This window comes from Heloderma suspectum, chromosome 3, assembly GCF_057233095.1.
Source record: "Heloderma suspectum isolate Gila_16-S chromosome 3, 16-S_ref, whole genome shotgun sequence".
Taxonomy (NCBI): Eukaryota; Metazoa; Chordata; class Lepidosauria; order Squamata; family Helodermatidae; genus Heloderma; species Heloderma suspectum.
The window spans coordinates 186,663,941-186,785,836 of record NC_139460.1 but is presented as its reverse complement, the minus strand read 5'-3'; the positions used below and the strand labels follow the sequence as shown (position 1 = coordinate 186,785,836).

At 45.7% G+C, this 121,896-nt stretch overlaps 1 protein-coding gene across 1 annotated transcript; it reads left to right on the top strand.

Annotated features, from left to right (window-relative positions):
- Positions 1–7,343: 7,343 nt before the first annotated feature.
- On the top strand, positions 7,344–85,627 carry SYNPO2L (synaptopodin 2 like). Its single transcript, XM_084841405.1, has 4 exons — positions 7,344–7,451; positions 50,616–50,767; positions 62,303–62,970; positions 83,310–85,627. The coding sequence occupies exons 1-4, from the start codon at positions 7,344–7,346 to the stop codon at positions 85,625–85,627; spliced, it is 3,246 nt and encodes a 1,081-aa protein (XP_084697531.1).
- Positions 85,628–121,896: the final 36,269 nt, after the last annotated feature.

Below are 121,896 nucleotides of genomic sequence, written 5' to 3'. Positions count from 1 at the left end.
CCAAGGTTGCTGAGTGCATGTACTGGAGGTTGGGCCTGAAGGGCAGTCTGGGGGATTCTGCTCGTGTACCGTCTACCCCGCTGCACGACCGACTCCCTGGCCGAGGTGCTTGAGGTGGTCTCTGGTGTGCATGTGCAATCCCCTAACTTATTGGTGTTGGGGGACTTCAACGTACATTCGGAGGCCATCCTCACAGGAGCACCTCCGGACTTCATGGAGACCATGGCCTCCTGAGAGCTGCACCATATTCTAACTGGGCCCACCCATGTAGTCGGTCATGCACTAGACTTTGTGTTTGTTTCTGGAGAAGCGGGGAGTGATCTGGAAGTCGGGGGTATATCCACCACCCCCTTGTCATTGGCAGATCACTATCTGGTGACGTTGGACTTCTCGGTTCCACAACCCCTCCTCAGGGGTGGAGGACTCATTAAAATGGTCCGCCCCAGGCGTCTTATGGATCCAAATGGATTCCTGAACGCTCTTGGGGATTCTCTGGGGCAAGCCAACGGCCACTCGGTCGAGACCCTGGTGGGTGGGTGGAATGCCGCAATCACTGGGGCATTAGATCGGGTGGCTCCGAAACGCCCTCTCCCACTGAACAGGGCTCGGACTGCACCATGGTTCAATCCACAGTTACGAGCTCTGAAACAGGAGGTGAGACGGCTAGAGCACTGGTGGTGGACGTCTCTCTCCAAAGATGATCAGACACGGGCTAGAGCTGTATCTTCAGCCTATCACGTGGTGGTGAAGGCAGCAAAAAAGGAATATTATGCTGCCTGTATCGCATCTGCAGAGTGCTGTCCAAGGAGGCTGTTCCAAGTAGTCCGGAGCCTGGTCGGTCCTGTGGCTCCTGAACCACTGGAGCATTCTAAGGCCTCCTGTGAGGCCTTGGCAAGGCACTTTGCAGATAAAATTGATCAGATTAGGTGTGTTACTCTGCACACTGTGGATACAGTTAGTGAGCAATAGGTGGCCTGTGGCAAACCGGTTTTGTGGGATCGGTTCCAGCTTCTTTCTCCTGATGAAGTGGACAAGGTGCTTTCATCTGTAAGACCGACCACCTGCTCACTTGATCCTTGCCCATCTTGGCTCATTGTGGGCTGCAGAGAGAGACTGGGTGAGAGGATCAGGGTGGTGGTGAATGCCTCCCTTGAGGAGGGAGTGATGCCATCAGACCTCAAGGAGGCAGTGATAAGACCGCTCTTAAAGAAGCCCTCCTTGGATCCCCAAGTTCTGAACAACTTTCGCCCAGTCTCAAATCTGCCATTTTTGGGCAAGGTGATTGAGCGGGTGGTGGCGATGCAGTTGAAGGCACACTTGGAAGAAACTGATTATCTAGACCCATTTCAGTAAGGCTTCAGGCTTGGGCATGGGACAGAAATGGCCTTGGTCACCTTGGTAGATGATATGAGGAGGGCTCTGGATAGGGGTGAATACTCCTTCTTTGTTCTCCTCGACCTCTCAGCGGCTTTTGATACCGTTGACCATGGTATCCTCCTGGACTGCCTGGAGGGGTTGGGCATTGGAGACACCGTATTGCGGTGGTCCTTCCTCTCTAGCAGGTACCAGAGGGTAGCACTAGGAAAGGAGGTTTCAGACTCGTGGCCACTCACTTGTGGGGTGCCATAGGGTTCCATCCTCTCCCCGATGCTATTTAATATCTATGTGAAGCTGCTGGGGGCTATCATCAGGAGGTTTGGGGTGCGGTGTCATCAGTATGCGGATGACACGCAGCTCTACCTCTAGTTCAAATCTTCACCAAGGTTGGCCGTAGAATCCCTGTCCAAATGTCTGGAGACGGTGAGTGGCTGGATGGGGAGGAATAAGCTGAAGCTGAACCCTGACAAGACCGAGGTACTTTTGGTGGAAGACAAGAGGAGGCTGGGGGATGTTGACCTGGTGTTGAATGGGGTACGGCTACCCTTGAAAGACCAGGTCCGCAGGAGTCATTTTGGACTCCCAGCTGTCCATGGAGGCTCAGGTGTCAGCTGTGAGCCAGACAGCGCTGTATCAACTCCATCTGATACGGCAGCTGCGCCCCTTCCTTCCCGACCATCTGCTCCCATCGGTAGTACACGCCCTGGTCTCCTCTCGTTTAGACTACTGTAATGCGCTCTACGTGGGGTTACCCTTGAAGACGGTTCGGAAACTGCAGCTGGTACAGAACACGGCGGCTCATCTGATTAAAGGCAGCCGCCGGCGAGATCACATCACTCCAGTGCTGAAGAAGTTGCACTGGTTACCAGTTGTTTTCCAGGCCAAATACAAGGTGTTGGTTTTGACCTTTAAAACCCTATATGGTTCCGGCCCAGCCTATCTTAAGGAGCGCCTCCAGCAGCACCAGACAGGCCACTTAACAAGATCAGCCTCGGATGGCCTTCTCTCTGTCCCATCAGCCAGGACAGCTAGACTGGTGGGGACGAGGGAGAGGGCCTTTTCTGTGGTGGCCCCTACTCTGTGGAACTCCCTCCCTAGGGAACTCCGCCATGCCCCCTTTTTAATGAGGTTCTGTTGTGCATTAAAAATGTGGTTGTTCAGGCAGGCATTTGGGGTATTTTAGAAAATGTTTTTATTGTTTTAAACTGTTTTATTGTACGCTGTACATCACCCAGAGTGGCTGGGTGACCAGCCAGATGGGCGATTAATAAATTTAATAATAAATAATAAATAAAAAGTATATTTACTCCTTTCCTCTCTCTATTCACACAGGATCCCTGTACTGTGAGGGTCAGGCCTTTCAGAGTGTGGAAGTGGGCTGTTGTCAGGGTGTATCAGTTGTGGAGGAAAGGGATGAGGAGGGTGAGGGGCAATGACGCCTATTGGGATGCTACTGAGCCAAAATCCCAAGTAGTTTACCTGGAGGAAGGCTGTTACTGAAAGAGCTGGTTGGCCCATGCAGGATCCAGGCTATTGGTCCATACAGCACTCCTTCCAATTGGCTCAGGTATTCTTGCATGTGGAGTTGTAACTGGATTCAACCCAGGGACCTCCAGCATGTAAAACATAAGCTTTTCCACCAGGGCAGGGCTACCCCTGTATCTGGCGTGGTCCTGGCATCTATGAGCTTTTCTACACAATCCTGTTAATCTACTTTCAGTTTCATTGGTTAATTGAGATCCAAGCTCTACGCAAACAGGCTTTCCTTTCCTGCTTTTCTGCTACATGGCCCTGCGCTATAGCAGAATAGCACAAATATACAAAAAAGTTTTTTGTTTTCAGAAATAATACCCCATTTTCCCTGCTCTAAACCCCCCCCAGGAAAATGATCTTAAAAACAGAGGAGAAACTGTAGGATCACATAATCGTCTAAAGAACCTATAAACAGCTGTAAGGAATCACAAGCACACAGTAAATGCCTTGCGTAGAAAAGCTCACTAACTGGCTGTTGGAGCTGTGGGAGTGGGCAGCAGGGGGTTGTTGTTTATTCGGTAAGTCGCTTCCGACTCTTCGTAATTTCACGGACCAGCCCATGCCAGAGCTTCCTGTCGGCTGTAGCAGGGGGTAGGGAAAGACAAGTATCTGATGATGCCTGTCTGCTGCTAGGGCTGTATGGCTAGGGAACTACTTTGAGGTTTTTGCAGTGTGGGTCAAGTCCTGGAAGCTCCGCCTCTTTTGCTAAGCATGCAAAGAGTTAGTAGGAACTTCCCCCCAAGTGGGGCTCAGACTCCCATCTCCTGCTTCCCAGATCCATGCCCTATGCAGTGAGCTGTGTGTGTGCACACGTGTGTCTTTCCTTGTTGTATCCTGGCCCCTCCCCTTCACTACTTGGCAAAAGAGTATTTTTTCCTTCCCTGGGGTGTGTTTCCAGGCTATCGGCTTCACTTTGTTTGCAACTTTGTTGTGATGTTTCCCCAATTGCATCTTCTCCTTTTCCTGTTTCCACAGCCCTTAAAGACCCAGCTTATCACTGTAGCCTGGGGCTCTGTGCTGTTTCCACTGAGCTCTAATTGAATTATTTTCTTGATGGCTGGGTGGAGTCTGAGTGGAGTCTGGGCTGGGTAGGATTACCTCATCAGTGTTCCCGCCTCCTCGGCCATGTTTCCAGGACCATGGAAGGAGAAGCTAATGGAGGAGTACCAGATTTTTAAAAAGAAATCAGCTTTGCTGTGAAGAGAGGCTTTCCCCCTCTCCCTGCCCTTTTCTCCTTTCCCCTGAAGGTCCAGATGCACCTGCATTTCAGGAGCAAGTCTCATGGAGTACAATGGGAGTTAACTTCCAGGTAGGCACGCATATGCTTGTGCTAGGAAAGGTGGGGGTGGGACACAAAGAGGGAAACCAGCCCCCATTTTAACCCAGAGGACCCCATTGACCACAACTGGAGTTACTTCTGATGAGAGAGTAATGGGTTTGTTGCGGGAAAGAGAGCAGTAAACACAAAGACAGAAACCCGCCCCCATTGTTACCCGCAGGATATCTATAAGGAAGTTGTGATGTTCTTTCTTCCTAAGGCAATTCATCAGAGCCTCATAAATAGCTTGGTTGCTTAATCGCACATAAGGAATTGGACTTTAACATGTACCATTTCAATTGAGGGGGAATCTCTGTAAGTTCTGATGTGGACATTCAAAGGCAAGCCTCATTCAGCACAATGGGAGTTACTTCTGAGGAGACACTAATGGGTTTCTTGTGGGAAAGAGACAGAAACCAGCCCCCATTTTAATGCACAGGATCTCTATATGGAAGCTATGAAGGAGTTATATCCTAAGGCAATGGACCAGAGCCTCAAGATCATGCTTAATCACATTTAAGGAATTGAGCTTTGATATATGCCAGTGTGGTGTAGTGGCAAGAGTGTTGGGCTGGGAGATCCGGGTTCTAGTCCCCACTCGGCCATGGAAGCTCACTGGGTGACTTTGGGCCAGTCACACACTCTCAGCCCAACCTACCTCACAGGGTTGTTGTTGTGAGGATAAAATGGAGAGGAGGAGGATAATGTAAGCTGCCTTGGGTTCCTTTCAAGAGGAAAAAAGGTGGGATATAAATGCAATAAATAAATAAATAAATAAGCAAGCTAGCTAGCTGTGTCCATTGAGGGGCTTCTGTGTTATTTCTGTGGTCACTGAGAGGGCAAGCCTCATTCAGCACAATGGGAGAAAACACCCCTTGACTGGGGGGCATGGGCTGTGTTCTGGTGCTTATTTTCAGTGATGTTTTAAAAGTTGGTCCCTCGGCATCCTGCTCCAAAACGGTGATGAAACTTCCAGAAAACAGGGAGGGAAAGGGTTAGGTCACTGAGGTCACTGAGTGACACACCCACAAAGGCCAGGCTACACGCCCCATGGGCAGGACTACAATACCAAACCCAGTGTGGTTCTGGAAACAGGGCTGTAATGGAGCTGAAGTAAGCTGGAAAAGTCAGACTATAGCTAGTCCAAGAAGAAGCGGTTTTTACGCGTTAAAATGCGGGGCTGGTGATGAATGGCCACGACATCATGGAAACACAGAGACCTCACTGTGCAGCCAGGTTGGAGTAAATCGCTGGTGGAAACCAGTCCTGGATGGAACTTTTCCTAGGAGGACCCTGTGTTTTTTCTGCATGCATCCTGCCCCAGGAGCTACATGGGTACTGTGTTGTGCGCCTTCTCTTCCCACCCTTTTGTGTACTGTGATAAAAACAAGATGCGTTTAAGAGTGTAAAGGGATTTGAAGGTACTGCATGAAGACATGCAGTACCGGGGTTGTTGCTGGCTGTTGTACTGAGACAGGTGGATTGGGGGCTCTGCGGCATTATCTTGTGATTCCAGGGAGTGCATTGGGGGCATGCCCCTGTGGTTTTGAGTTCATTGGGTCCCTCTGTATGTGCGTGGGGGCAGCACAATTCTTAGTTGGTAAGTGTTGGTGGAGTTTCCAAGGTCACTGGAGGCTCGTCTATCATTTCTACACTATCTCTGTATTTTCAGGTTCTGTGTTTTCCCCTTTTGGGCTGAGCATACATTGAATACAGTGGCTGTTCCATCCATGTAACAGCTGCTTATCTCCATCCTGTTGTCATTCGAGTATGAGCATCTCTGCACCAGCCTAACATCCCATATTTAAAATGGGGCTTTCTGCTTCCATTTTAAATGCAGAATCACAGCAGACTCCCTTTACACGCGCTTCCTTTCCCCCCTTATCTGACTCTTCCATATGTTTCATTATAAAGCTGCTAGATAGCGCTGTGGTCTAGCTTCTCTTATTGCTGCTTTTCTTTTTTCAGGAGGGAACTCAAGCAGAACTCAAAGGCTGTAATTTGATAGCTCGTTACCGCCAATCTTTTAAAAATGGAATCAAGGTCATTTAGTGCAGGAGATGCCCTGGAGGTTAATAAGGTCATTTAAAGGACCAGCAAACTTCTGTGAGTAACCAATCTCAATAGCAGGATAAAAGCTCTGTGTGAAGAAGCCCTGTAGGATTGTTCTGCCCACGGGGGGATTGTCTTCCAGCTTCTCCATGTTCGACATTTTACTGTTGTCATTTTCTCTAATCATTGTTCAGTAATCTGTCAAAAATCAACTTGATGCTAACTCTTATTTCTTCTATGTAAATTTATATATTGTTTTGATTTTGATCCAGACTTAGCAAGCTATGGTTATACCATGGTTGTTGTTGTTACTACTTTTACTGGTCATGGGGGCATTTAATACAGGTAATGATACACCTGGATTTCATCAGCAGTTTTTTAAAAACACTTGGAGCATAGTCCAACAGGGTATTCTCCTGCAAGGGGCCCCATTGAACTTACTGGCAATTTCCATTCATTCCAAGGCCCTACACAGGAGAATGTCCCATCCGTTTGTGCCCATGATACAAATGAGGATTGTGTTGACTGAGATGACATACAATTTTGAGGGTTCTTATGCGTATGTTGAAGAACGGAAAGGAAAGCCTGTAGGAGCTTTTGGAATTCCAAGTGTTATGGCAATGCTTAAATTAAATCCTCTCCAGCTGGAAAAGTGTGAGACAAAGCTCTGGAAAGAAACAGGAGGTGAACTATTTTCAGCCATGCTTTAGTGAGACATCCACGGTCTATTGCTGGCCAGGAGGTGGGGGAGCAGAGAGGGTGAGATTGACAAGATGCATGTGCAAACCGACTCTGGCCTCTCGCCAAAAGTGGAATCAAAATGACTGGTGATAGTCTGCTCAGCAGCTGGAGGTCCAGAAGAGTATGGCGTGTTGGTCTCGCTGGACTGAACTCTCTTATCCATGAGCACAAGGGCGGGGGAAAGAAAGGAGAGGACTTTAGGACAGACGTGAGAAGGTAGATGCTACTTGCATCAATGGAAACAGAAACTACCATCCCTTAAGAGCTGGAAGCTTATTTTAAAAAGGCACATCACCAAAAGAAGAGAGAATTTTCTGAAGTTATGGGAGCTGAAGAAGAAGAGGTGGTTGTCACTCTCTCTGGAGGGGCCCCTTGGGGCTTCCGACTGCAGGGGGGATCTGAACAGAAACGATCCCTTCAAGTGTCAAAGGTAGGAAAAGTAGAATGTCCTTACTCTCTAAGGGTGAACATAGGCAGGTGTTGTAACATGTGCTGAAAATGGTTTGAATATATTTGCCGCATTCCAAGACATTTATTTTTAGGGCAGACAACTTGTGTTCAAACCACGTTCACCTGAATTAGAATATCTGTCTGTCTTTATCGCTAATGCTGCAGTCCTATGCACACCTACCTGTTTTAACATAGTGGGGCATATTTCCAAGTAAACATACTTAGGATTGAGTTTCGTAGCAGGGGTAGGCGACATGTAGCTTATGGACCTATAGTATTCTAGATTGGGCTATGCAGCCAATATTCATGTTAGCATGTGTTTTTTTTAAGTTTTATTTTTACGTTAAGTTGCAGTGGTAGATTTCAAAATTTAATGCTCAAAGATTGAAAACATGGTGGTGAGAAGAAACTCAAATTCAATATGGGTTCACATACAGATGCAACGTTTTAAAACTGATTAATCAATGTTAAAATGTTTTAGTTGACAAGTTTTCCCAATTAATCAAATACAGGCAGCAGTATATTTAAATTATACACACACACACACACACACACACTTGTAAAAAATGCAGATGGCAAGCACCATCTTAAAAGAAGCATTCTCTCCTTCCTCTCATAGCAAGGAATGTTTCTTCTAAGGTAATACTGGCTATGACACATGTGTGTACCATCCAGAATCAAAGGAAGTATGTTTCTCCCTTGAGAACTACTGTTTTACTCATATGCAAATTTATTCAATCAGCTAGTAAACTAAAACTCATCTTATTAATCAATTATGATTTCTTTAATTGGGTGACATCCCAAGTTGTGAAATTCCACAATCCATATATGACAATTTTTCATATCTGATGGGCGTTTAAAAATAAGAATGCCCTAGAACATGACATGTGCAAGGTTCCTGTCAATTCTTTGCCCCTAATACGTTAAGGGAAATTTATACAAATTGATGATGGCCCTTCTTCCCATGAAAATTGTTATGGAATTTGTTAACCCTTGCACTGGGGCAAGAGTATTCAGCTATTTTAAGAAATGCTGTATTAATATGTTGCTTATGAAAGAATGGCTTGGGTGGGATGGTCTAGTTGTGTCCAAGAAGAGAGGAGCGTTCTTAAACAGAGGCTGCTGAAGTAAAGGCTAACTTTCTTTCATGTGTGCAAATTATATCTGCTGTAGATCCTAATTAAGCTGAATATATATTCTCTAATCCTGCTAATGTTAGCCATGACTCATGTCCCATTGAAACCAGTGAATATGTCACTCATGTCCTATATAAGTCTCATTAGTTTCAATAGAAACTACTCATAACTAGCATTAGCTGAATTGGAACCACACTGCCTGCTTCAGGAATCGCCAACCTTTTTTGGCTGGTAGGCACATTCGGAATTTTGAGAAAGTGTAATGGGTGGCATCACAAAATGGCTGCCATGAGGGGGGTTGCCCATTCACAAAATGGCTGCCATAATGGGCACAGCCAGTCAAAAACCACCCATTTCACATAAAGGCAGACTGGTGAGTCTCAAAGACAAGTAACTTGCCCAAGAACCTGAATACATGGCAAAAGTGAGCTCTGAGGGTCAAACCGCACATAACATTAATCATGTGTAGCTGACTTCCTATTGCTTTCTTACTCGAGAGTAAATGCATGTGGCCCCGATTTGGACTGGGACCAGTGCACATTGGGAGGAGAGTCTTAAACATCCCCACCCCCGTTTGTTTCCCCACATTCCTACCCACACCCTCCACGCGGGGATTAAAAGAAAAAAAAGCCTCAACTGAAGCCAATGGAGTTTTCTTTTTCCATTTTTTTTAAATGGGTGGCAGGGCTGGAGGAGGGATTTTGGGACGCAAACAGTGCATAGGGAGAGTTAATCCTCCCCTCCTGGCTTGTGCTGCTCGCTCCTAGTCCAAATCAGGGCTGCACACTTACTCTTGAGAAAGAAAGCAAGAAAGGGCAGTGTAGTTTGACCCTGAGCCCCAAAACAAAACCACTCATTCAAACCCACAGTTTTCTGCTTCAACAGAAGCCTTTTTCACAGAAAGGCAAACTGGTGAGGGTAGCAGAGGTGGGGGCTGAGCACCACAATACAAATCCACTGCTTTGAAACAGGACTAGGGTAAAAGTCAGATCCCTGAAATAAAAAACGGATCCTCAAGATTTCATATGATTTTTTAAGGGTACACTTCCCAAATCGCAGTCATATCACAGAGTATATCTCCCTCCACAGACTGAACCATAAAAATAATGGATCCACCATTTGTGGGCGCCTCAACAGCAAAAAACTTGGATCCAAGGCACGGATCCTCATGATTTTTACAAGCAAAATACCCCAAACAACCAACAAATCACAGAGCACATCTGTCTCCAGGCACTGAACCATGAAAATCATAGATTCACCACTTCTGGGTGCCGCCATGGTGCAAAAACATGGATCTGAGGCATGAATCCTCATGGATCTTCATGATATTTACAGGAAAAATCCTCTAATCCACTATCCGATCACAAAGCACATCTACCTCCATGACTGAACCATGAAAATCACAGATCTGCCACTTGTTGGCTCCACCACAGCTCAAAAACATGAATCCAAGGCATGGATCCTCATGGAGCCTCTGCATTTTGCCAGGCAAGATCCCCCAAACCACCATCCAATCACAGAGCATATCTCCTTCCACAGATTGAACCATGAAAATCAGAGATTTTGGTGCGGACATGGGGCAAACATGGATCCAATGGACGGATCCTTGTGAATATTCATTATTTTTACAGGAAGAATCCCCCAAACCACAATCATATCACACAGGACATCTGCCTCCATGGACTAACCACAAAAATCACAGGTCCAGCACTTTTCCTCACTGCCATGGCACAAAAATATGGATCCAAGGCAGGGATCCTCATGAATTTTAGATGGAATCCACCTGAAACTATGGTCAAATCATAGATCATAGAATAGTCATAGAATAGTAGGGTTGGAAGGGGCCTACAAGGCCATCCAGATCACGTGGATGTCCATGTACTGAGCCACCACAGTACAAAAGCATGGATTTGAGGCACATATCCTCAGAACTGAACCTTAAAAATCATGGGTCCTGTAGTCACTGGCCACCTTCACACACTGTTTCTTTTAGCAGGATCATTCTTCTTTAATCACTGGTTTTCGCAGGAGCTTTAGCTGCTGCTGCTGCTGCTGCTCTCCTGTTGCTATCTCACAACTTCCCCTCTCTCTTCCTGTGTTATCTGAGAACAGGGAAAACCCGGCATTTCTGTGCTTGCGATTGAAATGACCACTCCCCCCCTGTGTATTTTTCCCCTTTAGCTCTTTGTCTCGCTTTGTGTGGGTGTGTGCTAGGTGTGTTGCTGGGTGGTGTTGAATAACATTGTCATGACAACAAATGGGGGGGCAGGTCACTGACCACTCTTCCAGTGACTGTTTCTGCCTCTCTCCCATTCCACTACGGGTGCTTGAACTGTAAAGTGGTTAACCATCCCAAATGCTTCTCTGAGATCCTCCTGAACACAGCAATGCTTACTTCTGAGTAAACTTATTGGCTATAAGGCTTTCCTTTCCTGGTAGTAAGTGCCATTGAAATCTGCATGGCTTGCTTCTGAGTAGGCATGCATAGGAGTGCATTGTAAGTCTACTTAAGAGTAGCAGTCTTAAGGTCTCCCATCCCCTTCAATGCATTTACTTGGAACTTCCCCTTCCCACTGACATCACTGACTGCTTCTTCTCCCTTTTGCTCACCAGTTTGATGGGCTTTTTTCATACAACCATTGAATGGACTTGCACTCATGCCTGTGAAAACATCCATATGATTGGGAAGCAAGCTAGCCACTATCTCTTCTCCTAGCCCACCTTACATGGTTGTTGGGAAGCCAGAATAAGGGGAAGAGCAACAACAGTGTGGGGACGGGGAAGCAAGCCGGGTCTAATGACGAAGGTGTTCCCCATGAAGCTGTCGCCAGGCGCGGGGGCTGCTAGGGATGGCTTGGTGCATTGGCTGTATACTAGTCCATTGGTGGATTTCTTTCTGTAATTGGGAACCCAGAAATCAGTATACCCTTCGAACTCGGTAGTGCAAGCAATGTACTGCATTTAATTCCATCACACACACGCATATTTAGCAGAGAAGGACTAGCAGCGCCAGCAACCTTGGGATAAGCCACCAACAAACTATCTCTCCCTTGCCACAAAGTTGGAGGAAGGAGGGGAGCAGCTCCCATAGCCCACTAACCTGGTCACTAGAAGGGCTTCTGACTTCCCTCCTGTTGTGGGGCGGAGCCATCAATCATGTTACAGGAACCAATGATTGGGGAGGGGAGGGGGCATGGGGCCAGCAGCCCCCTTCTGTCCTGATTTTTCTGTGCAGCTTCGTTCAGCCGTGAAAAGGTACAGAGCGGAGGGAAGCACTATGAGAGATGCCTGTATACAGGGCCAGTATAAGGGCTCCTTCACACTGAGCTTTTTTCCTGCGATTCAGATTGCTCCTTCATGGAAGTTTGCGGGCCCTTTACACGATCATTCAAGGCATCTCTTGCACTAAATGCCCTTTGTTCTGTTTTTAAATAGATCGCAGATAAGGAGCTATCAAATTACCCCGTTGTGTTCCGCTTCAGTTTCCTCTGTGAAAAGAGGAAAAGTGGCAAGAAGAGGAGCAAGATCAATGAAAGATAATGGAAGACTCAGATACTGGGAGAAGGGGTGGGGGGAAAGGAAGCACTTGAAAAAGGGAATCGTAGTGATCCTGCATTTAAAAGGGAAGCAGAAAGCCCCATTTTAAATGCAGGATTTTAGGCTGGTGTAGAGATGCCCTAAATCCCATTAAGGATCCAAAATCAAAAGGAACGGTTTGCAGTGGGATAAAATGCGCGGGGTGAAGAGTTTTTAAATCCTGGGTTTTTAGGAATGAGTGAGCTTGCTAGTGCATGCTGCTTGATCAGTCCCGCTGTGAGTGAGAGCAGCTAAACAATCAGGAATGTTTTGTCCTTGGATTGTTTGTCATGATGTGCAAACAAGAAACTCTAGCTTGTCTCCTCCTGTACAAGCACAAGGAATAACCCCATACCAAACCATGGCTTATATTTCTCTGGCTTGTTGGGGAAGAGACAAACCAGAGTTCCGCGTTTGCATGTCATAACAAACTAGCAAGGGGATTTGTGACCCTGTAATAATCATGTGAGTCCATGCTTCTGTGCTATGGAGGAGCCATGAAACAAAAGTTCCAAGATTTCTATATGTGATCTGTGATTTGATGGTAGTTGAAGAGGGATCCCATGTAAAAATCTGGAGCATCCATGAGGATCTGTAACTCAGACCCAAACATTTCACCATAGTTGCACCATGAAGTTCTGGATCAGTGCTTTCTATGGTTCAGTCCCTGGACACGGACATGATCTGTGATTTGATGGTGGTTTTGGAGGCATCCCCATAAAACTCCAGGGGAATCATGAGTATCCATGCCTCAGATCCATGTTTTGGGCCATGGCAGTACCACAAAAAATTTGATTGTTATAATGCAATCCATGGACACAGACATGATTTGCTGGTTATTTTGTGGGCATGGTCTTTAAAAATAACAGCCATAGGATCCATGTCCCAAATCATTCATTCATTCATTCATTTATTTATTACATTTCTATACTGCCTGATAGCTGAAGCTCTCTGGGCGATTCAGAAGAATTAAAATCACAGAATGCATCATAAAATACAATATAAAATGTTTTTATGCCACAGTGGTTCTGTGAAGCATGGGAGCATGATTGTTATGGATTCAGGTTTTTGCATCATGCTTGCTCCATGAAGTCTAGGATCCATAACTTTAATACTTGCTGTGTGGCCATGGATGTGATCTGTAATTTAATGGTGCATTTTGGGGGACACTCTGTTAAAATCCAAAGGAGACATAAGGATCTCTGTCTTCAATCCATGGGGGGGAGGGGAGGTTTGGCCATCCTAGCTCTGAGAAGTGTAGGATCCATGCCACTGACATGGCTGTGCTTTGTGATTCAGCTGTGATTTTGGATGCACTACCTGTAAAATCTAGATGATCCATCAGGCTCGATGCCTTGCATAAATGGTTCACACCATGATGTGAAGCAGCAGATCTGGGATTCTTAGAGTGCATACTTGGTCACAGATGAATTCTGTGCTTTGATTGGGGGGGGGGGAAATCCAGTGTAAAAATTCACAGAATTCATATTGAATTATGCCTCATATTCATGTTTTTATACCATGACGCCCCAAATCTATGATTTTTATGGTTCAATCCCTGGGCATGGATGTGTTCTATGATTTGAATATAGTTTTGGAATATCCCCTTTAAAAATCCAGAAGATTCGTGAGGATCCATGTTCCAGATGCATGTTTTTGTACCATACAAGCTCCATGAAGTACTGGTTCTGTATTTTTTATGGTTCAGTCTGTTGACACGGATGTAATCTGTGATTTAATGGTGGTTATCATGGGATCCCCTACAAAAGCCAGAGGATCCAAGATAATTTATGCCTCAAATCCATACTTGTGTTCCATAGTGGCACCATGAACATGAGATCTCTGATTTTATTTTATTTATTTTGATCTATGGCCATGAATGTGATATGAGAGATGACAGTGGTTTTTGACACATCCCATGTAAAAATCATGAGGATCCATGAAGATTTGTACAACACATGCATGATTTTGCACCATGAATTTTTTTGTGCCGTGATGGTGCTGTGAAGTGGTGGATCCATTAATTTTATTTATTTGTTTGCTACATTACTATACCTTCTATGATTCTATAACCCAATAGCCAAAGCTGTCTGGGTGGTTTTATTTGCAATCCAAGGAGAAAGATGTGTTCTGTGATTTGATGGTGGTTTGGGGCAGATCCTGTGTGCAAACTAAGAGGATCCATGTTGAATCATGCTATGGATCCATGTTTTTGCACCATGGCGGCACCAACAAGTGGCATATCTGTGATTTTCATGGTTCAGTCTCTGGAGGGAGATGTGCTCTGTGATTTGATGGTGGTTTGGGGTATTTTGCTTGTAAAAATCATGAAAATCCATGAGGATCTGTGCCTCGGATCCATATTTTTATGCTGTGGAGGCATCCATGAGTGGCAGATCCATGATTTTTATAGTTTAGTCCATGGAGACAGATGTGCTCTGTGATATGATTGCAGTTTAGGGGGTGTCCCCTTTAATAATCATATGAAATCACAAGGATCCATTTTTTATTTCATGGATCCGACTTTTACCCAGGGCTTCTTCACACGGAGCTTTTATCCTGCTATTGAGTTTGCTCACTCATGGAAGTTTGCCGGTCCTTTTCTTGACCTTGTCAACCTCCAGGGCACATCCGGACATATTTCCCAGTTTTTCCATGTTAAAAAGATCCAGGGAAAATGAGGTATCAAAATATATTGGATTGTTGTGCTACTAAAACAGCCACTAGATGGAGCTGTTTCATTGAGTTCTATGGAACCTAAAAAATTAAAAACTTCCCCTATCAGCAGTCGCGTGCTCACCAAACGCAGAAAGGCTCCACAATGGTAGGACTACAGATCTTTTCTTTACTGTAAAGGCCACCCCAGCCCCTTTCGAAACCATAGTTCTCACTCTCATTAAGACTTGTCTTGCCACATGTACTCCCCCTTTCACTCCACACCTCCAGCACACAAGATCCCCTCGCCCCAATCACTAATTTCTCTCTCTTTTTAAGGATTACCCCCACACACACACTCTCTCATACACATAAACAAAACCCCACCTACACCAAAAACAACCTCCCCCCGACACATACACAGAGCCCTTCCTTGCTCACTACCCCCATTGAGTTATCCTGCAGGCCACCCCGACCCTTCCTTTTGCTCTCCTCAACCCTCCCCAGCCCTGGTCTCCCTGCTCCTTCCTCCTACGCCATTGATTCACCCCAGCTGTCCCTTGGTTTTCCTGCTGCCATCCATTATTTTTAGTGGAAAGGCAGGATATAATGAAATAAAGAAATTCCTGTGCTTTCCCCCTTACTAGGCAATGGCAGTGAAGTCTATGCCTTCCTGCCTTCCTTTTTTTCTGGGCAGTGTGCAGCATTTTAAAGCAAAGTACTGGCCTCCAGCTGCTAGCCATCTTTACTTCCTAAGAATGTCTCTAGGTCCACATGGAGCCCAGAGTCAGGGGAGTAAAGATGGCGGGTGGCAAGAGCCCAGCACTTCACTTTGAAGCACATCCCAACCATCTGGGTTTCAATTTGTTTTAATCACAGTATCAGCAAGGCACTTCGTGGGTGCAGTGGGAGGTATCTGTGGGCACCTCCGGTCTGTTTTATTGGCTCCCATTGAGCAGCAAAAGATGTAACAGCCAGTGATTGATTGGTTGATTTGTGTCCTGTTCTTCTAAAGGTACCTAGAGAAACCAGTACGACATAACCATAAAACTATACAAAAATATGACAATTTCTAAAAGCAATAATAAACAGCATATAATACAATCAACAATAAAAAAACCTAAGAGCAGCAAGACTGAAACATGTTTCAACTTAAAACAGGCAGCAAATAATAGTAGTAGTTGTAAAAGTAATAGCAATAATAATAATAATAATAGGAGTTACACCTTAAAATATTAAAATAAAATTGTCTTCAAAACAGGGCAAATGAGAAAAGAAAATCAAAGAGTGTGCCTGACAAAGGAGAGCACTGCAGAGGAAGAGAGTACTCCAGAGTTGTGGAACTACCTCAAGAAAGGCCCTGTCTCTCATGCTCACTTGACAACTGTCCCAAGATAGCGTTGAGAGCCCAGGGGTAGGCAACTTGTGGCTCTCCAGATGTTTTGGCCTACAACTCCTATCAGCCCTAGCCAGCATAGCTAATGGTAAGGAATGATGTGAATTGTAGGCACAAGTTGCCCTCTCCTGGTATAACATAAAGATTAAAAATACTGTCAAAATGGCTAGATGAAACAGATACATCTTTTCCCTGCATTTTGGAGGAGACCTCCTCTAAGGCCATTTCTACATGAGGCATTTATCGTGCACTTGTGATTGGCCACTCACAGAAGTTTGTGGGTCTTTTACACGATGTTGTTAACCTCCAGGACTTCTTCAGTGCTTTTTCCTAGTAATCCTGCCTTAAAAAAAGTGGAGATAAACTGGAATATAAAAATAACCCCACCATTTCTGCAGTGTGTAGTGCTGGCATAACACCATAATTCTGCGACTAGATGGCAGTGTTTCATTGAAAAATATAGAAAGCCCTGGTAAGGCTACTGAGAAAGCTGTTGTCAATTCCACATCATGTTCATCGTCTAAAGGAGCCAGTCCTAATTGCACCACAGAAATGGAAGCAAAATTTTCCAATAGGGCTGTGGGATTTTCCGTTAATGTAGAGACACCCTAAAATACCACTACAAGACTTACCGTTGGCATATCAACAGACCTTTGTAGAAATGAATGCTGTTTCAAAGCAAAATCCTATGATAATACCTGTTCTTTATGTTTCGGATACATTTAAGAACAGGTTATCTGGTAAAATCCCATGACTGGAATATCTTTTCTATAATAAATTTAATCTAAAAGGAATTATAATGGTGTGAATTAGAAACAAAATTAGAACCTTTGCTGATGCATTAACTGATGATAAACTAATCTCCATGGCTGAACTAGCAACCAAAATGGGAAATAAGGAATGGTTCATGGTTCCAATGCTTTCAGTTAGAGTTTCTTATAAATAAAAAAAAATAAGGGAGAGAAATGTAATTAAAGATTTATTGCTATTTGAAAAAAAAGTTAGTCAATAATATAACGCTAAAAATACAGTCTCTGATTTATCTGATACTAATAACACTGGGTGAGGATAAAGGAAATTAATCTTAAAGTAATTTCCTTTATCCTCATAAGAAAAATTTTAGGAACAGAAATCTCTGAAGTTCAATGGAAGCATTTTTTTTAATGGACCCAAACTCTCCACAAGTATTAATTTAAAAGGGCATTTTTACAAAAACTTGAAGTGTTGGTATATGATAATGCAAAAATGTTAGTAACATCCATTGCAAATGTGGGTGAAGCAGACTTTATTAATATATAATGGATGTTTAAAAAGGAAAACATATTTCTGAGGAAAACATATAAAACAAATAAACTGAATGATTGGGTATTCCATACCCACAAACCCCATGAACAACGTGCTTAGATATTTTAAGGGTTTCATAAGAAGTGAGCATCTGGCATTTGTTGATAGCCTATTAATGGCAGAAAAAATAGTGATAGCTACCAAACAGAGGCTAGATAGTACTTCTTTAAAGGGATGCGTCAGCAAATTATGGCATATACAGCGCTAACAGCCAAGCTAAGAGAATATGTTCACTTACATGGAGATGGGCAAAAAAGATACAAATTTTGGATGCCTTTTATTGATTACATGAAACAACAATATAAATTGGATATTGATTACAGAGCATTTTCAATGTTGGAACATTAGTTGGTGGTTATAGACTAGTTGATTAGCATAAGACAAAGGCTGTTTCCAGATGGAGGACTCCTAATGCTACCAGTCAAAAGCCATTGTGCAGCTGCTCTGTCATTTCCTCCTAAATGGATTTTTTCTGCTAAAAATAAAGATGGAAGCAGCGGTCCGCCCTCCCTCCCCCACCCCCTTGCAGCCGATGCGGAAAGAACCATGCTGGCTGCCCCCCAAGGTCGGAAAAGCAACCTCAGAGACTGTGAAAAGGGGGCATTCCAGTGGGTGGGGAGGGGAGGAGAGTGTAGAGGCCAGGATTCAAGTTATCCTGAGTCTCTGTCAGACCCTTCCATCCCCCCTCTGAAGTGCCCTCACTAGATGGGTGAAAAAGCCCATCTAACGACATATGCAGGTTAGGAGAATGGGGGTGGGGCAAGATTTCCTCTGCTGCTTCTCCCGCCCTGCACTGCGTGATTGGAAGCCTCCGAGTTCAGGGGCTTCTGATAGTCAAGGGCTCAGTCAATAGGATTGCGCCCTAGATTGCTCATTTTGTATCAGAAAAAACACTTAACGATTACTGCAACTACAACATGCTTCACTGTTTCCTTAAACTAATGGAACCTCCAGTCAGTAGTGAGGCATAGGAACCTGCTGTGATTTCAAACTCTGCTTATTGTGGCAGCTGCTGGTTCTGCTGAATTAGCCCTTTGGAGGAGTCAGGCTATGACACTTGTCATATCATTTCCATTCCAGTGGAGCAGCTGTTGTTTCATACTTTTTCCTCCCAATCAGTTATTACAGGAATATGTATTTGTCCTTCCCTGTTTAATGATGTTGCTGTTCTCTTTCTATACAGAGTATGACGTTTCTACGTGATATGAGGTTTGGGGCAATGAATAGTATTTATTTGTAATTTGCAATGCACACTCCATACATTGGTTGTTGAGATGTGGCGTTCCTCCCCAGACCTGCCCCTCAATCTGCAATTTGCATTTTTCCTTGGAAAATGAAATTCTGCTCCCACATAGTATATTCGTAGCTATTAGGACAGCTATGTGTATTTTGATACCCTGTTGTCTATATATTGCTTATGATGTGAATGGAGCTGTGAGAGAGAGGTCTGGCCTCCTCTTCTCGAGGATGTGTTGGAGTATGTTGTAGTGGTCTCATATGAAGTCAACCACAACTTTGTTCCAGTACCGTCTGAAAAGTACCTGTCGCTGTTGGCATTTGCACTGCTACTCGGCTGAATGGGTTCCTTGCTGGTTGTATCATGGTTTATATCTAGCACATTTGGGGGGATCTTCTGCATTACTGAGAACTTCAGTGTCTTAGACCAATGTTAAATGGGGATGAGGTAATGACTAGTGACAACAGAAGTCAGTGGTTCGGTGCTTTCCCCCTATAATCTTTTTCTCTCTTGCCACCACAACAGTGTTTTTGCCTTTCCTGGTGGTGGGGAATCTCCTGGGGGAAGCACAGTTGCCATCTGGCCCTTCTGGCACATGGTTTGATGATGGTGGGGTACATGGGTGGGACAGGTGGGGAACAAAGGGTTCTCGGCTATCCAGACTGTATAGTAATTTATAAAAATTTTTATTATTTTAGTTGTTCACTTTGGAAATCACTTTGGAAGGATGAATGACTATCATACTAAAAAAGAAATTTAGAATATGTTTTAAATGCATGGGAAGTGAGAGGAAGTGCGTTTGGTCATCCCCAGTTTTATCACTGGCACTGTCCAGTAACTATCTGAAACCGTTGGCTAGTCACCTTGCTGCAAATTAGTTTGGGCTTTTTCTAGCCACTGCTTCTAGTGCTACTGCAATGTGAAAAAAACAGATTTACCAGAGACCATGATGGGAGAGAAACAGTGAACATGTATATGGTGGCCAATTATAGCTCTGAAATCCTATCAGCCTCAGAAGACTTGAGAGTACTGTGGGGGGAGTCACACACACAACATTCAGCAGGTTTCTGCCTATCTCCACACATTTCTCAACCCTTTTACAACAAATGTGGAATAATTCCCCTCTGTACAGTCTGTATCTAGCTTTCCTTCTGACTTGCCAGAACAACATTTGCATAGATACAAACCCCAGGCAATATTCAGAAAGCAGTAAGATAACTTTTCTACTTAGCAGGACATTCTGAAAATGTAACTGATCTAAAGTTCATCCTTGAACTTTAAAGGTGGGATGGGAAACCCTTTTTTTTGCCTGAGGGCCACTTTCCCTTTTGGAGAACGTTCCAGGGGCACATGCCAGATGGTCACCCCCGCAAAAAGTGGGCAGGGTCACCCCATTGTTACTATTTTCCTTTTATGTAATTGTCACTGTGTTGTTTCTGCATTTCATTCCCCTCTAAACTCACTCCTCTCCATTTCCCCTCCTCCTCCCATAGATGTATATGCCTGCCAATTTAGGATTCATGCATCTGATGAAGTGGACTTTGGCCAATGAAATTTAATTTTACACCATAATAAGTCAGTTAGTCTTTAAAGTGCCACAAGTAGAGATGTGAAAGACCAGAAAAAACTCAGAAAAATTAGGAAAGAACCCATTTTTCCTGTTTTTTCCCAAGGAACTTTTTTGTTTCTTGATTATGAAACACTTTATTTTAGAATGATGAATAAGATGTTTGACAAGGTGTTCAAATATTGCTACCCAGCCTTTATTCCGCAAAATGATTTCTAAAAACTATGTAATAGGATGACTTTTATAGGAATACTATAGACGTAAAATCTCTGGAAATTTTGAAGCTGTGGGGAAAATGTTTTTTAATCCTCTCTATGAGATTCTCAGCATAGTTATTTCTTCCGTTCCTTATCAAAATTATTGTTCAAATACACCTTTTACTGATGACTCCAAGTCATTTAGGGATGCTCCAAGTTACGCTCAGTTCCCAACATGTGACTAAAGTTACTACTGGCTTCTCTACATTAAGCAAAAATCCCGCATCCTTACCAGGGCTTTCTTCTTCAGGAGTCTTTCCGAGTTTACAATGGGCTCCTTTAGACAGTGAACAAGTGATTTAGAATTGAAAATTTCCCTTCTCGACAATTGTTTATATGTTCAATGAAATGGTACCATCTGGTGGTTGAATTATAACACTACACTGGCATTACACCCTGCCAATATCGCACCATTACCTTTTATTACAGCTTATCTCCAATCTTTTTGAAAGTGGGATAAAAGGGGGATAACGGGGGGAAAGTGTGAGAGACATCCTGGAGGTTGACAACATCATGTAAAGAACCCACAAACTTTCACGAGTGACCAATCACGAGCATGCAATAAATAGCTTGTGTAGAGAAGCTATCTGTCCTGTTCTGGACTGAGCAGAAGCCAATGGGGGATCAATGCCAGGCAGCAAGGAGTCAAGGCAGGAAGTTGCAGCACCCAGGAGAGCTCCTAGTGAGCAACTTGCTCAGACAAAGTCTAAGGCCAGAAGCCTTTTATGCTCAGTCTCAGACTCCACCCTTTCCTTCAGAATGGAAGCCTTAAAGAGACAGACCCCTGGCTTGTAGCTCAGCACTCTTCTGAGAGTTCGTGCCTGGCACAATGCCAGCGTTGGCGCATTGGGTCCCTGGAATGTAGATGAGGGTGCTGGTCTGATGCTGGGGCTAGGCTCAGGGGTCTCTGGCAGTTCTGCTGTGGTGCTCAAACCTGCAGTTTCCTCTGTTGGCACCACTAGATCTTTGGCCTCAGAGCCCATGACACTGTTAGGTCATGACAATATCTCAACATGTGAAGAAAATATGCATTCTTGACAGTTTGAGTTTTGTTTTATGAAGTCCAGCATTTTTGGACTTGTTCTGGTTAGATGCTGTAGCAGTCAGTGAATGTAGATCTAAAACCCGCATGTGAGAGAAATACTGTACATTATCCTGCTACTGCCACCATATGTGATGGAACAATGTGTGGGTTATCCCATCTCAAAACCTTTGAGGTTTGGGTCTATGGAACTCACTGCCATAGTTTTCAATAAAGTTTCCAATTAGACCTCACCATTAGGCAGTGTTGCCTTAGCAATTAAAAAAATCTTCAACTGCTGCCACCAAAATAAATCCTCTGCATTTAAAAGAAACTCAGCACCCTGGTTCCTGTGGCATAGGCATAGGATTGACACTACCACTACAGACAACGTTTCAAAATGAAGAAAAAATAAGATGTTTATTAAGGGGAATTATTTACAAAAGGGAATAAAATGTCTCTCTTTAAATAATAGGTTGAGATTGCTTAAATGTTCTTAAATTAAATATTTGTTGTTGTTGTTCAGTCGTGTCCGACTCTTCGTGACCCCATGGACTATAGCACGCCAGGCCTTCCTGTCCTGTGCTCTCTCCCGGAGCGTGCTCAAGTTCATATTCATTGCATCCGTGATGCTATCTAGCCATCTCATCCTCTGCCGTCCCCTTCTCCTTTTGCCTTCAGTCTTTCCCAGCATCAGGGTCTTTTCCAGGGAGTTTTCTCTTCGCATTTGGTGGCCAAAATATTGGAGCTTCAGCTTCATTATCTGTCCTTCCAATGAGCAGTCAGGGTTGATTTCCTTTAGGATGGACTGATTTGACCTCCTTGCAGTCCAGGGCACTCGTAAGAGTCTTCTCCAGCACCACAGTTCGAAAGCATCAATTCTTCGGCGCTCAGCCTTCCTTATAGTCCAGCTCTCACAGCCATACATTAAATTAAATTAAATATGCTTGGTTACAATTCCTAATAGTTAAGAGAGTCTTCCCTTGTTAAATAACCTCTCAATAGCTTTTCCTTCAGACCAGATTTCCCAGAATTCTACTCCAACGAGTTCCTCACAAAGAGGAACAAATGCTCTACACCAGTCTTCCTCTGCCTCCAGTTCTTCCTTCTTCTTCTTCTGGCTTCTAGGATGATTCAGAAGTTTCAGGGACTACTTCCTCAAGTTCCCTCTGGTCAGACATAAAATAGGAACCTAAGATATATTATGTTTAACTTGCTTTGCTCATAAAATCAAGTTTAGTATATTCCATTTAAAATATAGTTTATTCAGACAATAATTACAAATTCCCTGAGTTTGCTTTTAAATGTTTTTAGTTTTAGTGGGTTTTTTTTAACAAATGAAGTTATGCATAATATATTTTATGCACCTGGAGTTGCACTGTGACTTTATATCTGTAAAGAGAGCTTTAAAACATAAGCACTACATATTTTTCCATTCGTCCCCAAAATGTCTATTTTTTACACACACACACACACACACACACAGTTTCTATAGCTTCAAAATTTCTGGAAATTTTAAATCTCTAGCCACAAGACTCATTTTCAGGAACTAGACAGTCAGGGTTCTTCCAAATAAGGCTTTTATTTTGTAATTGCTCTGCTTCATTCCAGCATGTTTTCCATTGCTTCTTCTGTCTTTTTTCTTACCATAGAAAGTCTGTTGCGGAGAGAAAGATGGAATAGCTGCACAATGTCTTTTGATTGGTAGTGCCAGGAGCGTCCATCTGGAAGCTCACTCAAGTTGTGTTGGCAATGTTCTGCTCCAAGAGGGATTTATGAGCTTCTGAAGAGCTGCCTCTGGGAACAAGAAAAGTTGGGAAGCCTTTCTATTTTTAGAATTTCTCGCTGTGTGAGAGCTGGCTGTGAAAATTGAGACAGGGTTCTAGATTTCATAGCCATGGAGCCTGAGTGTCCCCAGAAATACAGGAGTACAAATTTTGTGAGGGACAATTAGTCGTGCTGGCAGTAGACTCTTGTGCAGAACTGGGCTTGCCACTGAATTCCTATCAAATGAAGTGTGTCCCTCTGCCCCACTATAGGGAGGACAGGGAAGGGCGTACTGGAGGTGTTGTTCTGTATGTCAAAGAGGGTATTGTATGAAACAAACTAAAAACCTTAGAGGGGCAGACCCCTCCACAGAATCACTCTGAATGACAATACAGCCCCCCCCCCCAATTTAGTACTGGGAATTATCTTGAGATGGAGAATGAAATCTGGGAGGCATCCAAATGACGAAGTGTTGTGGTGATATGTGACTTCAATTAAGCTCACTCTGGATAAATGCTTGTTCCATTTACAACAAAGAGGTTACATTTCTCGATATATCCCAAAGAACTATGTCCTAGAACAGTTGGTCATGGAACTGATCAGAGGGGAGATGTCCCTGGACTTAATTCCAAATGGAGCTGCACAGGACCTAATGTGAGATATGAGTGTTGTTGGAAACAGTGACCACAGTGGTATCAAATTTAATGTATATTTCATTTCATTAATTTCATATATTACATTTCTATACCATCTAATACCCCTTCATGGATCACTGCCTTGTTGTGGCGAAGGGGCTTGCGTAACTCAGTGAAGCCATAAGCTATGCCGTGCAGGGCCACCCAAGACGGACAGGTCATGGCAGAGAGTTCTGACAAAATGTGGTCCACTGGAGAAGGAAATGGCAACCCACTCCAGTATTCTTGCCAAGAAAACCCCATGGAACGTATCACAAGGCTAAAAGATATGACGCCGGAAGATGAGCCCCTCAGGTCGGAAGGTGTCCAATATGCTACTGGGGAAGAGCAGAGGGTATTTCCAAGTAGCGCCAGAAAGAGTGAAGCAGCTGGGCCAAACCCGAAAGGACACTCAGCTGTGGATGTGTCTGGTGGTGAAAAGAAAATCCGATGCTGTAAAGAACAATATTGTTTAGGAACCTGGAATGTCAGATCAATGAATCAAGGTAAGCTGGAGGTGGTCAAACATGAGATGGCAAGATTGAACATCGACATCTTGGGAATCAGCGAACTCAAATGGACAGGCATGGGCGAATTTAATTCAGGTGACCATCATATCTACTATTGTGGGCAAGAATCCCTTAGAAGAAATGGAGTAGCACTCATAGTCAACAAAAGGGTGAGAAAAGCAGTACTGGGGTACAATCTTAAAAATGATAGAATGATCTCAGTACGAATCCAAGGCAAACCATTCAACATCACAGTAATTCAAGTCTATGCCCCAACCACTGAGGCCGAAGAAGCTGAGGTTGATCGGTTCTATGAAGACCTACAACACCTTCTAGAACTAACACCAAAAAAAGATGTCCTCTTCATCATAGGGAATTGGAATGCTAAAGTAGGAAGTCAAGAAATCACCGGGATAACAGGCAGCCATGGCCTTGGTGTACAAAATGAAGCAGGACAAAAGCTAATAGAGTTTTGCCAAGAGAACATGCTGATCATAGCAAACACTCTTTTCCAACAGCAAACACTCTTTTCCAACAGCACAAGAGACGACTCTACACATGGACATCACCAGATGGTCAATATCGAAATCAGATTGATTATGTCCTTTACAGCCAAAGATGGAGAAGCTCTATATAGACAGTAAAAACAAGACCTGGAGCTGACTGTGGCTCAGATCATGAGCTTCTTGTTGCAAAATTTCGGCTTAAATTGAAGAATGTAGGGAAAACCACTAAACTATGGACGGAGGTCCGTAACATTGTTCAGGAGGCAGCAACGAAATCCATCCCAAAGAAAAAGAAATGCAAGAAAGCCAAGTGGCTGTCTGATGAGGCTTTACAAGTAGCTGAGGAAAGAATGGAAGCGAAAAGCAAGGGAGAAAGGGGAAGATATATCCAACTGAATGCAGAGTTCCAGAGAATAGCAAGGAGAGACAAGAAGGCCTTCTTAAATGGACAATGCAAAGAAATCGAGGAAAACAACAGAATGGGAAAGACTAGAGATCTCTTCAAGAAAATCGGAGATCTCAAGGGAACGTTTTGTGCAAAGACGGGCATGATAAAGGACAAAGAAGGCAGGGACCTAACAGAAGCAGATGAGATTAAGAAGAGGTGGCAAGAATACACAGAAGAACTATACAGGAAAGATCTGAATGTCCCTGATAGCCATGATAATGCGGTCACTGAACTTGAGCCGGACATCCTAGAGAGTGAAGTCAAGTGGGCCTTAGGAAGCATTAGTAACAACAAAGCTAGCGGAGATGACAGTATTCCAGCCGAGCTATTTAAAATCCTAAAAGATGATGCTGTTAAAGTGCTGCATTCAATATGCCAACAAATCTGGAACACTCAACAGTGGCCACAAGACTGGAAAAGGTCAGTTTACATTCCAATTCCAAAGAAGGGCAATGCCAAAGAGTGTTCAAACTACCGCACCATTCCGCTCATTTCACATGCCAGCAAGGTGATGCTCAAAATCCTACAAGCTAGGCTTCAGCAGTATGCGAACCGAGAACTGCCGGAAGTACAAGCTGGGTTTAGAAGAGGCAGAGGAACTAGAGATCAAATCGCCAACATTCGCTGCATCATGGAGAAAGCAAGAGAATTCCAGAAAAACGTCTATTTCTGCTTCATTGACTACGCTAAAGCCTTTGATTGTGTGGATCACAACAAACTGTGGCAAATTCTTAAAGTGATGGGAGTACCAGACCACCTTACCTGTCTCCTGAGAAACCTGTACGAGGGTCAAGAAGCAACAGTAAGAACTAGAGATGGAACAACCGATTGGTTCCAAATTGGGAAAGGACTACGACAAGGCTGTATATTGTCGCCCTGCTTATTTAACTTATATGCAGAGTACATCATGAGAAATGCTGGGTTGGATGAATCAGAGGTCGGAATTAAGATTGCCAGGAGAATTATCAACAACCTCCGATATGCAGACGATACCACCCTAATGGCAGAAAGCGAAGAGGATCTCAAGAGCCTCTTGTTGAGGGTGAAAGAGGAGAGTGCAAAAGCTGGTTTGAAACTCAACATTAAAAAAACGTAGATCATGGCATCTGGCCCCATCACTTCCTGGCATATAGAAGGGGAAGAAATGGAAGCAGTGACAGATTTTACTTTCTTGGGCTCCAAGATCACCGCAGACGGTGACTGTAGCCATGAAATTAAAAGACGCTTGCTCCTTGGGAGGAAAGCTATGGCAAACCTAGACAGCATAGTAAGAAGCAGAGACATCACCTTGCCGACAAAGGTCCGTCTAATCAAAGCCATGGTTTTCCCAGTAGTAATGTATGGATGTGAGAGCTGGACTATAAGGAAGGCTGAGCGCCGAAGAATTGATGCTTTCGAACTGTGGTGCTGGAGAAGACTCTTACGAGTCCCCTGGACTGCAAGGAGGTCAAATCAGTCCATCCTAAAGGAAATCAACCCTGAGTGCTCATTGGAAGGACAGATAATGAAGGTGAAGCTCCAATATTTTGGCCACCTAATGCGAAGAGAAAACTCCCTGGAAAAGACCCTGATGCTGGGAAAGACTGAAGGCAAAAGGAGAAGGGGACGGCAGAGGATGAGATGGCTAGATAGCATCACGGATGCAATGAATATGAACTTGAGCACGCTCCAGGAGAGAGCGTAGGACAGGAAGGCCTGGCGTGCTATGGTCCATGGGGTCACGAAGAGTCGGACACAACTGAACGACTGAACAACAACAACAACAACCATCTAATAGCCAAAGCTCTGTAGGCGGTTTACAAAGATTAAAACCCTAAAAATACATAACACCAACATACAAAAATATAACAATTTTTAAACAATCAACAATAAATCCCAGGATCCATTAAAACAACCTTATCATATGCTATCAAATGCCTGGGTATAGAGGAAAGTCTTAACCTGGCACCAAAAAGATAAGTGGGAATTTGCCAAGGAAGTCTAATAGAGTCATATTTGACTTCAAATGTCCCATCTCACTGACCTGTTAGAGTTCTTTGAGAGTATCAATAGGTGGACAGAGGTGATCCGGTAGACACTGACTGGGTTCGCACTATCGCGGGGGAAAGAACCCATCATGGCTTCTCCCCCTGCCCCTGTGCTGGTTGCTTACATAATTACCTATGCTACAGTGCTGGTTGGAATGCCATCCTACAATGCCTACCGCATGTTGTGGGTTGTAGGGTGGATACAAAGCTACCCGTGCCATTCGCCGGGTTCAGATGACATGCCAACCTACACTGCAGCATGGGTAATTGTGTAAGCAACCGGCATGTGCAGCAGGGGCAGGGGGAGAAGCCACGATGGCTTCTTTTCCCCACACAATTGTGCAAACCCAGCCATTGTTTACTTGGACAAAGGGTTTCAACAGAATCTCTCACCAAAGATTCCTGAACAAATTTAGCAGTCATGTGATAAGAGGAGAGGTATACTTCTGGACTGATACCTGGTTAAAGAAAAGAAAGCAGAGAGTAGGAGTAATGGTCAGTTCTCGCAGTGAAGGGGGATGTAAACGGTAGAGTCCTGGAATTAGGAGTGAGCAGTGAAGTAGCCAAGTTATTGATGACATCACATTATTGATGGTGGTTACAACAAAAAGGGATTGTGAACAGCTTGAAAAGCATATCTCCAAACAGAGAGAATGGGCGTTAAAATGGCAAATACAGTTCAATATAAGCAAGTGTAAAGTGATGCGTGTTGGGGGAAAATATCCAAACTCACCTAGATCCAGATGGCATTCAAGTGGCATTAACTGACCAAGGGCTCCATCACATGGAGCTTTTATCCTGCTATTGGGATGGCTCTCTCTCAGAAGTTTGCAGGCTCTTTACATGAGGCTGTTAACGTCCAAGGCACCTCCTGCAATTTCCCCCAGCCTATCTCGTGTCATCCCCAAACGCAAAAAAATGTTTCCCAGCACATGGAACAGGAGCACCATAACCTCCCTGGGAAATTCTCCAATAGCGGAAGAAACTGCTGTGTCTGTCTGCTGTGGGCATTTGTTTTCAGTTGTTGGGGGTGCTGTCAGGATGACGAAGGCATCGAGGATGGGAGCGGGGTTGCATGGAAGGAGAGCCGAGCAGAGTTGATGGGTGCGAGGGCAAAAATCGTCTGCTGATTGCGACTCCTGCCTCCACATTTCTCAGTTGGAGGGAGAAGAGGGTAAAATGCCTCCCTGCAATGAAGGGAGACACATCTGATCCCCCACCCCACCAAGCTCAGAAGCAATGTCCTCTGTTGATTCAGAGCACCCCATTAAGTTCATTGGGGCTTACTCCCAAGTAAGTGTGCCAAGGGTTGCAGACTTACAGGGTGATCTTATGTCTACTCAAAAGTAAGGCCCAGTGAGTTCAATGCAGCTTACTCCCACATAAGTGTGCCAAGGGTTGCAGACTTACAGCACAATCTTACATTTTATGTCTACTCAGAAGTACGTCAGAGGTTTCCTGGGGGCTATGAGAAAACAGTACAGCAGAAGTTAAGCTACAAAAACAAGACTCCCCCCCACACACACACCTGCCAGGGAGGGAGGGAGGCACTCCCTCAGTTCAAACCACATGGCTGCTGTGTAAAGAAACCCTTCCTAATCCCGCAAAGAAACCAAACGCAGGAAGCTCCGGAAAGGATGTAGGGTTTTGCGGGGGGGGGGGATGCTTAATGTAGAGACACCCCAAGAAAGAGATCTTGGGGTTGTGGTAGATAGCTCAGTGAAAATGTCAACCCAGTGTGTGGCTGCTGTGAAAAAGGCAAATTCCATCTTAGGCATAATTAGAATAGGAATTGAAAATGAAACTGTCAATAACTTACTGCCCTTATACAAATCTGTGATGCAACCACACTTGGAATACTGTGTACAGTTCTGGCCACTCCACCACAAAAAGGATATTGTAGAGTTGGAAAAGGTGAAGAAAAACAACTAAGGGCTCAGTCCTATGGGGATAGGCAGCTGCCTCCAAACTCAGAGGTGACCGCCTATCCAATGCAGGGCAGGAGAAGCATGGAGGGGATCATCCACGGGAAGTTGGACCAGGGGAAGCAGCTGCCGGATTACACATAGGATGTGTCATACCGGCATTTCTGCCTTCCCTGCCCTGGAATGCCCCCCGGAACACCCCATTTTCACCACTCTGTGCTCCTCTTCCAAGGGCAGAGCATGGGGCCATTCCAAGCTGCCTGCGAGGCAGCGTGGGAGGGGAGGAAGGTCAGTTCTCAGGGAACCGACCTATCCCATGGCCATCTAGCCACTGACTAGCGGCCATAGGATTGCTCCCTTAAATTATCAAGGGGCTGGAGCAACCCCCCTATAAGGAAAGGTTACAATGCCTGGGACTGTTTGGCTTAGAAAACAGTGAGTAAGGTGAGACATGATAGAGGTGTAGAAAATTATGCATGGTGTGGAGAAAGTGGATAGGGAGAAAAACCTCCTCTCATAATACTTGAACCCCAGATCATTCAGTGAAGCTGAGTGGTGGGAGATACAGGACAGATAATAGGAAATGCTTTTTCACATGGCGGATAGTCAAACTATGGAATTCACTACCACAAGATGTAGTGATGGCTACCAACTTGGATAGCTTTAAAAGGGGATTAGACAAATCCATGCAGGAGAAAGTTATTAATGGCTAGTAGTGTTGATGACTGTAAATTACCTCCAGATTCAGAGGCAGTATGCCTCTGAATATCAGTTGCTGGGGAACACGAGCAGGAGTCCACGTCTCACTTGTGGGTTTCCCGTGGGCAACTATGAACAGAATGTTGGTCTAGATAGGACTTTGGTCTGATCCAGCACCACTCTTCTTTTGTTCTTATGTGTAGGGAGGAACTAAAAGCACAGAATAGGTGGGGAGTAAAAAGAGGGCGCTGGATTTCTATGTCCCTGCCGCCCCATACTTTTCCTCCCCTCCAAAACAGCTTTGTCATTTTTCTCCTGATGAGATTCCATGACTAGAAGTAGCCCTATTAGAAAAACATCTTAAAAAGTGATTTATAGGGGGAACTGTTGGCAAGGAGAAGGTTCTCCTTCTCCCTCCCACTTACCTATGCAACATTTTAAATTGTTTAGCTGCATTTTCACAAAATTTCTCAATTTGCATTGCATTTTCTTCTAATTGTAAAAAATAGAGGAAGTCCTCACTGTAGATATTGTTAGTAGTCTCTTGCTGCACAATGCTGTGCATATGTACTCAGAATTAAGCCCCATTTAATTCAATGAGACTTATTCCCAGGTAAATGTGTATAGAATTCCAGCTTTGGTCCATTTAAATTTATATTGGTCTGGAATAGGGGAGAATGAACTGGTGGTGAGGGAGTCAGTAATAACTCTATTATCATGGAAAGGTTAAACCTTCAGGCTGCCCATAACTTTGGCTTCTTCAAGGAAGTCTGTACACACGGGGAAAAATTAGTTGCTCTCCATTCATAATAATGTTGTAGCAGGTGGGAACAGGGACAGGAGCCAGGAAACAAGCCTCTCTCATTGGTTGAGCAGCTTCTGCTTGGTTGATACCTTCAGTTCTACTTCCCCCACCCCTTTCAACTGCTGTATGACCCCTGAAAACCAGATTTTAAAGGTACGGTACACTCAGCTTTTCTTGCTTCATGTGTCCCTGACAGACCAAAGCCAATCCCATGAGAATCCGGATAATAATACTCCAACGTGCTTCTGTTATTGTGAAGATCCCCCCCCACCACCCAGTCTCTGCTTGAAATGAGGGGTCAGCTGAGGCCATTGATCCAATCACTCCAAATGTCCTCATCCCATCCATTGAGCCATATCAGCTCCTTGGTGTTCAGGGGAGCTGAGGGCAGTGAAACGACTGGGTCGATGATTAGAGTGCAAATGGTGGAAGACTTGTACCTAATATGACCAAACACAAGTAAGAATCCATGTTTGGAGTCTCTGCTGCCATTGTATTCACACAATGTCATCCAGCAGAGTTCCTTTTGAGTGATAAAGGGCCTTTTACATCTAGGTCCAGGAGTACATGAGGTGGGACCATCAAAGACTCACTGTGACAAATTTGCTTTACATCTTGTGGATAAAGTCGCACACATCTGTGCTGATTTAGATGCCATAATTTTGTCAGATTCAGAGATGGATTTGGCTAGGGCACTGTCTTGACATGTTGTTATGGATATGTTTCAGATTGTGGAACCTGAGGATGTGAGCAAGCTACTTGAAGAACTGAGGCATATCACATGTGCTCAGCATCCTTGGCCAACCTGGCTATTGAAATCTGCCAGGACTGGGCTTGGAATTTGGGTGCCAGAGGTGGTGAATATCTCCTTGAGAGAAGGAGGGGTTCTCACCTTCTTAAAGAAGGCAATGCTGAAGCCTCTGATTAAAAAGCCAAGTTTAAACACAAGAATTTGGAATAAGCATCATCCAGTTTCAAATTGTCCTTATTTGGGCAGCGTATTGGAGTATATGGTGGCCTCTCAACTCCAGGTGGTCTTGGTTGATGATGATGGTGATAATTTGGATCCATTTCAATCTCATTTCAGGGTTTGGGATAGAAACCAGTTTGGTCATCCCGGTAGATTACTTACACCAGGGAATGGATCAGGGTAGCACAAACTTGTTGGTTCTCCTGGGCATCTCTATGGCTTTCAATAGCATACATGATGGTACCCTTCTGGGCTGCCTGGCTAGGTTGGGCTTGAGTGGCTCTGTGTTACAGGGGCGGTTTAGTGGAGCCAGGACTTGCAGAGACACAGCAGTGGCACTAGGGACCTTGATGTCATCTGGCATGCACATGTGTGCACACACACACACACACATGCACCATAATTTCCTGATCCTTCTAAGCTAAGCTGCAGACCTCACAGTAGCTGGTATAAAATTAATTTTCCCAGCAACAATAGATTGTGCTCTGTTGTAATGCAAAGTATTTTGGGGTGGCTTGGACTTGAATGGGCAATTAGCTTTACAAAAGTCTTGTTCCTAGCCCATGAAGACTCCCAGAACTGTTTGTTGATATGGATCAAGACAACTGCCTGCAATTTTGGACTCTCCTTGGGGGCGTCGCTATGGGGACTGTCATGATGAGCATCTGCACTTCAACATTTACACCATTACACCACTGTCCAAAAAGTGGCATTTCACTGCTCTGAAATTAAGGCTTTGCACTCTGCAAGACCAACTGTATGTGAGATTTCTTCTTGCGCTCTCTTTTATGCCTATGCATCCTTTTCTTCAGCTGGCTCACAACCCATGCCTCTTTTAGCACTCTCTTTCTCACTCTGATCCACTCCAGAATAGCAGAATCCAAAAGGTGGACCAGGCAAAATAGGGGGAAATGAAGACACCCAGACAAATAGTGTACTCATATTAACAACTTGTTTGGCGAGGGCAATTCATGGGGAATACCTGATGGAACCATCTGGCTGGATACCTCAGGAATCCCCAAAGTGGTAGACTCAACTATTGGATCCCACTCTTCTGAGCATCTCTACACCAGCCTAAAATCCTGCATTTAAAACGGGTCTTTCTGCTTCCGTTTTAAATGCAGGATCACATTTTACATGTGCTTCCTTTCCCTCTCCTTTCCTCCCTTATCCGAGTCTTCGATATGTTTCATTATACAACCACTAGATGGTCCTGTGATCCTTTTATTGTGGGCTTTCCTCTTTTCAAGAGGGAACTCGAGCGGAACCCAAGCATGGTAATTTGATAGCTCATTATCTCTGCTCTTTTAAGAATCGGAATAAAGATCATTTAGTGCAGGAGACACCCTGAAGGTTAATGACAACATCTAAAAGACCCACAAACTTCCATGAGTAACCAATCTCAAAAACAGGATAAAAGCTCCATGTAAAGAAACCCTCTGTCTTAGACACCATAGTTCCTAGGCATGGACTGTCTCCTTACTTCTGAAATATGGGGAAGGGGAGTCAGTCGGAAGAGCACTAGGTGTAAGGATGGACGAAAGTCCCTTACCTGGTCCCGCAGCTGTGTTCGGTGAGGGGGGAGGCGCTCCATTTCTCCCCCCGAAATTCAGGCCGGGGGGGAGGCGCCCCGCCCCTCCCGGCCAAAATTCAGGTTGGGGGGGAGGCGCCCCATCCTTCGCCGCCGAAATTCAGGCCAGGGGGGAGCGCCCCGTCTCCCCGGCTGCGAAATCAAAAAGTAAATAAATAAAAAAAAAAACACGTGATAGGCTTCGTAACGATTTACCTAGCCTATCACGGCTAGATTTTCAAAGTCAGCTGTGATAGGCTACGTAAATCGTTACGTAGCCTATCACAGCTGACTTTGGGGGGAAAAAAGCGCATACGCAAATGGCGGCGCCCATGGGCGCCGCCATTTGCGTTCCTTGTTTGGGAAGGGGTAGTCTACGTAAAGATTTACATAGACTACGGCGAAAATAAGGGCAATGCAAATAGCGTTGCCCTTATTTTCGCCGTAGTATGTAAATCTTTACGTAGACTACCCCTGCCCAAAGAAGGAATGCAAATGGCAGCACCCATGGGCGCCGCCATTTGCATACGCGCTTTTTTTTTTCCAAAGTCAGCCATGATAGGCTACGTAACGATTTACGTAGCCTATCACGGCTGACTTTGAAAATCTAGCCGTGATAGGCTACGTAAATCGTTACGTAGCCTATCACGTGTTTTTTTTTTTAACTTTACTTTGTAATGGCGGCGGTGGCAGCTGGTCGGAAGACCGGCTGCTGCCACCGCCGAAATGCCGCCGAAACGCCGCCGGGACCCACCACCGAGAGGGACATTCGAAGGAGGTAAGTCCCATCCCGGGGGGGGCGGGGGGGCGGAGAATTTCACCACCAATTTCAGGGGGCCGAATGCGTTGGCATTCGGCCTCCCGGAGAGTTGTGGAGAAATTCTCCGCCATCCCTAACTAGGTGCTAAAACACTCCCTGCCAGCCTTGAGGGCCCGAAAAACAGCTTTCTTTCTGCCTGCAGAGTACCTTGAGAAGCAACTATCAGGCAAGAATAAAAGAAAATAACACCAAGGCTTATAGTTACAGCCTGAAGAGGTAATCCTCCCAGCCCATTATCTAAGGCCATTGGGAGGAATAGGGATGTACGAAATGACTTACCTGGTTAGTTTCATACATCCATGGGGGGGGAGGCGCTCCGTCCCTCCCCCCGAAATCCTCGACGGCTGGCTCCGCTCCTCAGCGACTCTGTGGAGTTGCCGGCCAGGGCAGCCTGCAGTGACATCCGGCCGCTGCTGGGCTGCGCAGGGGTGCAAATGGCGGCCTCCGTAGCCACTGCCATTTGCGTTCCCTTTTTTTTTGCCATGACAGGCTACGTAAATATTTACACAGCCTATCACAGCCTCCACAGGGATGCAAATGGCATCCCTGCATTAGCCATGATAGGCTAAGTAAGTATTTACGTAGCCTACCACGGCTAAAATGGTGAAGCGAATGGTGGCCGCAGAATGGTGGGAATCTTCAGAGAAATTGGGTTTGGGCGAATAGTAGTTTGGACAGGGTGTCGAATATTGTTTCTTAGAACTATTGTTTCTTAGCATTGCCACAACCCCACTCCATTCAAATACTGCTGTTCCCAGGCATTCTCTAGAAATGCAAAGCCTATTAACCAATTTAAATCTGCAAGGTAGGTAGCCCTCTTTGTCCCTGTGCTTGTAAAACTGTTTTTGTGATTGAAAAAGGTCTTCAAGAAAGGGCAACTTCTCTGCAGCTTTTGTGCTTGTGGCACCTTGCTCCCAATCAGTCACATTCTTGAAATGCAAGCAGAACGCCCTTGCTCCTCTTTCTCCAAATGTGGCATCTCATAGAAGTGCATGCACTGTTTATTTTATTTTATTTTATTTTATTTTATTTTATTCTTTCATTGTCTAAAAGCTGTACTCCAAAAACCTAGGTGGAATGAGGGGAGGAGGGAAATGGATGGTGCTGAGTTTGATAGGAACAGGAGAGCCTGTTGCTTTTTTGCTTTATGATTAGGTTTCATGTTCTCATTCCAGATTTTTTTTATGTTAAAGGCAGAGGAAGGGCAAAGACTCTGAAAGGCCAGGATGGTGGCACTTGTGCTGATGAATGTGGCAGATGCAATGAGCAATTTCTATTTTAAGATCATAGGAAAAGCTAGGAGGTGGTCCCCAGAGGCAGATAAAGGGCCAACAAATGTCTAGACAAGTCATACCCCCCCCCCCCAAATGATATGTTTTCTCTCCTTTCTCCATTCCTCCACTTTCCAGGATAAACACTGAGGGCCAAACCAAATGTGTCATTATGAAGTGTGTCAATTTTTCTTTTAATTAATAGAATGAGGGGGGATTTTAATTGTAGCTGAAGTATCCAGGTGTCAAAGAAAACTTCACAGCTTATTCTGAGCATTTACATCTTTATTCAAAGAAAACAAAAGACAGAAAAGAAAGCATACATATGTGAAGATTCCTAAAAAATTCTTGTAAGGAGTTTCTCTTCGTTTACATTTCAAACAAAGCTTTTATACACTGTATGACAAGGCACAACTTTGGCTAAAACTGATTGGATACAGAACATTACAGAGATGGGATGAGTTGTATAATACTTCTGATTGGTCTGTAACTGTCATATAGCTAAACAATAATCTTCAGTTGTCAGTTTGACAAGCAGTTCTTACTGTTCTGGTTTTATCTGGGTTTTCAGGTGGCATTGAAACTTGGGGCTTGGAATTTTCCCCTTTTACCCCAACACTTCCTTTCACCCAGACACTTAGTCTGCTTGCTTTTCTTTACTGTACTTTGGTACATGCAAGGTTAGTGAAGTGCGGGTGTCACATTTCCCTCTTTCCTTATGCACTCTCACACACAAATAGAGAGGCTTCAGTGTCACGCCTTTAATTCATTATCAACAGGTTCATTACAGATGCAAATCCTCGAAGACTCTCAGGCTAGAAAGGAATGCCTCCAGGGGATTCAAATGGGAACACCGAAGTTGCCTGCAGTTTGAAGTGAGGCTTGCTGGCTAGACTAACTTAGGGATGTCCCGCCCTTCCAGTGATGCTTCCCTATGTCGCCTCTCACGCATCGCTGCCGTCTGAGCTCCGCTCCGGATGTTCCCCTCTTAGCTCTGCGCCGCAGTCTTAGGTCACAGCCCCCACTCTCCTCCTCCTCCTCCCAGCTTCTCACAGAGGCAGGGCATGGGGGGGGGGGGCTTCAGGCCTGGCCATGTGGGAGTTAGTAACCTGAGAAGCACGCCTACCCATATCTGAACTGGCTTGGGAAAATACATCCCCTGGTTCTGGCTGTTCCTCTTCAGAATCTGAGCTGCTAACTATCTCCCTGTGCTCAGAATCAATCCTAACAGAAGGGTCAGAGCAAATGTTGGCCTGATTAATGGCTCATGGAATTTTCTTCCACAATTCCTTCCTTTCTCAGGAGAGTATGTTCTGGCCACTTGTTTCAAATTCTGATACTCATAAGCTTTTGCACTTCAGCTTCTCTTTCTTGGCTGTTTTCTAACTCTTTTATTGCCATTAGCTTTATTTGCGCAGATTACACAGATTTACCAGTCTTTCTAAGACAGAGCTTTAAAGAACATAAGTACATCTGCACATGGTCAGAGATTAAAACTACACAACAACAGCATAAACAAAAGAAGCAATTCAGTATACACTTCTTGAAGACAAGCTTTGTTGTTGTTCAGTCGTTCAGTCGTGTCCGACTCTTTGTGACCCCATGGACCATAGCATGCCAGGCCTTCCTGTCCTGTGCTCTCTCCTGGAGTGTGCTCAAGTCCATATTCATTGCATCAGTGATGCTATCTAGCCATCTCATCCTCTGCCATCCCCTTCTCCGTTTGCCTTCAGTCTTTCCCAGCATCAGGGTCTTTTCCAAAGAGTTTTCTCTTCGCATTAGGTGGCCAAAATATTTGAGCTTCAGCTTCAGTATCTGTCCTTCCAATGAGCACTCAGGGTTGATTTCCTTTAGGATTGACGGATTTGACCTCCTTGCAGTCCAGGGGACTCGTAAGAGTCTTCTCCAGCACCACAGTTCGAAAGCATCCATTCTTCGGCGCTCAGCCTTCCTTATAGTCCAGCTCTCACAGCCATACATTACTACTGGGAAAACCATAGCTTTGATTAGACGGACCTTTGTCGGCAAGGTGATGTCTCTGCTTCTTACTATGCTATCTAGGTTTGCCATAGCTTTCCTCCCAAGGAGCAAGTGTCTTTTAATTTCATGGCTACAGTCACCGTCTGCGATGATCTTGGAGCCCAAGAAAATAAAATCTGTCACTGCTTCCATTTCTTCCCCTTCCATATGCCAGGAAGTGATGGGGCCAGATGCCATGATCTTCGTTTTTTTAATGTTGAGTTTCAAACCAGCTTTTGCACTCTCCTCTTTCACCCTCAACAAGAGGCTCTTTAGATCCTCTTCACTTTCTGCCATTAGGGTGGTATCGTCTGCGTATCTGAGGTTGTTGATCATTCTCCCGGCAATCTTAATTCCGACCTGTGATTCATCCAACCCGACATTTCTCATGATGTACTCTGCATATAAGTTAAATAAGCAGGGCGACAATATACAGCCTTGTCGTACTCCTTTCCCAATTTGGAACCAATCGGTTGTTCCATGTCTGTTTCTCACTGTTGCTTCTTGACCCTCGTACAGGTTTCTCAGGAGACAGGGAAAGTGGTCTGCTACCCCCATCTCTTTCAGAATTTGCCTCAGTTTGTTGTGATCCACACAATCAAAGGCTTTAGCGTAGCCAATGAAGCAGAAATAGACATTTTTCTGGAATTCTCTTGCTTTCTCCATGATGCAGCGAATGTTGGCGATTTGATCTCTAGTTCCTCTGCCTCTTCGGAACCCAGCTTGTACTTCCGGTAGTTCTCGGTTCGCATACTGCTGAAGCCTAGCTTGTAGGATTTTGAGCATAACCTTGCTGGCATGTGAAATGAGCGCAATTGTACTGTAGTTTGAACACTCTTTGGCGTTGCCCTTCTTTGGAATTGGAATGTAAACTGACCTTTTCCAGTCTTGTGGCCACTGTTGAGTGTTCCAATTTTGTTGGCATATTGAGTGCAGCTCTTTAACAGCATCATCTTTTAGGATCTTAAATAGCTCAACTGGAATACTGTCATCTCCGCTAGCTTTGTTGTTAGTAATGCTTCCTAAGGCCCACTTGATTTCACTCTCTAGGACGTCCGGCTCAAGTTCAGTGACCACACTATCATGGCTATCAGGGACATTAAGATCTTTCCTGTATAGTTCTTCTGTGTATTCTTTTCACCTTTTCTTAATCTCATCTGCTTCTGTTAGGTCCCTGCCTTCTTTGTCCTTTGTCATGCCCATCTTTGCACAAAATGTTCCCTTGATATCTCCAATTTTCTTGAAAGAGATCTCTAGTCTTTCCTATTCTGTTGTTTTCCTCGATTTCTTTGCATTGTTCATTTAAGAAGGCCTTCTTGTCTCTCCTTGCTGTTCTCTGGAACTCTGCATTCAGTTGGATATATCTTCCCCTTTCTCCCTTGCTTTTCACTTCCATTCTTTCCTCAGCTACTTGTAAAGCCTCATCAGACAAGCTTACCAGTGGAACAAAAGCACATATTCTTAAGATACTCACTAAACTGAAATTTTCCAGTTCCAATTGTTGACCCATCAACAATTTGTGGTTCTCAGTTCTACACACAAAGCAGCTCCTCTTACACTCTGTGCAGTTCTCCCTCGGCCTTCATTAGTTCACCATGTTTTGCAGTATTTTTATCACACTCTAGTTTTGAGAGAGACTTTAGTTCTTGCTTCCTATTTCTATACACTTTCTGGTACTTTTCCACACTCCTCCACAAGCCTCTACTCCAGCTTTCCCCTCACACTTCCCCCGTTTGAGTCTTTCTACCTGCAACTCCACATGCATCTGTCTGCCTGCTTCTCACCGGGGACTTTCAGCCAAAGTTTACACTTGCTTTAACCATTTTAAAATCCCATTTTCATCACATACACCATCTCTCAATAAATATTCTATCTTTCTTGCATTCTCTTGTTCAAAGACATCTTTCTTTCTGGTAAACGCACGAAGTTGAGCCTAAGCTACAATTTTGCCTTTTTCAAGCTGGTTGTATCTATCTAAGCTCATAGTGTATGGTATATGCAAATCTTTGTTATTTTCACAAAGGTGACATTGCATTTGCATGTTTGCATGAGGGCAGGGGTTTTCACACATCAAAACTTGCCAGCAGACCTTCTGTGTAATGGTTACATACAGGTAATGACACCTACTTTTAATTACCTGTGGAGTTTGGCCTTTCAACACTTTCTAGGTATAGAAAGGTATACATCCCTTCTCCTTCAGCATTATTAAGCAGACAAGGTTCAAAACTGGTCAGAAGATGATCACGTACCCTCTGAGCCTTTCTCTCATCGGTTATAAAAGGCTTCAAAATAATTTTACACTACTTAATCCTTATAAAAATTAGGAATCTTCAAAGCATTTGCCGTAGCGTGAGTCTTTTATACATAGGTATTTGATTTTTATGCTACTAGGGAGGTTGTCATGTGACCCAAAACAATCAACCATGTCCACTTGGTCCACATATTTGGCTTTTCTTTGTCTTCTGCCAACTGGCGCTAGTGTCAAGGATGGATTGGAGCCCATAGAGCCCCAAAGCAGTTCTGATTCTGAGGAAGAGATAGAAACCGTGGGAGAGGAACCCACGAGCTGTTCAGAGGTGCCGCCGGAGAGAGAGCCCCTCCCTGCTCACATTCCTGAGAGTGGTAGTGACCCTGGCAGGCAGGGGAAGGGACAACTGGAACTTCGGGACGCTAGGCACCGGCACAGGGACAAGCGGGAGACGGAGGGCGCCGAGAGGAGGCGCTCATCCTGCTTGGTGCGCCGTCAACAGCTGCACCCCAATGCCCCACGGGAAAGGGGTGGACTTTCACCTCCTAGACCTTAAGTTCAGAGGCTTCCCGCCTTTTCCCTCCAAAACGGAGACCAACTGATTCCCTAAGGCTAGAAACCCCGGATAGGCAGCTCTCTTAAGTTTCCCTTAAGAGGCTCAGGCAATTAGCATCTGTAAGCGTCATTAGGTTGAATGGAAATAAAGCCTTGGAAAAGAGCCCTATCGTGTTGATTCTGGCTACTTGCAGATTTCAGAAGGTAGCAAGGGTGCTCCCGACAGCTAGGCTCGCTGCTGGACTTTGCGAACTCTGCCGGCAGGATGGAACCTTACTGGTCTCTTCGGAGTGGCAGAGCATTATTATGGTTCACAAGCAAAACTATCTCCCGCCTTTTGGAAGTACATCATGAGAAGTCTCGTGGTATTGCGGAATGAGGGAACACATTATCTGGATTGATTTTTGGCCTGTTCAATTAGTGCATTATTGCAAATTTCTTCAGTTGTGTAACCTTCAGCCATCAATTCACTTAAAAGAATAAAATCTTCTAAGTCTTTTGAGTCTCCACTTGATCTGACGGTCTTGGGTTTAGCTGTCTGCATCTTGCTTTTGTCTGCTTCAAGGGTAGGATTGCCGGTATCTGCCCTGTGTATCTGGATCCTGAAATCTTCAGTTGTGTCAGCAATTTCATCTGCTTCTGGGCTGGACAGCCTTGTGTCGCTCCATTTGAGAGCGTTGTCTCTTTGAGATCATCTGCTGGGGGGCTGGGTTAGCTGGCACCAGCCTTGGTGCAGGCGTGCATTTACACTGGGAAACATGTATCCAGGAATCATTTCCTGCTAGCTTGACTGCAGTATGGGAGACCAGCAGCATCTGGTATGGTCTTTCTCACCATGGTTCTAACACGGATTTTCTTTGGTGCTTCTTTATGTAGACGCAGTCTCTGGCCTGAAGCGAGTAACACTGTTCACTTACTGGTTCAGACAGGTGTGCATTCTTAACCTGTGAATGAAAATTACTGACAGCATGCATCGATACCTGACAATATTTAACTATTTCACTTTGGGCTAGCTTTAAATCAGGTACAGTGGGTGGTGCAGTGAGTGTTCTTATTGGTTTTCTAGTAACATTCTCATAAAGGCTCAGTCTTTATTTTTTGCTTGGAGTGGCTCTCATGGCCATTAAAGCTACTGGAAGAATTTTGATCTTAGTCTTAGATCTGAACTTAGTTTTGTAATTTTAATTTTTCAACACTCCATTTACTCTTTCAACATTTCTTGAACTTCTATTTAACCAGAAAACAAACAAACAATTCCTAAAATGTATTTATAGCCAGCCTGCTTTGGCAGCTGAACAAAGTCAATTTGCAAATGCAGGAAGGATTCTTCTGGGAGGCCTCTGTACCCTTGTTCAACCTTTACAACTTTCCCCATGTTATAGGTTAGACAGGTTGAGCAACATGTACGGATGTGGGCTGCTGTGGCTAAAATTTTGGAGTATACCAATGTTTTCAAATTGCCATATTTACTAGGGATGTACGAATCCCTTACCTGGCTCCGCGCAGGGGCATCCTCCCTGGCTGGCTCCGCTCCGCGGCGGCTCTGCAGAGTCACTGGCCAGGGCCGGCCACAGCTGGAGTTCCGGCTGCGGCCGGGCTGCTGCGGCCGCAAATGGCGGCCATCGTAGCGGCCACCATTTGCATCCTTGCTAGCAGCTGTGATAGGCTATGTAAGTATTTACGTAGCCTATCACGGCAAAGAACAGGGATGCAAATGGCGGCTGCTACGCCATTTGCGCCCCTGCTCTTTGCCGTGATAGGCTATGTAAATACTTACGTAGCCTATCATGGCTGCAAGGATGCAAATGGCGGCTGCAGCAGCCTGGCCGCGGCTGGCTGGGAGACCAGCCGCTGCTGCTGGAGCCACCGCCTTAGCCACCACTGGAGCCGCCGCGGAAGCCGCCGCATCCACCCCAGGTAAGTTCCGTCCTGGGGGGATTCCGCGGGGGGGCAGGAAGCTGTTCTGCCACAGATTCCGGGGGGCCGGATTCTAAAGAATCCGGCCTCACTGGAATCCGTGGCGGAATTCTCTGCCATCCCTAATATTTACCCTCTCCTTATTAACGCTCTGGGAGCTACCAAGTGGCCATCTAGGGAATGCCAGAGGGAGTCAAAATGCAAAAGACAACCCAATTTCTTCTTTTCATGTTTTGGAGCCAAATCTTGAAGGACAGCTAACTGAGAAAAATCAAAAGACAGGTCATCCATTAAGCATGCAAAAATGCTGTGGAAGCAGATAGGGCAGCCAGTTTAGCATGGCGATCAGCCATAGAGTTACCTTTAGCTTCCAGAGTGGAGGGTTTGGAATGACCTTCACATTTTTTTGATACCAAGGCAAGCAGGCAACGAGCTACAACATAAGGAACAGTTTTTTATAACTGAACTAGAAAAAGTCAAACTCATGTTGTTCCCACAGTTAAACAAAATCATGAGCAATGATAAAAGCATAACAGGAGTCAGTATAGACATTGGCTTTCTTCACACGGAGCTTTTATCCCACTGTTGAGATGGCGCTCTCAGGAAGTTTGTGGGCGTGACCCTCCAGGCCGTCTCCTGCACTAAATGCCCTTTGTTCCATTTTTAAATAGATCTCAGATAATGAGCTATCAAATTACCCTGTTGTGTTCCGCTTGAGTTCCCTCCATGAAAAAAGGAAAAGCAGCAAGAGGAGGAGCGAGATCAATGAAAGATAATGGAAGACTCAGATACGGGGAGAATGGAGGGGAAGGGGAGGGGGGAAAGGAAGCGGGTGAAAAAGGAAGTCGTTGTGATCCTGCATTTGAAACGGAAGCAGAATGCCCCATTTTAAATGCAATATTTTAGGCTGGTGTAGAGATGCCCGTTGACAGTTTTGGTTTCAGCTATGTAGCAAGCATGAGCAAGAACAATGAGTTCAGCTACTTGAGCAAAGCGGACATGAGGGAAAGGAGCTGATTCAAGTCATAGCGAGTCAGAAATCAAAGTCTCATCAGTGGCTTGCTCACATGAGCCATCAGATTAGGACTTAAAACTAAGAGTGTCAAAGATCAAGTCTAGATCTCATAAACAAAGACATTAAGGCAACACAATCATGAGGTTTACCTTCATCTTGAAGAGGGAGAAGAGTAGTGGGGTCTAGAAAACTACAACGACGGAAATACGAGGCACAGAAAGCAATAAGATTTCATAACACATCAACCTGGCACTAGAAGGATACTGAGTTTTAGACTGTAAAAGGAGGGATTCCACAGCATGAGGGACCATAAGCTTTAAGGGTGAATAAAGAACAATATTTTCAGACTGCTCAAACCACTTGAGCTGCAGCTTCAATTACACAAAAACAGGGAGAAACATACACAGCCTGAGGAGTGGCATGACAGCATCGCCCCCCCCCCTCAGGAGTGCCCCTTATGGGGGAGGTAGACCTTCCCCTGTCATCCCCTCCCGGGCCACAAAGCTTCTGGGTGAGTGAGGTGAACGGTCTCACAGGCAACCCTTATCCCCCCGCCGAGCCGCAAAATCCGTTCAGGAGGCCTCAGGCGTCACCTGGTCCTAGCCGCCATTGGAAATGCGACCTGAACTTAACAAAAATTAGACCAAATTTACCTAAAGGACTCACCCAACCCCATTAACAGTATGAAGTAGCTAAAAAGATGCATAGCCCAGGCCAATCGGACTGTGAGCCAAAAATTCTTACATGGCCCCCCAAAGGGCAACCAGATAGACCCACACTGCTTAAGGGAGGGCGGGAGGGAGCCATGCGAGCGAGAGGCAGTTGGGAGGGGTGCGGAGAGTAAAAAGGCTTCTCCGACCCCTCCCCCCCCAGTGGTGCCATGGGGTTTCGCCAATGGCGGCCTGGCACATCCGCTCACACACCCCCGCCTGCGACACCTCCCCCCCAGGGCCAGGCAAGCTGGTAGGGCATTCGCGAGCGGAGAAGGGTAATAAAGAGACGAATGCAAGTGCTTGGATTGAAATTGGGCCACATTTATTGAAATATCTGCAAAGGGGAAACCTAGGACAGGCACTGGACTGTGCCAGCTGCTAGCTGACCCTATAATGGGTGAAGACATACACAGCCTGAGGAGTGGCATGACAGCATCGCCGCCCCTCAGGACTGCCCCTTATGGGGGAGGTAGACCTTCCCCTGTCACCCCCTCCCGGGCCGCAGAGCTCCTGGGTGCATGCGGTGAGTCAGTCTCACAGGCAACCCTTATCCCCCCGCTGAGCCGCAGAACCTGTCAGTGCCTCTGAATGTTCACCATCCCTAAGCTCATTCCCCCTTGCCTGTTGTAGCCGCCACCGGGAGTGACAAGCCTATTGCTTGTCAAACTCCCCCCACCTGTGCTGAAGAACTTCCTGCAGGCCCCTTTGCAGATCCAACAAAAATATATCAATCCCAGCATCAGACAGGTGCACACCATCCTGTCTCCCTCCTTGTCCAGATGATGTCCTGGTGAGTGATGATCCCATCACCATGCTTGTAAAGCCCCAAGGCTATTTCCCAGTCCACTTTCTGACAGGCCCTTTCCATGGCCTTCTGGGTCAGAACATTCCGCACTTCATTCTTGTGAACACACAAGACCAAATTATAGTTATCCCCGGCTCACTGTGCCAGATAACTCGGAATTGGCCAAGGCCTGCAGAATGAGGTCCTTGCCTTCACACAACCAGGTCATTCCCCCCTAGATGCAGCACCAAAACCTGCGGGGCGACATGTACCTCATGTTGATGGAATGGAGTGGGGAGGGCACTCTCACTGCATACCACGTCTCCCAAGCCCCCAATCATGGGCACACTGGGACAGTCTGAGCTGGGATCCACAGCTTGACCTAAGACCTCCGACCATCCCCGAACACCATGCCGTGACCACATGAGCACACGCATGGATTCACATCCATTCCATCGATCTAAAGGAGATAAAGGAGAACAGTAAGTAGCAGAAAAGGAGAGGCTATTCCCTGGCATCAAGGAAAAGCCCACATGTAAGTCCTGAAGGCCTTGGAGTGCCACCTGCCCCTAGCCGATCCAACAAAGTTTGTCATTGCCAAATCAGACAGGTCCTGTCTATAAGGCTCCCCCCGTGTCCTAATAATTTCCAGATAAGAGATGATCCAGTCGCTATTCTGATATAGCCCAATGCCATCTCCTGGTTCACTTTCCAATGGGCCCTTTCCATGGCCCTCAAATTCCAAACATTCCTCTGATTAATTCGAGGAAGCAAGCAGCACCAGTGATCATAATCCCTGGCCAGCTGTGCTGTATGACCTGGGAATTGGCCAAGGCACACAGGATGAGGTCCTGGCCTTTCACACCAACAGGTCGTTCCCTCCTAGATGCAGCGCCAGAACCTGTGGGGGGAACACGCACCAAACCATGATGGAATGGAGTGGGAAGGAGGCACTCTCATTGCATGCTGCGTCTGTCAAACCACTAACACATGCACACTGGAACAGTCTGCTCTGGGATCTGCAGCCTGACCTATAAGCCCTCTGACCAGCCCAACACCATGCTGTGTCCAGACAGGAGCATGCGCACACATGCAAGTTCACGTCCATTCCATTGATCTAAAGGAAAAATAACAGTGAGGACAAGATAGAGATGCTGATGAGTGAAGTCCAACACCCTAGGAATGGAGCCAAGACCATAACTGTAAACTACTGAGAAGGCTACAGCTGCAGCTGAATGTGAAAGCAAAAAACCCAGGGCTCCCTAACAACCCAGGTACAGGAGGCCCTTGTCCTGTGAGCCATGAACTGCACCATGGCTTACCATATCTAAATACACGACACTCAATGAGAACCGCTTAGCATGATCTCTGGAAGTGCTAGCATCCAGGTATTAGACAAAACGTTGGCACTGGTGATCTACCTGTCATTTATATGCCTTATGAGAAAACAGATATTATGCAGGAGGTGGTGCAAATTCAATACTACTACCTGATCCATAACGTTCGGATTGCAGGAGGACTGTGTTTTAATGACATGAACAGAGGCCTGCCCTTCACACTAGGGATGTACAAAAGTCACTTACCGTTCCGCGGATCTGCTTCGTGGGGGGGGGGAGGCGCTCCTTCCGTCCTCCCGGAATCCTCGATGTGGGGGAGGCGCTCCTTCCCCGCCCCGGAGTCCTGCCCAGCAGGCTCGGCTCCGCGGGGATTCCACGGAGCTGCTGGCTGGCTCCGCCAGCAGCCGGACATCCAGCTGCTGGGTAGCAGGGACGCAAATGGCGGCGGCTGTAGCCGCCGCTGTTTGCGTCCCTGTATTCAACTGTGATAGGCTACGTAAATATTTACATAGCCTATCACATCTGGGTTAAAAAAAAAAAAAAGCGTACGCAAATGGCGGCGGCTACGGCGGCCACCATTTGCGTTCCTTATTTTTCGCTGTTTTAGTCTACGTAAATATTTACGTAGACTGTTACGGCGAAAATAAAGGGGAACGCAAATAGCGTAGTGGGCGCGATTTTCGTTCCTTTTTGATTCGCCATTTTAGCCTACGTAAATATTTACGTAGGCTAAAACGGCGAATCAAAAAGGAAGGCAAATAGCGCCCACTACGCTATTTGCGTTCCCCTTTATTTTTGCTGCAACAGTCTACATAAATATTCACGTAGACTAAAACGGTGAAAAATAAGGAACGCAAATGGGGGCTGCCGTAGCCGCCGCCATTTGCGTACGCTTTTTTTTTTTTTTACCCAGACGTGATAGGTTACCTAAGTCTTTACGTAGCCTATCACGTCTGGGTAAAAAAACAAAAAAAACAAAAGACCAGACTGCAAATGGCAGCGGCGGCAGCAGCCGGTCGGAAGACCAGCCACCGCCACCACCAAAGCCGCCGCTGGAGCCGCCGCCGTCCGGAACATCCACCCCCGGTAAATCTTGTCCCAGGGGAGATCCGTGGGGGGGGTGGCAGGTCGTTCCGCCATGGATTTCGGGGGGCCGAATGCCAGTGCATTCGGCCTCACTGAAATCCGTGGCGGAATTCTCCACCATCCCTACTTCACACTAGGGATGGCGGAGAATTTCTCCCCGAAACTTTGGGGGGCCGAGCGCCAACGTGTTCGGCCCCCCGAACAAGTTTCGGGGAGAAATTCTCCGCACCCCCCCCGCCCCCGCACCCCCCCCCGGGACGGGACTTACCTTTGCCGAATGTCCCTCTTGGCGGCAGGTCCGGCTGGCGTTTCTTCGGGTCTTTGTCAGGGGCGGGGGCAGCAGCCGATCTTTCGACCGGCTGCCGCCGCCGCCATTGCAATAAAAGGAAAAAAAAAAAAACGCCCCCGTGATAGGCTACGTGACGATTAACGTAGCCTATCACGGCTAGATTTGCAAAGTCAGCTGTGATAGGCTACGTAAATCGCCATGTAGCCTATCACGGGTGACTTTAAAAAAAAAAAGCGCGTACGGATAATGGCGGCCCCCATAGGGAGCCGCCATTCGCGTTCCTTATTTGGTCGCTGTAGTCTATGTAAATGTTTACGTAGACTACGGCGAAAATAAGGGCAACGCTATTTGCGTTGCCCTTATTTTCGCCGTAGTCTACGTAAACATTTACGTAGACTACAGCGACCAAATAAGGAACGCGAATGGCGGCTCCCTATGGGGGCCGCCATTTGCGTACGCACTTTTTTTTTTTAAAGTCACCCGTGATAGGCTACGTGGCGATTCACGTAGCTTATCACGGCTGACTTTGCAGATCTAGCCGTGATAGGCTACATTAATCGTCACGTAGCCTATCACGGGGGCGTTTATTTTTTTTTTTAACTGTTTAGTTCGCGGCCGGGCGAGGCGGGAAGCCTCCCCCCCGGCCTGAATTTCGGCCGGGCGAGGCGGGAAGCCTCCCCCCCCGGCCTGAACTTCGCGGGGGGAGCAACGAAGTGCCTCCCCCCCACCACGGGAAATCTTCGAGGACAGGTAAGTGACTTTCGTCCACCCCTACTTCACACACAAGGAATTTAAGAATGGACATTAAGCCTTGAATCAGCCTGCATAGGCAATGCTACGTATAAAAGAAGTTCAAATAATGGGATCTTGAGAGATCAGAGAGCCAACCCTGGGGCGTGGCACTACACCCCCAGTGATCCTAAAAATTAACCCTAAAACCCAGCCCACTAGAGGTGTCATAGTATGTCTGTAGCTCTACCTTGAAGATGAACTTGTGTTCCTGAAAAGGAAACACTGGTAATCACCAGAAAATTAAAACCCAACCGAAATCCTCTTCGGTGGGGGGGGCTAATTCAGTGGTGCGGGAGCGTAACCCCATTTGTGGTACAACACAGCCTCCACCAAAGGTCGGCACGGGACAGAAGCTATGCCGGTGAAATAAGGACTCCGCCACTCCCTAAAGGGCATGAAGTGTGACATCACGAGAGCACCTGTATAGGTCAACCTGCATCGCCCCCCAGGCATCCTATAGGCACCATTGCTCTGAAGGTGCTCACAGAGTAAGAACAAACAAGGCCACATACAGCAGACTTAACAACTTGCATGCTGTATCCTTGATTATAAATTTAACCAAATATACCTACTGTACATAAATCTCTGATTCAGAGAAAAGTGGGCCTGACACTAGCCCTGGAATGAAACCCAGAACCTTTCTAAAATGCAAGTTATAAAGCACACTGTATCCTCCTGCCATGGAACCACTACGAAGCCATATGAGGGGCTTGGTTCCAACTGGGGAGGGCCCTTTTGGATAGGGCTATTGCTCCGTGCCATGCTTCCTGTCCCCATTTATAGGGCCTTGTTCCATTACTTTCCATTCCCCAGATTGGGGAAGAAAACATCTACCCATTCCCCCCTCCAAAACTTATTCGGTAGCTGGCAGTAGACAGCATCAGATAGGTGGTTGTATCAGCAGTTGGAATTCTATCTTTACAGACCCTGACAATCAGGACATCCCTCCTTGAGGGTGAATGGGATTGTACAATTGGGCAAGGGCACATACACCCCAACTATAACCTATGTAATGTGAGCAGGTAAGCACAGGTCATGCAAGCACAAGACCCTTCGCACCCAAGTCCTGATTTACTGTGGCAAAGGTATAAATAGCCTGGCATGGTTCCGCCACTGCAGACACCAGGAGAGGGCAGGTGCAGGGGAGGGGGTTAATCCTGTGACACTAACACTAAACTTAGCCCGGCACTAGGTGGAATAAAACTATAGAAGGTTTACTAATAACAAGGTGCCCTGAGTCCGTAATTATTGGCATAGAGGGCTGCAAGCTGGCTCAGATGTCACTAGACCACATACTATACCAAATGACACGGGGTGGCTTGGTCCTGTGAGAGCTGTGGATCTTGAACTTGGAATAGGAGCTGAGCTGGAGGATCCTGTAGTCCACCAGATGTTGCTAGACTTCAACTTCCATAATCTCTGGCCACTGGCTGTGGTGGCTGAGGCTCTTGGGAATTGGAGCCCAACAACATCTGGTGGGTCCTCATTCCTGCTGCAGACAATGGGTTTTATGGTGTGTTCTGGGTGGAAGCTGGAAGCAGGTAACTATGTGTAGCTATCAGTAGTCTTCCAGTATAAGGTGATGCTTATATGTTCATTATGTAGTTGCACAGTAGTATCAAGAAAGTGAATCTGTTGTGTGGACTGGTCTAGGCTTGGGTTGATGGTGAGGTGAAAGTTTTAAAAATCCTGATAGAATCCTGGTCAGGCCTTCCTGACTACGAGTCCAGATAATAACGGTGTAATCAGTCTCAGGTAAAGAAGAGGCTTTTGGGGGTTGGAGCTGAGAAAGCATTGTTCTAAGTCAGCCTGATAGATGTTGGCATACTATGGGGCCATGCAAGTACCTAAGGCAGTGCCATTAATCCAATAAGATATGCTATTTCCAAAGCTAAAGTAACTGTGGGTAAGTATAGTTCCATATAAGTCTCTATTGCCACTCTTAGAATCCTGCTCTGATTGTGTAAATTTGGAAAGGAATAGCAAACCTAAGCCCCACTGAATTCAATGGGACTTATTTCTGAGTAGACCTGTATAGAATTGCTGTATTAGCTGCAAAAAAAATGTTTGGGGAAGACTTGAGGTTCTAGAATTAAAGTCCAGATCACCTGCCCTTATTTGGAAAGACCTAAGACAGTAATCCATTGAATGTGATGCCCTTCTTTCCCTGCTCCTTTTCACAACTCTGCTCTCTCTTTTCCCTTCTTAGATTCGCAAGAGAAGTAAAGCATGTCGTGGGGGCCTGTGGGAAAATGATGAACTAATATCTATCAATGGAAAATCCTGTGCTGGCCTCTCCCATGCCACTGCCATGCAGCTGATAGACTCTTCCAATGGCATCCTCAGCATTGTCGTTAAAAGGTAATGGTAATAGCTGTTGGCTGTTGGTGTCTATAGAGCTGAGTGGAAAATGCAATCCCTCATTGTTTTATTCAGCACAACCACTTTTGTGTAAACTGTGTACTCATAATTTAAGGTAGCACAAGGCAACACAAACGTTGCAAAAAACACCTCTCTGTGCCTCTGTAACTGCACAGCTGCAAAGGGTCGGGGGGGGGGTAAAGGGGCGTCACAGAGTGACGCAAGCACTATGCATGCCTACAACACGCCCACTGCAAAATGTGAAGTCAGTTCGGGGAAGGGACAGACGGCCCACAACCACGGGGAAACCCACAGTAAACTCAAAAAATTGCAGCAAAACGCCACCTCGGAAATCCGCAGTTTCCAGAAGAAAACCACAGATGGCTGCGAAGCGGCGATTGCATCATCTATCCAGAGGGACCTTGACTCGCAGTTGCCCTGGAGTAAAAGGCTCGTGTAGATGGGGCCCTTGTCACTTTTGCTGCAAGACCAATTAACGTGGCGGCTTCTCTAGAAATGTGGAGAGAGGTCAAAAAAGTAAAAATTCCACTGATACCATTTTCAAGTTTAAAAAAGCATGTATTTATTGAAAGCATCCCTGTTCCAGTAAGACAGCGTACACATATGTAGGGTCTAACTAATCCTAGTTTTTAAAACACTCCCCCCGCCCTATTTTGAGCCTCATCACAGGAGGCTTTTTATTTCACAATTTACTGGGGCTTCTGTTTCTGCATTCTAAGCAAGATAAAGATCAACCCTTTACCCAGGCAAGTTCTCTTCTGCCTTGGGGCAAAGAACAAGCAGTGAATCAATGGGTCTCCCGAGGGATTCAAGTATTTCTCCCTCTCCCTCTGCAAAGCAGAGCAGGGTGTGTATGTATGGCTTCATTCCTGTCAGCTGTTTAAATGGGGGGTCACCATCTTCTTCCTTCCTGGCCAGCTCCGTGCTTGCTTTGAGCCTCTCCTAACCTGGCCGAGAAAACTCTCCTCCCAGCCCAGGTCAACAGGCAGACACATGGGGGGGAGGGGGGAATTGTGGTTTTCCTGCTAGCCCAATGGCTTCTTCTTCCCAGGCTGTGATTATAGCGGAACTGCACATTTACACACAACCATTAAAGCAGATTTACATTTAAACAGTGGATTATCTTGGGGGGGGTGCAAGATAAAGATCAAAAACAGCTGGATGTGCCCTGGAGGTTGATGGCGTCATGTAAATGACCTGCAAACTTCCGTGAGTGACCAATCACAAGTGCACAATAAATGCCTCGTGTAAAGACAGCCTTTGTCAACATACATATAAGAGAATTATAACGGTTGCACAATTATAACAGTGCAATAACCATGTGTTGTGAATTTGTTGTGAATTTGTTGTGAATCTCATAAACCTTGCAACCATAGAATTTGTTGTGAAACTCATAAACCTTGCAACCAAAACATACTCTTCAGTTAAGTATTCCAGCACTTTTTTAAAAAAATAAGTCATGTATGCTTCTTGGAGGCATTTGTGCTTTCCAAAGCCATTTGTGCTACCAGGTGCAAACTAGTGTAACAAACTAGATGTAGTTTGCTCTACCCCTGCTGACCCCTTGGCTCCGCCACTGCTGATTGCAATTGTAATTGCAATTCTGCAAAACATGGCCCCTCCAGGAAATTCCTGACTTGTGTGGCGGATAACTTCCTCCTACAGAAAGTAGAGGAAGGAACTAGAGGATCGGCTATCCTTGACTTGATCCTAACCAACAGAGATGACTTAGTGGATAAAGTAGCAGTTACAGGAACTCTGGGGGAAAGCGACCATGTTGTACTTGAATTCTTGGTTCTAAGGGAAGCAAAAGCCGAGTGTAGTCAAACGCGTACCCTGGATTTTAGGAAAGCTGATTTTAATATACTCAGAACAATGATCAGTAAGGTCCCATGGCAAGTGATGCTAACGAGACAAGGAGTCCAAGATGGGTGGGAGCTTTTAAAAAAGGAAATTCTCAGGGCACAATCACAAACAATTCCAACAAGAAGAAAAGGTGGAAGACAACAGAAGAAGCCAATGTGGCTTCACAAAAAGCTTAGGGATGACCTGAAAACAAAAAAGGACACATATAGGAAGTGGAAAGAAGGCCAAGTAACAAAGGAAGAGTACAGGCAGGTAGCACAGAATTGCAGGGATGGTGTCAGGAAGGCTAAAGCTGAGAATGAGCTGAGGTTAGCGAGGGATGCTAAAAACGACAAAAAGGCTTTCTTCAGCTACGTGCATAGTAAAAGGCAGAGGAAAGAAATGGTGGTTCAGCTATTAAATAAGGATGGCAAAACGATAACAGATGACAAAGAAAAGGCAGAAGTACCCAGTTCCTACTTTGGCTCAGTCTTCTCCCAAAAGAGGGTCTATGACCCCTTGGCAAAGGCGAAGTACAGGCTGAAGGGGCAGGATTGCAGCTTGAGATCAATAGGCATATGGTCAAGGAACACCTAATTACTTTGAATGAGTTCAAATCTCCAGGGCCAGATGAACTGCATGCTAGAGTAATAAAGGAACTGGCAGAAGAACTCTCAGAACCGCTATCTATTCTCTTTGAGAAATCATGGAGGATGGGGGAAGTGCGAGATGACTGGAGGAGGACTAATGTTGTCCCCATCTTCAAAAAGGGTAAAAAGGAAGAACCTGGGAACTACAGACCAGTCAGTCTGACATCAATCCCTGGGAAAATTCTGGAGCAGATGATAAAGCAATCCATCCGTAAGCACCTTGAAAACAATGCAGTGATTACTCGAAGCCAACATGGATTTGTCAAAAACAAGTCCTGCCAGACAAATCTGATCTCATTTTTTGATCAAGTAACCTCCCTTGTGGACCGTGGGAATGCTGTAGACATCATATATCTCAACTTCAGCAAAGCTTTCGACAAAGTGCTCCATGATATCCTGATGAGCAAACTAGCTCAAAGTGGGCTAGATGAAACAACGATCCGGTGGATCCACAGTTGGCTACAGAATCGGACTCAAAGAGTGCTTATCAGTGGGATCTTCTCCAGCTGGGGAGAGGTAACGAGTGGGGTACCGCAGGGCTCAGTCCTGGGCCCTGTGCTCTTCAACATTTTTATGAATGACTTGGAGGAGGAGGTGCAGGGAATGCTGATCAAATTTGCACAAAATTGGGCAGGATAGCTAATACCTGGGAAGACAGAAACAAAATTCAAAGTGATCTTGATAGACTGGAGCGCTGGGCAGAAAACGACAGAATGAAATTTAATAGGGATAAATGCCAAGTTGTACACCTAGGAAAAAGAAAGCAAATGCACAGTTACAAGATGGGGGATACATGGCTCAACCACACTACAAGCAAGAAGCATCTTGGAATCGTTGTAGATCACAAGCTGAATATGAGCCAACAATGTGATGCGGCTGCAAAAACAGCAAATGCTATTTTGGGCTCCATTCATAGAAGCATTGCTTCCAAATCCCAGGAAGTACTAGTTGCCCCCTACTCAGCACTGGTTAGGCCTCATCTGGAGTACTGTGTCCAGTTCTGGGCATCGCACTTTAAGAAGGATGCAGACAAACTGGAGATGGTTCAGAGGAGGGCAACAAACAAAGCCCTACGGGGAGAGACTGAAAGAACTGGGCATGTTTAGACTTGAGAAGAGAAGACTGAGGGGAGATATGATAGCGCTCTTCAAATACTTGAAAGGTTGTCTCATACGGGAAGGCCAGGATCTCTTCTCCATCATCCCAGAATGCCAGACATGGAATAATGGGCTCAAGTTACAGGAAGCCAGATTCCGGCTGAATGTCAGGAAAAACTTCCTGTTAGAGCAATACAACAATGGAACCAATGATCTAGGGAGGTGGTGGGCTCTCCCACAGTGGAGGCATTCAAGGCGAGGCTAGACATCCATCTGTCAGGGATGCTCTGACTTGGATTCCTGCATTGAGCGGGGGGTTGGACTCGATGGTCTTATAGGCTCCTTCCAACCCTACTATTCTATGATTCTATGATATTGTGAAAGGTTAAATGATATTGTGAATGGGCAAAACATTGCTAATGCGATACTGTGAATGGGGAATCGAGCTGGCTTGCTCAGCTCGCTGCTGCAGTCCAGCGATGCTCACCCAGCTCGGATTCGGGCTGCCTTCATCCTGTCCCATCCACTCGTTCTCCCCATGTGCTGGGTGACATTGACACATGTCTGGCTGCCTGATCGAGGGAAGCCACTACAGGAGGGGTGGGACAGGACAGGTGGGGGGCAGCTGACTTTCTGCAGCAACACGCCCCGATGCGATGATCTCCCACCCACTCCTTCTTTCACTGCCACCACCTTCCCTCTTTTCTTGGCTGCCCCAGCCTCTCCCAGGGCCTTTCTGATTACGCTCCATCATTTCCCTCCCTTGAAGCCACCCACTGCTCCCTCCCCAAGGAAGTCGAGTGATAAAACCCTGTGCTGCAGCAGCTGAGAGCTCATCACCTTTGCTCTCGCAGTCTAGGAAGAGAGCCTCCCTGCCCCACCCTCCCACTGCTCTGCCCCTCCCTGCTGCGATATTGTGAATGGTGAAAACAGCGATACCGCAATATTGTAAATGATGAAAACTGTGGTACTGTGATATTGTGAAGGCTACTGTGATACTGTGAATGGGTTAAAGGAGCGCTACTGAGATATTATGAATAGAATGATTAAAGGAGTGTTACTGCAATATAGTGAAAGGATGAAACAACGCTACAGCATAGTGCTAAGTAGGAAGGGAAGTCTGTGTCCAAAAGCACCCTACTGCTAATGGGGAAAAAGAGGGAATGGAGGGAGGGAAGGGTTGGCCCACCCCTTGACCAGGTCACAGCCAGATCACAGAAATACTCCTAGGCACACCCAGGATTTAATGTGGGGGGATGGGGCACATTTCAGTCGAACCACACGGGAGACGCGTTTAAGGAAAACAACACACTAAAACAACTTTGTGAAAATTCACCTTTTCCAGAGGGAAGCTGAGAGGTTGCTGTGGACTGGCCACAGTGTCTTCTGTCACCAAACAACCCCAATGTTCTCTTGCTCTGTAGATTGGGCCCAGGTTTTCCATGGGAAAGCTCCTTACATGCTCACAGTTCTTATTTTTAAATTTTACATTAAAACTATATTATCTTTCTCTCTAACAAAATGGTGCTTACTCCTAAGTAAGTGTTCAGCATCAGGGCAGCAGAAGGAAATCCTGCTTTATTCCTGTAGTCATGCTGGTGTGACATGATGAGTTAAAGGCACAATCCTATGCATGGCTGGCTGGGGCATGCTGGGAGTTGTAGGACTTTTTTCTGTCTAAACATGTATAGGATCTCACCTTAAGTGAGTTTAGAATGTGAAACATGTGAATGCACATGTGTGGAATCTTTAAAAAAATTAACAGGGTTACTACTGCTACTACTACTACTGCTTTAGTATCACGAATGTAGCAGTTGTGCAGTGTGGACGGTATACCTGCCATTTGAAGAGAAGTAATGCATCTAAAGATATAAAGGGGGCTATAACACTATTATAGCCAGCATCCGAAACTGCTTAACAGCACCATTGTAAGCTAGTGCCTGATTAGTCAGAGAGAGGTGCCCAGTCAGTGACTCCACTTTGCCATGGCAGGCAGTGAGGCTCCTGGCAAGGGGGAGGGCAGGAGGCCTGGCTGCTGACATGTCCAACAGAGTGCCAGAGGGCTTCCTCACCTGTTGCTTCATCCATCCTGGCCCAGGCCTCTTACCTGAGCCAGGGGGCACAAGTGGTTAGGTTGGCAAAAAGCAGCAATGGGAGCAGCAGTGTTTGGACTTGGGCAAGGTAATATGTGGATGTGTGCATTGTGGCTTGGCTTGGCTTGCCTGAGTGTGTCTGGATCTTCTTGGCTCTGAAAGCATCTTTGCAGAGTGTGCCTGCTGGTTGCATGATCCATGAGGCGACCAGGCTGTGGTGGGTGCATGGGCCTCCTGGACAGACTCACACATTTATTATGGCTTAATGAGCTTTCATGGACCAGAGTCCACAAGTGCCAAAATAAGTTGGCTGGCTTTTGATATTGGGCACCTTGACTTGAGGAAAGGGAGGGGAGCATTTGCTGTCCCACCTCAGGCAGCAAAATGTATTGGGGCAACCCTGTCGAAACCTCAGGCCTACAGGCCAGACCTGACCCTCCAGGGTTCCCCAGATGGCCCACCTCTTTCCCTGGCCCCACCCCCTTATCCCCTGCCACTGATCGTTTGGTGGCTTTCTGACTTTTGTGCCATATTTTCTCCTTTCTAAAACGCTGAAATGCCTCTCCTAAGACTTCGTTACTTATTGGCAGTAGGACCTTCAAGCTGAAATATGCTGGGGTGTCTTTGTTCGCTTGTTCGTTGTAATTTTGGCCCCACCCCTTGCATTTGGCCCTGCCCCTTTTGCCTTCAGCCCTGTCCACCACTGGAATGTGGCCCATGAAAACTTCTCTGAAATGGAATCCAGCTTTTAGGGAGAAAAAGGTTCTGCACCCCTGTTTTAGAGGGTTTTGTGTGCTTTCTCTATTTCTCACCCACAAACTCTAGTAAAGGGACACTGTAATACAATACTGCATTTACCTGCACAGATTTAGCTCTAATTTTATAAGTTGCAAAATCATACAGAGTAGTTTTGTATGTTATATGTGCTTACATTTACCTGCTAGTATATAATAAACAAGTTAAAAGTTATGTATTTCCACTTTCCCACCAACCATTTACAGCATAATATCCATTCAGTAACAGTGAAATACAAGTAAAGTACAAATACAGACTAATTTAAAAGAATAAAAAGTGAAAAATGTAAATACAATAAATGCACATGATAAAAGCACGCCACAAACAAATTTTTAGCAATTTCATAATCCTCCTACAAGTGTCATTTGGGTGGCAATATTGCAATATTGGTCTGACGTATAATAAATTGAGAATGTTTTTAGTTTTTATGCTAAAAATCTTCTGTCTGGGAGCTATACAACAGGGTTCTGCACAGTTCACAAAAAATGTAAAGAAATCATGAGGTTAATAAAATAGACTGGGTGGAGTGTAGGACTGTGTTGCTGATCACTAATATTACAAAACCCCTTCATGGATCACTGCCTTGTTGTGGCGAAGGGGCTTGCGTAACTCAGTGAAGCCATAAGCTATGCCGTGCAGGGCCACCCAAGACGGACAGGTCATGGCAGAGAGTTCTGACAAAATGTGGTCCACTGGAGAAGGAAATGGCAACCCACTCCAGTATTCTTGCCAAGAAAACCCCATGGAACGTATCACAAGGCTAAAAGATATGACGCCGGAAGATGAGCCCCTCAGGTCGGAAGGTGTCCAATATGCTACTGGGGAAGAGCAGAGGGTATTTCCAAGTAGCGCCAGAAAGAGTGAAGCGGCTGGGCCAAACCCGAAAGGACACTCAGCTGTGGATGTGTCTGGTGGTGAAAAGAAAATCCGATGCTGTAAATAACAATATTGTTTAGGAACCTGGAATGTCAGATCAATGAATCAAGGTAAGCTGGAGGTGGTCAAACATGAGATGGCAAGATTGAACATCGACATCTTGGGAATCAGCGAACTAAAATGGACAGGCATGGGCGAATTTAATTCAGGTGACCATCCTATCTACTATTGTGGGCAAGAATCCCTTAGAAGAAATGGAGTAGCACTCATAGTCAACAAAAGGGTGGGAAAAGCAGTACTGGGGTACAATCTTAAAAATGATAGAATGATCTCAGTACGAATCCAAGGCAAACCATTCAACATCACAGTAATTCAAGTCTATGCCCCAACCACTGAGGCCGAAGAAGCTGAGGTTGATCAGTTCTGTGAAGACCTACAACACCTTCTAGAACTAACACCAAAAAAAGACGTCCTCTTCATCATAGGGGATTGGAATGCTAAAGTAGGAAGTCAAGAAATCACCGGGATAACAGGCAGGCATGGCCTTGGTGTACAAAATGAAGCAGGACAAAAGCTAATAGAGTTTTGCCAAGAGAACATGCTGATCATAGCAAACACTCTTTTCCAACAGCAAACACTCTTTTCCAACAGCACAAGAGGCGACTCTACACATGGACATCACCAGATGGTCAATATCGAAATCAGATTGATTATGTCCTTTGCAGCCAAAGATGGAGAAGCTCCATACAGTCAGTAAAAACAAGACCTGGAGCTGACTGTGGCTCAGATCATGAGCTGCTTCTTGCAAAATTTCGGCTTAAATTGAAGAACGTCGGGAAAACCACTAAACCATTCAGGTATGACCTAAATCATATCCCTGATGAATATACAGTGGAGGTGAGGAATAGATTTCAGGGATTAGACCTGATACACAGAGTGCCTGAGGAACTATGGACGGAGGTCCATAACATTGTTCAGGAGGCAGCAACGAAATCCATCCCAAAGGAAAAGAAATGCAAGAAAGCAAAGTGGCTGTCTGATGAGGCTTTACAAGTAGCTCACGAAAGAAGGGAAGCGAAAAGCAAGGGAGAAAGGGGAAGATATACCCAACTGAATGCAGAGTTCCAGAGAATAGCAAGGAGAGACAAGAAGGCCTTCTTAAGTGAACAATGCAAAGAAATCGAGGAAAACAACAGAATGGGAAAGACTAGAGATCTCTTCAAGAAAATCGGAGATCTCAAGGGAACGTTTTGTGCAAAGATGGGCATGATAAAGGACAAAGAAGGCAGGGACCTAACAGAAGCAGATGAGATTAAGAAGAGGTGGCAAGAATACACAGAAGAACTATACAGGAAAGATCTGAATGTCCCTGATAGCCATGATAGTGCGGTCACTGAACTTGAGCCGGACATCCTCGAGAGTGAAGTCAAGTGGGCCTTAGGAAGCATTAGTAACAATAAAGCTAGCGGAGATGACAGTATTCCAGCCGAGCTATTTAAAATCCTAAAAGATGATGCTGTTAAAGTGCTGCATTCAATATGCCAACAAATCTGGAACACTCAACAGTGGCCACAAGACTGGAAAAGGTCAGTTTACATTCCAATTCCAAAGAAGGGCAACGCCAAAGAGTGTTCAAACTACCGCACCATTGCGCTCATTTCACATGCCAGCAAGGTGATGCTCAAAATCCTACAAGCTAGGCTTCAGCAGTATGCGAACCGAGAACTACCGGAAGTACAAGCTGGGTTTCGAAGAGGCAGAGGATCTAGAGATCAAATCGCCAACATTCGCTGCATCATGGAGAAAGCAAGAGAATTCCAGAAAAACGTCTATTTCTGCTTCATTGACTATGCTAAAGCCTTTGATTGTGTGGATCACAACAAACTGTGGCAAATTCTTAAAGTGATGGGAGTACCAGACCACCTTACCTGTCTCCTGAGAAACCTGTACGAGGGTCAAGAAGCAACAGTAAGAACCAGACATGGAACAACCGAGTGGTTCAAAATTGGGAAAGGAGTACGACAAGGCTGCATATTGTCACCCTGCTTATTTAACTTATATGCAGAGTACATCATGAGAAATGCCGGGTTGGATGAATCAGAGGTCGGAATTAAGATTGCTGGGAGAATTATCAACAACCTCTGATATGCAGATGATACCACCCTAATGGCAGAAAGCGAAGAGGATCTAAAGAGCCTCTTGTTGAGGGTGAAAGAGGAGAGTGCAAAAGCTGGTTTGAAACTCAACATTAAAAAAACGAAGATCATGGCATCTGGCCCCATCACTTCCTGGCATATAGAAGGGGAAGAAATGGAAGCAGTGACAGATTTTACTTTCTTGGGCTCCAAGATCACCGCAGACGGTGACTGTAGCCATGAAATTAAAAGACGCTTGCTCCTTGGGAGGAAAGCTATGGCCAACCTAGACAGCATAGTAAGAAGCAGAGACATCACCTTGCCGACAAAGGTCCGTCTAATCAAAGCTATGGTTTTCCCAGTAGTAATGTATGGATGTGAGAGCTGGACTATAAGGAAGGCTGAGCGCCGAAGAATTGATGCTTTCGAACTGTGGTGCTGGAGAAGACTCCTACGAGTCCCCTGGACTGCAAGGAGGTCAAATCAGTCCATCCTAAAGGAAATCAACCCTGAGTGCTCATTGGAAGGACAGATAATGAAGGTGAAGCTCCAATATTTTGGCCACCTAATGCGAAGAGAAAACTCCCTGGAAAAGACCCTGATGCTGGGAAAGACTGAAGGCAAAAGGAGAAGGGGACGGCAGAGGATGAGATGGCTAGATAGCATCACGGATGCAATGAATATGAACTTGAGCACGCTCCGGGAGAGAGCGCAGGACAGGAAGGCCTGGCGTGCTATGGTCCATGGGGTCACGAAGAGTCGGACACGACTGAACGACTGAACAACAACAACAACAATATTACAAAAAATATCCAATAGTTGCCTATGACAGCTGCCCAATCAATTTCCTCCTAGCAATCACAATGGGAAAAGTTCTGAATTTTCCCAGGCATAAAATATTGAAATTAAGTGCATGAAAAATGAAATATTCCTGCAAGAAAAAGCAGTGCCTTTGGGAAACTGTTTGGACCGTGTGTAGCAAACAGGAAGCAAAAACATGTTCATTGACTGCCCTCCATTAACATATGAACACTTGAGACAATGGGCAGGTTCATACAACAAGATAGCTCGCTGTGGATTAATTTACCCCTGGGTAAATTGTGTTGTGTTGTGCTGGGCACCCGTGGATGCTCTTTTTACATGGTGCCCATGGGTACCCAGCTTGACGTGGTTTGTCATATCATGGGAAACCAGGCAGCAGGGGTTGTTTGAAGATCAAACCCCTTCCCCTGAGTTCACACAGTATGGGAAGCCAGGTGTCCACGGGCACCATGCAAAAATGGTGCCTGCAGGTGCCCAGCAAAATGCAACAACCCCGACAGGTAGCTTGAGTTGCAGTGGGCTGTTGCATCATGTGAACTAAATCACTGGGTTGGAAGAGACATCATACTTATAGGGGTAGGCACCGTGGTGCCTGCAGGCACCAGTGCACCCTCAAACACCTTTCTTGGCACCAGCTGAGGTGCCCTACCCCTACACATTATTATTATTGTTGTTGTTGTTGTTTTAATAACAAAGTTTCCAACATTCTTAGGAAATGAGGATGGCAGGTGGCTGCAGGCTGATGCTTTCATCTGCAGTGCAGCCATTTTGTGGTGGAGCCCAGGACAGTTTCTCAGATTTCCAAAAGTGCCCACGGGTCCAAAAAGGTTGCCTACCCCTGCAATTCTAAGTCCTATGCCAAATAATAAACTACTTTTCATACTGAAGTCTGACAACAGGTAATGTGAACAGATACATTTGCTAGATTTGCTGAATTTGCATGAATGTTCTTCCAATTGCAATGTGTAGGATGTCTGGGGATGGGAAAGAGCGGCTGAGTCTTCATCAGCTATTGTCTGCTGCATGATTTCCTAATATCCTAACCATAATTTGGCTTTTTACAAATGAAAGCTCTGATTCTCAAGAAAGCCACTGGACATTGAAGTGCAGATTCTGTGCTGCATCCACAGGGATGCACCAAATAGCATCCAGCTCTATCTATAATTGACCAAAATCCTCTGTTTTCCCTTCTCTTCCACAGGGCAGCTAGTGGGGTCCCATCTGGTGTGGGACTCCTGCGTTCCCCTTCTCCTCGGCAGCTGCCAGTGGTCTCGCCAGCTTCCCCACTCAGCCAAGCCTCCCAGGTGCACAGTCCTGAACTGGCAACAGCTCCCCCTGTTGCCCCAGGACCTGAGCAGCAGTCCCGGCAACAGCAACCCTTGGAGCACATAACCTCGCCCCCAGATAGTGAAGCATACTATGCTGAGACTGACAGTGACGCCGACAACATTGCCCAGGAAAAGCACCGGAGGGCTCGCAAGAAGAGTCCCCGTTCTCCACCGGGGGGACCAAACAATAAAGTGGGCGAGCCACAGGATGAAGTGTCTCTCTCAGAGCTGAGTGGGTGTGACAGCACCCCTGAGGCCATAGTGTGGGCTGGAGAAGGAGGAGAAAGCCTCAGTGGTGTGGCTAAGAGGGAGATTGTGTGCCAGTCTGGAAGCCGCACTGACAACCCCTTCTCAGAGAGCAGAGCTTTGCTGCAGCCACCCTCTCCTGAAGACAGGGAGCCTTCCCCTGAGGCCCTGCTCCTCCCACATGCCACCAAGACCATCCGAGCGGAGAGGCACCTTATCCCTATGATCGGGCCTGTGGAGCACCCAGTAGATGAAGACCTGACAACCAGCTATGCAGAGAAAGCAAAGCAAGCCAGTAAGTGCTCCTGATATACTGCTTCACCTCCTTTCCCCCCTTCCTTACCTTCTCACAGAATTTGGGAGGGGGTGATGGTGCAGAGTTTGGATTTTCTGAACAAAGAACATCTAAGGTATACACACAGTTCTGGTTATAATTCCACATTTTCACTAATATGCAAGTCATGAGTCGCTATAGATTTTTAGCCTGGAGTTTAGCTTGACTGTCATTAAACCTTCAAAATTTTATTTGGGGTGCAGGAGAAAGAGTCATTAAAAACAAATGGTGGAAATGCACAAAGATTAAAAAATAATTCAAGGGAAATCTTTCAGAAATGTTGTAATGTGATTTATTGGAATCAGTGCTTTTAAGTGTAACCTGCATATGAGAACTAAGGGTTGGGTTCAAAGGCCTGGGGTTATATTCCTTTTGCTAAATGTACTGCCTCAAACCCCAACCCAAGAAACCTAAAACCTCTATTGATATGCCTGGGCAAGTGTTTCACTCACACACCTGAGATGTAACAAGCCCAAATATGTTTAATCAAATACACAGAAGGAACAGCACAAAGGCTGGCCTTGTCAGACATAAAGAGCGGAACCCCAGAAGTCCAAAATAGCTTGGCCCAAAGTCTAGTTTGATCGCTGAAAACCTAGGTCTCAGAGTCCTCTCTACTGTTCTCCTGGAGCGCTGTTGCTGCCAAGTGCCTTAGGCTCTGCTTCTGGGATGACCTCCAAGCTGAGAATGGTGCTCATGGCAGATTGCAGCTGGCCTGGCACACGCAGCTTGCTGATCAGTGATGATCCATGCCCTGGAGGCAGCTGTCCTCCCTGGTAAATGATCTCAGCAAAGGGGCTTAGGAAGAGGGACTGATGCCAGAATGGTGATTCCAGCACAGGAATTCAGCTCAAACAGTGATGCAGCAAGATGGCAGCATTGCCTGCTGTATGACAGACCTGCCACCACTGGCTCTCCTAAGCCCAATGCCCGCAGCCACCCAGGCAGAGAGATGGCGGGCGAGTGAGGAAGCAGGGACTGCTGCTCCTCCAGTCACCCGCTACATGTCAGAATGAGAGTAAGTGTACGGTGAGGAGGAGGAGCCACTGCCAAGGGGGCCCCAAAGGCATCCTGCCAAGGACCTCCACATCTGGAGCCAGCCCTGATGCTTAGCTTGATGAATTCATTGCTACAGATTACTGCAGCCCTAGCTCATCTTTATGGCCCCTTTATACTTCCTTCTCCATACCTATCCAACTCCTCAGACCCGTCCAGCTCTATCAGTCCCGTGCAACATTTTTTTTAACTTAATAGCATAGACTTTACTTGACACGTGGTCACACAAGAAATCACTCCACCAAACCAAAGAGGGGTTAGTGGGTTCAGTCTTGCGTGAACAGCATCACCATGCTTTGTGGTCTTCCTTAGATCACAGATGGGGAAGTGTTTATATTGAAAATTGGTTCTTGTTTTCCTTTGGGAACATTTACAAAATCAAGAGCATTGGGAGGAGGTTCTGTATGCTCCAGAGTATATGTGGGGGGATAATCTGAGAGTCTATACAAAAACAGATTTTGCTACCAATACTATGCGCCTGCACCCGTCACTTCACAAAGGCTTGATAACTCCCATTCGCAACATGGCTTTTACAGTGCATCTTTCCATTACTTCCTTACTAAGCACCTTCATGGCCCTCATATCACTTGGCCTGGTGCAGTCTTGATTGCCTGCCAGGCTGGATGTGACCACCTGTGCTTTCAGAACAATACATTTTGGAACTGAAATTAGGTAGGTGAGATTTAATTTGCTTGACAGCCTTGCCAGGAATTGCAGCCACCTTAGACCGAGTCTATTTTTCTCTTTTGAATGATGCACAGACATGAGGTGAATGCTGAGTAAGGCATGTACAGCTGTTCTCTTCCATCTGATAGTCCGAGCAGTGGGTGAGCAATACCTTGCATCATGGATTATTTTCATAGGCAGAGTCAGTTCAGTTGGACGGAAGGCCAGATATTTTAAACAGAGCATTTCTGAGGGTGCTGTAACCACATATTCACTGCTGTGGGGAAAATCAAAGACAGGAGCTGATATAACTGCTAGCTGTACCAAGGGCTGCTTCAAATGTGACACATTTCCTACACAGATAGTATTTGCATGTAGGAACAAGTATCTGAAATTGATTACATTAATGCAAATGTTTGTAGATCACACACACATTTTCTTATGTGTAAAAATATGAGGAAGCCATCGCCAGTCTTGCCTTCTCAGACAATGTATATCTAACACAACAACAGATATATATGCAATTGTAACACTTTTCTTTAGGGTCTCTAAAGGGTCTCACAGCAAAAGCCTTGTACAGGGAGAATTAACATATATCATTTTAATGTCTTAATTAAAAACAATAATACTGCACATGTAATAATTTTACATGCATGACAGTTCACTTATCATTAAAACAATAAAACTGAGCACAGCTGTCTCAAAGTTCTGCCTTTAGCTCGAGTTCACAACAAAAATATAAATAAAACTCCTCTCTGAAGCTTGATTTTTATGCTGGCCAAAGAAAGAAAACAGTTTCAACTCAGTTCACTCTAGCTCCACAGAAATCTTCTCAAGGTGGATGAGTCCAATAACACAGGAACAAACTTTGCAACAGCCCTGTCTCAAGGGTTCAGGGTCTTACAGAGAGGAGAAAGCAAGCTTCTTCCACGCTGCAATTTTGGTAACTGCCTAAAATGGTGGCCACTCTCTATCTCAGTCCTTTACTGAACATGTGCAGGAATATTCCCCCTCCAAAATTCTTAGGGCATCTCTACACCAGCCTAAAATCCTGCATTTAAAACGGGGCTTTCTGCTTCCCTTTTAAATGCAGGATCACAAGGACTCCCCTTTTCACGTGCTTCCTTTTCCCCACCCCTTCCCCCCTCCTTCTCCCATATCTGAGTCTTCCATTATCTTTCATTGATCTCACTCCTCTTCTTGCTGCTTTTCCCCTTTTCACTGAGGAAACTGAAGCAGAACACAATGGGGTAATTTGATAGCTCATTATCTGTGATCTATTTAAAAATGGAACAAAGGGCCTTTAGTGCAGGAGACGCCTTGTATGATTGCTGCATCATGTAAAGAGCCCGCAAACTTCCGTGAAGGGGCAATCTCAGTCGCAGGATAAAAGCCCAGTGTGAAGGAGCCCTTAAAGGAAAATGTACCAGTGGGTTACACAATGATCATATATTATGATCTGTATTGCTATCCATGTAGGACATTTTGCTCTTGAAGTGTGCCTGAGTGCTTCTAGCACATGCACTAGGCATTGAGAGCTTATCAGCAGTTATGCTTTGAAGAGAGCTCAGTTCAGCTTTTCCAAATCCTATGTCAGAATGTAGAAACATTTTTTCAGCAGATATGGGGTGGGGGTGGGGGGAGGAAACACCCAGCTGCTCTGGGCTGGCTTTAGTAGCTTGATCATTTAGTCAACCCCTTACGGACTGAGTGACCTACTAGAGCAGGCTTCCTCATTCTGGTGCCATCCTATAACTCCTATCATCCCTGACCAGTGGCCATGCTGGCTGGGGCTGCTGGGAGCTGATGTCCAAAATGTCTGGAGGGCATTGGGTTGGGAAGGTTTCACTAGAGCAAAGAGTCCATGCAGTGACTTCTGTAGTTAGTTAGCAAGGGATTTGGGTGGGCTTCAAATCAGGAAAGCTGTGGTGGTATGCAGTATAGATTATTCCCCAGCCCCAAATGGTTTGTACAGTCACAATATATACCAATGATGAAAGAATTACCTATCTAGACTGTGCATTATATTGAGGGAGTCATGCTGCTGGACGCTCAGAAATCATAATGAAAGAACATTCACCTCATTTATCTGTAAGCAACCAGTTGCTGTCATCTCAGCAGTACATCACAAGGCAATGGGGCAGCATGTCTGTCTGACATAATGGGCTTTTTCAGGGCTAACATATCTGTGTAGTGATAATAAATCCAGGTTGTGAATTAGATCAAAAGCTTGATTTTGTTTGTGATTGCAAGCTTGTGCCTACAATTGTTGTCTGTGTAGGAAATTCATCACATTTGAAGTAACTCTCAGTTTAATATTTCCAAGCTGGTACTTTCCAGATATTTTGGACTGCAGCTCCCATCGCTCTAACCATTGGCCATGCTGGGTAGGGCTGATTGGAGTTGTAGTCAAAAACATCTCAGGCCAATCTTAACAGAAATGCTTTGTGAAGTGATTTGGGCAAATCCACATTTCACAGAATCGAATTTGCTCTTTCCACGGTACACGCAGTGCTGTATTCCTCCGCTTTTATGGTGTATATGGGAAATGAAGCTGCATTAGGTGGGGTGGGGTGGGTGAGTCACACCGCAAGTAGAAATTAACATCAGCAATTGCGTAGGTGCAGGGCAGCCAATGAGTGGACGCTTGCTCCCCCTCCCTCACCTGTTCAACAAAGTGCGGTTCGACTTGCTTGCGAGTAGATATTAGTGACAAACCCCACATACATACACACACACACATTCATGAGGCGGGCAGGCAAGCAGGCAGCCACTGCCTCCTGGGGACTGAGCAGAATGAGCGGGAGCGCAAGAGGCACTGAGCGCAGAGAGTGCGGCGCCGGCAAGGAGGGAGAGCGACTAGCACGTTGTCTTTGATGTGTATTAACTGCCCAATCAACAGGCCTCCCCCCCCCTGCCAAACACAGGCTCAATGAAGTGCTTCTGAGTACATGTTCATGAAAATCATCCGCCCTGGCATCCACACTTTCTTAGCTGCGCAGCTTTGAATCAACAGGCATCCACTGTTTCCTAGCTGTGCTCCTTCGCAGCTGCACAGTTTCAAAACAGCAGGGCTGGCTCCCCCCGCCTCCGCAAGCTCAATGACTGTTTAAAGTGAGAGGCAGTGACTGAGCCCATGTTCACAAGAGCGCAGTTTCAAAGCAGCAGGGTTGCTCCTGTACTCATCAAAGTGAAACTGAAGGCAATGGGTTACTTCTGGGTAGACATGTTTACCCCTCTGCTCTCCCCACGCCCCTGCCCCACACTACTTTCCCTTCTGCCAGTCAGCTCCACTTCCACCAGCCCATGCCAAAGCCAGCTGAGGTCACACGGACTCCCAAACAGCACTGAAGCCATTGTGACAGGAAAATCTGACACAAAATGCATTTGAAAAAAACCTGGGTTTAAGGCAAGAAATGCTGGGCTAGCTATAGAGAGCAACGTGCATCATTTGACACTATCGACTTGGGGGTGGAGTAGAACCAGAGCAAAAGCCCCATGTAGATGGGGCCCTGGAGAGTACTAGGTTTAGGAAGGCTGGAATTAAGTAACTTTATTTTAAACTTAATTTCTCCTAGATGGAGTGATCAGACTGTCTTCCTTCTGCATTTGTACCTTTTTCCTTTTCTCTCACTCTGGGTAATATTCTTCGATCTCCCCAACTATGGATCCTTGGAGACCTCTTTGACTCCTCTCTTTCCTTTTATTCAAGATATTGCTGTTTCAAGCTTTTAAATGTCACTACAAAAACATTTTTTTTTGTCCCCTTCTGTTACGAAGGGTGCTTTTACATTAAAGAAACCTCCCGCAGTCCTCCCATTCTGGAGCCTTTCCACGCTCTCAGATGGTGACCACATGATTGCTAAGAGAGGAAGCTTTTAATTTTCAAGGTTCCATAGAACTCAATGAACAGCACCATCTAGTGTCTGTTTTAATCATGTTACATTCCAAGTTTAAAAAATGGTTCATTACTTCCGGATCTATTTGAGAGGGTATAACCAGGATCGTGTCTCCACGACAACGGAAGGAGAAGGGAGGAATGGCTTACCCATATTTTTCTAGGAGCCAGTTTTGGTCCAGGCAGGGCTCCACGCAGGTGTGCATTGTGCCATTCCAAGTCGCATCACATAACATACTTCCAGGTAGCGGGAAGGGGTTGGAGTGAACATCATCTGGCAGGGGCTGCTTAAACAATAAGAGAGGCTTCCCTCCCTTTCCCCCCTTTATCCTTTTCCCTGAATGTCCAGATGCACCTGCATTTCAGGAGCAAGCCTCATTGACCACAAGGGGAGTTACTTCCAAGTAGACACACATCTGCTTGTACTAGGAAAGGTGAGGAGGGGGGGAGAACATAGGGATGTGGAACCAGCCCTCTTTCTAACCATACCAATACTGTTCAGAATCTCTACAATGAAGCTGTGAAGTAGTTACTTCCTAAGGCAATAAACCAAACAACGGAGAACCAGAGCCTTGGGATCGCGCTGTAGAGCATTTAGGCAACTGTGCCATTTCAATTGAGGGGCATCTCTGTACATTCTGATATGGGCATTCAGGGGACAAGCCTCCCTGAGCACAATAGGAGTTACTTCCGAGTAGACACACATATGCTTGTGCTGTGAAAGTATGTGTGGGGGGAGGAGAACACAGGGATGGGAAACCAGCCCCCATCGATGCTGCACAGGATCTCTATAACAAAGGTGTGGTTACTTCCTAAGGCAATAAACCAAATAATGGAGAATCAGAGCCTTGAGATCACGCTGTAAAGCATTTAGGGAATTTCTGCTTTAAACACTGCTGTGTCAATTGAGGGGGATCTCTGTACATTCTGATGTGGGCATTTAGGGGACAAGCCTCATTGAGCACAATGGGAGTTACTTCTGAGTAGACACTAATTGCTTTGTGCAGGGACAGGAAACACACAGGAAACACCCCTTGACCGGGGTCATGGTGAAAGGCACACCCCTGGGCAGGGCTAGCATACCCCAGGTCAATGCGGGGGTTGGGGCACACAGCAACTATACCAGGGAGAACCCGACTTCAGGAAAAGAATCAGACTTCAAGCAGTCTCAGGAAATCCTGGTTTTCCCTGATGAGCTCCAGGGTGGCTTCTGGATGGCCACAACGTCATATATCCCTAACAACATGCAGTCAGCTCGGAGTAAATCGCTGGTGGAGACACACCCCCCCCCCCCAGAAATACCTCTGGATGTACCCTGGAGGTTAACGTCATCATGAAAAGGACCCACAAACTTCCATGAGTGAGCAATCTCAATAGCAGGATAAAAGCTCCATGTGAAGCAGCCCAAAGTCACTGTTTATTCCCTTATTCTTTCCTGGCTTGACTACCGGTTTGCCTCTTTCTTGGCTTCACCCTCTATCCTACTTTCTTAACTCCTCTACTGGTTGGGCTTTTTTCTGATCTCATTCTGCCTACATTTCTACTTTGTTTTACATTTTATAATTTAAAATATATTATTATTATTATTTATTGCATTTATATCCCGCCTTTTTTCCTCTTGCAAGGAACCCAAGGCAGCTTACATTAGCCTCCTCTCCATTTTCGCAACGACAACCCTGTGAGATAGGTTGGGCTGAGAGAAAGTCACCCAGTGAGCCTCCATGGCTGAGTGGGGACTAGAACCCGGATCTCCCGGCTCCCAGCCCAACACTCTCACCACTACACCACACTGGCTCCTTTAAACTGGCATATATGCTGCCTTTAAGGGTGAAAACCCTCTCAAGGCACATCATTAGTTTAACTCTCTTCACTAGCTTCTGTTTTCTTATCAGATCTCATTTAAGCCACTACTTCTTGCTTTTAAATCTCTTCGCTTTTTGGTTCCCTCTTATCTGTCTTCTGTTTCTTCCTCTTTATTTACCCACTTGTTATCTTAAATCAGCTGATACTTCTTGGCTAAATGTTGAGATTCCTTCTCTATTTCATATCTCCCCTTTCTCCCAGCTGTACAGATAAGGGAAAAGCACCATTTGCTTTTGATAGGACCCTTAGTGTATTCTATAATATCTCCCACAACTCTCCAAATGTTATTGTTTTCCTTCTCTTTATGAATTTCTTTGTTGGTGCAGACAGGCAGAAGTATTTTATGAAAGCTGAGATAGAGGGGAAGCTAATAGACTTTGTTTAAGGAACCAGGAACCTTTAACCTGGAGAAAAAGCTGCATAAAACTGCGGCCATAAAGGAATACCACTGCTTTTCCCTGTTTTGAGGACCCATCAATGCTTTTGTGACATCACATCAGCAGCCATTGTATCGGTTCTAACACTCAATTCAGACCTGCTTGCATGCTTAGCAACCCACAGCAAAGAAAAGGGGCACAGACTACCATTTTAAATCGGCATGGCATCTGAAGTCAAGGATTAATATGAATATAGAGATGAGCGAAAACCAGCACAGCTGGCAAACCCAACTGAGTGCCAGTGTAGAACTTGAGGAAGCAGGGACACAACATATTCTTAAAGATGTGGGACAAACAAAAGAAAGGACTCTTTGGGTCACATTTCTACACACATTCTCACTATCTAGTAAACATCTTGCAAACAGGGCCACAGGGAAGGATACAGCTGAACAGGACCTGAAGAGAACAAGGCAAGGGCCTGAGTAAGGCTGCAAATGAAGTAGTGGACAGATACAAGGGCCCCAGTGGAGAGAGGGGTGGGGGGAAGAAAGCAGATGCTAAGGAAAAGAAAATGGAGCAAATCCAGTTCTGGGGCTGATACTCATTCACCCCTCAACTACAGCCCATGTTTACTGCCACATTTCCATTCACATACCCAACTTTTGGTGGGTATATTAGTAGTGTCTAATAATGGCCTGTGAACTGGGGAATGAAAGGTACTTGGGTAGGATGAACCAGGTTTGAGGGTGCTGTAGAGCTGAAGCCAGGCATAGGATTCTGGTTAGCCCAGCCAACAAGACAACTGTGTAAAGCACAGAAACTCTTCAAGCTTTTCTACATGAGGCTTTTAACCTGCCATTTTACTGAGACTTCTGCTTTCGGATTCCTTGTGGGATTAAGCTTGGCTCCTTTACACATGCTTTTTTCCGGGAGGTTTCTTTCACTGCCTTTCTATATGTTCCATTACATAACCAGTAGGTGATGCTGCGGTATAGCAGAATTACACAAATACACCAAGATTTCATGCCGCCATTCACAGAAATACCAGACTTTCCTCGTTAAGAACACACACACGTTATAATGGTTTCAAAGCATGGGAGAGGCCCTGGAGGATGATGACATCATGTAAAGCACCCACAAACTGCCATGAGTAAGGATGCACAAGTGCACAATAAATGTCTCATGTAGAAAGGATTTTCATCCTTAGCTGGAGAAAGAAGAGTTTTGTGCCTTACTTTAGCTATATCCTGCATCACAATGTTGCAGTGTGGAGTGTTTATGGTCAATGTTCCAGTCAGTCAACCATGTCTTCCTCCACCACAGTACAATATTCCATCCACCCCACCTGCTTTTCCATTCCCCACCCCCACCCCCAGTCATTCTGTGGACACTGAGCCCACTCAGTTCTCATTGGGCTTTTGGATTTCCTCCCTAAATCCTAAGTATTTTTTTTAGGGCTTCTGCAAACTTTGAGGTTTTCTGGACCCTCTTGATGCCTCCCTCTTCTATGTGGATGGTGCTGTTTTGGCTACATAAGGACTTTGGGAACACGGGAATTATATGTTAGTGTGTATTATATAAATCTATGATGTGACCATACTTGTATACCATGTACAGTTCTGGTCACCCCACCTCAAAAAAGATGTTGTAGAACTGGAAAAGGTGTAGAAAAGAGCAGCCCAAATGACCAAGTGGCTGGAGCAACTCCCCTATGAGGAAAGGTTACAACATTTGGAGCTGTTTAGCTTAGAGAAAGGGTGAGTAAGTTGGGTAGGGAGAGAGAGACATGATAGAGGTATTTAAAATTATGCATGGTGTGGAGAAAGTGGATACTAGGATCTGGGGTTATCCAGGGAAGCTGAATGGTGGGAGAGTCAGGCAGATAAAAGGAAGTACTTCTTCAAACAGCACCTAGTTAAACTATAGAATTTGCTACCACAAGATGTAGTGATAGCCACCAATATCGACAGTTTTAAAAGGGGATTAGAGAAATCCATAGAGGTTAAGGCTAGTAGTCCTGATGGCTATATATTACCTCCAGTATCAGAGGCAGAATGCCTCTCTGTACTGGTTGCTGGGGAACATGAGCAGGAGGATACTGTTGCGCTCGTGTCCTGCTTGTGGGTTTCCCATTGGGGTACCTGGTTGTCCACAAAATGCTGAGCTAGAGAGGCCTTTTGTACAATTCAGCACAGCATAGTGTGTGCTCTGTAACACATCTGTCTTTGAATAGACTGGGAAATGCTTTAGAGTCCAAAGTACCTTTGGAATAGTTTAATTTAAAAACAAAACAAAAGACACCTTGCACATGTAAAGAGCATGCAGCTGCTCTAAGATTCTAACCTCTTATATTTGGCTCTCCATTAACTGTGACATCAGCCACGGAAAAATTGCTTTGGCTGCCAAAGTTCACTCATCTTTGGCTATATACAGAATGTATTTTTGCCATAGTGCATCAGCTACTCTTTACAGATAATATGTAAGGTTATGAACAGGGACAAAACTAATAGGACATGATCTAGCCAATATTAAGCACTTTTAGATCTCAGTCAGTTCAATGGAAATAATATAAGCACATGCTTAACTCTCCAGCAATCAATGAGACATCCAAGTTCTTAATTTTGCTGGATAATGCTCATAGTGTTTCTAGGAGATGAAAAATATTTATCTGAAGAAGCCATGAAGTCCAAAATAATGGTTATCTGTTTGATATAACATTTCAATATTTCAGTTCAAATTTAAGTATATCCCACCAATAGAAATCTACTGACTAGATTAAAATTGGATAAAGATTGAGAGCTTTTCTAGAAAAGGCTTTTATTGTGTACTCCCCATTTCTTACTCGTGGTAGTTTACGGGTGCTTTAGATGACATCCTCCTCCTGTGTCTCTCCCATGATTTCCAGCCACTTCTCCCATTTCTTTTTGAAGCAGGAAAATGTGGCATTCTTTGCAATTCCGAGACAAAACCGGCGGCGTCTGCCAGTGTAGTTGCGCCATCCCACTTTTTTTCCACAATGTGTTGGAAGGAGTGGTTATAAGGTCACCACTGATGATGCAGTAGGAGTGTTACATGACCATGCCTCCTTAGTTTTATCTTCAACTTGTTATTTCAGGTCCTTTACCATTGTGTTTTGAGTATCTGCGCATGAAAGAGGGGGAAGGAGCTATACCAGGGGAGGGGGATAATGTCAATTTCCCAGTGTATACCACCAGTCTCCACCTATTGATGGAAAACTTATATAGCAAAACATACTGAAAGACAGGAAAGGAAAAATAGGGTGTGTAGAGATCTTGTGTTAATCCTGCACAGATTCTGGAAAAAGAAGTTGCAGATTTAAAAACCTTGTCTACAAAAGCCCTAACGCTCTAATGTTTTTACTCCTGTGTCTAAACATACATAAATTCATGCACTCACCATGATAAAATGAAAGAAAATAGAACTCTCTCCTTCAGCCTTCATCACAAAACCTTTGCTTAAGCAGGAATACCTGCCAAGATGCCATCCACTGCAGTGAATTTCCACTGACATAGGTAGATCTTCACAGTTCACCCTGTACTATAAATAGTCCAGCCTTTGAGGTTGTTTGCTTGATTCCTGTACTGCAATGTTGCAGAATCTCTTGCTGATGTAAAGGATGGTTCATGTTATTCTGTAAAGGTTATTTATTCTTTATTTTCAATAGGGAATGAGGTTATTGTTCTCATACACCTCCCCTTCACAGCCATGAAGATGCAGTGTAGATGTTGGACAGGGCCCCTAGGAACCCCAATAACATGTTGGAAGGTATGGAAGATATTAGGTAGTCCACAACCATCTAGAAGACCTCTCCACGTGTCCTTGTATGACAAATAGTATAATTTGGCCATGATGTATTCCTTAATCCATGTGAGGATAATTTCAGGTGTTCATTTAATAAATCAAAGCTTTTGTTTTGGGTAGTTGCAACATGCTGTGATGTACATTAACTGCATGTGTCACTTTGGTAGTGGTCCCAAATACACCACCACTAAGAAGAATCTGCTATTTTTTGGTGGTGTGGTATGTTAAGCCAATATTGCACAGTAACAGATGCAGACATGGGCATAATTGCCTCTTATGTGCTAATGCCTACCTGGAACGAACAGTTTTGGTGCAGTATCACATTTGCAAAGCCCCACTAAAGTTCATGAGGGAACGTGGTGGATGAACTAGCTGGTCCTGCTATAGCGCAACTCCTATTAAATCCTTTGCTTATTCTGTTCCTACCCTGGATCCTTGCATTGTTCTAGTAAAATTTGTGGTGAGGGATAAGCCACAACTGGGGCTCCTCGTAGCTTTGTTGATAAATAACAGTCCTATAATTCCTCTGTCAAGGGACCCTTCCTTGGTGGCTTCACGTGATTGTGCCAATTCAAATTTACCCTTAGGCAAGATTTCCTGCTCATTTTCAGCTATTAGGGAAGAGAGAATGGTGACCCTACTGAAATCCTTTAAAATAATAGTTTCTTAGCAATTTAGCAATTGCCCAAGATGTAATCTTCTGTTGTGGCCACTTCATGGGCCCCATCTATACAGAGATAGTTTCTGAGGCAATTCCATTTGAATCTGGATTTTCATGTATTTGGGTTTGCTCCTCCGGCAGCACACATAGCCAGTGAAGCGGTGTACACATTTTTTAAAAAGCCGTTTTCACGGGGCAAACGGCACCTGAAACCACATTAGTTTTGGGGTGGGTGGGTGGAGTCCTGTGAGTAGGACTTAATGTTATCAACTGCATAGGTGTGGGGCAGCAAATGAGTGGAAGCTTGCTCCCTGCCCCTCTCCTTGCTTCCCTGCTCAGTGAAGTGCAATGGAAGACAATGAGTTACTTCTGAGTAGACATGCTTAGCCAACAGAGCGAGCAAACAGGGAGAGCAAACAGGAGTTGGCCAGGGGAGTTCAGCAGGGGAGGCCAAGGGGGAGGCCCCTAGCATTCTTTTAAAACATTTTTTACTTTATTTTTTCTTGTAACACACACTTCCATAGCAGTGGGACTGTGTTTTTAACCTCCAGTGAGTAGAGGACCAGGCAGAGGCTACTCTAGAACAACCAGAAAGCTAGACACAAAAAGGGAAAAGAGGCTATGGAAGGACAAGACTCTCCAGTGGTGGTGAGCTGCAAGGTGTGTGCAATGTTTGTTTTCTTGCCTGAGAACAACATGGCCTACACCTGCAACAAGTGCAAGTTGATCACTCTGCTGGAAGAAAAAGTAAGAGGACTGGAGTGGTGACTGTCGACCCTCCAGGGAATAAGAGAACATGAAGAGTTCTTGGACAGAATGGTGGAACTACAGCAGCAAAGTGAAGAACAGAAGCTTGAAGAGCAACAGCAAGCTGAGGCAGAAGAGGGAAATGCTGAGGTGAGGAAAAATGCATTAGCAGGTACTCCTTGGAAAAGGGTGACAGGAGGAGAAGAACTAGAAGCCATTCTACACCAGTGGAAGCATTGGAACTATGGAACCGTTTTCAGGTACTTGAGGATGAGACTGGAGGACAGCCTGCAGAGGAAAAATTACAGGGGAACCTGCATGAGAGCGAGCAAGAGGCTGAAGGTCAGTCAAGCAGAGGTGATGAAACCAAGGCCTACATTAACAAGAAGAGAAGAGTAGTAGTAGTGGGAGACTCCTTGCTGCGTGGGATCGAAACCCAAGTATGTTGTGAAGACCCGTGGACTTGACAGGTATGCTGTCTCCTGGGAGGACGGATTAGTGACGTGACTGAAGGGTTGCCTGCACTCATAAAGCCCACTGACAGGTATCCCTTTCTTCTCATCCATGTGGGAACAAATGATACCGCCAAGCGGAGCTATGAAGAAATCATGTCAGACTTTGAAGCTTTGGGAAGGAAACTCAAGAACTTTGGGGCCCAGATAGTTTTCTCATCCATCCTTCCAATAGTTAGAAGAGGGATAGAAAGGGAACAAAAAATACTCCAGGTGAATGACTGGCTAAGAAGGTTGTGCCAGCGTGAGATATTTGGATTCTGGGACCACAGGCTATACTTTCTGGAAGATGGGCTGTTGGCAAGGGACGGGTTGCACCTCGCAAAGGCTGGGAAGAATGTGTTTGCCCACAGCATGAAGAACTTCATCAGGGGGGCTTTAAACTGAATCCTGCGGGGAAGGGAGGCGCAAAGTTGGGGGTAACAATGGACAAAAGCTCATGCACCACAAAGGAGAGAACAGCTCTAATAGCACCCAATAATAGTCTTCACAAATATGTAGGAAGAAAGCCAGACTATGAGCACATGGTCTTCCATGTCTATATACTAATGCTCAGAGTATGGGAAACAAACAGAACAAACTTGAACTCTTAATACAGGAGGGAAATTATGACTTGATAGGTGTTACTGAGATTTGATGGGATGACTCCCATGACTGGAATACAGCAATTGAAGGATATAACTTATTCAAAAAGAACAGGAGGAACAGAAAGGGAGGTGGGTTTGCACTATATGTTAAAAATACGTATTTCTTCAAAGAAATACAGGAGGATGAGCTTGGTAGCCCCATCGAAAGCATCTGGATTAAAATAAATGGAGCAAAGCATAAAAGGAACCTGGTGGTTGGAGTCTACTACCGGCCACCCAATCAAGGAGTAGACGAGGATGAAACTTTTGAAAAGCAAATAGCCAATGTTTCAAGGAAGCATGATGTAGTAGTAATGGGGGACTTCAATTTCCCTGATATTTGTTGGGAAGCAAATTTTTCCAAACATGGCCCCTCCAGGAAATCCCTGACTTGTGTGGCGGATAACTTTCTCCTACAGAAAGTAGAGAAAGGAACTAGAGGATCGGCTATCCTTGACCTGATCCTAGTGGACCAACAGAGGTGACTTAGTGGATAAAGTAGCACTTACAGGAACTCTGGGGGAAAGCAACCATGTTGTACTTGAGTTCTTGGAAGCAAAAGCCGAGTGTAGCCAAACACATACCCTGGATTTTAGGAAAGCTGATTTTAATAAACTCAGAACAATGATCAGTAAGATCCCATGGCAAGTGACTCTAATGAGAAAAGGAGTCCAAGATGGGTGGGAGTTTTTAAATAAGGAAATTCTAAAGGCACAATTACAAACCATTCCAACAAGAAGAAAAGGTGGAAGACAACAGAAGAAGCCAGTGTGGCTTCACAAAAAGCTTAGAGATGACCTGAAAACAAAAAAGGACACATATAGGAAGTAGAAGGGAGGCCAAGCAACAAAGGAAGAGTACAGGCAGGTAGCACAGAATTGCAGGGATGGCGTCAGGAAGGCTAAAGCTGAGAATGAGCTGAGGTTAGCGAGGGATGCTAAAAGCAACAAAAAGGCTTTCTTCAGCTATGTGCATAGCAAAAGACAGAGGAAAGAAAGGGTGGTTCAACTATTAAATAAGGATGGCAAAATGATAACAGATGACAAGGAAAAGGCAGAAGTGCTCAATTCCTATTTTGGCTCAGTCTTCTCCCAAAAGAGGATCTATGACTCCCCTGGCAAAGGCGAAGTACAGGCTGAAGGGGCAGGATTGCAGCTTGAGATGGATAGGCATATGGTCAAGGAACACCTAATTACTTTGAATGAGTTCAAATCTCCAGGGCCAGATGAACTGCATGCTAGAGTAATAAAGGAACTGGCAGAAGAACTCTCAGAACCGCTGCCTATTATCTTTGAGAAATCATGGAAGATGGGTGAAGTGCCAGATGACTGGAGGAGGGCTAATGTTGTCCCTATCTTCAACAAGGACAGAAAAGAGGAACCTGGGAATTACAGACCAGTCAATCCTGACTGTTAGAGCAATACGACAATGGAACCAATTCCCTAGGGAGATAGTGGGCTCTCCCACACTGGAGGCATTCAAGATGAGGCTGGACAGCCATCTGTCAGGGATGCTCTGACTTGGATTCCTGCATTGAGCAGGGGGTTGGACTCTGTCTTGTAGGCCCCTTCCTGTCAAGGGCTCCTTGGAGGCCTCTCTCAGTCTAATCCAGTAGCCAGGTCCAGACACAGACAACGGGATTCCTTTCAAAGCTTTATTCTTCTTTTACAACTTAACAACTATACCGTTTGCAACTAGATCTGAGCAGCACAGTACCTATGCCCTAAGTTGGAACAGTTGGTCCCCGCTTGAAAGGGAATTACTGGCAGACCCCTGAACTTAAGGACTAGGGAGAGTCCCTCCCCTTTTCCCTTGGATCCTCTGGGCGCAGCCGTTGTTTGTGCGCCAACCGGGCACTACACCTCCTTTCCGCGCCCTCCATCTGGCGCCGCTCTCTGCGTCTGCGTCATGCGTCCACCAAGTCTGCTATCCACGCTCCGTTACTCCCTGGACTGCTATCTAAGCTAGGAATGTTGGTGGGAGGAATCTCCGTCAGCTGTTGGCCCTGGGAAAGAGGAGCACGCTCCCCGCCCAGGAGCGACTGCTCTTCCTCAGAATCAGAACTACTCTGGGATTCTATGGGCTCAGTGTCTACCCTGACACTTCCAACCCTACTGTTCTATGATTTTATGAACACCTCTCCTCGTGTCCACCCTTTCATGATGCAACTTTCCCTTTTGCCTATCAGCGCTGCTCCTCCAGTCCATGTCAGAGCCAACTGAGTTCACACAGACTCCCAAACCGCACTGAAGCCAACGCAATGGGAAAATTGCGAAAAAGTGGCTTTTCAGGCAGAAAAATCCGTGCTTGTTGTGGAGTGGGGGTAACGTCATCTGCCACGATCATCTGTGAGGCACAGTAGAACCAGAGTACATTCCCCCGTGTAGATGGGGCCCTGATGTTTTTAGAACAAAGAAAACAATCCTCTTCTTAACTCCAATAGGTTTATTACTAAGGGCCTTTCTAGGTGGATGAGAGTAGTCATGTTTTTTTTTTATTCACATGTCCGCCCCATTCATGGCTAAAGCAATGTGTATGTGTCTAATTTTAATATCAAAATGTGTACACAGGTGAGGAGAACTGAATCATCCCTACCACCACATTACATTGCTGCACTCAGTGGCTTGAAGCATTTTTCTCCCCAGCTGGGCTTATTTCTGGTATTGGAGCCAGGCTGTGAGAAAAGGGTCTGCACCAACAAAGCATAGGAAAATAAGGTGGGAGAGGGGAAAGTTCATCTCCCCTCAACAGTGCACATAGTTCGCTATTAGAATTAGATCCTCTCCCCTACCCTGACATTAGATGTGAACAGGACAGGCATGTCAGGTGTGAAGAGAAAAATATATCTACTGTGTCTTATGACACAGTGCAAGTGTTAATTTTGTGTAAGTACACTGGTTGGAACCTGATGAATGACCCATGTAGTTTCTAGAAAATGAAACTGGTGTTGCACTTTACAAATGACAGTGTCAGAGAAACGTAATGCGTGAAACATTTATAAGTGCCAGGAAATATCACCGTGCATTGTACATAATGCCTTTGTACTCAGCAGCTTGAAGAGTCCCCTTTCCTGCTTATAAGTATGGTAACATTTGTGGTGAGGGACAAGTTTTCTTATTTTAAACCACAGCTATGGGAGGAGGATGGGCAGTGGAACAAGTGTTTGACAGTTGACAATGTCCATCACACTGTTCAGTGATGAAGCTTGTGGGGTAAAAATAGAGAGAGTTACCTCATGGCTTTCAGCAGCAATGCCAAGGAGACAAAAGGGAGGCTTTAAAAGGCCAGTGGAGTTGCAATCAAAGGGCTTGGGCTCTTTTAAGGTTTTGGTTCTGCTCCAGAAGGGAGCTATTCCACTTCTCTCTTTCTCTTTATGGAGTGCTGTGAGTTAAAAAGGGTACGTGACATGCTCGTCTCTCCAGGACTGGATGCTGCTTTCAAGAGCTTGGACCAACCATATGCAGGTACCAATTTCGTTCCTGTGCCAACTTTAGCAAGGTTCTTCACAAAAACTTTTCCCCTTTCCACCAGCTTATAGGGCTTTGTGTTGTTTTTGGATGGGTTGTATCCTGGGGAAGGAATCTGAATTGCCAGAGGAAAAGAATGGCTTTTTAGATTTTGAAGTGGGATGAGGAGAGTCAAGAATGAAAATTTGAAGGAGCTTTAAGCCTTCTACATGTTGTACAGCACCTAGTTGCCTTAGGTGCTCAAGCAATTATAATGATCAATCCATATTTAAAGACTGCCAATGAAAATGCTTGGTGGTAGATTCAGGACCAACAAAAGAAATTACATCTTCAAAAATGCACAATTAACTTAAGTAATACTACAAAATGCCATTTGGATCGCTCTAAAAGCGAATTAGACAAATTCATAGAGGACAGGTCTATCAGCAACTATCAGCCATGATGGCTAAAGGGGGCCTCCATGTTCAGAGGCAGTCAGCCTCTGAATACCAGTTGCTGGGTGGGGGTCGAGGGAATACATTGGGGGAGACCTGTTGCCTTCCTGAGGCTTCCTGGAAGCATCTGGCTGGCAGGATACTGAACTAGATGTATCTTTGGCTGGATCTTATGTTGTTATTAAAAGTAGAAGATTTCGGATTTATTGGAATTTCGGCTATTGTCTCTCCTCTCCATCCTATTTTCCATGATGATGATTGCTTTTGTTGTTATTACTGTTGTGTAATTATAAAAGGAGGCAAAAGTGGGTTGGTCTTCCAACCCTTCTTTCTTTAATTTCTTATACTGGAGCACAACAGTGACTGAAGAGTTTTATTATGAGTCACAAGCCTGAGGAAGATGTAACTACAGCTTGAACCTTTTCATACCTTACCTGAGTTTTGAATTCTGTTTTCCTTTATTCCCTTGGTGCCCATCTGTTTAAACTGCAAGGGGTCTGCTGCATTTATTGCCAGTGCTGGACACTATCCTGCCCTAATAATCAAAGGGAGGGCAAGTTAACAATAAAAGCTCTTAAACAGCAAGCGTTACTAGCCTGTGGCCCGTGTGGCATTGCACATCCATGCTGGTGAGGGTTCAGCTCTTACTTGATAAGAGTATTTTAACAACATATAAGGAGCCCTGTTGGTACCTTCAGAACTTCCCATTCCTCTGGATTTGTATGTCAATTGTCTGACCATCACTGTGCTTCAGAGTGGAACCGATAACACTGTATCTAAGTGGCTGTGACTCTAAAGTGGATTGTGGGGAAGACCCTGCAGGGCCAGGAGGGTCCTTCTTTCAAGCCACGGATAGACCTTTGATAAGTTGAACCAAATCTCCATGAAAACTTGAAGGTTTCTGTGATTTGGGGCTGTGATTTTAATGCACTAATTTTGAAGTACTTTAGTCATATGGGTAGCCAAGTGGGGATCCTCAATGGAGGGGAAACCAAGAAGCTTCTCTTTGTGATTCCAGACATCTAGGGAAAAGGTGAGAGTGCTCTAAGAGCATTTTCATACATGGCACTAAAAACATGTTTAATGCTCATACTTTTTTTGTAGCCTATGAAAACTCTTCATGCAGGAGGGAACTGAAAAGAGAAACTGAAAGTATATGGCAGTGAATGTAGGTTTTACATTTACGATAAGAACCAATTTAAAACAAAAAGCCAATTTAAGTCCCGTAGTTATCTTAATGCATTGATTGAAACGCCAAGAAAAACCCATTGGAGATATTATTCTTTGCTTTTATTTTAAATGGTTCTTATCATCAGGATAGCTCCTCAGATTCTAGAGACTATTTTATGAGCAGAATAATAGATGACAGCCTTGATTGGAATTGGCAGGAATTCTTTTGTTTTTTGAGAGAAGAAATGTCTTTGAAGTTTTGGGAATCATGTATTTTCAAAGGGCGTCCATGTGCCCCGTCCTTGCAGCTTGCCCTTAGATTCTTCTTGTCTGCTGACATCTCCCTGCCTCTCAATTTATCTCAGCACACTCAGGCCTGTTCAGCATATGCAGTAGGATGCGGCTGTTGGAAAGACTGTACTATTTCAGGCTGAAGGTGGCCAATCACATTTCTGAATGTTTTCTTACATTTTTTAAAAATGCAATCAACAATCTGTAAATGGAAAACTAACACTGCATAGCACAGCAAGGGGCTAGTTTTATACCCCCCCCCCAGTTTCTTTTGTGTTCTGTTATAATGTAGGGGTGCATTCCAAAATGATACCCCCACGTGGAAATTAAAATATACATTCTGTTCACCTCTGCATGTGTGGACCAGGCCTTAGTCCCATTAAACTGCCTTATTATGGCTACCACAGATAGTGGGAAATTATTACCTTGAATATTTTTAACCACCAGAGCACTGCTGACTTGCCCATTAATGAAGGCTCTGAGGAGGCTATAGCAAAAGATTTTTCTTAGACACTTGTATTCCTGCATTCCCTCATTAGCTGAATGCCTGGTACAGCACTGGGGATAGTTAATAGGAGGGCCAAGTACATTTGCATTGATGGGGGCTCTTGTGTCCTGTGAACACCAGAGAAGGATCAGATAATGCATACCAGGCTTTCCAACCAGATTCTCTGCAGAACCCTGACTGTGCTTCTTCTTGTTCCTTGCAGAGCTTCATCGCAGTGAGAGCATGCAGGAAAAAAATGTGAAAGAAGCCAAAACCAAATGCCGAACCATTGCATCCCTGCTGACAGATGCACCCAACCCCCATTCCAAGGGTGTTCTGATGTTCAAAAAGCGCAGGCAGAGGGCTAAGAAGTACACTCTAGTCAGTTTTGGAAGCGTTGACAAAGACCGTTGCTATGATGAAGAGGACGGTGTCTTCCCAACCAGCGAGTCTGAGTTTGATGAGGAAGGCTTCTCCGATGCCCGGAGCTTAACCAATCACTCAGACTGGGACAATACCTACCTCGATATTGAGAAGCCCAAGGAACATCCTGCACATGGGCAGGCCCAGCCTCAGCAAGGCCTCAGTGAAGCCTCAAGCAGGGGAGCACAGTTGTTTGAGCAGCAGAGGCAGAAAGCTGGTAAACATGGTTTGGAGAAAGTCCCTTCACAGAAGTCAGAGGAACAGTCCCCAGCCTCAGCCATCCTGCTGACACACAGTGTGGTGAGTAACGAGCCGTCTACTCCACAGAAAGCAGAAAAGTCTCCACTGAGTGTCCATTTAGAATCTGTGCAGGTTTCTAGCCAGCTGCCATCATCTAGGCCTGCTCAGCTCCAGTCTCCGTCTGGCATCTGTGGAGGAGGAGGTGCCCAAATCTCTCCAAGTGACACAGGCATCTTCAACAGATCTGCCCGGCCGTTCACTCCTGGTTTTTCTGGACAGCACCCTGTGACTTCCTCTGTTGTGTTCAGACCATCAAAGCCAAGGAAAAGCAGTGAGAGTCTAGGTGGGCAGAGAACAGCTCTGCCTCCCTTCTCCCCTTCTTCTCCAGGGACCACTGTGATTCCTCCCACTCCATCAGCAATGCAGCCTAATGGCCCAGCAAGCACCTCTGTGTCTCTATATATCCCAACCACCCCTGCATCAGTGCAGCCAACAGGAGAGGCTAAGCCACCTTCCAACACAGCCAGAACCTCCATGACTTCCATATACCTATCAACACCCACTAAGCCAGCTGCAGGTGCAGTCACTGCTACATCCCCACCATTATTGTCCTTACAAGCCCAAGAGGCAACCTCTTCCACTCTGTATATCAGCCCAGTCTCAGAGCCTCTCAATCTGCCCCCCATCCAGCCCTTCACCACTATTGTACCAGCTATTTCACGGCCTGCTTCTGAGCCCTTTGCCTCCAGGGAGGAGAGGATTGCAGTTCCAGCTCCCAGAACAGGCATTTTGCAGGAGGCCCGTCGACGAAGCAGTAAGAAGCCTATGTTCAAGTCTGTGGAGGAGAAGAAAAAGAATTCCCCTAACCCAGAGTTATTATCTCTTGTGCAGAACCTGGATGAAAAGCCCAAAGGAGACCACCACGGGGCAGGCTTCGAGTCTGGGCCTGAGGAAGACCTCCTCAGTCTGGGAGCCGAGGCCTGCAACTTCATGCAGTTCTCAGCCCGGAAGTTCAAGACCCCGCCTCCAGTAGCTCCCAAGCCCCAACAGGCAAAGGCCCCTGGCGGACTGGTGAATGGCTCGTCTCCAGCACATGACCTGTCCCATTTAAAGGGGAAAGGGGCAGAGCTTTTTGCTAAGCGACAGAGCCGCATGGACAAGTTTGTGGTGGAGGCACCACAGACAGCAGCCCCAAAGCCCAGAACCCCGTCCCCAGCGCCTTCCCTGCCCTCTTCTTGGAAGTACTCCCCAAATATCCGCGCTCCACCCCCCATAGCTTACAACCCCCTGCATTCCCCCTTTTATCCCCTGGGAGCCAGCAAATCTCAGGCCAGCAAGGCAGAGAGCAAAGTGAAAAAGGCACCTAGTCAGAAATCAGGGATCAAGGCGATCGACTTCATGAGGCACCAGCCATACCAGCTAAATTCCGCCATGTTCTGTTTTGGGGAGACTTTGAGCTCTGGTGCCCAGGCCTCCCCCAGTCAGGCAACCCAACAGTCCAGCTTGTCTTTCACCCCAGCCAAACAAGCACCCGTGAAAACAGTCAGGACCTATGAGATCCGCCGTTTCTCCACACCAGCCCCAGTGCCAGCTTCAGGCAGCCTGGCCCCAACTGTTCTGGCTCCCCGCTCTGCCACCACATTGGATGAACCTGTGTGGAGAACAGAAATGACCTCCACTTCTGCACCTGCCTCCCCTGGGCCCTTTCAGGTGGCTCTGCCCCAATATCAAAGCTCCCCTGAGCTCAGTGAGCTATACAGAGGGGCTTCCCCAAGCCGGCCCTCCTCATCGTCCAGTTTCCAGGTAGCCAGGCCCAGGTTCTCAGCAGCCCAAACAGGAATGCAGGCACATGTTTGGAGACCAGGCTCTGGTCACTAATGAAAGAAGATTTGCTCTTCCCTGTCCCTATCACAGGGCCTCTTCACACATTACATTTTTTAGGTGCGCACTTAAGATTTTGTTTAAGTGTGCATCTAAAATTCTAAAGTGTGTATGCAACAAACAATTTGAAAACATTTGTATCTTACAAGTGTACACCCATCAGAGAGCTAGGATTCTTTGCAGGTCATTGCTGAGTGTCCACTTGATGGCAAACCCAGGTTCATGTCTATGTAATGTGTGAAATGACCCACAGGCAGAAGCCAGGTGTTTGAACAAAATATTATCACCACCCCCTTCCATTTAGACTAAGTAAATCAGGACAGTGAAGCCAAATGGGAGGCAAACCGCCTTCCTTCCTGAATCCCTGATCCCTCCATTTTGCAGAGGAATTGCAGCATTTCCAAGAGATTTAACAGGTTAGAGGAGGGGTGCTTCCTGATGGAGGGCTCCCAACACTACCAATCAAAAGACATGGTACAGCTGTTCTGTTTCCCTCCTTAACAAAACGTTTGCAGTAAGAAAAAAGACAGAAGGAACAGTGGGGGGGAAAAGGAGGGCTACATCATGGTCTGGACCCCCTGTAAAATTCTGTGAATGAGAGGCAGGATGATTTCAGGATAAAAGCCTCATATGGAAGCACTGCAAGAAAGAAGTAGTGAAGATGTTTTGTCATTTGCATAACAGAATAAGGCCAAAGATTCACAATCACGCCGAGAACAACACTACCATGCAGCATAAGTCACTTCATTTTATCTCTAAAGTTCTTTAGAAACAACAGCCTGCTGCCCCTACCCACTCCTGCTTAAACCTGCTGCAGTATAGGCATAGAATCATAGAACAGTAGGGTTGCCATCGAGTCCAACCCCCTGCTCAGTGCAGGAATCCAAGTGAAGAGTAGTAGCATGGTAGTGAAGAGCCGGCAACCCTTGAAAGAAAAAGTAGCAGAGACAGGGATGAAGCCTCAAAGCCCCAATTGCCCCTCCACATCTGCCTACTATAACCCACTAGTTCATCCCAACTTGGTGTCCTCCAGATGTGCTGGACTACAACTCTCAGCATTCCTGGCCCTTGGCCATACTGGCTGGGGCTGATGGGAGTTGAAATCAAAAACATCTGGAGGGCAGCCAGGTTGGAGAAAGCTGCACTGGTTCATGGTTTGCGCCACTGGCTTTCAAACAGGGCTTTCTTGGAAGTTAGCTGTGGCTTCCTCTGTGAGGTGGTCAATAATGGAGGGCACATTTCTCTGAAGGACAGCTGTCTCACCACTGCTGCAATGTAAACTGTGGGGGAATTGTGGATGCATTCACAGGTGTGCTTTCAGCTCACACTGGATGTTTGCAAGGCCCGGCAGACCTAGCCTTTGGCTGGCATTAACTGAGGGCAGAGCTACACCAGGTATTCTAAAGCCCATGTTTGCCAAGGCCTGGGGCAGGAGTGGGTGCATGTGGAACGTTGTGTTTTGCAGTTGCATGCAAGAATTGGGAGCCATTCCCTCATTGTTTCCACTTCATGTTAGTGCCCCCACATTATGAGGTGAATATGGGGCTCCCATACTTGAAGACCATGTCCCAGAATTTCCTATCATGCATGGTTTCTTCAACAGAGAAGTCTGGTAAAAAAATTTGGAAGCCACTGGTTTACTCAAAGGCATGCACAATTCTGTATGTAATTAAATGAGACAGGAGCCACAGATTGCTTTTCAGATGGGTAAAGTTTCCTGCGCCTCCTTCCTCAGAGCAGCAGCACAAGAGACTAGGCATGACCGCTAGGGCCAAGAAGCAGCAAGATGTAAGAATCAGAGATGGAAGAGGCACTATATATCAAGCTGCTGAAGCCCCTGTCATTCAAATATAGCCAGGAGACAATTAGCTTCTACTTCTTCTTATGGCAGGAGGAAAATTGATTCTGCAATTTCCATTTGCAAGAGAACCACTAACACAGGGTAAGTCTTCTCACGACCTCTCCCTGCTCAACAGGCATTTTCCACAGGACAGAAATGCAGGAATCTTTTGTGGAGGCATCAGAGAAAGAGAGACTGGATGCTTAGAGAACCTTCACATGAAATGACAACCAAGCGTGGACTAGTGAATTTTGGAATGCAAGGGGTGGCATTAATATCTTGCTAGAACAGGTCACTGTAAGGAAGAGGGATGTATGAGCAAGTGCATGAATTACTTTGAAAACGTGGGGGCAGGATTTGCATTCACACCTCAGTTACTTGGTTCAACCTCTGGCAAGTCACGCTGGCCACCAGTGCGTGGCAGTGGTAATGCAGGGCATGGCGACTGGCTGGGGAGGAGGAACGGCTAGGAATGTTACCTCCACTGAAAGCTGCGGTAATGGTGCCTGAGTGAGGATAGAACAGGCAGGCATGGATTGCTGGAAGAAGAGTACAAGTGGAGAGAGAGAACTCCAGGTGCTGAGAAAAGATGTATTTTGCATTTTAGAAAATCCTTCCTCAGGGGCACTATAGACCTCACATATAGAATGGAATCAGAAAAAGAAAATGAAATGTGAGAAATCTTTTTTCAGCATCTAGAGGTTTCTCCTTCAGTTTTTTCTGTTTGTGGTGCTATCGGGGGGGGGGGCAGTGTTTGCTGAAAGAAGAACCACTCTGAATGTGCTCAGGGTTTCCTCAGAAGCAGGTGATGGCTATGCAAGAAAATATAGTGTTAAGCCCTGTGATAGCTTTTGCTTTCTCTCAGCATAACTTGAAGTGTCTTGAATATGGCCTCTTTACTAGGAGCTCATATGCGCAAGAGGAAAAAAACACTCTGTAAAATATTAAGTAAATCCATTCCCTGTCCCAACAATATTTACTGATCAGTCAAAATGTGGTGGTGGGGAAATTAATTTAACAGAGTGCAGTACAGTGTATAGATGATCCCCACATGAACCTGGCCTAGTCTGGGTTATCTTGGCCCTTCCCAGGGCCAATTTACACTTTATTATTTGCTTGTATGGGTATCCAAGTAAAAATACCTGAGTTGAACATTACTTTTGATTGGTGTCTGTGCCTTGAAATAGCAACTGCTCTCCCCACTATCTATGGCAGCAGGGGCTTCATCCTCTCCTGTCTGCTGGTTCTAGGAAGAAAAGCCTATGTGCCATTTTAGATCCATGCACTATGTGCATGTTTTGTCAGCCCTACAGGGTGGAAATTGCAGCTGAGATATTGATTTCCTACTCCCTGTTGGTTACAGAAGGCAGCTATAGGCAGTCCATGCCAATATATGAAAACCTGATCCTGGGAGTCATAGATCCCAAAGAACCAGTCCCAAGTCATTGCCTGCTATATAGATCCCATGTCTGCTGCACTCCCTCAGGAACTGTGGTGATCTTCTAATCTATGAAGTCCATCCTGCCCTGCCTTCTCATAGCTGCTGGCCATGAGTACAATTTTGTACTCAGGGACCCAGACTTTGGTACAAAAGCTGAACTGTGAGCTGGCCCAACTGCTGAAACTCAGTACCTCTGTGCTAAAGTCAAGGGATTTGAGAGGGGGTGAGGTTGTCTTCAGAGTGGAAAAGCCAACAGCCATAGCAGGAGCTGTAGAAATACATGGCTTGAGATAAACTGAAAGGGCAGGGTGCGAACTGGCCCTCAGGGGAAACTACTGGGCAGTGTTGAATTACCTGTAATGTTGTGGCCGCTCATATTATCTAAGAAAGAGTAAGAAATGACTTTTATGAAGAAAGCTGTCAGAGACTAGCTGAAGGGCACCAGTTTAGAAACACCAAGGTTACAGCAGAATGGGTTGGGAAGGCTTTGGAGCAAGGGTCCCAGGGGATGGGGCTGTGCAAAGGCCTCCTGCCCTCCCTTGTTCCACTCCTTTCAATCTGGACTCACCTGTCGGTTGCAGGAAGCCATACTTTCAATGACTTCCAAAGGTGGCGCTCAAAATGGTGCAGAGCAGATGAAATATGGATTAATAGTCTGGAGGGGGAAAAATCTGTTGCCATTCAAGAGCAAGGCAGCTAGAGAGCAAGGATGGGGTAGCAGGCTCTTATGTGCAGTGTTCGTAACCAAACATATACTCTGAACCCAAAATACTAGTCAAATAGGTTTGCCAGGGGCTCAGCATCCCATGGGCTTGCTGATCCACACAGCTGAATTTGACTATTCAGACCTACAGCAGCGGGGTAGTGATTGTCACTGGGGTGCACCGCTCAGAGCTGCTATATGCTCACTCAGAAGGCTCAAGAGCACTTAACTGCTGTGTGACTGCTTCCAAGAATCTGAGCAGGTGTGGAACCACCATGAGTTGAATGACTTACTATGCAGTCATGGAAGGCAAAACCCTCCCTTCGTGTCCTTGTACTGGAGAGTCCTTATTACAGGTAGGAAGGATGTGATATGATGGGGTAGTGATGGGGCCAGCTTTGAAATTGGGTCCTGGGAACCATGGCAATATAGGAGGCAGGCTATTCCTCCTGCCCTACATTTTCCTGTTCTTTGGTAGCAGGTATGAAATTGTGGAGGAAGATGACCACTGTGCAAGAAGCCTCTGTATAAAAGAAAATAGTAGACAAGAGGAAGGGATACAGTGGCTCTTGCCAGGATCTGTCCTTGCTGAACCAGTCTGTGTTCTGGAAAAGTTCTAATCTAACCAAACAGCTCAGGAAGTAAAACCAGGAAGTAAAACCCAACAAAATGACATTGGGAGTAAAGCATTTGGAGAAGCTCTTGGTGAGGCTTCCATCATTGTCAGGGTCACACATAATCCAGCTGGACCGTGCATCAGAGAAACCTCCTTTGTGTTACTCTTTGTCCAATATCTTGTAATTGGCTACTATCAAGACTGGCACCTCACCTGCTTCTTCTGAAGGGTATGAGTATTTCAAATCCAAGAGGGGAACCTTCCAGCAAAAGTCTCTCCCATGCAGGGCTGAACACCTGAAGCAATAATAGAACTTGTTCTGTCCTTTGGAAGTATTTTTATTTTCTTTCTTTTGAACTTAAAAGTCACTTTACAATGGCTTGTGCTGAGGAATAAATTTCTGATACGCACTTTAATTGTTGCCTTCATTGCTTTTTTCTTCCTCAGGGTCATTTACTGTGTGATTCCAAACACCTTTGTGTTTGACCAAAGCCATTACATTCAAATGAAGTATGTAATGACTAGGTCTAAAATAACCAGAGAAGATGCAGTTTAGGTAGCACACAAGTAGCCCGTGTAACTTGATATAGGTAAAGAGTGCAGGCAAGTGTCACGTAGGCAAGAGCTTTCCAGAACTATTTTTCAGGATGCAAGCATTTAAAAATGGAAAGAGAAACCCTCACATGAGTCCCATATTTTAAAATGTATTCCACAAAATACTAGTAAACTCATCTTTACTAGTTATATGCAACCTTCTTGGCTTTCCATTGTCACTATATCCATCTCCAGCCTTAGCTGAGTCTAGTGCATGAATGGTTGAATAAATCCAGAATTCTCACTATCTTAAAGGTCATATTGGAGCAAAGGAGGCCTCTGAGAATTAGTATGGCATAATGACCAGAATGGAAACCCAGATTCAAATCTTCACAGACTTCATGAAGGGAAAGGTGCTGGGGCATGTCACTATCTCTCAGCCTAAGGGGCCAAAGCAGACATTTCTTTAAATCCATATCTAGCACCTATATATTTTTTTTTCACTTTTACTCTGGAGCAGGTGCAGTGACCCTGATCTGGACTGGAACCCTAGAATGGGGGGGTAGAGGGGCTTTTAAGATCCTGACTGGGTCTTTGCGCCTACTCTAGAGCAAAAATGGGAAAAGATGTAGCTACTAGATATGGATTTAAAAGACATCTGTTTTGACCCTAACTTACCACAAAGGGTTGTTGTGAGACTATAGTGGTGATCTTTGCTTCTAGGGAGAAGTAAAGAGTACCCTCTAGGCCACTAATGCAGGGTTTCTTGAACTTGTACCACTCCTGAATGTCTGTCCTCTTCCTGGTATCCTCCCAACCCAACATTAATCAACTGTTCCACAGCTGAGTGTGTGAAAATTGTCCTTCACTGTTCCACACAGTTTCCTGCTGCCGTGTTATAGGATCTGTGGTTTGGGCTTTGTAGGGTTGGACGGATCAGTCTAAATCCTGTCATTGGGTTGGATCCAGGATCTGCCTTCCCTAGATGGAAGGGCTCCACACATGAAAAGTGCCTCCATCCAATTTTGGGGGATCCAAAACTCCACACTCAGCATTGCCCCTCAAACCTCTGTGTAGCATTTTCAGGGGGCTGGAGGGGCTGCCATGAGTAGGAGGGGGTCGGTGGGGCAGTTGCACAAGCTGAAATCTGAATTGAGTCCTGTGTCAGTTTTGTATATATGCAATCATATATGTTCCATCCAATTTTCCACATCAGTCTGCATTGTTTAAGTGCACAAAAATGTGCTTTTTTGTATGCAACTGTCCCTAATATGCACAATTGTTGTATGCAACTTAGAATTGCATAGGAAAATTCATAGAAGTGTGCAGTCTGAAGGATAACTGTATTCTGATACTCATATTAGTCCAGGACTCAATCTTCACAGCAACGGAATGAGAAAACCTTTCTGTTTTATCTGATATTTCATTAAATCAACTTTGGTCCATTAGGCGTACATGAAGCAAGAAAAGCAGAGTATACACCACCTAAAAACCCGCTTTCATAAGTCACACAAAAGCACTTGACACTGCCCTACTTCTGGGTTGTCTGGGCGGAGTCCCGTGAGTAGAACTGAACATCATCCACCAGGTAGATGCTGCTCAGTGAATGAGAGAGGCTTGTCCCCCGCCCCTGTCCACTCTCCCCTGCTCAACGGGGAAATTTAGTGGAAGAGATGAATTTGGTCCCTATAGTTTACCGCACACCTCTCCCCTTGCATCCACCATTATTGCATGCCCTGTTCCCCACAGCCTTGCTCCCCGTTCCTCACTGCATTGCTTTCCCATTGAGAGCATTGATCTGCGCCTCAGTTGCTTTGCCATTGAGAGAATCCCACCTGAGTTACTTCCCCATTGAGATAATTAATGGTATTAAAGCCCTGCATGGAGGGAAGGGGCTGGCTGGAGTTTGCCTCCCCCTGCTAGCGCTCAGAAGGGCAGCTACTGCCTCGGCTCTTGCCTCAGCTGGCCACTTCCTCTCCTCCCCCCCCCCCAGTGCATTCTTTAGTTCTCATATCGCCTCCTCTCTTTGCCAACACTGGCAATGGAAGAAGTTTAGAACAGGACATCTTATGCTGCTCTCCCTCCCAAAGCCATGCATGCAACACACCCTTTTTTTTTTAAAGCACCAGCTCTTCCTGTGCTTCCTTCTTCCCCAGTTGAGATCATGGGGCAATGCGGGATGCCATCATTCATACAAAGCCAGTGTGAACTGAAGTGGCTCTGCTGCCTGCCAAGGGATACTCAGCCCACACAGGTCCTTGCTGATGGCAGGGGGTGGGGTGGGGGTGGGAGCAAGGCTCTACGGGCCTCGGGACTCTTATCTATCCCTGGAATGTCATCTCCTTCAGGTAGTCTGCTGTTTCATAGCCATGGCATCAAGGGATTTATAGCTAAGAGCATGGGACTTGTATGATAAGGCCTCTGCCTTAGCTTCTGTGCCATGTAAGCAGCAGGCACATTCTGTAATAACATATTGTGCTTCCTTCCAACTTGGCCTTCACACAGTGACACTTTCTTTTGATCTTTCAGGATCAATAGGATCCTGAGCTTCAGTCTTCCCCCAACCTGCAAAGGAAGAGGATTGGGGTTCATAGGGAAAATGTCAGTGCATGGAGGCTAACTTGTAAGTGAGTAAAATATGGGGGATACGTGGCTCAACAACACCACAAGCGAGAAAGATCTTGGAATTGTTGTCGATCACAAGCTGAATAGGAGCCAACAATGTGATGTGGCTACAAAAGAGGCAAATGCTATTTTGGGCTGCATTCATAGAATTATTAGAAGCATAGCTTCCAAATCCCAGGAAGTGCTAGTTCCCCTCTACTCAGCACTGGTTAGGCCTCATCTGGAGTACTGTGTCCAGTTCTGGGCACCGCACTTTAAGAAGGATGCAGACAAACTGGAGAGGGTTCAGAGGAGGGCAACAAAGATGATCAGGGGACTGGAAACAAAGCCCTATGAGGAGAGACTGAAAGAACTGGGCATGTTTAGCCTTGAGAAAAGGGGAGATATGATAGCGCTCTTCAAGTACTTGAAAGGTTGTCCCAGAGAGGAAGGCCAGGATCTCTTCTTGAGCATCCCAGAGTGCAGGACACGGAATCACGTTCAAGTTACAGGAAGCCAGGTACCAGCTGAACATCAGGAAAAACTTCCTGACTGTTAGAGCAATATGACAATGGAACCAATTCCCTAAGGAGGTGGTGGGCTCTCCCACACTGGAGGCCTTCAAGACAAGGCTGGACAGCCATCTGTCAGGGATGCTCTGACTTGGATTCCTGCACTGAGCAGGGGATTAGACTCGATGGCCTTGTAGGCCCCTTCCAACCCTACTATTATGTGATTCTGTGATTCTGTGAAATATGTGAGACTGTAGAGTATGTTTACAGCTTATATGGCTTGGAAATTGAATTGGTGGCCTTAACTTACAATGTCCTCACTTTATGGTGTATGGATGGATTTGTAAGTGGCTTTTTTGATCCTGGAATGTTGTTCTGTGAAAGGAAATTAATTGAATTACATGCGCCCTTTCGATTTTTAGCCAACACTCTTTGAAGCTTCAGGAAAGACCATTGTCTCACCGGATATCTAATCAAGGGCACATGAAACTGCCCGCTACTAGGTCAGACTATTTGGTCCACCTAGCCCTCCTATAAGTGGCTCTCCAAGATGCTGGGCAGAGTGTTTTTCCAGCCCTGGTCCCTGAAACCCTCTCCACGGGCTATACTGGGTATTGAACCTGGGACCTTCTGCATCTAAAGCAGTGGGGCGGGGAAACTCTTTCGGCCGGAGGGCTGCATTCCCTCAACGGAAACATGCACACATTCCGGGGCCCACAAGCCCACAGTGGGTGGGGCTGGTGCCAAAAGTGGGTGGGTCCAGAGTGGGTCCACATTCTTGTTCTCACACACACACTTATTGACACCCATCCACACACACACCATCCATTCAGTTCTTGCTCTTTGCCCTTCTTTCTCTCCCCACTGCATTTTTCAGTATTTTCCTCCTTCTCTCCCCCCTTCCCTGAGCTGCCCCACATGCAGCACTGGGTCTTAAAATAGCTCCCATTGGCACCAGTGGAAGCACTTTTACAAACCCCCTGCTGCGTGGCAGAGCATGTTGGGGAGTCATTGATCCTGACCTCCTGGGGCTCTACCTTTCCCTCCCCAGCTGCTCCTCCTATGTGGCAAGTAGGCTTTAAAAAGACCTCCACTGGATTTTAAGGCATGTGCCTCCTGTCTCAGAGCAATTGCCCCTCCCACAGTGTTATAGCCAAGACTACTAACCTTGCATAAAATAAGGCAACAACCCCTTGCTTCAGCCTGTAAGCATCCTTAGATGGCAATGGGGAAGTGTTATCATGGCTTCTGAACAATTCCTCCCCTCCTCCCCACACAACTGCAAACAGTTTGGCTGGTTTACATTTCTCACACCCCTGCAATCCAGCTCTTTCTCCTAGGGCTTCTTCACAAGGCGCTTTTATCCTGCTGTTGAGATTGCTCACTCACAGAAGTTTGCAGGCCCTTTAGATGATATTGTCAACCTCCAGGGTGTCTCCCGCACTAAAGGACCTTTATTCCATTATTTAAAAGATCAGAGATAATGAGCTATCAAATTACCGCACTTCAGTTCCCTCATGAGAAGAGGAAAACCTGCAGTAAGAGGAGCTAGACCAATGAATCATATGGAAGACTCAGATAAGGGGGACAGTGGGGGAGGAAGCACTTGTAAAGGGAGTCTGTTGTGATCCTGCATTTAAAATGGAAGCAGAAAGCCCTGTTTTAAATGCAGGATTTTAGGCTGGTGTAGAGATGATCCTGTACATTTGCCTACCAAGAGCAAATATATTCAATAGAAAACCAACACCCAAGAAGCACTGAGATCAGAGAGAAAAGCCCAAACCTCAAACTGTATATAGCATCCAGCAGAAATAAGGATCCAACTCCGCACATCCCTGCTCTTATTTGGGGGTTGTGGCATTCTCTAATGCCACCCTTCCTTTACTCCCTATTTGCCTGTGGGGAAAAATGCTGTCTCCCACTTAGACTCATAGAATAGAATCAAAGAATAGTAGGGTTGGAAGGGGCCTACAAGGCCATCGAGTCCAACCCCCTGCTCAATGCAGGAATACAAGTCAGAGCATCCCTGACTGATGGCTGTCCAGCCTCGTCTTGAACGCCTCCAGTGTGGGAGAGCCCACCACCTCCCTAGGTAACTGCTTCCATTGTCGTATTGCTCTAACAGTCAGGAAGTTTTTCCTGATGTTCAGCCGGAATCTGGCTTCCTGGAACTTGAGCCCATGATTCCGTGTCCTGCACTCTGGGATGCTCAAGAAGAGATCCTGGCCTTCCTCTCTGTGACAACCTTTCAAGTACTTGAAGAGTGCTATCCTGTCTCCCCTCAGTCTTCTCTTCTCAAGGCTAAACATGCCCAGTTCTTTCAGTCTCTCTTCATAGGGCTTTGTTTCCAGTCCTCTGATCATCTTCATTGCCCTCCTCTGAACCCTCTCCAGTTGGTCTGCATCCTTCTTAAAGTGTGGTGCCCAGAACTGGACACAGTACTCCAGATGAGGCCTAACCAGTGCTGAGTAGAGGGGAACAAGTACTTCCCGGGATTTGGAAGTATGCTTCTATGAATGCAGCCCAAAATAGCATTTGCCTTTTTTGCAGCCACATCACATTGTTGGCTCATATTCAGCTTGTGATCGACAACAATTCCAAGATCTTTCTCACTTGTAGTGTTGTTGAGCCAAGTATCCCCCATCTTGTAACTGAGTGTTTGGTTTCTTTTTCCTAGGTGCAGAACTTGTCATTTATCCCTGTTAAATGTCACTCTGTTGTTTTCTGCCCAGCGCTCCAGTCTATCCAGATCACTTTGAATTTTGTTTCTGTCTTCCAAAGTATTAGCTATCCCGCCCAATTTTGTGTCACCTGCAAATTTGATGAGCATTCCCTGCACCTCCTCCTCCAAGTCATTCATAAAAATGTTGAAGAGCACTGGGCCCAGGACTGAGCCCTGCGGTACCCCACTCGTTACCTCTCCCCAGTTTGAGAAGGTCCCATTGATAAGCACTCTTGGAGTCCGATTCTGTAGCCAACTGTGGATCCACCAGATCGTTGTTCCATCTAGCCCACTTCGAGCTAGTTTGCTCATCAGGAGATCATGGGGCACTTTGTCGAAAGCTTTGCTGAAGTCGAGGTATATGATGTCTACAGCATTCCCACGGTCCACAAGGGTGGTGACCTGATCAAAAAATGAGATCAGATTCGTCTGGCAGGACTTGTTCTTGACAAATCCATGTTCAGTTCGAGTAATCACTGCATTGTTTTCAAGGTGCTTACAGATGGATTGCTTTAGAATCTGCTCCAGAATTTTCCCAGGGATTGTTGTCAGACTGACTGGTCTGTAGTTCCCAGGTTCCTCCTTTTTACCCTTTCTGAAGATAGGGACAACATTAGCTCTCCTCCAGTCATCTGGTACTTCCCCCGTCCTCCATGATTTCTCAAAGAGAATAGACAGTGGTTCTGAGAGTTCTTCTGCCAGTTCCTTTATTACTCTAGGATGCAGTTCATCTGGCCCTGGAGATTTGAACTCATTCAAAGTAATTAGGTGTTCCTTGACCATATGCCTATCGATCTCAAGCTGCAATCCTGCCCCTTCAGCCTGTACTTCGCCTTTGCCAGGGGAGTCATAGATCCTCTTTTGGGAGAAGACTGAGCCAAAACAGGAATTGAGCACTTCTGCCTTTTCCTTGTCATCTGTTATCATTTTGCCATCCTTATTTAATAGCTGAACCACCCTTTCTTTCCTCTGTCTTTTGCTATGCACATAGCTGAAGAAAGCCTTTTTGTTGCTTTTAGCATCCCTCGCTAACCTCAGCTTGTTCTCAGCTTTAGCCTTCCTGACGCCATCCCTGCAATTCTGTGCTACCTGCCTGTACTCTTCTTTGTTGCTTGGCCTCCCTTCTACTTCCTATATGTGTCCTGTTTTGCTTTCAGGTCATCCCTAAGCTTTTTGTGAAGCCACATTGGCTTCTTCTGTTGTCTTCCACCTTTTCTTCTTGTTGGAATTGTTTGTGATTGTGCCCTGAGAATTTCCTTTTTTAAAAGCTCCCACCCATCTTGGACTCCTTGTCTCGTTAGCATCACTTGCCATGGGACCTTACTGATCATTGTTCTGAGTATATTAAAATCAGCTTTCCTAAAATCCAGGGTACGCGTTTGACTACACTCAGCTTTTGCTTCCCTTAGAACCAAGAACTCAAGTGCAACATGGTTGCTTTCCCCCAGAGTACCTGTAACTGCTACTTTATCCACTAAGTCATCTCTGTTGGTTAGGATCAAGTTAAGGATAGCTGATCCTCTAGTTCCTTCCTCTACTTTCTGTAGGAGGAAGTTATCCGCCACACAAGTCAGGAATTTCCTGGAAGGGCCATGTTTTGCAGAATTTGTCTCCCAACAAATATCGGGGAAATTGAATTCCCCCATTACTACTACATCATGCTTCCTTGAAACATTGGCTATTTGCTTTTCAAAAGTTTCATCCTCGTCTTCTCCTTGGTTGGGTGGGCGGTAGTAGACTCCGATCACCAGGTTCCTTTTATTCTTTGCTCCATTTATTTTGATCCAGATGCTCTCGATGGGGCTACCAAGCTCATCCTCCTGTATTTCTGTGCAGAGATATGTATTTTTCACATACAGTGCAACCCCACCCCTCTTTCTGTTCCTCCTGTTCTTTTTGAACAAGTTATATCCTTCAATTGCTGTATTCCAGTCATGGGAGTCATCCCACCAAGTCTCAGTTATACCTATCAAGTCATAATTTCCCTCCTGTATTAAGAGTTCAAGTTCATTCTGTTTGTTTCCCATACTCTGGGCATTAGTATATAGACATCGAAGACCATGTGCTTCATAGTCTGGCTTTCTTCCTACATGTGTCATTACTTCATTACCACATTCCTGTTCCAACCAACCTTCCTCCACAATAAGAGAAAATGTTTGTCTTTCTGGTATTTTGTACAACAAGGTCCACTGAGCATCTTGCAGATGCCGTCCTGGAAGTCAAACTCCTTTTTTCCAGCAGCAGCAGGTGGAAAAATAAGGAATACATTCATACGGCCACTAGATGGCATAATTGTGCTTCCTTATCCTAGCAGGAATTTAGCAATTGCATTCACCTGCTAGAGTGATAAGTTAGGGAGGACTTAAAATCTTAAGGCAGACTTACTAACTGCCTCCTCCTAATCTTTTGTCCTTTGGACTTCACAGAGAATCACATCTGGTCATTACTCTGTGCCACATATTTGCAGGGTTGCGGACTGTGAACACAGATTCTTGTCTCTGGAAACTGGTGGCTTGTGGAAATGCATTTTGCTGCACACATATTCTCAGGATCACAGGGTGTGTAGCAATTCTTCTACCAAGCAGGCAGCTTTGATTTCACTATATAACAATGTTTCATTGATCATGCAGATTACTACTAGCAAAGACTTTCTGTGCTACATTCTCCAGAAGCTGATGTGCATTGTTGTTGTTGTTGTTCAGTCGTTCAGTCGTGTCCGACTCTTCGTGACCCCATGGACCATAGCACGCCAGGCCTTCCTGTCCTGCGCTCTCTCCCGGAGCGTGCTCAAGTTCATATTCATTGCATCCGTGATGCTATCTAGCCATCTCATCCTCTGCCGTCCCCTTCTCCTTTTGCCTTCAGTCTTTCCCAGCATCAGGGTCTTTTCCAGGGAGTTTTCTCTTCGCATTAGGTGGCCAAAATATTAGAATCATAGAATCATAGAATAGTAGGGTTGGAAGGGGCCTACAAGGCCATCGAGTCCAACCCCCTGCTCAATGCAGGAATCCAAGTCAGAGCATCCCTGACAAATGGCTGTCCAGCCTCGTCTTAAAGGCCTCCAGTGTGGGAGAGCCCACCACCTCCCCAGGTAATTGGTTCCATTGCCGTATTGCTCTGACACTCAGGAAGTTTTTCCTGATGTTCAGCCGGAATCTGGCTTCCTGTAACTTGAGCCCATTATTCCGTGTCCTGCACTCTGGGATGATCAAGAAGAGATCCTGGCCTTCTTCTCTGTGACAACCTTTCAAGTACTTGAAGAGTGCTATCATATCTCCCCTCAGTCTTTTCTTCTCAAGGCTAAACATGCCCAGTTCTTTCAGTCTCTCTTCATAGGGCTTTGTTTCCAGTCCCCTGATCATCTTTGTTGCCCTCCTTTGAACCCTCTCCAGCTTGTCTGCATCCTTCTTAAAGTGTGGTGCCCAGAACTGGACACAGTACTCCAGATGAGGCCTAACCAGTGCTGAGTAGAGGGGAACTAGTACTTCCCGGGATTTGGAAGCGATGCTTCTATGAATGCAGCCCAAAATAGCATTTGCCTTTTTTGCAGCCACATCACATTGTTGGCTCATATTCAGCTTGTGATCGACGACAATTCCAAGATCCTTCTCGCTCGTAGTGTGGTTGAGCCACGTATCCCCCATCTTGTAACTGTGCATTTGGTTTCTTTTTCCTAGGTGCAGAACTTGGCATTTGTCCCTATTAAATGCCATTCTGTTGTTTTCTGCCCAGCACTCCAGTCTATCCAGATCACTTTGAATTTTGTTTCTGTCTTCCAAAGTATTAGCTATCCCTCCCAATTTTGTGTCATCTGCAAATTTGATCAGCATTCCCTGCACCTCCTCCTCCAAGTCATTAATAAAAATGTTGAAGAGCACTGGGCCCAGGACTGAGCCCTGCGGTACCCCGCTCGTTACCTCTCCCCAGCTTGAGAAGGTCCCATTGATAAGCACTCTTTGAGTCCGATTCTGTAGCCAACTGTGGATCCACATGATCGTTGTTTCATCTAGCCCACTTCGAGCAAGTTTGCTCATCAGGATATCATGGGGCACTTTGTTGAAAGCTTTGCTGAAGTCGAGGTATATGATGTCTACAGCATTCCCACGGTCTACAAGGGAGGTGACTTGATCAAAAAATGAGATCAGATTTGTCTGGCAGGACTTGTTTTTGACAAATCCATGTTGGCTTCGAGTAATCACGGCATTGTTGTCAAGGTGCTTCCAGATGGATTGCTTTATGATCTGCTCCAGAATTTTCCCAGGGATTGATGTCAGACTGACTGGTCTGTAGTTCCCAGGTTCCTCCTTTTTACCCTTTTTGAAGATAGGGACAACGTTAGCCCTCCTCCAGTCATCTGGCACTTCCCCGGTCCTCCATGATTTCTCAAAGAGAATAGACAGCGGTTCTGAGAGTTCTTCTGCCAGTTCCTTTATTACTCTAGGATGCAGTTCATCTGGCCCTGGAGATTTGAACTCATTCAAAGTAATGAGGTGTTCCTTGACCATATGCCTGTCGATCTCAAGCTGCAATCCTGCCCCTTCAGCCTGTACTTCGCCTTTGCCAGGGGGGTCATAGACCCTCTTTTGGGAGAAGACTGAGCCAAAGTAGGAATTGAGCACCTCTGCCTTTTCTTTGTCATCTGTTATCATTTTGCCATCCTTATTTAATAGCTGAACAACCATTTCTTTCCTCTGCCTTTTACTATGCACGTAGCTGAAGAAAGCCTTTTTGTTGTTTTTAGCATCCCTCGCTAACCTCACCTCGTTCTCCGCTTTAGCCTTCCTGACGCCATCCCTGCAATTCTGTGCTACCTGCCTGTACTCTTCCTTTGTTACTTGGCCTTCTTTCCACTTCTTATATGTGTCCTTTTTTGTTTTCAGGTCATCCCTAAGCTTTTTGTGAAGCCACATTGGCTTCTTCTGTTGTCTTCCACCTTTTCTTCTTGTTGGAATTGTTTGTGATTGTGCCTTGAGAATTTCCTTTTTTAAAAGTTCCCACCCATCTTGGACTCCTTTTCTCGCTAGCATTGTTTGCCATGGGACCTTACTGATCATTGTTCTGAGTTTATTAAAATCAGCTTTCCTAAAATCCAGGGTACGCGTTTGAGTACACTCGGCTTTTGCTTCCCTTAGAACCAAGAACTCAAGTACAACATGGTCGCTTTCCCCCAGAGTTCCTGTAACTGCTACTTTATCCACTAAGTCATCTCTGTTGGTTAGGATCAAGTCAAGGATAGCCGATCCTCTAGTTCCTTCCTCTACTTTCTGTAGGAGGAAGTTATCCGCCACACAAGTCAGGAATTTCCTGGAGGGGCCATGTTTTGCAGAATTTGTCTCCCAACAAATATCGGGGAAATTGAATTCCCCCATTACTACTACATCATGCTTCCTTAAAACATTGGCTATTTGCTTTTCAAAAGTTTCATCCTTGGCTTCTCCTTGATTGGGTGGCCGGTAGTAGACTCCGACCACCAGGTTCCTTTTATTCTTTGCTCCATTTATTTCAACCCAGATGCTCTCGATGGGGCTACCAAGCTCCTCCTCCTGTATTTCTGTGCAGAGATATGTATTTTTCACATACAGTGCAACCCCGCCTCCCTTTCTGTTCCTCCTGTTCTTTTTGAACAAGTTATATCCTTCAACTGCTGTATTCCAGTCATGAGAGTCATCCCACCAAGTCTCAGTTATACCTATCAAGTCATAATTTCCCTCCTGTATTAAGAGTTCAAGTTCATTCTGTTTGTTTCCCATACTCTGGGCATTAGTATATAGACATCGAAGACCATGTGCTTCATAGTCTGGCTTTCTTCCTACATGTGTCTGAAGACTATTATTGGGCGCTATCAGCGCTGTTCTCTCCATTGCAGTGCATGCGCCTACGTCCATTGTTACCCCCAACATTACATCTCCCTTCCCCGTAGGATTCAGTTTAAAGCCCTCCTGATGAAGTTCTTCATGCTGTGTCCAAACACATTCTTCCCAGCCTTTGTGAGGTGCAACCCATCCCTAGCCAACAGCCCATCTTCCAGGAAGTATAGCCCGTGGTCCCAGAATCCAAATCTCTCTCGTCGGCACCACCTTCGTAGCCAGTCATTCACCCGGAGTATTTTTCGTTCCCTTTCTATCCCTCTTCTAACTACTGGAAGGATGGATGAGAAAACTATCTGGGCCCCAAAGTTCTTGAGTTTCCTTCCCAAAGCTTCAAAGTCTGACGTGATCTCTTCGTAGCTCCGCTTGGCGGTATCATTTGTTCCCACATGGATGAGAAGAAAGGGATACCTGTCAGTGGGCTTTATGAGTGCAGGCAACCTTTCAGTCACGTCTCTAATCTGTCCTCCCGGGAGACAACATACCTGGCGAGTCCACGAGTCTTCGCGACATACTTGGGTCTCGATCCCACGCAGCAAGGAGTCTCCCACTACTACCACTCTTCTCTTCTTCTTCTTGTAGGCCTGGGTTTCATCGCCTCTGTTTGACTGACCTTTAGCCTCTTGATCACTCTCATGCAGGTTCCCCTGTGATTCTTCCTCTGCAGGCTGTCCTCCAGTCTCATCTGCAAGTACCTGGAATCGGTTCCACAGCTCCACCGCTTCCACTGGTGCAGAGTGGCGTCTAGTTCTTCTTCTCCTAACTGTCACCGTTTTCCAAGGAGTATCCTCTACTCCATTTTTCTTCTCCTCAGCATTTCCCACTTCTGCCTCATCTTGCTGTTGCTCTTCAAGCTTCTGGTCTGCCCTTTGCTGCTGTAGTTCCCCCATTCTGTCCAAGAACTCTTCGTGTTCTCTTATTCCCCGGAGGGTTGACAGTCGCCGCTCCAGTCCACTTACTTTTTCCTCCAGCAGCGTGATCAACTTGCACTTGTTGCAGGTGTAGGCCATGTTGTTCTCAGGCAAGAAAACAAACATTGCACACACCTTGCAGGTCACCACCACTGGAGAGTCTTGTCCTTCCATAGCCCCTTTTCCCTTTTTGTGTCTAGCTTTGTGATTGTTCTAGACTAGCCTGTGCCTGCTCCTCTACTCAGTAGAGGTTAAAAGCAGAGTCCCACTGGTGTGGAAGTGTGTGTTACAAGACAAATAAATGGGAAAAAGTTAGTTAAAAAAAAAAATGTTAGGGGCCTCCCCCTTGACCTCCCCTGCCGAACTCCCCTGGCCAACTCCTGTTTGCTCCCCCTGTTTGCTCGCTCTGTTCGCTCGCTCTCTGGGAGCTTGCCTGCTTCTGTAGTCCCTGGACCAGCTGGAGCAGCTTGCTCTGCTCTGCTCTGCTCAGCTGGGAGGCGGGAAACAGACTGAAGCTTCCCGCCCAGTCAGCTGCTGGGAGTACTCAGGCCACACCCCTCCAATTCAGTTGGAGCTCTCAGAAGCTCCTGGTGAGCTCACAGCCAGTCAGAAGGATAAAGGGCAGCGCCCTGGGCTTCCTGCAACCCACTTACCTCTTAGCCTCTGTCTCCTTTGTCTCCTTTGTCTCTTCAACCACTGCAACTCCCCTGGCCAACTCCTGTTTGCTCCCCCTGTTCGCTCGCTCTGTTCGCTCGCTCTCTGGGAGCTTGCCTGCTTCTGTAGTCCCTGGACCAGCTGGAGCAGCTTGCTCTGCTCTGCTCAGCTGGGAGGCGGGAAACAGACTGAAGCTTCCCGCCCAGTCAGCTGCTGGGAGTACTCAGGCCACACCCCTCCAATTCAGTTGGAGCTCTCAGAAGCTCCTGGTGAGCTCACAGCCAGTCAGAAGGATAAAGGGCAGCGCCCTGGGCTTCCTGCAACCCACTTACCTCTTAGCCTCTGTCTCCTTTGTCTCCTTTGTCTCTTCAACCACTGCAACTCCCCTGGCCAACTCCTGTTTGCTCCCCCTGTTCGCTCGCTCTGTTCGCTCGCTCTCTGGGAGCTTGCCTGCTTCTGTAGTCCCTGGACCAGCTGGAGCAGCTTGCTCTGCTCTGCTCTGCTCAGCTGGGAGGCGGGAAACAGACTGAAGCTTCCCGCCCAGTCAGCTGCTGGGAGTACTCAGGCCACACCCCTCCAATTCAGTTGGAGCTCTCAGAAGCTCCTGGTGAGCTCACAGCCAGTCAGAAGGATAAAGGGCAGCGCCCTGGGCTTCCTGCAACCCGCTTACCTCTTAGCCTCTGTCTCCTTTGTCTCCTTTGTCTCTTCAACCACTGCAACTCCCCTGGCCAACTCCTGTTTGCTCCCCCTGTTCGCTCGCTCTGTTCGCTCGCTCTCTGGGAGCTTGCCTGCTTCTGTAGTCCCTGGACCAGCTGGAGCAGCTTGCTCTGCTCTGCTCTGCTCAGCTGGGAGGCGGGAAACAGACTGAAGCTTCCCGCCCAGTCAGCTGCTGGGAGTACTCAGGCCACACCCCTCCAATTCAGTTGGAGCTCTCAGAAGCTCCTGGTGAGCTCACAGCCAGTCAGAAGGATAAAGGGCAGCGCCCTGGGCTTCCTGCAACCCGCTTACCTCTTAGCCTCTGTCTCCTTTGTCTCCTTTGTCTCTTCAACCACTGCAACTCCCCTGGCCAACTCCTGTTTGCTCCCCCTGTTCGCTCGCTCTGTTCGCTCGCTCTCTGGGAGCTTGCCTGCTTCTGTAGTCCCTGGACCAGCTGGAGCAGCTTGCTCTGCTCTGCTCTGCTCAGCTGGGAGGCGGGAAACAGACTGAAGCTTCCCGCCCAGTCAGCTGCTGGGAGTACTCAGGCCACACCCCTCCAATTCAGTTGGAGCTCTCAGAAGCTCCTGGTGAGCTCACAGCCAGTCAGAAGGATAAAGGGCAGCGCCCTGGGCTTCCTGCAACCCGCTTACCTCTTAGCCTCTGTCTCCTTTGTCTCCTTTGTCTCTTCAACCACTGCAACTCCCCTGGCCAACTCCTGTTTGCTCCCCCTGTTCGCTCGCTCTGTTCGCTCGCTCTCTGGGAGCTTGCCTGCTTCTGTAGTCCCTGGACCAGCTGGAGCAGCTTGCTCTGCTCTGCTCTGCTCAGCTGGGAGGCGGGAAACAGACTGAAGCTTCCCGCCCAGTCAGCTGCTGGGAGTACTCAGGCCACACCCCTCCAATTCAGTTGGAGCTCTCAGAAGCTCCTGGTGAGCTCACAGCCAGTCAGAAGGATAAAGGGCAGCGCCCTGGGCTTCCTGCAACCCGCTTACCTCTTAGCCTCTGTCTCCTTTGTCTCCTTTGTCTCTTCAACCACTGCAACTCCCCTGGCCAACTCCTGTTTGCTCCCCCTGTTCGCTCGCTCTGTTCGCTCGCTCTCTGGGAGCTTGCCTGCTTCTGTAGTCCCTGGACCAGCTGGAGCAGCTTGCTCTGCTCTGCTCTGCTCAGCTGGGAGGCGGGAAACAGACTGAAGCTTCCCGCCCAGTCAGCTGCTGGGAGTACTCAGGCCACACCCCTCCAATTCAGTTGGAGCTCTCAGAAGCTCCTGGTGAGCTCACAGCCAGTCAGAAGGATAAAGGGCAGCGCCCTGGGCTTCCTGCAACCCACTTACCTCTTAGCCTCTGTCTCCTTTGTCTCCTTTGTCTCTTCAACCACTGCAACTCCCCTGGCCAACTCCTGTTTGCTCCCCCTGTTCGCTCGCTCTGTTCGCTCGCTCTCTGGGAGCTTGCCTGCTTCTGTAGTCCCTGGACCAGCTGGAGCAGCTTGCTCTGCTCTGCTCTGCTCAGCTGGGAGGCGGGAAACAGACTGAAGCTTCCCGCCCAGTCAGCTGCTGGGAGTACTCAGGCCACACCCCTCCAATTCAGTTGGAGCTCTCAGAAGCTCCTGGTGAGCTCACAGCCAGTCAGAAGGATAAAGGGCAGCGCCCTGGGCTTCCTGCAACCCGCTTACCTCTTAGCCTCTGTCTCCTTTGTCTCCTTTGTCTCTTCAACCACTGCAACTCCCCTGGCCAACTCCTGTTTGCTCCCCCTGTTCGCTCGCTCTGTTCGCTCGCTCTCTGGGAGCTTGCCTGCTTCTGTAGTCCCTGGACCAGCTGGAGCAGCTTGCTCTGCTCTGCTCTGCTCAGCTGGGAGGCGGGAAACAGACTGAAGCTTCCCGCCCAGTCAGCTGCTGGGAGTACTCAGGCCACACCCCTCCAATTCAGTTGGAGCTCTCAGAAGCTCCTGGTGAGCTCACAGCCAGTCAGAAGGATAAAGGGCAGCGCCCTGGGCTTCCTGCAACCCACTTACCTCTTAGCCTCTGTCTCCTTTGTCTCCTTTGTCTCTTCAACCACTGCAACTCCCCTGGCCAACTCCTGTTTGCTCCCCCTGTTCGCTCGCTCTGTTCGCTCGCTCTCTGGGAGCTTGCCTGCTTCTGTAGTCCCTGGACCAGCTGGAGCAGCTTGCTCTGCTCTGCTCTGCTCAGCTGGGAGGCGGGAAACAGCTTCACTGTTGGAGCTTCACCTTCATTATCTGTCCTTCCAATGAGCACTCGGGGTTGATTTCCTTTAGGATGGACTGATTTGACCTCCTTGCAGTCCAGGGGACTCGTAACAGTCTTCTCCAGCACCACAGTTCGAAAGCATCAATTCTTCGGCGCTCAGCCTTCCTTATAGTCCAGCTCTCACATCCATACATTACTACTGGGAAAACCATAGCTTTGAATAGACGGACCTTTGTCGGCAAGGTGATGTCTCTGCTTCTTACTATGCTGTCTAGGTTGGCCATAGCTTTCCTCCCAAGGAGCAAGCGTCTTTTAATTTCATGGCTACAGTCACCGTCTGCGGTGATCTTGGAGCCCAAGAAAGTAAAATCTGTCACTGCTTCCATTTCTTCCCCTTCTATATGCCAGGAAGTGATGGGGCCAGATGCCATGATCTTCGTTTTTTTAATGTTGAGTTTCAAACCAGCTTTTGCACTCTCCTCTTTCACCCTCAACAAGAGGCTCTTGAGATCCTCTTCGCTTTCTGCCATTAGGGTGGTATCGTCTGCATATCGGAGGTTGTTGATAATTCTCCCAGCAATCTTAATTCCGACCTCTGATTCATCCAACCCGGCATTTCTCATGATGTACTCTGCATATAAGTTAAATAAGCAGGGTGACAATATGCAGCCTTGTCGTACTCCTTTCCCAATTTGGAACCAATCGGTTGTTCCATGTCTGGTTCTGACTGTTGCTTCTTGACCCTCGTACAGGTTTCTCAGGAGACAGGTAAGGTGGTCTGGTACTCCCATCACTTTAAGAATTTGCCACAGTTTGTTGTGATCCACACAATCAAAGGCTTTAGCGTAGTCAATGAAGCAGAAATAGACGTTTTTCTGGAATTCTCTTGCTTTCTCCATGATGCAGCGAATGTTGGCGATTTGATCTCTAGTTCCTCTGCCTCTTCTAAACCCAGCTTGTACTTCCGGTAGTTCTCGGTTCGCATACTGCTGAAGCCTAGCTTGTAGGATTTTGAGCATCACCTTGCTGGCATGTGAAATGAGCGCAATTGTGCGGTAGTTTGAACACTCTTTGGCGTTGCCCTTCTTTGGAATTGGAATGTAAACTGACCTTTTCCAGTCTTGTGGCCACTGTTGAGTGTTCCAGATTTGTTGGCATATTGAATGCAGCACTTTAACAGCTTCATCTTTTAGGATTTTAAATAGCTCGGCTGGAATACTGTCATCTCCGCTAGCTTTGTTGTTACTAATGCTTCCTAAGGCCCACTTGACTTCACTCTCGAGGATGTCCGGCTCAAGTTCAGTGACCACACTGTCATGGCTATCAGGGACATTCAGATCTTTCCTGTATAGTTCTTCTGTGTATTCTTGCCACCTCTTCTTCATCTCATCTGCTTCTGTTAGGTCCCTGCCTTCTTTGTCCTTTATCATGCCCGTCTTTGCACAAAACGTTCCCTTGAGATCTCCAATTTTCTTGAAGAGATCTCTAGTCTTTCCCATTCTGTTGTTTTCCTCGATTTCTTTGCATTGTTCATTTAAGAAGGCCTTCTTGTCTCTCCTTGCTGTTCTCTGGAACTCTGCATTCAGTTGGGTATATCTTCCCCTTTCTCCCTTGCTTTTCGCTTCCCTTCTTTCCTCAGCTACTTGTAAAGCCTCATCAGACAGCCACTTGGCTTTCTTGCATTTCTTTTTCTTTGGGATGGATTTCGTTGCTGCCTCCTGAACAATGTTACGGACCTCCGTCCATAGTCCCTCAGGCACTCTGTCTATCAGGTCTAATCCCTGAAATCTATTCCTCACCTCCACTGTATATTCATCAGGGATATGATTTAGGTCATACCGGAACGGTTTAGTGGTTTTCCCGACGTTCTTCAATTTAAGCCGAAATTTTGCAAGAAGCAGCTCATGATCTGAGCCACAGTCAGCTCCAGGTCTTGTTTTTACTGACTGTATGGAGCTTCTCCATCTTTGGCTGCAAAGGAGATGGTCAATCTGATTTCGATATTGACCATCTGGTGACGTCCATGTGTAGAGTCGCCTCTTGTGCTGTTGGAAAAGAGTGTTTGCTATGATCAGCATGTTCTCTTGGCAAAACTCTATTAGCTTTTGTCCTGCTTCATTTTGTACACCAAGGCCATGCCTGCCTGTTATCCCAGTGATTTCTTGACTTCCTACTTTAGCATTCCAATCCCCTATGATGAAGAGGACATCTTTTTTTGGTGTTAGTTCTAGAAGGTGTTGTAGGTCTTCATAGAACCGATCAACCTCAGCTTCTTCGGCCTCAGTGGTTGGGGCATAGACTTGAATTACTGTGATGTTGAATGGTTTGCCTTGGATTCGTACTGAGATCATTCTATCATTTTTAAGATTGTACCCCAGTACTGCTTTTCCCACCCTTTTGTTGACTATGAGTGCTACTCCATTTCTTCTAAGGGATTCTTGCCCACAGTAGTAGATATGATGGTCACCTGAATTAAATTCGCCCATGCCTGTCCATTTTAGTTCGCTGATTCCCAAGATGTCGATGTTCAATCTTGCCATCTCATGTTTGACCACCTCCAGCTTACCTTGATTCATTGATCTGACATTCCAGGTTCCTAAACAATATTGTTCTTTACAGCATCGGATTTTCTTTTCACCACCAGACACATCCACAGCTGAGTGTCCTTTCGGGTTTGGCCCAGCCGCTTCACTCTTTCTGGCGCTACTTGGAAATATCCTCTGCTCTTCCCCAGTAGCATACTGGACACCTTCCGACCTGAGGGGCTCATCTTCCGGCGTCATCTCTTTTAGCCTTGTGATACGTTCCATGGGGTTTTCTTGGCAAGAATACTGGAGTGGGTTGCCATTTCCTTCTCCAGTGGACCACATTTTGTCAGAACTCTCTGCCATGACCTGTCCGTCTTGGGTGGCCCTGCACGGCATAGCTTATGGCTTCACTGAGTTACGCAAGCCCCTTCGCCACAACAAGGCAGTGATCCATGAAGGGATCATGTGCATTACACACAGCTGAAGCACAAGATAAATAAAGGTCTGCTGAAAACAGAGGTATGACTTTGTATATGTTTATGAGGTTTGGGGGAAAGACATGGCTCACTACAGCAAATATTTTCAGACCACTGCCTTTCCTTGGGCTGAAGCCTCCCCTTCCTAGCCGCTTCTTGGGAAGAGCTGGAGCCTCTCATTTGGACCAGCAGGCTGGAGTCCTTCTCACCAGTGTGTCTGGACTGGGCAACTCTATCCACCTTTGGTTCTGTGGACAAGCTCTTTTATCTGAAGAGTTGCCATCTTTTTACTGCCTCTGCTTCTGTACGCTCAAGAAAAATCTAGCATGAAAAATGAACCAGACGAAGCTAGCACTGAATCCCCATGTCAGCAAAAGCGCCTCTGTTGACTGGAATGGGATCCTCGATGAAAAAACAACCCCAATATATTTGAGAATTAGGGCAGTCTGCTAGCCTAGGATGAGAATGAGATGCTTAGGAGAGGCTGACCTGCAGGGCTTTGAGAAACACGGCTTTCATATTCTCCTGCATCGGATCTGGGAAAGCAGACAGTGCCCCAAGCGTGCGATCTGGATTTACTGGGATTTCTGCTGACCCATGCAAATGACACAGTTGCACAATGCATTGTTTTCTTTTCTCTGGTGTGGAGAATATGATGTGCGGATAAGATATATGGATCTATAAATGCTGGCATGTAGAGCTTTGAGGCACCTGTCTCACATACCTGGAGCACAATGCCTCTCCAAGGGCCCAATCTACATGGAACAGAATGAGAAGCGCTTTCTGTTTATGTCTGGATTTTTATGAAATTGCTTTGGTCCATCAAATTTATTTATCTATTTATTTACAATATTTATATACCAATACACATCTAGAACAGATTTCGGAGCAGTGAAGACAAGAGATAAAACAGTAGAAGGATAAAAAGATGAAAACACCAGATTAAAATTACGCTATTTTAATGGCACACAAAGCAAGAAAAGTGGAGCATACACTACCTAAAAATAGGTAGGGTGGAATCCAGGGAGTAGAACTGAACGTCATCAACCCCATGCTGCAGTGAATGAGAGAGGTTTGTTCCCCACCCCTGTCCACGCTCCCCTGCTCAGGGATGTTTAATAGAAGCGCTGAATTAAGCCCCTGTAGTTTATCCCACACCTCTCCCCTCTCATCCACCATTGGGATACTGTGAATGCTCGAAACAGCACTATTGTACTATTCTGAACAGGAAAAACAGGCTACAAACTGTGAATGGCTAAAGCAGCTACTCCACCATTGTGAATGCCTGAAATTGCGCAACTGCACTGTTCTGAATGGGAAATACAGGCTACATACTATGAATGAGGAAAGCAGCTACTTCACGATTGTGAATGTCTGAAACAGCGCACCTGCAATATTGTGAATGGGGAAAAGAGGCTAGATATTGTGAATGGGAAACCAGCCCTACTACGAATGAGGAAAAAGAGCGAAGGGGGAGAAGGGGGCGGTCCCACTGCTTGACCAGGTCACAGCCAGCTCACAGAAATAGGCATGCCCAGGACTTAATGCGGGGAACAGGGCACGCTGCAGCAGAACCATGTGGGAGCCCTGTTCAAGGAAAAAAGACGCACTAAAAGGACTTTCCGAATATGTGCCTTTCCAGAGGGAAGCTGCAGGGATGCTGCGGATTGGCGACAGTGTCATCTATAATTTTTGTGAACCACCCAGAGAGCTTCGGCTAATTGGGTGGTATAGAAATGAAACGAATAAATAAATAAATAAATCTGCTGTGAGGAGTCACTCCGCACTAAATCGGCCATGTAGGCCAGGCATAGAGAAACATGATTGCTCAGTTTCTTAAAGTCTGACACCCAGTATCCCCATCACATGTACCATGTCATACGCTTTATCAGGGAAAAGAACACACATTGCATCATTGTCTGTGCCCTTGTTATAGATAAACATAGATAAGTCCAGAGCTCACTCTTGCAGCAGCATGGCCTACCTTTCAGGGACAGGCATAAGAAAATAAGATAGCTGGTTTTCTCAGATCCCTACATGCCAGCACCCACTACCCATATTTCATCTTATTATCCACACCAGTAATAATATGAGCATATGAACGGAGGGATATTTTACATACTCACTCCACTGAGAACTCAGTTTCATCATAGGAGCAAAATCCCAAATCCTAAAAACCCAATCCAAAAGAGGGGGGTTGATGCTATTTTTTTCAATAGGAAGCAGTAGATATTTATGCAGAGGCAGCCCTATGCTATATGTGGGGAGGGTGGTAGCCCTTACCTCTCTTCCACCTCTCCCAGTCCTTAAAAGACCCCTTCTCCAGAAAGTTATTTTAAAAATAACACAGCACAATGCTCCTATAGCAACACTTGCTTCTTTGTTGGTTATCTTGTCCCATCTTCCATTGCTGCCTGGGCTATTGAGCATGCATGGTGCACATGCTCAGAACATTCCCCCAGCATTACTAGACAGCAGAAGGAGCGCTCAGGGTATCCGTGAGGACTGCTCTGCCAGCATCCTAAATATGGCCATGATTCAGTCTCCTGCGCTGGTCCCAGTTCTTGTTTGGGGGACTGGATATCCACTATGACACCCATAGACAATAGTCTTGGTGCTGTTGTTTTAAAAAATCCTCCACCCGCCCAGGCCACTAGTGGTTGGTTCCCTTACCTCTTTCCAGGCAGTTTCACTCTCAAGGTCAGGGAGGGAGCACTTTGGAGTGGGCTGAATGCCTTCAGCTTCCTTCCTGTACCTGAGTGAGCAGCAGACATAGCAGAAAGAGTGAATGAGAATGACAGAGAGAGAGAGAGAGAGGAAAGTTAAAAAGTGTGAGTGCGCGCGCATGTGTGTGTGTGTGTGATATGAATCAATTTTTCCCTTTTCCAATGGGGTTCTGAAGTAGCCAAGTATCCAGAAATGAGGTGTTTTTGTTTTCCCTTCCTGACCATTTTTTAAAAAGTGAATTTCCTTCCGTTGTTTTCAGTGGGAGGGAATTCATCTATGCTAGTTTCAGAGCTGGAGTGAACCCACAGCTGGTTTGTGGGCTTGTCTGGGGACACCCCTAGTACACCTCCTTTCCCTGCTCTCTGACACTGGAGTTCTGACATCAAGGAACAAGCCCCCAAGGTCGGATCTCCCTCACCAACAGTGGACCCCTCTTTCTGCCCTTGGATGGGGAGATATATCTTATTGTTCCTGGAATGCCCTCCCAGGCACTATAGGATTGCAGCATTAATTGTATATGGTGTGAGCTGCCATGATGCAGAGTTTTAAAGACTTCAAATTCATTGCAATTAAATTACTTCCAATATTTTCACCAATCTACTGCTAAACCTCTGAAGATAGCTCTACTCATAAATCTTTCTTCCATTTCTTTTGAAAGATTAGTGTTTGTTCATTTTGTAAACCATTTAGTATTGAATAGTCCTTTGAATCAGACCTTTGCTAGAAGATGCCAAATAATATTTTTCTATAAGTGAAAGATCCCTGAGGATCATATTTCCTTACAATCTAAAGATGGCATGCCTAATTTGAAATAATTGATATATCTTCATATCTTGCACATTAAATTTTTTCTTACATGCTGAAAAGTAATAATATTACTTTTCTGAGGCAGTCCTGGGGTAGTCAATGGTCTGTACTTCACCGAAACACCAAAAATAGCCTTAGCAGTCAGATTCGATAGCAGCATGTCCATATCAGCTTTTGGATATGTTGTGCTTTGTTCATATATTTCAACTCCAATTTTATTTATTCAGTCCCATATATTAGCAACTCTACCTGCTTCATAATATTTTGAAAATAAAGGAAAATTTCCCCCTCCTTTCCCCCAGGGATAAAGTAGTTAGTGCTATTTTAGGGCACGTAGGGCACAATCCTGTGCATGTTTAGACAGCAGAAAGTCCTGCAATTCCCAGAGAGCATGGCTTGCTGGAGAGGTGCTGGGAGTTGTTAGATTATTTTTTTTGTCTAAACATGCATTGGATTGTGCCTTTATTTGCTCAAATTAATTTATTGCATGGACTTTGCCATTCTTTCAAGCTAGAATCTTCAACTATCAGAGGGATATTAGCTAATAGGAATAAAATGTATGGGAGCACATTCATTGTTAGAGCAGAAGCCCTTCCCAACCGAGACAAATTCAGCTCTGATAATCTCTTAATCTCTACCAAAATATTCTTATGTTGCTCTGACAAATTAAAGCCCATTCATACAGTTTTTGTAAAATTTATTTTGTACCCTGAAAACTCTGTAAAACTATTTACAAAATGGACTATGTGTGGCATAACCTTCCCAGGATTTAAGCACAATATTACCATATCTTCTGCATATAGCATGCAACTCACAGAAGGATTCCTCTAGCTTCATAAGGCAATAGAAAACCAGGACAATGTGGAGCATCTTTGCTGGTCCCTGGCATCCTCCCCATCTGGATTTGGACCTGAAAGACCAAGCAAAAGCACTAGTGCATGGAGGGTAAGTTGTAAGCAAGCACAGTTTCTGATATGGTATGACAACATCACTAATCACGGGGCACATCAGTTAAGGCATCAGCCTCAGCTTCCAATTTCCTGGCTGTGTGGAGCTTGAGCCAACATGAGATTGCCTTAACTCTGGTCTTAAACCAGCAGGGTTTTAAAAAACTCATTGAATATAACTGTTCTACTTTGTTATAATTCCTTTGTAAAAATGTTGAGCTGGTAAACTTATGGACTGTCCCTATGACAAGCAGCACCAGTAACAAAATGTTTAGGATAGAATGCACTGACAGCCACTGCACTACTGCAACCTGGTTAGCCGTGACCTTAATTCAATCCTGCAAGAATGGAAGCTGACAGAAGCGTCTAGGGCTATATATATACATATGTATGCATGCATGCATGCATGCCATTTGGTGTATGAGGAAGAGCAAAGAATATTACATTTCATACTTTTCTGTAAAGCTGCTTGTTTCAATGGCTTTAAGCCCAATGTCTTTAATATTTAGGCAGCTTCTGTCTTCTGAAACACACACAAAACACACTAAGGGCTATAGACTTACAAGAAGAGTGACACACTCACTCCACAACATGTGTTCCCTTGAGGTTTGTATATATAGACAAGGAGAGTGAAAATAGCCTCTGCTGGACTGGAGAGTACATAGATTCATATGTAGTGCAGGAGAGTTACCAGATCACCTTTCATAACGAGGGAAGCTAGAAGCCGAACTCAGAAAATTATGTTAGGGACATGAATGTGACTCTTCTGCAATGTGTGGCGATATGAACTAGGAAAGACTCCTGCACAGCCACGGTGAAGAAAAATGGGCGTGAGGGAAAAGCAAGCTCTGGAAAGGCTGGTGCTGTCTATGGCATTACATCAAATGAGAACTTGATGGGAGTTCCAGATGTTCCTTTGCTTTACTGTTAAGCAGGCATTTGCAACAGGGCTCATCCTCTGCAATTGTAAGAGACTGTCCCTGATTTCAGAACACCATGGATATCCCAAACAGGAGTTTATTTCCAAAGGATCACACATTTCCCCGATTTTGTTTAGGATTTGTCATAGTAAACCTACAATACTACCTCTCCAATGAAGTAGTTTTTAAAAAATCCTTCCCTTCCCAAACTCATGATATTTAAAAATCATTAGATCTAAATACAATAAACTCTGTGCAATTTTAATTTAGATTTAAGTCCTGCATATAAAGTAGTAGTGAGGAGCAAAACATGACTTGGCTCTGGTTTATACATTCAAAATTACCCCACTCTCACTGCTGAACCTTAGGAAGCTGTAAGGTGAACATAATCTTGCAGCCTGCTAGGCATAGTAGAGACTACTATTGCTCAGGCAAAGTCCCAGCGTGATCTAGAACCCCTCATAGTCCTTTTAGGTCAAGGTATGTATGCTAATAGGCTGCTTTGCTGAGTGAAGGTGTCTTAGAACCTAACGGCACATCACGACCCAGGGAACAATCTAACCCGCTGCTCACCACTTGGGGCAGCAGCTCAGAAATCTGAGGGTTTCCATTTCTAGCCCTGACAGCTCTTGGCGCCCACATAGAGAGGCCCCATGAAAGAACTAGCATGTGAGAAGAGGGCCTCCTGCTGAGACCTGATTGCATGGAGGACAAGGCCCTGTATGTGTGGGTTCTCTCCTTCAAAAACAGGAAGGGAATTGCATGAGCGGGGCCTCTGTATGATCAGGCATCGGTGCAAAACAGTTCCTACCTTCTTCCATGTGGCTGAAGCAATTAGGACACTTGCATGGGGGAATTTTAAATGTATGAACCAAGGCTTCAGCACCAGAGGCAGGCAGCCGGTCAGAGCTGGGCACCACAGGGCCTGGGAAAGCTCCTCCCAGGGCATTAAGATCCACCACTCTCTAAATCCCAAATCCTTATACCTTGATGATTTCCAGAGTTCGCCCCCACAATTGGTTGCCAGGGATTTAAAGAGACAGGCTTGGAGGTGTACATTGTGGTCCTGCTGGCTGAAATAAATGCCTTTTGCTTCTCCAGCATGGGCTTTTAGGGGACTGAACAGTTCTGAGTGGTTTGTAGGTTGAGTAAGACTCATCACCAGAAAGGTCTGAATTGCCAATCCCAGATTGACAAAGGAAACTCATCGTCATCGTTTGCTTCCTCAAAGAAGTCAGTGGAACGTTTCCCCTCTGATGGATCTCAAAGGGTCCAGTCATACTCAAAGCACTGTAGTTAGAGAGATTGAGAGGGGGTGGGTGGATGGGGGGCTGCTGGTATCACATAACCCAGTCTGGAATTGCAGGAGATGCCACCACTAACTCTCAAACACCACCTTCTTATCAAATCCTTTAAATATGATCACTTTCTTTGACTGTGCCTTGTTCTCTGCGCTCTCCCTAACAATTCCTCCCCACCTACCCACAGTTCTATGTCTTTCACATTCTTGCTTTGCCAGTCTCTTGCTTCCCTCTATTTCTTTCAAATCCCATGGTCCCATCTCTCTCCAGGATCCCCACACACATATTCCATTCCTTTCATGATCGCTTAGGGCGCAATCCTCTCGGGATAGGCCACCGCCTCCGAACTCAGAGGCAGCCACCAATCCAATGCAGGGCAGGAGCAGTGCGGAGGGGATCTTCCCCTCAGCCATCCTGCATTTGCAGCTAGGCAGCCGATTTCAGCTGTCTAGCCGGGGGAAGTCAGAGTGGGGGGTGGGGGGGACGCTGGACGACGCATAGGAAACATCAGAAAGGCACTTCCACCCACCCTGCCCCCAGGAACACCCCGTTTTCGCTGCTGCGCAATGCTCTTATGAGTGTGGAGCACGGGGCTGATCTGCACTGCCTATGAGGCAGCGCAGGAGGGGGTAGAGGTCGGTTCTCGGGGAACCAACCTATCCTATGACCGTCTAGCAGCTGACTAGCGGCCATAGGATTGCGCCCTTAATGACTTACTTTACACCTTTTGTCTAAGTGAAGGGGCAATTAATAAATTATTTTTAAAGTAAATTTAAAAAGAACACTTTCCCTGTCTCCCACAGGTAGTCATGCTTGTTGTGTTGGTAAAAGTATGTAAACTGAAATGTGAAGTGTCTATTTTCTTCCTGTTTCACACACTGGGAAGTCGAAAGAGGCCTCTTGAGTATCCCTCTCAAGAATAAGTAATACATGGCGCTACATGGGCCATCATGGTTGTGTTGCTCCTCCATGTACTTCTCAGACACTCAAAAATGTTCCATGTCTATTCATTTCGCACACAGGCAAAGTTCTGTAGAACCGCTGGCCCCACCTCCGCTCCTTCCCTGACAGTTCAGAGCAGATCACAGGCAGATATAATCCATACAGCCTTTATGCAGCCACAAACACTTACACACAGAGACCACATTTTGGTGTCTGCAGGAGGAGAATGATGTGCAGACCTGGTCCCTACTTGGTGTCTGGCCCCAGGCTGAGGTAGCTGCTGTGACGGTGCTGAGGTGCACTTTTCCTCTTTCCTAGTCTTGCCTGTGCTGGTGCTATCTGAGACCCTTGGACTCTGAGATCCCATTGACTATTAATAACTCCAGGATGCCTGTGTGATCAGAGTCTCCAAGAGTCAAATTCACAGCACTCCGCATCAGCACTTTGTGCTGTGCAGACCTTGAGCAGGGAGTAGGGGGGGCCCTGGATAACCAGGGGGTCAAGAGCTACTGAGCCTCCTGCAAAACCACCCCAACGAGGAACGCCAGAGACACCAACCCCTGCTCTTGCTGCTGGAGGCTCCGTGGAGTGGCCTCTGTATGTGTGCCTGAGGTGAGTTCCTTCACATAGTCATGAGCCAGGAAAGAGAGTTAGGAAAGAAAGGGCCTTAACAGGGAGAAAGGGACAGACAGGGTAAAGTTTGCACCGAATTGCAACAGGTTGCCTGTTGGTGGGGTAGAGGCTGAGAGAAGACAAGGCTAGCAGAAAGAGGCGCTTGTATCTATGGACTTGTGCCTTTCCTCCCTAGGATTGCTAAATGCTCTCTTAATTTGGAATTACCCCATCCACTCAATCTAGCAGAGCCCCTTTCCTACACTAGGAAAAACAAAGTCCCACTGAAATCCCATGCTTGTGATCAGTGAATGTTACAAGATCCCCTGAGATCCTTTTTTCATGAAAATGTTCACCGCCAGCCCTGAAAATGTCAGCATTCTTATGTTGCTGACCAGGATATTTTGGAAGGCTGCCAACTCTCCCCTGTTCCTTTCTTGGCCTTACTGAATGTCAAAATAAATCAGACCTTCCCTGTGGACTTACCTCAGTATATCACATAGGAGGATGTTTCCTCCTATATTTTGCCACTTACTAACTTACCCCACTAGTCCAGCAGAAATCCCCTCCCTTTCCCCATGTGGTCAAGTCACACTGCCACTGCCTTCTCAGCCAGTTCTGCTCCTCTTGTCTATAACTACAGCAGCTGTCCAGCGTCTTGCAGAAGAATTCATACAGTGCATTGTACTGGCACACCTGCTGCCCTTGATTTGGGGATAAACACTTGGCAACTGCATGACACGGACTTCACAGTTATACTGGATGCATCCCAGTTAGAAGGGAACCTTGGAAACCAGTAATTAACTACAGTCCAGAAGACATTTTGCTGAACTGCAGGGACCTCATTTGCTCAGACTGAGGTGCTAACAGCAATGTTCATCTCTTTACATCTCATCTCTTAAACTGCTCTAAAAGGAAAAAAAAATACTATAAATGGTTTAGTTTTGGATGGAGGAGCTCTAGCCCAGCCTGAACTCTGGGGCTTGAATCAGGAAATAATGGGTGAAATTTTGTGTTTGTCTTATGAGACAAGAATAATACGTCCTCTGCCTTTGAAATCTAAGGATAATGAAAAAAAATCTTATTTGTAATTGATGCACTTCACAAATCATCTGTTTAATGCCTGTAATTCTGTACTTCTAATCAAAGACTGGAGGACAGATGGGAGAAACAACAAAATATAGATGTCCAGCTAGCTGATTTTTCGTTCTGCTTTAAATAGAAGGAGCAATCGGCTCCCTGGTTGTTTCAATTCTATAACTGTGCCATCTGTCACAGAGGTCCCACCTAGTTTGCTGTGGGTGAAATTTTGGCATGTTTGGCAAATTTTGGCACAGTTGTGGACACAAAGCTTGAAGCTCAATGGTTGTTCCATTCTTTTTAATATATCCACAGCCTTAACCTTGATTCTCAAGAGCAAATGAAGGTAAACTAATTGATCCGTTGAATTAATGAATTCATTCTCTCAGACACGAACATGTATTCCTCAACTTGTCTGGACAGACAAATTGGGAGACAAAAGGGAGAATTGGGTATCCAATTCTCCCAAGCTGAGGTAGCTTGGTGCCTAAATCTGAATAAATATGAAATATGGACATCCTAATTTTAAGAAATGTGAAGCTTCCTCTTTAGTCTAACAATACTTCCATGTTTTTGTTCTATCTTTCTGGTGTAAATAATAATAATTGATAATAATAATAAGTCTAACAATGCTTCCATGCTTTTAGTCTATCTTTCTGGTATTAATATTAATCATCATCATAATCTCTACATTCATAAAAACAAAAGTAATGGGAAGGATTTTTCTACACAATCAGTTTTTGAGAAGAGAACATATTGACTTTGGAGATTGTCCTATGTCTACAATCAAGCTTTAAACTGTTCAACAAAATACAACAGCAGGTTAGATAATTCTCAGTTTATTTCATTGATTACAACATATACCTACCTGTTCTTTATGATTGTAGTGCCTATTTAAATATTTCCATATCTATCTGCTTTTGCAAATACCTTATGGTCCTCAAAGACAAAATACACTACACTGAGCCCAGAGTGGCTGAGCCAGAAAAGGCAAGAAAACAGGGAACACCGTTATACATTGGTGAGATTTTGAGAGACATATAAGGAAATTTCCATTTCCATTGAACCTTTATGATGCTCACAAGATTTGGGCAGTAACTTGCTTTTACTTCAAGTGGAGGAAACACATGACACGCAACCTTCCACTAATTTAGGGGCCTTTTGCATCGTAAAGAGGGCCATTTCTGAAAGGACGTGGTTATAGAAAAATATAGAAAGTTCAGTTTTTGATGGCTGGGAGGACCACAAGTAGAATTGCCTCCCAGGTATGAAGCTGGCCTGTGTTCAGATATCTAGGCAGTCTTATAGGGATCAGAGCTAATGGGCCTGTAGAAGTGTAGGTACCAACGACATAGGGAAATGAATGTCAGAGAAATGTCCTGGATGCTAAATTTAGGCTGTTAGGTAAGAAAGTAACATCTGGGACCTCCATGGTAACTTTTTCTAAAAATATATCCTATTCCCACATAGGAACAGTAAGGCAAACAAAGGGCCTGATTTTTAATATGACCATGAGAAACGAGTATTTTTACAAAGAAGCTTTTAACTGACATTAGCTAAGGTATCTTCTGGGGGAAGAAGAGCCTACGTAGCAACAATGAGTTCTAACTAAAGCAAAATAGAACTAGGCATTATATTTTATATAAAGCACCTTGAAGAAATAGTTTAACTTAAAGAATAATGGGAAAATTAACAGTTCTTGTGGAGAAAACTAAATGAAATAAATTTTGAACAGATAAGCAGGCACCAGAGACAACAATAAAAATACCACTCCCTTCCTCAGTGTCTCTTCCTTGATTAAACTGGTGGCTGCATGCAGCTGCTTTAAAGTTCAAACATAAACATTAAAATGTGGGAGATCCTGATCACAGAACTTGGGCAGGTAGAGTAATATTAAAATCCCTGTTTAGCTATGAAACTCACTGGGTACTCCTGGCCAGATCATTGCATCTCTGCCTAATCTACCCCCCAGGGCTCTAGTGGGAATAAAATGATATAACCATTGGAGGAATAGCAGGATATAAACGTGATAAAAAAGGAACAAATTATTCAGTTACAGGGCAATCCTACCATGTCTACTCAGAAGTAAGTCCCATTTAGTTCAACGGGTCTTACTCCCAGGTAAGTGAGTAAAGGATTCCCACCATAAACTACAATCCTATACACACTTACCTGGGATTAAGCTCCATTGTAAAAATGAGACTTTCATCGGAGCGGACATGTACTGGATTGCACTGTTAGGAGTGTCTTTCTACCAAATTAAAGGCAGTTTGAGATTTATAGAAAATTGAGGCATAACTATCTGAGAATAGCAGCAATTAATATAGCCTTACAGAATAGCAAATGTGCTCAAATGTTGGTGATATAATAAATAGGCCCAACACAGAGGAGCTCTATGCTTACATTCATCAATGTAAGATAAAATAAAACATGTATATGCTTTGCCATTTGGTTAGTAAATATGAGGCATGTTGACTCCTACAAAAATGATGCACCTGTAAATGAGACCAGATCAGAGCATCTGTCTTCAAAGCTGGATTAAGGCATGAGCTAACTGGGCTGCAGGCCATGGCCCCATCTCTAAGGGGGCCCACCAGTATTCTAGGCTCACATGTCATGCATATATCCATC

Excerpts from the sequence above, each read along its gene's own strand:
- SYNPO2L (XM_084841405.1), top strand. The coding sequence starts at position 7,344 with ATGGGAGCTGAAGAAGAAGAGGTGGTTGTCACTCTCTCTGGAGGGGCC. Across the intron at positions 7,452-50,615 it reads GATCCCTTCAAGTGTCAAAG|ATTCGCAAGAGAAGTAAAGC; the intron begins GTAGGAAAAGTA and ends TTCCCTTCTTAG. Across the intron at positions 50,768-62,302 it reads CTCAGCATTGTCGTTAAAAG|GGCAGCTAGTGGGGTCCCAT; the intron begins GTAATGGTAATA and ends TCTCTTCCACAG.